The sequence below is a fragment of the Pholis gunnellus genome (assembly GCF_910591455.1).
Source record: "Pholis gunnellus genome assembly, chromosome: 18".
NCBI classification, from domain to species: Eukaryota; Metazoa; Chordata; class Actinopteri; order Perciformes; family Pholidae; genus Pholis; species Pholis gunnellus.
The window spans coordinates 19,096,643-19,240,497 of NC_136545.1; the positions used below are offsets into that span (position 1 = coordinate 19,096,643).

The 143,855-nt window shown below is 41.6% G+C and overlaps 11 protein-coding genes across 14 annotated transcripts; 5 read left to right on the forward strand and 6 right to left on the reverse strand.

The window, feature by feature from the left end:
- The first annotated feature begins 13,572 nt into the window (after positions 1 to 13,572).
- tbca (tubulin cofactor a) lies at positions 13,573 to 24,044 on the forward strand. Its single transcript, XM_079179157.1, has 4 exons — positions 13,573 to 13,707; positions 18,840 to 18,945; positions 21,873 to 21,959; positions 23,273 to 24,044. Exons 1-4 carry the CDS (start codon positions 13,655 to 13,657, stop codon positions 23,351 to 23,353), a joined length of 327 nt encoding a protein of 108 aa, XP_079035283.1. The 5' UTR covers positions 13,573 to 13,654; the 3' UTR covers positions 23,354 to 24,044.
- A 4,615-nt stretch (positions 24,045 to 28,659) lies between these two features.
- Positions 28,660 to 32,501, forward strand: otpa (orthopedia homeobox a; the record flags this gene model as incomplete). Of its 2 annotated transcripts, none has more annotated exons than XM_079179082.1 (3): positions 28,660 to 28,735; positions 29,171 to 29,595; positions 31,992 to 32,501. In XM_079179082.1, 3 exons carry the CDS (start codon positions 28,660 to 28,662, stop codon positions 32,499 to 32,501), a joined length of 1,011 nt encoding a protein of 336 aa, XP_079035208.1. The 2 variants fall into 2 exon arrangements, with proteins under 2 accessions (XP_079035208.1, XP_079035209.1); XM_079179083.1 differs by having other exon boundaries at positions 28,660 to 28,696.
- A 9,258-nt stretch (positions 32,502 to 41,759) lies between these two features.
- On the forward strand, positions 41,760 to 48,871 carry wdr41 (WD repeat domain 41). The gene is made up of 13 exons (XM_079179512.1): positions 41,760 to 41,942; positions 43,365 to 43,480; positions 44,318 to 44,366; positions 44,468 to 44,596; positions 44,685 to 44,747; positions 45,208 to 45,319; positions 45,442 to 45,504; positions 46,203 to 46,307; positions 46,440 to 46,624; positions 46,728 to 46,849; positions 47,372 to 47,457; positions 48,348 to 48,481; positions 48,578 to 48,871. Exons 1-13 carry the CDS (start codon positions 41,895 to 41,897, stop codon positions 48,716 to 48,718), a joined length of 1,353 nt encoding a protein of 450 aa, XP_079035638.1. The 5' UTR covers positions 41,760 to 41,894; the 3' UTR covers positions 48,719 to 48,871.
- Positions 48,872 to 52,269: 3,398 nt separating this feature from the next.
- On the reverse strand, positions 52,270 to 87,180 carry pde8b (phosphodiesterase 8B; the record flags this gene model as incomplete). Its single annotated transcript, XM_079179677.1, has 22 exons — positions 52,270 to 52,379; positions 54,327 to 54,456; positions 54,667 to 54,834; positions 54,980 to 55,118; positions 55,221 to 55,438; positions 55,542 to 55,740; positions 57,305 to 57,434; positions 58,391 to 58,436; positions 60,643 to 60,807; positions 62,207 to 62,283; positions 62,963 to 63,040; positions 63,721 to 63,772; positions 66,443 to 66,497; positions 66,586 to 66,674; positions 66,763 to 66,903; positions 67,292 to 67,370; positions 67,511 to 67,599; positions 67,878 to 67,935; positions 68,403 to 68,462; positions 71,295 to 71,485; positions 77,985 to 78,041; positions 86,896 to 87,180. 22 exons carry the CDS (start codon positions 87,178 to 87,180, stop codon positions 52,270 to 52,272), a joined length of 2,616 nt encoding a protein of 871 aa, XP_079035803.1.
- Positions 87,181 to 98,799: 11,619 nt separating this feature from the next.
- crhbp (corticotropin releasing hormone binding protein) lies at positions 98,800 to 102,958 on the forward strand (the record flags this gene model as incomplete). Its single annotated transcript, XM_079179665.1, has 7 exons — positions 98,800 to 98,889; positions 98,981 to 99,074; positions 99,388 to 99,545; positions 100,481 to 100,691; positions 101,246 to 101,391; positions 102,588 to 102,705; positions 102,804 to 102,958. 7 exons carry the CDS (start codon positions 98,800 to 98,802, stop codon positions 102,956 to 102,958), a joined length of 972 nt encoding a protein of 323 aa, XP_079035791.1.
- Positions 102,959 to 111,185: 8,227 nt separating this feature from the next.
- Positions 111,186 to 115,047, reverse strand: s100z (S100 calcium binding protein Z). Its single transcript, XM_079178731.1, has 4 exons — positions 114,922 to 115,047; positions 114,396 to 114,450; positions 114,146 to 114,319; positions 111,186 to 111,419 (listed from the first exon to the last, which is right to left on the reverse strand). Exons 3-4 carry the CDS (start codon positions 114,284 to 114,286, stop codon positions 111,264 to 111,266), a joined length of 297 nt encoding a protein of 98 aa, XP_079034857.1. The 5' UTR covers positions 114,287 to 114,319; positions 114,396 to 114,450; positions 114,922 to 115,047; the 3' UTR covers positions 111,186 to 111,263.
- A 6,318-nt stretch (positions 115,048 to 121,365) lies between these two features.
- On the forward strand, positions 121,366 to 122,244 carry ch25hl2 (cholesterol 25-hydroxylase like 2; the record flags this gene model as incomplete). The annotated part of the gene is made up of 1 exon (XM_079179312.1): positions 121,366 to 122,244. The coding sequence occupies one exon, from the start codon at positions 121,366 to 121,368 to the stop codon at positions 122,242 to 122,244; it is 879 nt and encodes a 292-aa protein (XP_079035438.1).
- A 2,680-nt stretch (positions 122,245 to 124,924) lies between these two features.
- On the reverse strand, positions 124,925 to 127,255 carry f2rl1.2 (coagulation factor II (thrombin) receptor-like 1, tandem duplicate 2). Its single transcript, XM_079179132.1, has 2 exons — positions 127,109 to 127,255; positions 124,925 to 126,559 (listed from the first exon to the last, which is right to left on the reverse strand). The coding sequence occupies exons 1-2, from the start codon at positions 127,173 to 127,175 to the stop codon at positions 125,469 to 125,471; spliced, it is 1,158 nt and encodes a 385-aa protein (XP_079035258.1). The 5' UTR covers positions 127,176 to 127,255; the 3' UTR covers positions 124,925 to 125,468.
- Positions 127,256 to 128,669: 1,414 nt separating this feature from the next.
- LOC306710525 (proteinase-activated receptor 2-like) lies at positions 128,670 to 131,638 on the reverse strand. Of its 2 annotated transcripts, XM_079179129.1 has the most exons (3): positions 131,498 to 131,589; positions 131,007 to 131,036; positions 128,670 to 130,463 (listed from the first exon to the last, which is right to left on the reverse strand). In XM_079179129.1, exons 1-3 carry the CDS (start codon positions 131,568 to 131,570, stop codon positions 129,352 to 129,354), a joined length of 1,215 nt encoding a protein of 404 aa, XP_079035255.1. In that variant the 5' UTR covers positions 131,571 to 131,589; the 3' UTR covers positions 128,670 to 129,351. The 2 variants fall into 2 exon arrangements, with proteins under 2 accessions (XP_079035255.1, XP_079035256.1); XM_079179130.1 differs by lacking the exon at positions 131,007 to 131,036 and having other exon boundaries at positions 131,498 to 131,638.
- Positions 131,639 to 133,597: 1,959 nt separating this feature from the next.
- LOC306710318 (proteinase-activated receptor 2-like) lies at positions 133,598 to 139,276 on the reverse strand. Of its 2 annotated transcripts, none has more exons than XM_079178779.1 (3): positions 138,849 to 139,276; positions 138,428 to 138,457; positions 133,598 to 136,944 (listed from the first exon to the last, which is right to left on the reverse strand). In XM_079178779.1, the coding sequence occupies exons 1-3, from the start codon at positions 138,919 to 138,921 to the stop codon at positions 135,791 to 135,793; spliced, it is 1,257 nt and encodes a 418-aa protein (XP_079034905.1). In that variant the 5' UTR covers positions 138,922 to 139,276; the 3' UTR covers positions 133,598 to 135,790. The 2 variants fall into 2 exon arrangements, with proteins under 2 accessions (XP_079034905.1, XP_079034906.1); XM_079178780.1 differs by having other exon boundaries at positions 133,598 to 136,947.
- Positions 139,277 to 141,834: 2,558 nt separating this feature from the next.
- LOC306710671 (proteinase-activated receptor 2-like) lies at positions 141,835 to 143,627 on the reverse strand (the record flags this gene model as incomplete). Its single annotated transcript, XM_079179313.1, has 1 exon — positions 141,835 to 143,627. The coding sequence occupies one exon, from the start codon at positions 143,625 to 143,627 to the stop codon at positions 142,578 to 142,580; it is 1,050 nt and encodes a 349-aa protein (XP_079035439.1). The 3' UTR covers positions 141,835 to 142,577.
- Positions 143,628 to 143,855: the final 228 nt, after the last annotated feature.

The window sequence follows — 143,855 nt, forward strand, 5'->3', positions numbered from 1 at the left end:
AAACTGTCCCTAGATGATTACCTCTTCCAAGCTCCCCCCAAAAAACCAGGGGGGAGGGAGATACAAGAGGAGGCGGGGGGGGGGGGGGGGGGGGGGGGGGGAGGAGATGGTAAATGAAACTTTTGAGGGGTCAGTGGTTTTGTACTTTGGCTATTCATCTTCTCTCTCACCTCGCAGGGCTGCAGAACGGCGGGAGTGCTGCTGGGTAATTACCTCTCAGCGTGCCGCACTGCTTCATTATGTCCTGCAACTCTAATCCACTGAAACATTTGTAATTTAGTCTGGGAAGCTCCGCGCAGGCCACGCTGAGACGAAGATGGTCGTGTGTGTGTGTGTGTGTGTGTGTGTGTGTGTGTGTGCGCGCCTCGGAGGGTGGTATGTGCGTGCATATCATTGGTAGGGATCATTTCTATCTCTACCTAGTCCATTTAGGAAATGAATCGAAATTTAATTCATCAGTTGCAGAGATTGCCCATTATTTTCAGTGAGTATTGTTTTTCAAATCAGGGACTGGATTTTGGATTTACTGACCCCGAGCCGAGTGTTCATGATGCATACAGAGACGCACTTTCGTGCCGAATATACTGTTGGTGATTTTTATTTTGGCGCCTGGATCTGGACGAAAATGTCATGTGAAATGTTTTTTGGAGATCTTGAGTCTTGATTTTTTTCTCATGCGTCTTTAATTTTTATGTCTTTTCTCGTTGATTCAAAGGTAAATAGAAAAAAAGGTGTAGTTTACTCTGCAGTAATGCAACAGACTGACTCTCTCTCTCTCTCTCTCTCTCGGTCTTTTCCTGCTCACCTAGCATTAGCATTAGCATCAGCTAACTGTTCTCTCCACTGCAGAGCAGCTGATCATCTGGAACAGTCTGGGTTTAGCTTGAGGGAAGAAGCTAAACCGTCGTCATTTTTTCGTGCGTTTTCCGACAAAAAATCCAGCAACACGTTTCAAATTCCGCCAGTTACATGCAGACGGTCTTTTCAAACTAAACTTCTGTCTTCATAGGAAACTACTCAGTTGGGTTTAGGCAACAGAACTACTTGGGTAGGTTTAGAAAAAGGCCGTTGTTTGGGTTCAAATACGGAAGCGCTGGGTGAAAGATCGCTGTTTGTATAGCTGCGTCTTCTTGTCTGATTCTCAGTGAGTTGTTGGTGAATTTAGTCCAAAAATCTGTTTCTTCCAATAACATTACTGACACGAGACGGACAGAGACGGAACATTACTGAACACAGCGTGCTGCTTCTTACTTTAACTGTAGTGCGACAGCTAGATCACCTCTGAACAAGAGATATTTTGGGCGTCAGAGGTTTCACTAATCCGGATTGTGCAGGCGCCTGCAGGTCGTTGAACCAGACTTTGCATTAAAACAATCATTAATTTGTCCTTCACATGATTTAGTTTTAATCGTTGACGAAGAATGCAATTAACTTCATCATAGTTCTCCTTTTCAATGATTATTTTTCGTGATTGTTTTCTGCAGCAGGTGTTTTGAAGAAATCTACCCAAACCTCGCGTCTCTTCTTCATGCTTGACTTTAACTTGCTGCACTGGATGAGCTGTGTCTCCGTCCTCCACGTCTTTTCCTGCCATGACCTTTATCTAAACCTTCTCCGTGTCGTCCTCCTCGGCCGGTGACGTCACGGTAAACCGGAGCCACACCGCGAATGAGCTCTTGTCACGCAGAAAGACCAGAGACAACACGCCGTACGTCCACCAACCCCCCACGGGGCCTGAAGGCCTCGGCCTCTCACATGTGGACTCAGATGAGAGGACGGATGGGTGAACAGGCCTTTGTTTTGACAGAGCCTGAGGGACTGAGGTTACGGTCTCTGGACAGATGTGTTCTCAGATCTTCTGAAGGCTCCACTCACAGTGCTGCGTGTATGACGAGTACTCTGACCTGCTGTGTTACAGGTGACGTGGGCCTAAAGAATATTAATCAAACAGGTTTCATTCTTTAAAAGGCTCATGCATTTCCTAGATCAGCCGGGCACTGTGGTTTTTGTCAAATGTCTCTCAAACAGGAGGAAATAGTTTGTTGGGGACTATTTTCAGCGGCGGATTAATCCACATGTGAGATTGAGATGCAAATAAACTAAAGTTCATGATAATAAAGGAATATATTACCCAGTGTAACACTGACAGATAGAGCTTGTTAGCAGGATGAATTCATAGCTGCGTTTTGTCTTTTTCGTGGGATTCGTTGGCAATAAGCAATAAAAGCTCATTCTGTAAATATCAAATATACAAATATATTATTATTTATAGTGTAAAAGACATTCCTACAACTTCATTCTCTACTTTCTGTAGAAAAGTTGAAGATGCGTGCCATCATAAATGACTCATTGCAAAAATACGTAATTTATATTTGACGACTAAATTCAATAATTTCTTATATATTACATGTTACAAAAATATGCCCACTGTGCATATTTTTGTCTGATCGGCTGACCTGCTTTATTCTGCCAATGTTTGAAAAGCACATGTTTTAAATGTGCTTTATATATTTTAAATATAGTAATTTAATATCTGTTTAATGAGGATTCACACATTTTCTGAGGGGGAAGTTGACTTTACGTTTATTTAAATACACATCTAATCTCTATTCCACCGAACTATTTATACTAAATTCTTACGCGTAAATGTTTGAACATGACTTCTAAGTTGTGCAAAGTCCGTGTCCCTCTGTTGTTCTTTTGATTCACACTTTTAAAGTCTGATTTGCCTCTTCTCCTCCTCTCCTCCTCTCCTGTCCTCTCCTCCCCCCCCTCCCCTCGTTGTCACCTGAGAGCTCCTCCTAACTAAGCAGCTCCCAGACAAGTCCCTATTAGAGACGGTTGGCCTCTAATCCGCTAATCAGAAAACTCATTTTTCCCCCCCATCCATGAACTCCCAGCAGCCCGCGAGCACACACACACACACATTATGCTTGTTTACACACACACACACACACATAAGAGGTGGGGCCTTACAGTAGGAAGAAGACCCCCCCCCCCTCCCCTCAGTTGAGAGGAGAGAGTGTAGGGAGGGCAGGAGCAGCCAGCTGGGTTGTAGGAGTAATAAAGAAGGAGAATCAATAGGGCATGCAATGGAGCCAAGGTGCTGCCATTCATCACGCCGCCTCCCTGACTCCCATCATTCATCATGCTCAATGAGGCAGCAAATAGGAAAATGACTATTTGTATCAAACACATCTGCACTCATCCACCAAGGTATTTTATTCCCATTAACTCTCAGAGTAAAATACGCACAGGGTTGTTGTTTTTTTCCCCCCTCCTCCTCCTCCTCCTCGTCCTCCTCCTCCTCCTCGCGGTGTCTTTGTGTTGTACGTGTCTCTCTGTTTGTAAAGAACGGTGGTGAAAAATTTCTCGTGCAAAGAAACACCTTTTTTTTTTTTGTGCAGACAAATATTTTTACGATTCAACCACACCCACCTTCCTCCTCCTCCTCCTCCTCCTCCTCCTCCTCCCAGGTCTCACACCCAGCTCCCCATCATCCTTTATGTGCTGTCATTGGCGGCTTGTCATGGATGTCTTCATTCTTGAACACCGACCACAAACACACACACACACGTTTCTATTTGCCTTGTGGGGTTCACACTCCTGTAATAAATCTCCGCGGTTGACTCTAAGTGTGGCTTGTATTATTCCAGAGCGGCTTATTCACGCCTTTGCTCTATAAATTACCCGTGCCAGGTAAAAAAAAAAAAAAAAAAAGAAAGATGGAGGTGCAGCTAAAGGCTGGATGGGATGCAAATGTGGAGGGCTATCATCATTATAGTGTAATACCCCATGAAATGGCGGGATCATTACGGTCTATGGCGGGATCATTATTGTCTCTGAGCTTTATGAGCTTCTGGGGGAATGGCAGAGAGGAGCGGCGAAAAAAGTAGTCCCCCCGTTGCTCTTCTTCATCGCCCCGTGATCCGGCCCCTCAACCTTTACATTAAACTAGTGCTGTTTGTTTTGAGGCCGCTCCCCCCGGTGGCAAGCCGACGGTTTTAATTGGATCTGTCAAATTCTAATTAAAGTGGATGATCCTCAAAACATAAACAACCAGATTCTCATTTAGAGGAAAATCTTTTTGTCTTTGTTTTGTTGAGTCAACAGAGAGGCCAAACCGTCAGAGATGGATCAACATAGTGTTCGTGTTTCAGAGGGACGGTATTGTTGGTAACACATTAATAAGCAGCATGTAAACATGTAATAAATAAGTTAAAAGACACTTTAATATTGCTGGCAGCAGAAGAAACAACTAAAAGTCTTCCTGAGTGGAGGCCGGTGAATAAACAGATAATAAATGATATAAAACAGATATAATATAAAATATGCCTCCATACGAGACATTATCACTGTTGACAAACACTTTAAATGTCCTTATATTCGCTTACACATCTCTTATCTTATTATCATGCAAAATTTCACACGTTTCAACTTTTATATACCATGAAAACTGTAAACCTAACACCTGTAAACTTATATTTTTCACTTTGCATGAAGCAAAAACCTCTTAGAGTAACTTATAAACACATTATAATGCATTATAACGCATTATAAACGCATGTTAATGTCTTATAACTATGTGAATTATAAAACATTATCCTTGCAAAACCAACAATTATGAAGTATCATTTATGTTTAGCCGTGTCGTGTTTTAAGCACAATTATCTGAGAAGAGAACCACACGTTCACGTGTTTATAATAAGACTTTTTTTTTAAAGTTTTTGTCGTCGCAGAGAATTGCAGCGTATATTATGCACCAAATAACAAGCCACCATCTGTGGACATGAAAGGGGAAACTACGTTAATCACTGCAAAAATCTAAACAACACATTCTGGTGCTCTAGTGAGTAAAATAAACTAGAACTCTGGATACTTGTAGAATCATTTCAGTTGCTTTTGATCTTTTCATGGGATTTGTTATGAGATAAATGTAGAAAGTCAGCAGCTCTAATCAAACAGCAGCTCTAACTGTTCAGGAGAAGTTCACTGAAGTTCACTGGAAGCGACAAATACGACGTCCTCGATCTTTACCGCCGTGTTTTAAGCCAATTAAAGAATGAAATGAAGTCTTTAAATGATTCTGATACTAAATAATAAAAAACAATCAACCAACGTTTCTCACTGACCTCTCGGTCACTCACAGTAACTTACGTTGTTGACCTTAAATGTCATCTAACGGCAAAGAAAGAAAGTCATTTAAACCATCACAGGTGCCAGATTACAAACATAAAGTTCTATTAAAAAGCTTTCTTCTCTCGTCTCTCCACGTCTCCCCCGTTTGGCCCCTCGCCTGGGCCCCACGTTCCAGCGGCTCCTCGGGGAGCAGCCAGCAAAGTCACCGACTGCAGGAACAGACCTTTCAAATTCATAAAATTCATAGGTTTTTTCACAAATGAATGAACACAATTTTCTACCAATTTCCTCATTATGCAAATATGCAAAATATCGCATTTAGGCCAATTAGGCTTCCACACAGTTCCAAATTTAACCGTTTAAGTCGTAATTGCAGAAACTATCAAATAATTACCGCCGCTAATTGTGAATATTTGTGACAGATACAACAAATTCTCACACAAATTACATTTTTATTCAAGGAGCCACTGAATGCCACCGCAGCTATTCTTCTTTTTTTTTAAGCAAAAGTCTAATTTAACTTACATAATAACGTGAATTGAGTGCTTGTTATCAAATTTGAACAATTCACGAGGCTGTAATGTGGAATGATGGAGAGAATTGGTCCGAGATGCTCGCAATATTTTGCCCGTCTTCTTCGCTGGCCTTTGAAACGTCTCCCGTTATTACTGCAGGTGTCACAAAGTCATTCAGAGAGTGATAGAAGCTGATAAAAGGTGATGGGCTCTCATCACCGAGCCGCTCTCCTCCTCCTTCACTGAAATACACCCTTTTTCTTTTTTTGTGTGAAAACGAGCCCTTTAATAAAAACATAATAAAACATTTTGTCTTTGTTCCTCCTCCCTATCCCATAATAAACTGCAGGGAGCGGTGGGTGCTGCATTCAGGGAAGGTCATCTTTGGACACGGACATCTATTCCAGCCCCCCTAACACCACACACGGGCATTTATAACTGTCTTGCCGGTGACCCGTTAGCGGATTATGGATGTCCCCCCTCGGGCAGTGATTTGTTTAATCCGTGGAAATGGTCCTGGTGCTATGTAAACAAGCCAAGTGCGGAATGAAGGTGGCCACCGGAGCGTAGCGGGGAGGCCCTATTTGTCAGGGACCCTTCATAAAATACGAGGACGGCGTTGGAGATGTGATGTCTTCATTTAACACAGAGGGCAAAAAAAAAGAGGCTGAAATACTATTCCAGGGGATTTAACCACTTTTCTTTAGCTCATTGTAAGTGCTGCTGCAGAAATATAATAATAGTGTTTTAAATGACCTGGATAAGATGTTTTTAGTTTAACAGTCACACAGGAAATGTGTTGATTTTATGTTTATGTTTTCTAAAAAGTGACTCAATTAGTTAGTTTACTTTACTAACGTTAAGCCGGTTTGATTGTTTCTCGTGTATGTCAGGTCTACTTGTTAGAATTTATTTTATTTGTTGCCTGTTTTTAGGGAATTATCACGCCGGACCGAATTACATTTTCTATTTACATTATAACGAAATGTTAATTAACACATCTGGCAAGTTGTAAAAATCTTGATCGTACCAATAAAATGTTAATACTCAATCAAGCAATCCGCTCGCAGCGTTATTAAACTGTGTTATGGTTATTTTTAGGTTTTAGGCAGTTTATGGTTAAGGTTTGAGAAAGATTTTGGTGATTTTTACATTTAACCAAAACCACGATGTTTCCTAATCTCAACCAAAGTGCTTTAAACCACAGAGTAGCTCTTCATTCACTTCAGGTACTTTTCCTCTGAACATAATCCAGGCAGCGATTACGTTTGTCACCAAAATGGGATTTAGAAATAATTCTAGGAGAAAGGGTTAGCTTAGCTTAGCATAAACACTAGAACCGGGGGGAAACAGCTAGCCTGACTGAAGGTAGAATCTGCCTACCAGCAAAAAACTCACCAGTTAACTCGTTTAAAAACCAAAGAGTACTTTTGGACAAACAGGCTAGCTGTTTCCAGTCCTTATGCTAAGCTAAGCTAACCGTCTCCTGGCTCTAGCTTCATATTTTATCACACACACATGAGAGTGGTATCGATCTTCTCCTCTGATTCTCAGCAAGAAAGCAAAGCGTAAATAAACACCTCTAGAATAGAATAGTTTATATCATACAACACTTTGTATGATATAAAGTTTCGCCTCATTTTTCGTGTGTTTAACTACAAAGTTAAGCAACGCTTGTTAATTTCCGCTAGTGTTTTACAAAATGAACTTCTGTCTTTACAGGAAATAACTCAGTTGGGTTTAGGCAACAAAGCTAGTTGGTTAGGTTTAAGAAAAGATCGTCGTTTGGGTTCAAATAATTACAGAAGTTTTGTGACGAATAAATCCCGTCCACCTCCCGTCCTCCCGCTCTGCGTGAGCTTTTGCGGCCTTTATACTTCCTGGTTCATGTTTTCGCGGATAACATACGACACATATCGACAAATTATGGCGCATTATTTTTCTGAGACCGGTATGCGATATAACACCAGAAAGCCCATCAAAAGCGAGACAACATAAGGGACGATGTAAACACGGGTAAAACAGTAGAATAGATGAAACAATGAAATCAATCGATACAATAAGAAACAAACAAATAAATAAATAACACAAAGCCGCAGCGCTGGACGCAGAATGGTTTCGGGAGTGAATAGAGATGAAGGAGGGGATATTAAGTCACTCTCTATAACATCCAGGACACAATGGTGCAGTGATTGATGGGGGACAAAGTGGGAACAGCAGGACAGGGTGGTGGTGGTGGATGGGGGGGGGGGGGTCCTCGGAGACGGCAGGGGGGAGTAAATATTGGAGAGGAGAGAAAAAGAAGAGGAGAGGAGGTGAACAGAGGGAAAACACATTTCTGGAGGGACCAGGCAGAGTTTGGAGTCTATTTGTATGAGTAATCAGCCGCCTATCTACCACACACACACACACACACACACTCCCTCTCCCTCTCTCTCTCCTTCTCCCTCTCTCTCTCTGTCAGCCGTGTTTACTCACTGATTTTCTCAACAAGACAGCCATTGACACTGGATGGATGGGGCTAATCCGACACAGAGAGGAGCAGCTCTGCCGGGGTTACAGGTCTGAGACGGAGCGCCCTCGACACACTCCCCTCACCTAATCTTCCGGCAAATATTTATCACTATCAATTTGGCTCTGACTCCGTGACATTAAAATACCACGTATAGATAACCTCTCGCTGGAGAATCGATCGCCGGGGCTCCTGCCGGCCCATCCAGGCCTTGTCTCCCTGTCTCCCTGTGTGTGTGTGTGTGTGTGTGTGTGTGTGTGTGTGTGTGGCGGAGAGGATCAGATGGAGAAGGTCACTATAGTGGCACATCACACCTGATGCCAAACAGGTCATCCGTGCTGCTGCGGCTGCGGTGCCCAGGGAGGCCTTATGCATTTTAATAAGGGTTTTGTTAAAAGGGGTTCAGGAGCCAACGGGGTCCCTGAGAAGGGAGGGGGGGGGGGGGGGGGGGGGCCAAGGGGCCCCCTGGCAACAAAATTAGAAAGTAGGTTTATTTTTCAACCACAGGTCTCGTTATTATCACAACGATCAGAAGAAGGTTTCTTCAATGTTTAATTTGGTTGACCTTTTTGCTTTTGTGATACTGTTTCAAAGCTTAAAACTGTATTGATTGTAGATTAATAGTTGACATGTGAAGATAAACTCGGTCAATACTTTGTTTCATTCGCAGAGAGTTCCTCAAAGTTTGGCTGTGATGTTGAATATTAAAGGCATCTCACTGTTCTGATTGCATAAAAAGTTCACTTTTTTTACTCTTATACAAACTTATTTGACGCATACAGCGGTGTGTGTTTATACAATGACAGTTTTCCTAAAATGATACCTCGCTTACAGTATTGCAAAGCTGCGTGATAGTGAATCATGACTCCGTTATCATGACTCGCATCGTATCAGCAGGTTCCTGCAGTTTATTTACATGTAAAGTGATTTGATCTCAGTTGTTGTGGCCTCTTCACTGAAAGTTTAATTCTGCCTGTAAGTTCCTGATGAATGAATGAGACACGTCATCACGTTCAGCTCGTCTATATATTAATAAAGTTAAATGAATGTAAACACCTCAGTGTGCACGGAGGGTCAGACCATCCAAATCACAAAAATGCACATTTTACTGATTATTGATTGAGTGTGTTTTAACCTTTGGTCTTGTAACGTTTAATATCTTATTGTTTGATTTATTTGTTCTTATTTGCCTTTATTTAGTGCAGAGAGCAACAGGAAACGTTATGTGGTACCTGTTCACTTATTGTCAACCCTTTGCTGTTAAATTATAACAGTTTGTCATATTTTAACCCTGTTTTACTGATGATTCTGGTTCTGTGTGTGTGTGTGTGTGTGTGTGTGTGTGTGTGTGTGTGTGTGTGTGTGTGTGTGTGTGTGTGTGTGTGTGTGTGTGTGTGTGTGTGTGTGTGTGTGTGTGTGTGTGAGAGAGTGAGTGTGTGTGTGTGTGTGTGACATATTTCCCATGAGGGAAAATAAAACACTGAATTGAAAATGTAAAAAATTACTTTAGCCACAATAAACCTTTAATAGAAAGAATGTGTGTTACTTTGAAACACTGTGAACACATTTTATTGGAGCTACTTTAATATGAAAACTGTTCAACGTGAAGTTTGTAGAAGTTCCAGAGTAATAAAAAACATGTTCATGATAATTGTTCAACGCTGTGAGCCACACTAGAACTTTCTATTGATAGTGAAATAGATGAAAACTATCTGCAGTTAAGTGATTCTTTATTTTATTTGAGTGAACTGACCATTTAATAACTGCAGGAAATACAGCCAATAATAAAACACTTCTCTTATTCTCTCGTCACAGTCAGAGATGTTATTTCCTCAACTTTTATTAGAATTCAGAGGAAATCACATAAAGCTTCTGAGAGAGAGGGAAAACAGAAGGTGTGTGTGTGCACTATGAGAGCACCAGCTGATTCTCTCGCCTCCTCCTCCTCTTCCTCCTCCTCCTCTCCTCTTCCTCTCGCCTCTCACTAATTGACCATCGGCGTTCATACACACATTTCTCACTAATTTCTCATTTGCTATTCCAGCAGTGGCCGAGGCACGTCTCGAGGAATACATCTCGCCCTCACTATACTGCAGAGTCCATCAACGATTTCCTCCTTCCCTCCTCTACCATCCTCCTCCATCTCCTCCTTCCCTCCTCCACCATCCTCCTCCTCCTCAGTTATACATTTGCTGTTTGGTTTGATAATCAAATCTGTGATTCAGCTTTGCTCTCTCTCTCTCTCTCTCTCTCTCTCTCTCTCTCTCTCTCTCTCTCTCTCTCTCTCTCTCTCCTCTCTCTCTCACACACACTCACACATACACACACACGCGCGCGCTATTACGCACACGCGCGCAGATGCCTGACGCTATTTCTGATGGAGAAAATTGCCAAATTGATATCTGATTTTTTTTAGGAATATAACGATCTTGCAATTGCGCACACACACACACACACACACACACACACACACACACGCATGCATGCATGTATGCTCATATACAACATAAAGACTGCAAGTACACACACACACACAGGAGCGGCGGCGGCGCATTAGAAAACTCCAAAGTCATCCAGTTTGCTCTAATCATTACAATTAGTCGTGAATTATCACCGGACTCTGACAGACGTTCCTTGTAACTCTCTTTTATTTCCACCCCGCGCTAATCAGCGGCTCTCATTACGAACGCTGATTAAACTGCAAATTACCCAGCAGCGGCCCCGTGCGCGCCTACCAGCGCCTCGCTCAATATCAATTAAGTCGAGCAGCCCGTCTGTACTCTCGCGGCGCTTCCAAATGCTTGATAGTGCCACTTATTAGTTTGGAAAACTCGGAAAACACCAATAATCAACGGCCATGGAGCTGCACGAGGGGGGGATAGAGAGCCCGGGGTTTTCCCACCTCTCAGATGCAATCACACGAGCTTCTGCCGGTATTGGTTTTTCTCTCTCGTGCATGCTGCTCCCGTGCATGCAGGCCTGGAGGAGACACGCGCGCACTCAGAAACCTGCGCCATGTTTTCTCCGACTGTGAGAGAGAAACAATATATATATATATTAGAAAAGCTCACATCTTTTGGATTAATATGTATTGTTTGAATAACGTCGAGCATTAATGCATAGCAAATCTCATCTAACACCATTACATCGTTCCGGTTGCAGAGAATGAACTGGTTTCTCCCCTATTATGTTAACCTGTTTAGTCTTGGTATAATATAAATTAATAGCAACTCATTATAATTATTTTTGCGTTAGAAGGGAATCCTGGTCCTGCATGTTTCTGTAATTGAACCCCTTTTTGTGCTGGTTGATCTGCAGTATGTTGAGCAAGAGGAGGATGCAGAATGGGTTCAAGTACTGCAGTGAAAATGTTACCAAAATATATACTCACTATGCAGATAAATGACCCTTCTCTGTCTTTCACAGAATATTACTGGATTGTTTGATGTTGTGATGCACTATTTTAAGATTTAAATTGATGGAGCTAATTTTTATTTATTCTCAAGATTTTACTCTCAAGTTATTGTGAAGAAGTGAAAAGTATCATCAAATAGAAGTAAAGTACCTCAAAATTGAAATGAAGTACAGTTTTTTATATATATCACCATTATCCCATTTAGCCGTTATATCTGTAATCTTATCAGCTTATGCATAAAGTTGTTATAATGTCTATTTACTTTGAAAGAATTGTTCATAATTTACTTTTTCACAGTTTAGAGTACTACATTGTGTGTAATAAAGATGAATTTAGTTTAAAATGTAATTTATTGTGGAATTGAGTTTGTATTCTCTGGTACTACAGAAGCAGCAGTAAGTCTCTCTCTATTTGCAGGCTTTAATAATGTCGTCTAAATGAAAATCAAACGTTCTGGTGTTGCAAAAATGAACGCATTCACAGTAAAAATGCTTTTTTTTTGGCAGCAAAAATGTATATTTATTGAGAATAATAACAATATGTACAGTATATGTTTTCATGTTTCCTTAATTTGAGGGATATGTAAAAAGTGAGCCAAAGAGACATGATATTGTATTTAGGATGGATTGTATTACAGCTAATAGAAGCACCATCACTATATTGCTGATGACTTTCTATCTTAGAAACTCATCAACATGTTCGGTTGTATGTAAACAGCAATATCCACTGATTTTTTCTATTTTTTGGCACCACTCAAACACCTTCAGATTAGACTTTTTTCTCATGTTTTTCATCATGACAAGAAGAAATATTTTCCATTTTGACAGATGATATGGTTTAACACTTTGGGTAATTTGGGTTGTGGATTTCTTTGCATAAGCAAAATGTGTAAATGTCCTCCCTCCATCGAGCTGTCTTCCTTTCCTCCACCCTTGATATCAGTTGTACGTTTTGTTGTCTTGATCAGCTTTGATGAACAATTAAGACATCAACGGTGTCTTTGTAACGTATATATAATAAGTACTGTTAGAATGTGTGAACGCTGTTCAGCCGTAATGTGCAGAAATGTAGTTGAGTAACATGAACTTGTAATGGTATTGGCATGCTGAAGACTCCATTGTAATGATATACTGTATATTCTTTTAACACAAGCAGCCTCGAAGAAAACTATGAAATTGAATCTTTTTTCATAGATCACACAAATCAATATCAGATGCACAAAAATTCAAATGATATTGAATGTGCTGTCTTTGTAACACAGCTTTATAAGCATGTCAATTGTTTAGCTTAAGTGATATACTGTGTAAATAAAGAAATTGGCTGATAAAGCCTTAACTTATATGTGTTTATATGGAGTTTAATGCTCACTGACACGAAATGTTAGAAGCCAAGTCAATGCAAACACCATTAAATACACTGGACAAGATTTAGAGCAGGACTCAGTATCAGGTGATACAAGTGTGTTATTTTACTGTTGTTTTGTTTTTCTTTTAAACAAGATGGGCCGGTCATTCTGGTTATTGTTATTCTTTAATTTAACCATTAGATGAACAGTGAAACACATGCAAGAGGCAGGAGACTGTGCAAATCAATAGATAGATAGATAGATAGATAGATAGATAGATAGATAGATAGATAGATAGATAGATAGATAGATAGATAGATAGATAGATAGGTAGGTAGGTAGGTAGGTAGATGATCCTTGATCATCTCATCTGGCTTCTCTCAGTGCGGAACAACCGCAGCTGGTCAATACATTCCTCCCACCTCACTAAAAGTACTTAAATTAATTGTCAAGCTGAGTGAGGCCTTCCACTTTGCTCCAAACCCAAAAGAATACAATGAATAGTATTTTTTAATTTAATTGACACATTTCATTTTAGCCTAAACGACTACTGGAACAGTCATTGAGATCCACACGCTCGACAATCTTCCGCTCCTAGAGTTCGATTGATCTGCAAGCAGCTCGTCGTCTCTGACTTCCGGCTTGCACACGCTCCACAGCAGTGAACCTGCGCACGTTACATCCACAGACTGCAGGCTACAACCGAGTGATACCCACAACCTACAGCCATGGCAGACCCAAGAATACGGCAAATTAAGATTAAAACTGGCATCGTGAGGAGGTATGGTTGTCTTTTTCGTCTAAACCCTTTTTCGTCTAAACCAGACGATTTAGCATGTAAATAAAGCTAAGTACGTACAATAGCTACGTTAAGCTAAGGCTAGCAAGCTAACTAGCTTAGCCGGGCGGACAAGCCGGCTCGGCATAGAACCGCGCGTGGAGGAATGTGTTGTCCGTTAGGGTTTCAACTTTACCCCGGTGCTTTGGTGCGGCCTGTGGTTAGTAAGCCGTCTTCTTTCGTTGTGTTTGCGGTAGATACACTTCATCTTGCTTACACTTCTGGTGTGGTAATACAAGTGTATTGTACTCAAAAAGAAAGCGTTGTACTTTAATAATAATGTGTTATGGTGTGAGTTGCAGCGGTAGCTAACGTTAGTCGACTTATGCTAGCTTTTAGCTAGCTGGCTATCAAATTGCTAATAACATGGAGCCTCGTTTTTGGCTCGTCTGCTGCTTCTTTGTTCCTCAAAATGTCATGTATGCTAATGTAAGAGGCCATTAAGGTCCAAAAAAATAAAACGTTTTATATTGTTTACTCTGAAATGGTTGTAAATGTGACTTAAACCTCAAATACAGAGAAGCTTACACTGAAATATGACAGATGAGATAAACTAACGTTATACTGCTGTTTTTAACACAGCCCTTAGCCGTGCTTTGGTTTTAATCTCCTTATAGAAAGACTTTTCCCACCAGTCTGAGCTGACTGTGCACATTTCTGGCGATGTAGGAAATACCTGCGCAGTTAGATGACACAGCATCACATGTACTACTACTGTTAGTATGGTCTGTGGTCATCACAATGATATTAATAGGCCTCAAGGTTTACTGTGACTGAGCATATTCTACGATTATCCTACATTTTACTCACTAAAACATGCACTTTTAGTCCTTAATGGATTTGTAGTAACCTATCTGAATAAAAGCACAACTATCTCTTGATTAATACTTTACCCATTTTGTTCAGATTACGTATCTGGTCAATGACTGAAAAGTTATATATTTTAATATTACTTTTCTTATTTATCTAACTTTTTCTCTGGTCACAGAAATCATTTCTTTTATCAGTGTATAACTTTAGTGAACCCAAAGGTAGTATTGGAATAATGAAACTAATCCACCCACAATAGTGGTTAAAAGTATGGGAAACGTTTTGTATTTTCAAACCTGATTTAAATGCTAAACAGACTAAAGAAAGCGAGTAGCCATGTGAGTTAGTAGTATTAGACCAGTAGCTTCACTTTAGATTTACTGGGACTAATCCTCAATAAAAGAAACACATAATTCTCTGAGTTTCTGCAAAAAGCAGCAACAGGAAATGTGGAGTTTGCTGTAAGAGCATGTTAACATTAAGAGCATGTTAACATGATAACATCTCTCTCTTGTCCTTTAGGAGCACTTTGTCCCTGAGACGCTCAATTTCTTTTTCAACTCGGCCTTTTAGCCGTTTGAACAAAATGTCTGCATTCTTACATTTAGACAGACGTGGAAATGTCTTCATATGGACCCTGAAGACTTAAAGCTGGAAAAGGTTTTCTATAAAAACGATAAACTAACTTTTATTTTTCAAACTGTTACAAGGCTGCAGGTCTGTCTCTCGCTCTCTCTGTGTCACACATCAATATTACTTTAAAATGAACACTTACAAATTAAAGTTTTACCAGATTATGATACTAAATTTGGTCAACACACGTCTCTCACTGTTTCGTTGTCAAACTCGTAGCTCTGCCGGGTGGCTGAGTCCCCGTCGTACTAGAGAACATTTATGCTTTTGTTCTTTTACAGTTTATTTGTGAATTTCACAATAGTCATGCAGAACAAAGGCGCAAACCGTGACTTCAGATGTCTGCTTCGTGGGGCTTATAACGCCGCTCGCAAACCGCTCCAGTAACAGCTAGCTTCCTCCGCATGTCAGCAGTAGTGGAATTATGAAAATATATAGCACAATTTAACTGCTGCTAGTATAAACAAAGTCAGCACGGCCTGTCATTTGTTATGCTTGTTGAATTAACCACTGGTAGTCGATCGACACGTCGTGACTGCTAAAACCCGATCAAGTAGCTAACACGGTGTGTCTACGTCATCGTTTTCCCCCGTCCACACTACGACTCGACCCCGGAGTTCTCAAACTAACACGTCGTCGCTAACGTTTTTAAACGTCTCCGTTTTTGGGGTTCTAAGACTCCGAAGTAGTGCCGACGCGTTAACGTATCAAAGGATATGCGTTCGTAAATGGTAGCAGTGTGGATGTAGCCTATTAATAGAGTTGGCTTCCATTGTGAGCTAAATGTGTGGGATAATGTGCTCAGGGTGGTAGTCTGTGTGATGGACCGGGAGTCTAATCCCCTCCCGTCAGCGGTGATGGTGTAATGTGCTATCGATTGTGTTTTGATGAGGGTCAGATTACCAACAGGCTCCCCGAGGTGCTGATGATGCTGCACAGCGGATAATGTGTCCAGTGTAGGAAAACAGGACAATAGTGTTCTTCATCAAGCAGTATTTCACCTAAATACTGTTCTGATGTTTTTGAGGTTAAATGTGCTATTTAATACTGCAGATATTACACAAAGTACTATCTTGACATGGAGCCGTAATCAAGCTGTAGGTTTAAACGAACATCGCTTTCTGTCTCTTCATAATCTCCCTCTTTCTCCTCCTTCGTCTCTCCTCTTACCTTGCTCTCCTCCCTCCCTTTAGAGGAAGCCTGCCGGCTCTTTTAGCCGGGCCTATTTCCACCGGCTTTTTCGGCACATTCCAGTCGATGCCTTTTTCTGCCCTAGCGAGGCGGATGCCCTTAATAAAATGACAACAGTAATTTGCTTTTGTCATTCCGGTCCCAGCACAGACTACACCGTGGCTCAAAAATACAGTGCTAGAGGAGGCGGCCGAATGTGTGTGTCGGCTGGCTCTAATTCCCTTTTTTTTCCTATTTTCCAGAGAGCTGCCTTTTCCATTAAGCCCGAGGTGGCAGGTCTATTTAAAAACCAGCCGCGACCCCACCCCTCATTCACACGGCGCTCCAAGTCTGGGAGAAATAAGAAATTAACATCAGGACTGGAAAAAAGGGAGGAGGAATGGACATTTTGTTATTAGACTGTCCTTCAGTTTTATTCAAATGATTCCAGCCTTCCTTCCTCCATCTTTCCCCCCCCCTTCTCTTTGCCTCTAAACGGGCGACATCGCTCACTCCACGAGAGTGGAAGGCAGGAGCTGCTACTGCATATGGTGGCTGTTTTAAAAAGCTTCTTTATTAGAATGAGTAATTGATGTAAAATATGACAGAGTGCCGCTGGCTTCCTTGACTAAGCAAGGAGCAACACGGAGGGAAGGTCCTCCGGTAATGTTGCTGATTAATGAAGGATCGCCCACTTAACGCACACGCAGCGGATTCTTATGAAAAATTAAACTTGTGTTGTCACTGCGACAGGCAGGCGCCGCCGGAAAAAGACTATTAGTTGGGAATCATTATCAATGGCGATATTTTCAAACTCCATTATGCCAATCAGGGTCGGAATCTGTTTAATAGATTTAGTTCCATTTGGCCCGTAATTGATAAATAATCAGAATTTATCAATGTACTCGAGCCCATTTTCACTAACAATCAAGGAAAAGAGGCCCATTTACCACCTGACTTGGTCCAAATTAGGGACTAAATTGATGATCAATTAATCGGTGTTTGGGTGTGTGTGTTTGTGTGTGTGTGTGTGTGTGTGTGTGTGGATAAAGGAGTCGGATAAGCACAGTGATAACGTTGTGTGAGCTGGAATGAATGATAGTTTGTGTAGCTGCTGTTTGTTTACTCAACACAGAAAATGTTGAGCACAAACTTGAACTCGCGTTGTATATCGACGATACTCGACACTTAAAAAATAAAGAAATTTTGACATTTGTTTGAGTAATTCATTGGTAACAATGCATTCAATCAGAATTCAGTTTGCTGTACAGTAGGAATGATAAAGAAAAATTCATGTTGTACGTATTAAAAGTCTAAAAGAAAGAAATAATCAAATAATGATTAATTAAAGTTAATGTCTCTAATTGTCTTTAGTGAGTATTTAATTGACTCGGAAATTCCTACAATAAATGAACGTGAAAGTGATTTTCTATTTTGTCTGTTTTATTAAAATGTAAATTTAATATTTCTGATTATTACTGTTAAATACTTGAATTTCACAAATATCGTGTTGTGTTTATTGCCATTTTTCACAACAAAAACAAACACCAATGAAGCACATAATTAAATAAATAGTTTAAAGATAATCAGAGAGAATGATCGTGAGTTGCAGCCCTAGATTAGACTGAAATACTAGATTCAGATTTTATAAATAGTCTAAAATGTATCCTAATATTCTTATAAATGTAACAGTATCCATGTCTAGTGTATAATAATTAAAGCATGTTGTACAACTCTCAAATTACAAAAACTCTGAGAGGAAAATGTAAGAATGTATATTACATTTTATCCCTAAAATCTAAACTTTAGCGCACTCTGTAAATCGTGTTTTTGCTGAACTCGTGTGGTTTAATGGCTCACTTTGCTGCAGTGATGTATAAGTGTACTCGAGGGTGTGTCAGTACACTGTGACATCACTGCAGGGTGTGTGGGGATACAGGTAAAACCCTGCTTTTCAGCCTGGTGTTAAATAACTAAAGTTTGACATATATCCATTTATTCTACTTAAATAGTCGCATTGGGCAAGCCTTTACAAAGAGAGCTGCATTTTTAGATAATATTTTAGTGTAAAAGACGAGGTTTACCCAGAAGAACAAGCATATTAACAATTTATTAGAAGATATTTAAGATATGCAGCCACACCCCATCCTGAGTTGCTTTATATAAAAATATACTGTGTGTATATATATATACACACACAGTGTATATGAAGCATTATTGGATGCCGGTACTCTGCGTAGCAGCAGCAGTGAGGACTGATGTGTTCGCTGGTTGTTATTGAGGTGTGTATCTTGCCACCCTGCGGGAGATGATCTCACCGATGGAGAGAATAAAAATGGATGGCCCCGTCTGTGAAAAGGTGACCATCACATGCTTCGGCCTGTATTATCTGTCTGGGAGGCCGTGCATTGATGGAACAACACTGTGTCACTGCCTTTTTAACTACGACCTGTCTTCTGCAGGCTGGCCAAAGAGAAGATTTCGTACCAGACCGAGGCGAAGCAGCAGGAGGACAAGGTGGAGCGTCTGAAAGCGGAGGCAGGAGACCCGTATGTCATCAAGAAGCAGGTACGTAAGGGGCTACGTTTGGGCTTCTTTGAGACCGTACGATAGCGGCGCAACGGATCATAAAACTCACAGATCGGATCGGATCAGCAGAAAAGAAATGGAGCAAATATAACGTGTTTTTGGCGCCGGTACCTGATCCACATTGGTAGATACAGATCCTTTGTTGTTTGATTAAAGCAGCTGGTCTACAAAGATGTAGTTTTACTTTGTTATAGTCATCTATAGTGTTTTTTTTCTTCATAAAAACACAATAAGGAAATAAAAGATTGTATTTTTATTGATTAAAGCATCTCTAATATCTATTTATGATGCTGTGAAAACATCTTCAAACAACTGGATTTCTTCAAGTTTCTCACCAAAACTACATTTTTCAAGAACACATCATGATAACGTTACAATGTTCTTTTGCCTAATACTCATTTTCACTGAACGGAGCCTTCGTTCGTTGACCGTTAGCGGTGCTGCTAACGTTACTAGCTCTCCTGTTGGTTTAAACACTGATTGGTTGTTTACAATGTAACATTATCAGAGATCGGCGACTAGAAAAGCATAAATACCGATGTTCTGATTGCATATTTTCCTGAATATTTGCGGATAACGATCGTTGGTAAAACTTTATTTCACTCTGATGATTAACGTTAAACTGTGTAATTAATCCGCGGTTCACATCGGATCGACAATAGTCCGTTACACGACTACCGTACGACAATTATGTGTCTTAATTCAAAAAAATCGTTCCATTTTCCATTCATCATGGACAGTTTTCCTGCGCTCTCAGCCAGTAAGTGACGAGGTTTTGCTCTCTCTTATAGTTCGGAAGTGAATTCTATCTTCTTTCGTGTAATGAGGTCGGTCCGCGGTGATAATGAAGAATTAGGTTTTGAGAGGAGAACCATTAGTGATTTTGTAATCTGCTTGATGCATATGTAATTATATCATGTTACTTTAGAGGAGTTTGATAATTACTGACACATGCTGGTGATTTAGTGTCCCTACCCTCGTCTCGCTGGGCCTGCAGCCCTCCATCATTTATGAGTGCATTATGCTGCTAGCTTGCTTTAAGTCTTGATAGCATCTTAAACACTTTATCTGTTCGTGGAGCATTTTTAAACTTCTCCACGTTTTCTTTTTCTAACTTTAAAACTGAAATACAGAACGAAAACAATCTCGTTTCGTACAGTATTTTCAGCCATGTCGTGGCTCCAGGGATCACTCTCCATCACTTTGGTGCAGACTGAGATATCTCCACAACTCTGCGATGGACTGTCATGAAACTTTGTGCAGACATTCATGGTCTCCAGAGGAAGAATCCTGGTGACTTTGGTAATTCCCAGATTGTTTCCTCTTGCGCCACTATCGGTTTCAAGTTCATGGTTTTGAGTGAAAATTCTCAACAACTGTTGGGATGGATTGCAGTGGAGTTTGGTTCCGACATTCATGTTCCCCTGAGGATGAACTGTAACCACTTTGGTGATCGTGGGTCTGAATAGCCAGGAAAAGCATGCTGGCCATGCTGCACTTGACATACTATTTATTGGGACATTACTAAATATTTGTCTGGCTTACTAACTAGTACGGTAGTACGGGTATTTGAACGCACCCGGAGGTTATACATGCTAAACATCAGCATGTTAGCGTTGTTATGGTAAGTAGTGTTAGCATGCCGTTGTTAGCCTTTAGCTCAAGGAACAGCTGTGCCCGAGTACAGCTTCACAGAGGCTGTAGATTTCTTTTTTTAAGGCTTCTTCACCTTTTTGTAGTTGAACATGCAGCGCAGATAGTTGACATTGTTTATGAAAAGGCTCGTAGTGGACAAACGTAGACATATCTTCATAAAGAGAGAAACAAAAGATCACAACTGAAACCCGGTATCCTTGAAAACGACTGAGTATATGGACAATAATAAAATATGTGAGCACGGTCCACCAACACTGCTCCACAGAGTACTGGGTCCCGGTCGATTTCGGATTTTTCACTTCTACATGTTCCCGGCAGGGTTGGAACCGCAGAGCCGGCAGGCAGCGCGTCTGATCATTTTTTATTTTTTTTTTACTGGTATAGCATTAGAATTCCGTGTGTGTTTTTGTTTTGTTTTGTTCATTCACAGAGCGGCGGCTCGGGCTGAGCAGCAGGCTTGGCTGGTGTTAAATGGGAGAGATTGGGAGGCCAGATGGATTATGGTTGGAGATGAGAGGTCTGAGGCAGGATGGATTAGAGGTTTTTATTTTAATGGAATCAATACGCTGTAAGTGTCATCTTTATCCAGCACTGATGGGATCATTCCACTGCACCGGGAGGGCACCGTGACTTTTCTCTGTTTCAACACTCACCTTGTCATATCGAGATGGCCAACCGGCTCCACTAGTTGTCTTTCGGCGTGTCAGTTAGTCTGCGTTACGAGTTCACCCGGCTGCCTGTTGGTGTGCACGGCCGTGTAATGTACACGAGTGTAACTGCGTCCGTGTTGTGACTCGACAGAGAGGGGCTCGGCGAGGAAGCATCTGTCAACGAGTGAGTGTGTCTGACAGCGTTAGCCAGCTCCTCTCTGCTCTTTAGGGGGGCCAACCGGGGGAATTCCACATTAGCCGCGGCTGTGAAAGTTCCCCCACAGTTTCACTCCAGGCGTAGTAATACCGCTTTACGCCTGATCACAGCGCCCTCGGCTCGGGGGGGCTTCTTCATTTATCCAGGTGTGTCAGTCAGAATCGGGGCGGTCGATAACTCAATAACATATTTCATACCGCCGGCTTGTTTGGAGGTGTTAAACCGGGACACCCTGCATGTTAGTGCCAGGAATACAACGAAATGCAGCCAATGAATATGCCTGTTTCTAGCTGTTTAATGTTCTTTACTTGTTCACTGATGTGTATAAAGTCTCATTTCTGCACATGGTGACGGCACTGATGTGGTCTCTTGTGTGGTTTCAGATCGAGGTCTTGCAGGAGTCCCACATGATGGTCCCAGACTGCCACCGACGCCTGACCGTAGCCCACGGGGATCTGCGTCAGTTATTAGTGAGTAAACCTCCCAACAGGACAAATGTGTATTGATGAGACTCTCAATCCATTTATTTTGTTACTGTAACTAATTTACGGCCTTGTTGAAAATACATGGTGTGAGATGATAGAGACACACGACAACAATAACATCTATTTATCAAAAAGAAAAATAGCGTAGCGTAACACAAAATGGGTTCCTTTCCCTGCCATCGAGCAGTTTCAGTCCTTTTAGTTTCTGTTGTATATCTGAGGAACTGAATCTTATCTGGAACCAAGCTGGTCCTCATGGCTCATTTGTAAGTAGGAGAACGTGGACGTTGCTCAATATTTAACTGGTTCAAAAAGAGTAGAATGTGTTTCAAAATGGCAGAGAATGTTTCAGACATTCGTGGTTCTCAGAGGATGAACCCTGCTGACTTTGTTGATCCTCTGGTTTTCCTGCTAGCGCCTCCATCAGGTCCAAATTCTAGTGAATTCAATACTTTGGTTTAGAACCACATTCCATTTTCACTGAGCAGACCCTGAAGGCATCATAATGTAACAGAACCTTTGTTCGTTAGCGGTGCTGCTAACGTTACCGTCCGTGCTTCAAAATTGGAGGGGGGGGGGGTTTGTGTGTGATTTCAATGAACTGCTCCAAGTATCACACGTTACACCAATTAACAGTATTTCAGTGTAAGCGTGCCCAGCGTGCGTCTAATCCCTTCAGGACTTCAGTTGATGTGGTGAGAAGCAAACATAAGCATGCGAGTCTCAGGGTCATCTCAATTAATGCTGCCGGAGTGAGTCACTCACATGAGGGCAGAGGGAGCGAACGGGGAGGGAGCGAACCCTTATCACTCCTCCTCGCTTCCTTCTTCCCTTTCAGACAGACAGACATGCAGATTTGCACACGCTCATCACAGCTCATTAGCGGCGTTGTCACTTTGGGTGACCACCGCAGGAACTCACTCACTCTCTCTCACTCTCTCTCACTCTCATACTCACTCGCTCTCCCTCACTGACTCTCACTCTCACTTTCTCTCACACTCGCTCTCGCACTCTCACTCTGTCTCACTCTCTCACTCTCGCTCTCTCTATCTGAGGGCATGGACACCATACCGTAAATCTCACTTATGCGACACTGACTGAAATGTGACCTCTAGCTTTAACTTTGTTTTATGACGACATCGACACTTTTTGTTCAAAAAGAAGTTGAGGAGAGTTGCGGATTAATTGCGAAGTAGCCGTAATTCCTCACTTTTGTGTGTAGGAGATGGCGACGTTGTTCTAAAATGGCAATAAAACTAAAAGCGCGTGTGTGTGTGTGTGTGTTTGTGTCTTTCCAGGAAACAGAAGAGGATTTGGGCGAATCAGAGGAGTACATAGAGGCTCGAAACATATTGGACTCAGTGAAGCTTGAAGGATGATTTCTGATCTGTTTCTGTTCTCACTGTGAGATTCACTCGCTTCTTTAATGTTCATTCCTTTCGTCGGACCCGTTTGGAGACCGTTGAGGGCGAACTGAATCCGCCCACAGTCTCCGTTGTTGATGTGATTATTTTCTACTGTTTACCGTTAACGTGTGATCGCACTCGGTCTATCACAGAGGAGGGTTTCTCTTTCTGTTCGTCGCACTGAAACACAATCTGGACTTTAAAGACATAATTAAACACACACACGCATGTTTGTCTTTTCTGCAATTATAACTGCTATGGGTCCACTGCTGGATTGATTTGCAGTGGGAAGGCTTTACACTGGTGAATGATGTAAACAGTAAAAACAATAAGAAGACTGTAGTTATCATGTTTACCTTTAATACTTTTCAGAATGATTCCTTTTGTATGTATAGAGCCGCTTACTTATTGGCTCTAACCTTTGCTGACGGTGCATCCCAGAATACTAACCAAAGCTGCAAGTAGCGAATATTTTCATTCTTTAGATTCATCGTTTCTGAAATGTCATGAACAACTTGTGTGTGCAAAACACAAATCTATTAAATTTACATTATGCAAACTTAAAACAATGACTGTTTCTTTTTTTTATCAATTATCCAAATTGTTGGAATGTAATTGTCTTTCGCTCTATAACTGATGAATAAACTGATGGTTTCAGCTCCTAGCTGATGGGTTTGAGTCTTGTTGAGAGCAGTGGAATGGAAGCCTGCAGCACAGAGTTGTTACTTTGTCAGTTTAAAAGACAAACGTCGGTTATGTCCGTGAATAATAAAACATTAAACGTTACATCTGTTCTCCAAATGGCCTAAAATAACGACACCTTGCATTAAAGGCTGAGAGAGTCCTTCCTAAATAGTCATACTAATAAACGAACTCAATTGCCAGACAAATTAAGGTTACATTTGACTTGATCCTTATTTTACAGATTTCGATAATTATCGGGATCACCCCCAAAGTCTCATTACCGCCCTAATGAGGCGCTGCTACTCCGTGACATCCACCTCGCTCCGTCTCGTTAAGGAAATCGCTCTTCAATGCTGATTATTTTATTTGGAGGTATAATTATATTTCTTTCGGATAAATCACGGCCTAATCGAGTCCGTGCAGGGGGGGCAGCGGCGCTAATTGAGGCATGAGATGCGGCGGCGGGGCGCTACATCTGGGTTTATGTGACCAGAGGACCCCGTGCAGGCTGCTGACTGCTCCGAACACGTAGAGGCTGCTGGGTAACAAGTTTTCACATCCTACACTGAAGTAGAAGCAGCAGGAGATGGTGTTTACCGCTCCTGCATTTCCTTATGTAAAAGTGTGGAAGTATTATCAGCTAAATGTAACCTAAACTGCCAAAAATAACAGCACTCATGAGGCAGCGGAGTGGCCTCTTTTCAGGGAGTTATATTTATTATGTAATTAGATTTTTATTGGCTACTAATGTGTGAATTCAAAAGCAGCATTTTAATGTTTAATTGGAGGAAAGTGAAGTGCATCTTATTTCATAAACTGATGTTTCTAAAAGGTCTGAGTCTCTATATGTGTCAGATTAATGAATAATAAAAGCACTATTGTCTTAATCTGATATGTAGTGGACTATAAAAAGCAATACAAAGGAAACACTCAAGTGCAAGTACTTCAAAATTCTACTTGCATTACGTAACTATTACTCACTCATTAGCTCATTTATTGGGGCTGCTGCTATAAAAACAGAACTAGCTGCTTCAACCTCTGCTTTCAGATCATTTGACTCGTCTGCTGTGAATTATCAGAGAAACCAACTGTAGGCTTTCTACAATTGGCACTAAATGAAGGATTTGATCTGTATATATATAACCTCTGAGCAAGCTGACCTGACATTTCCAATCTCATAATGTGAGAGGAAGTAGCACAATATGGGCCTGTGTTTGCTCAAGTAATTGTGAGGTATTTCGGGCTTAAATTAAGTCATTCTATGGCACTTTTACGCCACAAAAAAAGTTAAATACACTTTTTACAAGGCTACTTTGAAGATTAATATATACATGTTATAAAGAGGAAATGAAATAAATACATTAAACCACTAAATATTAGGTCTTAAAGGTTAAAATGTGAATGCATTAGTGTAATAATAATCCAATAATAGGAGCTAGATTATAGGCAATATGTTAAGAGTTTATTGATATTAAAAAATAGGCTTTAACTTTAGGGGATATTGCCTACACGAGTCCTTATTTATGACGTGGAAGCGGTGCGTTGCCGTCTCCAGATGCGTTTTTTCCGCACATCGTCCTTCTTCTCTGCCGCTAAAGTTGGTCCATGTCAAACTTTATATTTTCTGGTTGCGGGAGCAGCCCCCGCTGCGGCTGCAGCATCAGCTGCTCCCTTTCCCTCTTCAACACGGTAAGTTATTAGGCTGCTCCTCCATATAATCCCTCCATGACTGTCACCACACCGGCTGCATGAAACAAGAATCTCATTTGTTAAACTGGGGCTCGTGCAGATGGAAGATCGATTGTTTTTCTCCTCAGAAATCTCTAATTGAGTGAATACAGACTGCAAAGGCAGATCAGAGGGGAGGAAAGGAGAGAGAACAGAAATCACTAAGGCCTCGTGGTGTGGAGAGGCTGTACATGTAAACCAAGAGTTCAGAGGTTCGAGCCCCGACTGGTACCGAACTGCGTCCATCTGCAACATTCACACACATGGATCTGGAGGTAAAACAAACTGCATCAGAGGCTTCAACCTTGATGCACCATTCACATTACAGTATCACACTCATATGTTGTTGTTTTTTCTTTATTAAAAGTCACTCCTCATCTCCACAGCGCGTGAAAGCGTCTACTTTCCGCACAGATGCACCGCATTAACTTGCAGGGGGCGAATTTGTTTGTCTATTTTTATTTATGTCATGGATGAGATGGATGTCAGCGCGTTAGTGGAGAGATGTAGCGAACTGCGCTGTGCTCCTTGTTTACTCTAATTACGGCCTTATCAAGTCAGCAAAACCAGGACCTTCAACACACACACACACACACACACACACACACACACACACACACACACACACACACACAAACACAATCTATTGACACTATTAGGTGAAATGATGCCTTTGAATTAGTTGAACTAAATGCATTGCATCTAACTTCCAAATTGGGTCATATTACAAAAATAACAATACAAACTTGTGTTTAAGTCTGTAATGAATTGAATAAATTGTTTTATTATTCACGTTTTCCAAATAAAGCATGAAATACTGCAAGATTCAATCCATACAAAACAAAATACATTATTTTACAGGCAGCAGCAAGCAAAAAAACGTGTTTCTTTTGAGGGAAAAACTCTTATTCAAAATAATTGAGTGCAGCTTTTTCCTCAGGTTGTAAATAATAAACGAAATATTGAACAAAACCAGACAAGATCATATTTATTATTCCTTTTTTTTTGACCCAGTACAAATATCTCGTCCCCCTCTCCCTCTCTGTCTCGCTGTTTTGGGGTTAAATATGACCTGCTGCCACGAGAGGACTCATTCACTTCTGTTTGTGCAGCCATAAAAGCGCTGAGCTGTCGGAGAGTCGTAAAGTGAAGCGCGCAGTCCATCATCCCGCAATGTGATGACTTTAAACGAACATTTATAGGCTTTCAACGCGCCCACAAAAGCTGCTGCCGCCAGAATAAACGCTACATTTTGCTCCTAATTATTAACACGAATAACATAAGACAATTTCTTTATAATGATGTAAAATAAATACGTTAATATGTCCTAAAAAATATAGAATATTTTTAAATAACGACGCTTAATTCCAGCCTTAAATCTACCTTAAATTCCAGCTTCTAAAAAAAAAAAAAATAGAGAGAGTACAATAAATATCTCCACATCTTCTTCTCCTCCTCGGAAGAATAGACGCAGACAATTTGCGCAAAGACACTCCGGTGCGTCCGAGAGGAGACTTCCCCGCACACGGCTCGCTCTCCATCCGTCCCTCCCGATCTGTCCCCTCGTGCCACCAGATTGCAGACAAATAAAAGACGAGCGGAGAGGCGTTAGAAGCCTGGATGGATGAAGAAGAAGAAGAAGCGGGTTCACGCTCGGACGCCTCCTTTGTGCCACTTCTTTTTTTTCCAGCACATAATAAATTAAAAAAAACCTGCTCTCTCACACAAACGTCCCGACATCTGTCTGAAGCGTGTCCGATTTAGTTTAGTCCTGAAATATTAAGGCAGACTGGTGTGTGTGTTTGTGCTAATTGAGTCTAATGGCGGTTTATTCAGAGATAAAGGGAGCTCCTTACTTCTGTTTCTGGTCTCATTGAGAATAAATCATTTAGATTTAAAGGCCTCCTCCTCGTGTTGCAAATGCTGGTGTTTTAACTGTGTCCCTTTCATGTTGAACTCCCTCCACTTTCCCTTCGAATTAATTCGCTCACACATCATTTGTACCAAGTCCCTCCCTTCTTGACAGTTGGGCCTAAATACTAGTAAATCACCGCTAATTTATACTGATCCGATATGTGGAATAAAGGCGTATAGATCCGGCGCTAATTACATAAAAGCCTAATGGCCTTGAAAATGAGAGCCTGGTTAGAATTATACAAAGTTTGTTATTTGGCTGACTGGGAAATCATATTAGAGGAGCTTCACTTGGTCTCCAAGAGGCATTTAGTGTCTTTAAAGAGGTCGACAATAGCATCATGGACTAAAAAGAGACGAAGAAGCTTCACATTATAGAAGTTTGTATTCAAGGTGTTGCATCTGTTAATGCAGCTATGTGCTTCCTCCTCATATATGAATAAACTCCCAGATATTCGTGTACTATCCAAAACAACACAGAGCAGAGCAGCATGCACAATTAAACAAATATTGTGGTGATTCAACATTTCTTGAACGGGTCGAAAGCTCTCACACAGATATTAAATCAGGTTATTTTATTGGATGTAATTTGGAGGAGAAATCAAAGCCAATTACAGGAATGAGGAGGAATGAACTTGTGGATGTGAGAGGATGGAGGAGGAGGAGGAGGAGGATGGAGGGGGGGGGGGGGGGGGGGTGCTGGGGGTCTCGGGCTAAAGCTGACATACCTCAGGCTTCAGCTCTGATTGGTCCTCGTTTGGAGAAGCTCATGGGTTCATTCCGTTGTTAAGCGCCTCCCCATTTCTCTAAACTACATTATAATGCAACGAACCTCCCTTTTAACCACAAACCGAATTTGCTTTCATTTAGTCTATATATATTTCTTAAATAGGTTAAAGTCATAGAGATATTTTTTTTGTTGGGAATAGCACTTCGCCCTGGAGCGGTGCGCAATGCTATCTCATGCCGACCTCCTGGATGCTCGCCTCGGTGAGTTATCATCACCAAACTCCGGTCTTCAACTCTACTGTAAGCTGGAGGCACTTCTAATCCTAAATCAAGCTCTGAATGTTGTCAATTTGCTTCTTATTTCCTCTTAATGCGACCGAAGTGAGCTAAACTCGCTTAATTCATTGGAAAAGTAATTATTATTATTATATTACCGCGTAATTTGATTTAACAATTTCCTAAGATATCGGTGTGATCGAATTGAATTAAGAGTATTTAAGGAGCAGATTGTAATGTGCATGCTGTAGTTGTCTCTCTAAGAGCTGCACGCGTTGATTGTGTTTTTAATATTTCTATATCTGTGTTTTAAATGCATGATGTGCATCTTTTTCCTACTGCAGCAAAAATAACGTTTTGCATGAGAAGTATTTGCTTAACCATGTGTCCCTTTTTCCCTCCCAGCAAAAAGTGTTCACTGTTCAAAGATCTCACGCGCTGTGGTTTTATCTCGTGCAGGGATGAAGGATGCCGCGGCGGAGCTCCTGGGCCACAGGGAGGCTCTGAAGTGCCGGCTCGGCGGAGGGGGCCCTGACCCCGGACACTCCGGAGGGGAGCTCGGCCAGGGCCAGGACGGCGTGGAAGGGACCACGATGCTCCCGGGCGATGATATCAGCAGCGGCGGCGGTGGCGGCGGCGGAGGATCCAACGCGGTGCAGGTCAACAGCAAAGAGCAGGAGAAGCAGAACAACAACAACAACAACCAGTCTGGAGGAGGGCAGCAGAGCCAGAGCCAGAGTCAGAAACAGAAGCGGCACCGGACCCGCTTCACGCCGGCGCAGCTCAACGAGCTGGAGAGGAGCTTCGCCAAAACGCACTACCCAGACATCTTCATGCGGGAGGAGCTGGCGCTGAGGGTCGGTCTCACGGAGTCCAGAGTGCAGGTACGGAGGGCTGGATGCTGTTTAATCAGCGGTGGATGAGAGGAAATCACAGGGACAAAGATATCATAATCTAAAGCAGCATCAAATACACGAGCCACAGCTGAGGTCCGAATAAATCCGCGTATGAATAAAAAAAAAATAACAATTTAAAAACTCGAAAATTAAGACTAAATAAAAACCTGATTTATTGTAATAAATATAGAAATGTAATCCTGCATAAAAGCAGCCTTTTAATTCTTTATTTGTATCCTATTGTGTTGTCTTATTGAGCATTTAAATTACTCTGCACATTTAAAACCATATAAAATGATTAATTTCTCATAAATAATCAAAGTAAATTTGCTTTAAAAAAATACCATTCATTTTCCTTGATATAGAATTAAATGTTCTGATTTCAGCCGTCGGTGTTAGGGTTTAATTACTGGAGATTCTAAAAATAATTTAAATTGTAAGAAGACTAAAATAACATCGGATGTCTTAAAGTTATTTCAGCACAAATAAACAACTTCAAGTTTATTCATCGTCTTCATAGCTTCCGGTTACACTGAAATAATAATCTAGCTTACAACATAAAACAAAACTATTAAAATACAAAACACACATTTTCGTTACATCCCAGAATTTTACTTATTTTTACTTTATTTTATGGAAAAAAGCATAACAAAACAAAACTATAACAGCAGAATTGTTATGTTATTTTGTTTGTTATTACGTTGAACTTTTATAAGTGAGTCAACAACCAATAGGAAATAAAGTGTATCGGTGTGTGTGTGTGTGTGTGCATGTGTGTGTGTGTGTGTGTGTGTTGTGCGGGTTGAGTGCCTTGCCCAAGGGCAGTGACCGTGTCTGGACTTGAGATTCAAACCTGCGGATTAACACACACACACACACACACACACACACACACACACACACACACACACACACCCACCATGCACATAGCGAGCAGTTATTAGTATAAGTAAGTTTAGTTACAACACATCCTGTCGTCCTCTCACTTCACCAGATTTTATTCTTTAAAAAAAGAATAATAATAAAAAACGTATGCTCATTATATTATATTATATTTTACTGCAGCAGCTCGTTTTACAGAAAGGTGTTTTTATTCCTGATGACTTTATTCTGCCTGGTTCAGAATTGGCCCTTTATACACATTCTGCGTCTGTCTCATGTAAAATGAACCGACAGGGAAATGATGATTACATCTTAATTACACTCGTTTAAATCGCCTTCAGATAAAACTCACTCTGCACTGATATGAACCTTTTAAACGGACCTGAATCTACTGTGTCACTGTGCGGGTTCCTCGGTGATGCCCTCCGTGACTTCTATAGTCTGCAGATAAAACATCCACCACATTAGGGCTCATGGAGTCACCGCCTTATTAACTACAGCACTCGAAGCTGCTCACATGTGAAATAAAAGCCTAATAATCATTATTATTATTATTATTGCATGGGTCGATTCGGTTTATATTTCCATATAATAAGAATTAGTGAAATGACGCTCGTCTGCTGTGATGAGAATAAGAAGCAGGTCCAGGATCTTCTACGTCTTAATGCTGCACGCGCTGAGGGAGCACTCTGTCTTTTAAACGGAATGAGAAATTGGGTTTTCTTTCTCTTGAAGTGTAATGCATTTCAGGCCGGATTTCACGGCTGGCTACGTGGAGAGAGGAGGTGGGGGTGAGATTGTCCCGTTCTTATTACTGCGTCTCCACTTTCTCAAGCAAATCTTCACATTAATCATATATAGACGCCCCGCGCGCGCGCTTACAACCAAACGTAGAGAGAGCTCAAGGACCCCCACGAAAAAAGTGTGTTTGTCACAGCAATAACAGTATCTTTATCATGTGAGCGCGTGGTGTTCAGTGGCTCCAAATAGAGCTGTAATATAGGGTCAAGTAATGTTTTTAAAAATGTTAGATTATGTACCAAAATAATACCAAAAATACTTTCTACATCTATGAAAAATCGAAATAATTACACATAAAACTATAAATGGAAATGCCGATTCATTGAGGCAAAAAATGATTTAAAAAATAGTTCCCTACTGTTGCCACTGAAGTCTGAAACCTCCAGAGTTAACTAGGACTCGAGATGGGGAGATGAATCCAAATATATTTCACCCACGTGTTATTCCTTTATTTGTATTAATTGGAGACTTTTATATATAAATGATAACAATGTAAATGAGTGGCACGTTGTCACGAGTTCATAAGATCCTGAAAAGAACAACATAAATCAGATTTATCGCTGCTGGTTCACATCATCGTGATGATCACAGGCCGATGTCACAACCTTTTTTATGTGCAGTCGGCTCTGACAACATGACCTGCAGATGCACCATCACGTCCGCTGCTCCTATAACTCATCATCGTCTCTGTCCCGCTGCAGGTCTGGTTTCAGAACCGACGCGCCAAGTGGAAGAAGCGCAAGAAGACCACCAACGTCTTCCGGTCTCCGGGGACCCTGCTGCCGCACCACAGCCTGTCTCAGTTCCCGTCCGCGGCGGCGGCGGCTGCGGCCATGGGCGACAGCCTCTGCTCCTTCCACGCCAACGACACCCGCTGGGCCACGGCGGGGATGCCCGGCGTGTCTCAGCTGCAGCTACCGCCGTCTCTGGGCCGCCAGCAGGTCATGGCGCAGTCCCTGTCTCAGTGCAGCCTCGGTTCCGGGCAACCGCACAACTCCATGGGTCTGGCCAACATGTCGAACGGCTCCGGGCTCCAGTCGCACCTCTACCAGCCCACTTTCCCCGGAATGGCGTCCCTGTCGGGCCCGACCAACATGACCCACTCGCCACAGCTGTGTAGCTCCCCGGAGAGTGAGGTCTGGAGAGGGACAAGCATCGCGTCGCTGCGCCGCAAAGCGCTGGAGCACACAGTATCCATGAGTTTCACCTAGTGACGAAGGGGCCACGCGCGGAGAGCTTTTTTCTTTCACTCGCACAGAGATCTTCTGCGTTCAGTTATTCTTCATCCAATCCATCCAAACGGCGCACCGGGAGAAATACAACCAGGATACTTGATCAAATAAGAAAACGCACAGCACATCTGGCATTTTATTTCCTCCCCAAATCACAAACAAGAGGGAACACTGCAGCGGCTCCCCCGGCCTGTTGGACTCGTTCTGTTTTAAGCTATAATTTATTATTTCGCATGTAGCCTAAGGCACCTATTTATTTATCTATTTAAATTAACTTATTTGTTCTGTATTTATTTATTTATGTGGCTCATGCGGCCCCTCGGGGCTTTCAGTGAACTTTGCTTGGTGACTGATTTTCTTTGAAGACAAATTCTGGGGATACTTTGAAATACAAAAACTCGGTTATGATGCCTTTTTTCCCCCACGTGCTGCACAGCACGCGCCTCTAAAGGGGGATGCACAGTGGACCTGCAGACACCTGGAGGTTTAAAGGAACGAGAAAGATTCACCTGGAATCAGGACATCATGGAAGAGGACTTGACTGCATGTGCTGTCCAAGGCAAAAAAAAAATAATACAAAACAAGGGAAATACTATAAATTAAGACATGGAAGCTGACTTCACTATAATCTGTTATATAGGATGTTTTGTGTAGCGGAAGCACTCTTGTTCCCATTTGGTCAGTTTGTGATAACTTCTGTTTCCAAAAAAAGTGTCTGTGCTTATTATGAAATTATGACTTTCTTAAATGTTTGAACCATTTTGTTTCATGGACATGTTTATATCAATTAAATGTAAATGATCAAATAAAAATCATTTTCAATTATGTCACATCATGAATCAAACCTCCTTTTTTTGAAGTCCTGTAAAAAACATGTAACTCCAAAAAGGAAAAAGGTCCACTTGTGCTGTTTTTTTACTTTTCTAAAGAAATCCAAACGGTTTTTAAAATGGATTATTCAACTTTTAACGTGCACAGAATTCCTGAAGCAACACTTTATCATGTCGGTTTAATTCTGTGACATCATGTGATGAGTGATCTCATCATCAGTCAGAGCCATGATGGTGGAAATACGTTTAAAGAGCTCAAAATAAACTAAATTAAACTAATAAAGGGACATTTGAGCAGTAAAATGATTGTGTTCATGAGCGACTAGCTTTAATCAGAAACCATCTACAGTTGTGGTTAAGTAACAATTTGGATGCTACTTAATAATTCACTACTTCTGAAGGAAATACTGTACGTTTTTACTCCTGGACACATTTTATCTGACAGCTTCTACTTGGCAAAGTTCTATTTTACATTTAAAAACATATGAGCAGTTTATAATAAAAGATGCATTGTTAAAGATTAAACCACTTAATTAGTCACATCAATCCTCTACAGCTTTGAAATGCTGCTTACATGTTGATGTCTAAAATGATAATCTAATATTATAATATATGAAATACCACTTTGAAATTTGCATTATGAGAGCTTTTGATACATTAAGTCCATTTTGCTGATAATACTTCTGCACTTTGCAATTATCATTTTAATGCATTACTTTCACTTGCAATGCAGTACTTTTACACAGTACTACTAGTACTTTAATTAAAAAGTCGTCTTCCTCCTCTGGCTCTGGTTGTCATGTGTTTGCTCCTGAAAGCAGTTTTGTGAAATCAAACCTTTTTAAAGAATCGCATCTGATCTGATCTATACAGCACAAATAAACTGATCAACATCCAATCATGCATTTCTTTTCTAAGTGGAGTGTGATTAAAAAAAATCAAATATAGGTCATCGAGGAGCAGCTCATACACAAAAGGCTCAATTCCCAATGAATTATTTAGGCAGGAATCAGAGGTGTCAAACTCAATCGTAGTGAGGACCAACTGGATAAATTAGCAGAGGACCCAAAGGTGCTATTCTTCATTTTATTATCTTTTAGCTGAAAACACAAAATATTAATCACAAACCTGCTTCATAGAAAAGCCTGAAAGGAGATAACTTCAGGAGCTTTAAATACTTAACGCCATGTTTGACAAAGCTCTTGATGACACTTCTACAGCTTATATATTAGCTTTTAACTTTGGCTCCATTGTTTTGTCACTTGAGTCAGCGTTGATTGGGTCTGAACACTACAAGTTAGAAATTGATAAAAATAAAAAAAATCTTGTGTAGTTGACTTAGAAAGAAGTGAGACCTCCGTAATTCGCTGCTCATCTCTGCAGGCCAGAGGCTCCGGGCTACATTAGCCGCTGCTAGCATAACCCACCAGAACCTCAGACAGAACTCTTGGCTGTCGAGGTGCATCGTGGGTAAAGTAGGCGACAGGTTTTTGATGAGGGAGAAGAATGTGTGGAATATAGTAGATATATCTGGTTCAGCTGCATTGATTTGAAAAACAACAACTGTCCAGCATGATTACAAGGATGTTTAATAGTTTAATGTGTGTCACCTTTAAGGCATATTGTTTTGCTAAATTTGCAGTGTTTAGGATTTGGGCGACATCTAGTGGAGAGGTTACAGATTGCAACCAACTGAAACTTCTCCCGTGTAATCAGCGTGTCGGAGAACTAAGGTGGCCGACGTGAAAACGCGAATGTCCCTCTTTAGAGCCAGTGCTTGGTTTGTCCGTTCGGGGCTACCGTAGCAACATGGCGGCCGGCTCCATGAAGAGAACCTGCTGTGTATGCAGATATAAACGGCTCATTCTAAGCTCACGAACACACAACGATTCTTATTTTCACGTGATTATACACAACCGAAAACATAATTATTAATAATAAATTACATTTTTGCTATGCGACACACTGAACCTTTAACCAATTAACAATGTTTTAAAGAAGTGGTTTGTTTACACACCTCATTGTGCTTTAAATTGTTTCCAACCTTTTTGCCACTGGCTCTATGTTGATACATGTGTTTAAGACTGTGTTTCACAATAACAAGCAAAGATCAGAGAGCCATGAATTACAAACACAATTCATAAAACTATATATATTTTTGTTGGAATTAGATCATAAGCAACGGGGGAAAAGCATGAAATTAAATAAAAATAACCGTACAAAAAAAACAATGAATAAATCTTGTGACCCTGAAGGGGTCTTGATCCCCAGAAATAACTTCTCTAGGTGCTTGTTAACCTTCTGTTATTGACAAAAAACAATCAGCTTCTGACTCATTTTAGATTTTTATTTAAAGTGCTGAAACATTGTTCAGTCCTTTAAAAATAAATCCCTCTTCATGTACTGTTCAGTAAAAGTGCAGAGCTTCCATGATGTCGGGATTATAATCACAAAGGAAAAGAGATCGAGGCGACTGGGAGGCACACGGATAAAGATTTTTTGCAGTCATAGCGACAGATGTGAAATAATATTACATAAATGTAATAATTTGTTTCACTATCACACAGGTTAATTAGTTTGTGGAAATGGGTAACCTATTTCTTATTGGGTAATTTGTCACACACTGACGAGGTAGCCAATCAGTGACCCTGCTGCTGGTGGGATCATTTCTCCCAGAATGCTGTGCAGCGACTGTGTCGCAGAAAAAATGTGAGAGCGAGCCAATGTTTACCTCCTATTTATTCCACACAAATAAATGAAATCAGTCAATAAACCATCCAAGGGTGAATATGGCTCTCTCTATCCGGGATTATGAATGAGAGCTCATTAATTTTCCTGTGTGTGTGTGTGTGTGTGTGAGAGAGACGATGTGTGTGTGTGTGTGTGTGTACATATGGTTATTTTGTTCACATTTATATATATTTCTGTAAAATAGTCTGAATAAAATCATGTGAATTTATATTCATGAATAAGCATCAAGCTACTTTATTATAAATCAAAATAATTAAAGGGTCCACGTGTTTTTGTCTAAACAAAATGAAATATGCTTATTTACCGTCTTGACAGAACAACATACAGAGTAAAAATAGATATAATGTGTTAATTATGAGCTTTAGATGTGTTAATTCTGTCACTTTTAGACGGAGCAAGGCTTTTCCAGTCCTTATGCTAAGCTAAGCTAACCGGCTGCTTGCTTTAGCTTCGTAACAAGCGTTCAAACATTGATGGTGGTATCAGTCTTCTCATCTAAGAAAGCAAATAATCACATATCCCCAAAATGTTGAAGTATTGATTTATATTCAGTCTCAAAACAGCTAACGGGAGGCTTCAGCCAACATGAGTCATATCAAGTTTTGTGTTAGCATGATTTTCTTTTTATACTTGTTTATTGCACATTGTTGGAGGGAGCTTGAGATCCATTATTAACAACTGCTTCTCGGTAGTTGTTGTGCATGTGATAATAAATAACTCGAAACTTGGAAATTTTTAGGGAAATGCTGTATTCGCTTTTTAACCGTGAGCTTGATGAGAAGATCAACACCGCTCTCACCTGCGTTGAATATGAAGCTAGAGCGAGCTGCCGGTTAGCTTAGCTTAGCATAAAGGGATCTCTTCAGGGCGGTTTGGAGATACAGGGATACAAAAAGTACAAAAAAACAGTTAGCTTTCAAATGGACAATCTAACACTAACATGACCTGTTTGCTAATGTCTGTATTTAAATCATCCAATGAGGAAATACAGAAATTGATCTCCGAGTCTTATTATCGATGTGTAGAAAAATATCTATTTCTTTGAGGGTTTTTTTCTGTGTTTGCGGCTTCACATCCACGTTGTGAATCCAAATTCATGAGAACTTTAATTTCATTTGACAGGCAGACTCCAGGAGTGTCTTGGTGATTGTTATGCCAGATGGCGGCGAGAAAATTCCATTTGAAGGTTTTTTTATTAATTTTCGTTAAAATGGAGTGTAGGCTCGCCGACGCCGTCTCCGCTCCCCCACTGACGAGGCTGACTGACATCTCGCTGCTCCCTCCATTTGTCATCGTTTGAAAAGGTCTTAATTGTATTACATGCAAATGAAGAGATTTGATTTTTGCCCATTATCTATTCATAAGAGAAAATGAACAGAACATTAGCGGGTCACCAGATGAGGGAGGGAGGGAGGCAGGGATGGGAGGAAGGGGTGAGAGACAGACAGCGATGATCAGTTAGACAGCGAGGAAGGATGATACAGAGTAAAAAGAGAAGTGGCAGCTTTACATTACTGAGCTTGTGGGCCTCCTAACTTATTTTTTAGGGTTGTACTAAAGCGATCCTTCCATCCCCACGTCTAAAGCGCGTGTCTGCATGTGTGTGTGTGTAATAGGTCAAGGCTGATAATTAACCTATGATGACTGAAACACAGCAATTACAGTCATACTCATGTGACAAATCAAAGTGACAAGCTTGAATACGCTCAGGCTTCTTCTCTGGTCATCTTCAGACCATCACCCTCTGGATTATGTGTCATATATATTCCAATCAGATCCACATGCACTTTGTTTTAATTAGGTCTTATGGCACCATGCAGGTTTAAAGGGTCAGTTAAAAAAAACATTGTTTTTACTGGAACTACTTTCTAACAGTCATCATGAAAACTGTTCTGTGGATTATCTAAAAAAACAGCTGGGGCATTGAGTGTAGAAAAAAGATTTTTCTATTGATTTTTTAAATGTCATTTCTTTACAACAAACAAAAAAAAAGAAAAGAAAAAAAAAATCAATATCTCAGATGTTTCAAAACTTGCAAATAAAGTGAGATTTCTTTTTTTTGGGGGGGTTATTCGGGGTAACTGGCCCTTTAATGGTACCGTGTGAAACATTTTGGGGGATCTATTGGCAGAAATGAAATATAATGTTATTAATTATGTTTTCTTTAGTGTTCAAAATAAGAATCTGTATGTTTTCGTGAGCTCAGAATGAGTCGTTTATATCGACATATTGGAGCAGGTGCTCTTCATGGAGCTGGCCGCCATGTTTCTACAGTAGCCCAGAAAGGACAAACCAAACACCGGCTCCGGAGAGGGACATCTAGGTCTGGGTATGCTCGAAACAAAAGGCGTGTCAGAACAACGTCTTTCCAACATTCAGGATCAGGAAGTATGGGCCCCGCGTACAAATGATTTTCACTACATTTCGACAACCAAACAATCCGAAAAAGCATGTCCACTTTTCCCCAGAATGTTTCCATGCGTTCCAAATCTTTTTCTGTAGGTAGGCTACGTACTGTAACTGCAGTATGCATACAATTTGTACGCACTACTTTCTCAAAACACTGCATCTTGAACTTTGCCTTTTAGCTGATCTATCTACTGCACAAATGATTGCAGGTCAGCAAAGCATGCTGCGACCGAATTCAGTACATCCTGGTGCTTCTTGGCATACTGCATTTTGACGTACATGTATTGGGACGTACTGAATCTTTCTCTGGCATACTAAGTAGTACGGTAGCATTGTAAATGGGACGCATAGATGATCTGTGTTGTCAAAACATACCTTCATACATACAATGTCCTTCTGCTGTAAATACTCACTAATACACCAAATGTGTATTAATCCGCGTCAGAAAATAGTCCCCAACAAATGCTCTATTTACTCCAGTTTGAGTGACTTTTGCTAAACACTACAGTGCCCAGATGCTTTAGAATTTATTGTTAGACCTGAGAAAGAAACCTTGTATGTGTGACTTGATTCTGAAGATTTGTTTGTGGAATTAATAAGCTTAGGATAGGAAAATAGGGAAATATTGGTGCAAAAAAGAAACATGAATTATTAAGCTGCGGACTTCTGATGCTTCCCTGCGTGTTGAGGTCTGAGTGCAGGTCTCCCGTGAGCCATGAGGCCTCGCCAGGTAAAGCAGGACACAGTGAAAGCCTGATGAAGAGGGACAGTGAAGTGTGTTGGTCAAGTATCAGACTCTCTTCTACACGACCCCTCCGAACAGCGAGGGAGGGAGGGAAGCCCGTTATCGAATAATGTTGTTGGCCCGTTGTTAAATTACAGCTTAATTCCTTTTCCATCATGATAACCATTTGTTTTCCTTACAGTGTGGAGAACGGGGATATCAGGAGGGAAGAGGGAGCAGGCAGACATTTTTTTTGCTTTGCTCTGACTCTTTAGTGCCTGGAGTGTTTTGGTGGCCATCGCATCATGACTTCACCTCTTAGCTGATTCCTGCCATTGGTCATATTTGACACCTCGTCTGCACCGGGCCGAGCCGCTGCACTCAAGATCCACTTACTTTTTCCTCCCATTTGTTCCCGGTGAACTCCTGAATGCTTCCCTGTCTGTGCTCACCTGCTGTTTATCTTTTCTCTCATCTTCACCCTATAATGTGGTTACATTTGACTTTTCCCACCTCATTTCATTTGTTAAAGCCGTGCTCGTGGCCATGTTGGCCTTTTAGTGGGTCAGTTGTTCAGTTTGGTCCTGAATTCTTCAACAACAGTTGGATGGATTACAATAAAATTTGGTACAAACATTCACTGTCCCCAAGAGGATGAATCCCCATGACTTTAGTGATTCTCCTGACTTTTCCTCTAGCGCCACCAACAGGTCATATTCTTCACTTATTCTGTGAAATATCTCAACATCTATTGGATGGACTGGTGCATAATTACCTGCAAAACTAATGATATTCATCGTTACTTTGTGTTTAGTGCTAAGTAGTAAACATTGGGACGGTAATACGCTAAACTAAGATGTTGAACATGGTAAACAAGCTTAAAATCAGCATGTTAGCCATCTTTTGTATGAGCATGTTATCATGCCGACATTAACATTTAGCTGAAAGCATCATTGTGCCTATAAGTACAGCCTGGATCACATTCTTTCTCATCTTTTGCATTAATTATATACTGATTCACATCTCTGGAGTCTACATAGTTGACCTCTTCATTCAGATGTCTGACAGACAGTTAAACAAACAGAGCATCACGCCATCCCCAAATCTAAAAAAAACCCATTCACTCCACCTCAACCAATCCCCTCCTCCTTTCTCTAGCTGCCCTTGAGCTTTTCTATTACCGCATGGAAAGCACCTCGCAGCCCCTGACAAGCGCGGCGGATCGACACTAAATCAGAAATCAGTGCCAGCCGCAGATCTGAGCCACCATGAAGGTCACAGGCCCTACACTGCGCGTCGTCTCAATCGTGGGAGCAGGAGTAGACACAGCTAGGGGTGATGTGTGTGACTGTGTGTGTGTGTGTGTGTTAACAGGGGAAACACCGAGAGGAGGAGGAGGAGGAGGATATGGAGGGAGAGCAGGTCAACATTAATGCAGAAGTAACGGGATGGAGGAGAGGAAAAAAGGGGAAGTAAGAACAACTGCAGGAAGAGAGTGTTTTGAAATCATACAAGAGAATCAAATGATTTCATTTAGTCTTTCAGGAATTAGACTTATCATTTAGATAAATGAAAAGAGAGCCATTTAGCAAAAAATACCTGTTTCTTTCTGTCTAAAGGAGGCTTGAACCTTGCTCTGCTCTCATGGGATTGTTACACACTGCCATCTAGTTGTTTAAAGGAGAATGACACCCAGACATGTTCTTGTTACTTCTCTTCCATGTTTGAGTTTCTCTGTGCAGAATGATGAACGTTTTACACTAGAAGACTGTTTCACGCTCATCCACTAAAGAGTTTATCTGTGCTCTCCTTAGATCTGTGAATGTATTAGCAGGATTTTTATAACTAGTTTGGAAGCCAATTAGGCTTCAATCAATATGCAATTTACACAAACATGATGTAGAAACTTGAATCCTTCCGTGCACTGGAGACAGAGAATGGACTTTTGGGTGTGTTGTAATGTAAGGCTAAATTCCAAGACGCGTCTTCATTCCCTCAAGTTGTATCTTGTAGTATGATTGAGATGGACAGTGCACTGACTGAATTCACTTATAACCACTGATACGAAATGCCATTTCAGTTTATCTTTTTTTGTCTTTTCAAATTATTAATTATAATTATTCGTTCCCAGGTCTGTGTTAAAGATTTTTTAAAAGAAGACTTTAACTTTGTATTTTATTTTTTATTGAAGATTTGAGTTTGCTTAATTATACTGATACAACTTTTTATTTGTTTATTTTTAACTTTTTATTGATTGTTTTTTTTTATTGATTTACTGATGAGGTTATTTGACTTTTTTTGCGGAAAAAATAATATCATTCAAAACAAAGTATTTAAAAAAATATATTGTATTCTATTTTTTTTTTTAATATGTGTTAAAGCAAGTCTGGAGTGTTATCTAAACAGAATAAATAAATATCTATAAATAAAATGTTTTGGTACAGCAGTCCAAATTGTAATCGGCCTGAATGAATTTCGTCCAACCAAAGCTTCCGTAGTGTGGGTCACATGAGTGAGTTGTTGTGGTGGTGATAGCATAAACATGAAGCTAGCTCACGTACTGCTGCACTAACGTTACATTTTGGGGACATTATCCGCTCAACATAACGACGAGGCTTCACATCTCTTATACCGTCTCACGTGAACCGATAATAAACGATGCTTCGGTGGATTCTAGGTGGTCGAGAAGCTCAGGGCTCAGTGGAGGTAAGATGTAACGGCCGCTAACGTTACCCAAAGCTAATGTATGCTAGCCGTTTGATCACGTGTCTTGTTTATATTATATTATTCTTACGGTTCATCTAATCTTCTACGTGTTGTAGTATTGGTTGGGCATGTCTCAAAAAGCTTCACGTGTCACTACAAGGAAGGGTTTATAAGATTGGCGACAGGTGTTGGAAAGTAACGAAGTACATTTACTCGAGTAACGTTACTTTACTCGAGTATTTCAATTAAATGTTACTTTATTATTCAACCCTGCTACACTACTTTACTATTTACGCCTCTACATGTATGTGCTCTGTAGTAAGTCAGCAGATTAAACACTAGATATTGTTATAAAGTGAATAAAACATTATTATTATAACATTTAAAAAACTTTACTGCAGCTCGCTACAATGTAACATGCTGGTAACATTGTTGCATAGTGAGCACTTTTACAGATTGTACTTAATGCTTTTTAATGACGATTTGGAATGCAGGACTTTTAATTGTAATTATAAATTATGGTATAAATACTTTTTCAAGTGAAATGTCAACATGATTTTCTTTCATATGAATTATCAGATTAATATGTTTATGCATGAATATATTTACCTCCTTTTATCTTTCAGCAACTTCTTCGAATGTATTTCTAGAGTAAATTCTCGTAATATCAGGCCGGTTGATCGTCTCCATCTTCCTTTTTGTAAAAGTACAACAACACAAGTACTCTGGTCTGTGATGCCAAAGCATGTTATCAAGAGCTCGTTTTATTCTGAACATTTTTAAATGGAATCGTCACATTAATTCTGTCTAATGCGTTCTCGATTATGTCTCTTTCTTTTTGTCATAACGTTTTTTAAATGTCATGATTATTGTCCGCTGATTTAGTGAACTTAGTTATTCATTTTCATTGTTTTTAGTAATTTTTTTGGGAGGTTGAGACAATTTTAACAACTTTATATACAAGCTAAATCTGAGTCGTGAGATGATTAATATCGTAATACAAAAGAGAGTTGTGCTACACAAATTGCTTATAATTCCTCAGACTTTTCTTTGTGTGAAATATTGGATAATATACCTCTGGTCCTCCAAAAACATCATTTGAGAAGTTTAGAGGGGAAATTACTCGTCGGTGAAACTGTTAAAACCTCACAGACATCTGAAGCACGTATGCATTTAATAAGCTTGTATTGTTTTATGCTTTCATATAAGTGAAGTACAGTAATTCCCTCTGAAGTCTAGTGGAGTACGAGTATAAAATAGCAGAAAATGGAAATACTTAAATAAAGAACAAGTCCCTTGAAATTGTAGCAGCACAATACTTGAGTAAATGTACTTTCCACCACAGCCGGCTCTCTCAGAGTCCGCTGTCAACCTCTGCACCTCAGCTTGTTTGTCTCACTACTTTCCCTCTTATGTCTGCAGAAAAGCTCCGTGTTGTGCATCGGAGAGGAACAGCCCAAAAACTGGTTCACTGAGCTGCAGGTGCTGAAAGGACATTTTGACATTGTTCGATTTCTGGTGCAGATTGATGACTTCAGGTAAGCAGACCTCGACCCCCCCCCCCCCCTCTTTCTAACTCTTCTCCTCTCTACCCTTGGCTGGCCTCTATCCCTCTGTGATTGACAGGAGATCCTCACCTACAGAAAACTTACAGAGCATGACAAGAGCCCAATCATCACCACTATGTGATTGTGTGTGCACAGCACAGTACAGTACAAGCAGAGCCTTTTAATGCTGTCCATGCACACATGCACGCACACGTATAAAGGTTTTGCACCTGCTCTCTTCCCTGCGCTGCTTTGTGGAAGCATGCTGCACACTGGCATGGTAGAGTGGTTCTGCATAAGTGGTCAGATTGGGATTTATAACAGAACTAAATGTGTGTGTGTGTGTGTGTGAGTGTGTGTGAGAGTCAGGAGGTGGGGGTTGCTTCACGCCTGGTCTCCTCCAGTAATAACCCCGTCCTCTGGGTCTCGTCCTCTCCGCACACAGGTCCACAGTCGGGGGCAAAGGGCAGAAAATTCTCTCCAGATTGCTTTTGAAGTCCGAAAATGTATCCTCCCCAGTTCCTCTCTTCTCGTTTCATCTCTCTCTCTCTCTTTTTATTTATCCGGTCATCCTGTCTGTTGATTTGGGGAGCGGGTGGTGTGGATGGTGGAGGGTCAGAGGGCAAGTGAGAGTGGAAAGCCCCAGGACAGATGTTTTGTTAAGATTCCTCTGGAGGAGATGGACTTACGGGAAATGATTCCTCACACAGACGGAGAATAACTCTGTGTGTTTGACTGCGTGTAACACGAGGCCTGCCAAGTGCACTGAAGTATTTCTGTCACGTATGAGTCTCACTCGCGAGAAACAACTCATCTTATGTCTTCCAGATGTGCCTCAGCAGGCGATGACGGCCTTGTGTTGGTGTGGAATGTTGAGGTAATATGCTGCAAGTTGATTATCACAGCGCATTGTGAAATTGTACACAACACAGCGGTGCTGATTGCTGTTTTTTTCTTTCTTCTCTTTCTGACTGTTAGACCGGGGAGAGGCTGCAGGAGCTGAGGGGCCACTCCCAGCAAATAACAGCCATCACCACCTTCACCTGTAACAATGGAGCCTCGTCGCACACCTCGCTCATCACAGCCTCGTCAGACCGAAGCCTCAGTGTATCCTCAGACCCAGAGACGTTTAAACACACACTGAAATCATTCACGTGTTATTGTTGTGTTGAGTTTCCTTAACCTGACTCGTCAGCTGTGGGACCCTGATACAGGCAACCGGGTTCAGACCATTTCAGAGCTTCAGTCTTCTGTGAAGGTGATTGTTGCGTTTGTTGAGAAACTGTTTTGCTTTTGTCGACTCTTCTGCTTTGTGCAATTTCTGTATTACGTAACGTTCCCCGACAAGAACATGTCTGAAATGCATCATGCAAGCAAATATTTTTCGTCTTTTTAAAATGGAAAAAGATCAGATATTTAAAGTAGTTTTGAAGGTTATATCTGCAGGAATGGACCGTGCATATATAGAACATATCCAGTGCGGCTTGGTCCTTCACAAGTTTGTATTGGCATGATGTATAATATACTAATTAAAATGTTTGACACAAAGGTTGTTCTGCCAGTTATGATTTAAGATAAAAATGGTAATTGCCTCCTCTTGATCTCACATTAAGGTTAATTACAGCATCCTAAGGCTAATTGTATTTGGTCCATTTTCCTCGCTGATATTGAGTGTGTGTGTGTGTTTGTGTGTGTGTGTGTGTGTTATACTCCCTCAGTGTTTGCTGGTGCTGGAGCGGCTGTGTGTGTGGGTCTCCGGCGGTGAAGAGCTGTGTGTGTGGAACAAAGACTTTCAGCTGCAGTGTCAAACACAGAACCACAGCGACACCGGTGAGGAGAAACAAACTGTCACAATAAACCTCTCGCGTGCCGATTGTTGCACCAACTAATCTCACCCCCAGTCTGCACACAAACTGATTAATGTTGTCACTCTGTTTTGGGGCATTTTGCAGGAATAACTGCTTTGATAGAGCTGCCCAAGAACTGCATAGCAGCTGCTGTGGATAAAGAGATAGGTAAGAGCCGGGATTGATGCTCAATATGTGCAATAAGATGAGAACGACGTGGCTTTAAAGGTATAATATGTAGCAATTTACATATTAATCTCTTCGTATTGTCCTGATCAAGTTTCTTTTGTCTGCATAGAAGATGCTCCTTAAGGTTTTTTTAATTATTGTTTTTTTAAATAATGCTCGCTACGTTATCACTAGCAAAAGGCTATCTGAGTGCGTATGTTACTTCACGAGCTAACACGATTCATGATAAGAACTTATTTATTGTGACAAACGTTGATTTCAGCCAACGGTACAAAGTAAATGTGGGTAATTACTCATTTCTTTCTACTAGCCAAGAGCGGCAGGGGCGCCCAACTAGCTAACTGCAACCTAAGCTAAGCTACGTTTAGCCAGCTAGCTGTGAAATAGCTACGCGGCATAGATCTGACGTTAGCTAATAAAGTCATTTGCAAAAGACAAGCTAGTTAGTATCCTGGCGCCAAAGGTCCAAATAAAACATAGCAACATTATCGATGGGAGTATTTTTTATGTATGATATATGATTGTAATGTCATGTCACTGTTTTGGGCGGTACCCATCATGCCCGCTAGCGCCTACAACAGGAGGCTAACTGCAGTTCACTTAATGGCCACCGGTGTGTGATAACAATGATTCCACAGAGCGCCTTTAAAGAACGTTGACCCGTATTTCTTCTGCAGTGATCTACAGGCTGACGGTCTCCACTGATTCCTCCATGTCGGTGGCTGAGGTCCGCCGTCTGTCCGACCACCAGGACAGGATTCGAGCTCTTATCAACGTCAACGGTCAGTCCGTCAGGAAACTCTGACTCATCGATGAAAATCAAAGAGCAAAACTGCATTCGGTTTTTAAATATATTGAGAAACTGCACGTCGCACCCTTTGGTTCACATGACTTGTGTTCCACGTCTTCCTCAGACGGGCTCTTCGCCAGCGGCTCCCATGCGGGCGAGTTGATCTTATGGGATGCGATTGATTGGAACATCCTGGGCTACGAGCACATCCTGTGGGAGGAGTCACAAGCCTGCACTCAGGCCGAAATACGACTGGCTGCTCCCAAACCCAGCGAGATGTCAATTCAGCATCTGACCACCAACGGAAGGGTGAGGAACACGGCATGAGCGGCTGTCGTGCGTCATTCAAAACTGTTCGTTTTTTGTTATTTTGAATCCATAACAAAAACGTAATGTTTGTGTTTTTTTGCAGCACATCCTTGCAGCTGTGGGCAGCGGCCTGTACGTGTACAGCATTCTGACCAAGACGGTGGTGGCCTACAGGAAGGTGGCCCATGACTCTAATGTCTTACACACCATGCTGTTATCTGACAGGTGAGGTATCGGTTCCTGTCCTAACAGAATACTCCAGGAATTGAGGGCTGCAGTACGATTCACAGATGGTTAACGTTCTCTTTAGATGAATATGTGATGAATAAGAAGAATAAGCAGTTACTAATTGATTCATATTCATTAGTCAAATCTTTTGGGAGAAATCCTTTGAAAACACTAATGTTTAAAAATACAAAAAAAAGGCAACATACAGAGCTACAGAGCTGTAGCTCCACCTAGTGGAAAAGTAATGCAACTGAAGAAATCAAAACATTACAGACTGGGTCTACTCTACCAAATGGTCCAAGAGACTTGTAATATATATATAAGATATCGGCTTTTAGAAATGTTTACATGTCTTTGAAAAAGCCAGCCAAGATTATGCACTTATGTCTAAGAATGTGGACACATGAGGACCAGAACACCTCAGAATATGGTCTGAACGATCAGACCTCAATGCGTCTCTTGTGCCCTCCCACCTGTACGCAGAGCTGTCCTCTCGTAATCACATCGTCTCTGTTTCAGCGAGCTGATGTCGTGCTCTGAGGACGGCAGTGTGAGGATGTGGGAGATCCAAGACCTGCCTTTACCCGGTGAACCAGCCTCTCCAGGTGACGCGCACACACACACACACACACACACACTAACATGTCACACTGCTGATGGGATGGTAAGTAGGCCATCGTCCCATCTCCTCCGGTGGATTTCCCACCTTAAGAAACATAAGTATGAATCAGAAAGTTCAAAGACTGACAGAAAATTGCCTGCACTCAACTCTTGATGTTTGGGTGCAGTAATGCAGTCCAGATGTGGTGTTGTGTATATCAAAGGAGAGAGCACCACACCGGCACTCAGAGAGGCTGTGTTTTCTACTTAAGTGGTCTGAAGCCGAGTGTGTGTCTGTGGGGTCAGGCTGTCTTTGATGCTCTCGCTCTCTGCAGTCGGTGTGGAGCTGGAGTGACTCTGAACAGATCTCGGCTGGAGAGGCTTAATCATTTATCCATCGTTTGTTTGTTGTGTCTCCAGGAATCAATGACTTGCATCTCCTGTGGTCAGGAAACTGTGTGTGTTTCCCATAATTGTGGTATTGTGGAAGCTTCGTTACGGATTTATTTTAATGTAGATCTACTGTGTTTGGGTTTCAACTCATTGTTCAGCTGTTCAGCCCACAACTTCACTGTTTTGGTTCCCTCTCACTGCTCATTATGGAAGTGTTGGGCTGCAGCAGGACGTTGTGTTCAGAGAATAAGATTAAACTGTACTTTACCTGCTCAGTAGCAGACAGACACAGTTAGAGACTATCTGGTGAACTCAGTGGAGGAATTAGCAGCTAAAGAGACAGACGTCTCCCTCAGGAGCTGGTGGAGACCAAAAACAGAGCTACACCTGAATATACAGAAACATAACAAACACATTAAGCACCAGATCATCTGTACTGTTTATGTCTTTTTTTAAATACACGTTTCTGAATCTGAGACTTGCTCTCCGTCCATCACATCAGGGTTCTTTGGGATGTGGTCTTTCAGCCGGTCAAACAAACAGGCCGGTGTTCCGTCAAAGAAGGTCACGGACGTCCCAAACATCCGGACGCTGGAGCTGACGGGTGATCTGATTGGCCACTCGGGGGCAGTCCAGGTACGATTCATGAAGTCTAATCTCGTGTTCCCGCTTCAAAACGCTGTCGCGACGGCGCTTTGACGGTCCATTTGTCTTTTCTGCCGCTTGTGTCAGATGTTTGTGAGCTTCAGGGAGAACGGTTTGGTCACCTGCTCGACGGACCACCTGCTGATTCTGTGGAAGAACGGAGAGAGGCAGTCGCACCTCCGCAGCCTGGCGCTGTTCCACAAGCTGGAGGAGAATGGAGGACTCTGACCGTTAACCCTTTAAACGTGATGTTGGTCTCAGATCAGTTTTGTTTACTGTAATGATTGTTTGTTTGTGTGCTTTTAATAATGATGTAATGGTTGTTGTTTGCCTTATGACCGAAAGTATTTAACTTAAATAAAGAAAATTAATACATCTGTAAATACCTCACATAAAAACAAATTGTTGTCATATTTGTATGTAATGTGTGGAGTCAGACGTCTCGTACAGGACATTCCCTGTTATGACTCAAATGCTTAGCAGGTATGTTATTGGCTGCCAGGCAAGCGTTAGCTAGGCTGCCGGTTAGCTTAGCATAGAGACTGGAAACATGGGGAAACGGCTACGCTACCGTCACATCTAAAACGCACTAATTAATATCTTGAGTCCGGCACATTCCTCCAGTAAAACCTCAACTTAGAGCTGGAGGCAACCGAAGAGTTCAAAGCTGCGTTAATAACTCCGACATTCAAAGTCTTGTGTTTTGTTGAGCCTTTCATACACGGTTACTGCTTTCTGCACACAAAGAGAGGAAACAGACAAGTTATATTCATTAAAGAAAGTTTATTTGATTAAAAAAAGAAAAGACAAACTCATTTAATACAATGAATCACTTTATTCAAACTAATGATTTAGTTTTTTTTGGGTGATGACGTCGTTAAACGACATTTGGTGCAGCCCGGGCCGCACTTGTAGTTTTCATCTCTCCGGTTAAACAAAGAATACATAAAGTTGTAATTGGTCTTATATTTACCGGACAGACATCAGAGCTGCTGATCTTCTGATCGAATTCTTTAAATCAGAAAGAAAATAAGTGTTTATCCCCAAATCTCAAACTACTCCTTGAACTTAGTCGCTGCCGTTCAGGCAGCAACAAGCGCTTCGATCGTCTCTCACGATACATTTCTGTATTTGACAAACATTAAAATAAGACATCAAGAGCGAACTCTTCAAACACACTCATGGAAAGATTTATACACTTTATTCATGTGGCAGTAAAATCCCTCAAAACACACATTACAGTTCTCATGGCCGATGATTGTTTTTTGTTCTTTGAAAAATAATTCACTCTAATTATTGTTCTGTTTTATAACTGATAGAAAACAACACAGTGAGAGGAAGTAGGAATCGCTCCGTGATGAAGGCTCATCGTTACACAACAAGCAGTTCGACCGCGTGGCTGTCGTCTCGTCTGAGTGATGTCATCGCTCCACCGACGCTCACAGGAAATAATAAAGGCGTGTGAATCTGAAATCATTACATCTTCATTGTCGACGAGCAAAAATATCTCATGAGCAGTGATGACACATTAAGGGGCGGAGCCACATTTTCAAGTCACTTTAAAAAAAAGAATTTGAATTTTGGAAATCAAACAAAGCAAATGATGTAAAATGCAGAGAAAAAATGATACATTTGGTGAGTATTTACAAGAACAGCAGGTACATTAGGTAGTTTTTTTTACAGTGTATTGCAACAATAGCAGACCTAAACACTGACATGACACGATTAAGGCGTTGATTAAGACCTTGGTCATCAATGACTTCATATCGTTATGAATACGTTGAACGTGGACGCGACCAGTTCAGTCTCTTTTAAAGTGAACTGAAACAACAACTGATAAACCAAAAGTGGAGTTCACATCTCATCCAACTTCCCCTGATTCAGTTTCTGTCTTTAAAAATCCTCATAATTAAAACAGAAAAGATCAAATGTCGGGACAGAACTGTTAACACTGACTCTCCACGTCGACTCAAAGCCGCAGCACAGACCATAAAGCAACATATCCGAGGTCATTTATATATATTTGAAATATCTAAAACATGTATGGCTTTTCTTTAGAGGAGGAACTATTTCAACCACAAATACTTCTGTTTGTGTAAAGATGACCAAAGGATAAGGCACCAGTAGAGAGAGTCTGTGCCTTTGGTTAATGTTCTGTAATCTCGGGACTAGAGCCGGTAATACTTAATAATTACAATTCTCTATTTTGATTTCTAAACCAATTTTCATTTTAAAATATCAAAGGTTTCAATGTGCTGCAAGCAATAGTGTTTCCAATACGGTCTCTTGAGCTTTCATATGTTGAAATTGAATAAAAGTGCTTTAAAAGATGTGTGAACTCAGAGGTAATACTGGTTCAATCCTCAAATATTAAAGCCGAATCATCATAATCTCTATTCCCAGTCACAGCGGGGCAATAACGGACACGACAACAGATTCACCGTGAGATGCACCACCACTGCAACGGCCTCACGTAGCCACCAGAGGGCAGAGGCATCACGCAGACCTCATGACCTCTCGGCCTTTTGTCTCATTTCTCTTGAATCCAAATAATCTGATCATCATGTGCAGGACTGGATTCCTCCCAAAACAGAGCCGAATGACCGCGAGGTGAAATTGCAGTTGCAGGATTTTGAGAAAACAGTAAATCGGTCGAACAAAAACCATGCGAGTACCCGGAGCTGATTAGTGTTAGAAGCTGCAGTTTTTTTTATTTTCTATTTTACAAGCTGGATCCAAACAGGTCGCTGTGAGGTCCAACACGGCTACTCGCTACTTTGGCCTCTGCAGGATGTGTGCACCGTACAACAGTCACAGAGCTCATACTCCGATTAGTTTCTTCCTCTCGTTTGAGTGCAAACGTCTACAGTTAGTGTCACAAAGCTATGTGTGTGTGTGTGTGTGTGTGTGTGTGTATCGCAGCTGAACCGGTGACACAGTGCAATTCTGTTCCTCGAATTTGTTCTGACAGAGATGTTAAGGAAAGGACGACGATGCTGTTACGTAGCTACATGATCTTTTAAATCCAGCATCCAGACGTCTCCGCTCTGTATATACGAGGCCGGACGTTTAGAAACCCTGTGTGCACGGCTGGTTCTCTCTGTCTGATTGGACCACAGTCTCTCTATCACAGCTCATAACACTGAGTTATTCCAGCTGAGCAACTTCACAAGTTGGCAATTTTAAAAAGCAACAAGCTTTGGTCACCATCTCATTCACCAGTTGTTGTTTTTTGTTACAGCAACAGAAAGACTAAAAGTGAAAAGATTTGTTTTTGACGAAGATTAAAAACTGTGAAAAGAGGATGCTGGAAATGTCTTGATTAGCTAAAGTGCAGGTTTGTGGTGTGTTACACTGTGTGGTACAGATTGTCAGGTGATCGGCGAGGTCCTCACAGCTTCATGGAGGTGCTGTCAGGAGTTCTCAGCAGGGCCACGGAGTCCACGGGGGCCCCTCAAACGACAACCTGTTCTCCGATGGCAGAACACCACCTCCGCCGAGAACCACGCAAGAGAAGAGGCTGTGATTTGAGATTAAGGAACGGCGTCTCAGTGTTTCGTCAAGTCAGTGAAGTCTGATCGCCCAGCCTGGGGGCCCGTGAACGTGTCGGGGGGAGGAGGGGGGTCAAATCACAGCTGAAGAGACTAATTGTTCCACCGCAGGGCTGCATTCACTGTCCCACCCTGCTCAGAGTGATGGAGGCGATGAGAAGGAGGAGGAGGAGGAGGAGGAGGAGGAGGAGGAGGAGGAGGAGGAGGAGGAGGAGGAGGAGGAGGCGGTCAGGAAGGATGTGGAGGACGCAGGCTCTTGCACTTCATCTCGTCCAAGCCCTTCCAGTACTTGTAGTTCTCCGACAGGTGTTCCATGAGACCAGGCAGGCTGGCGAAGGCTGAGGGGGGGGGGCACAGAGAAGTTCAGGTCGGGTTGAAGAAAAAGCAAACATGGGCACAGATTTCATAATCACACGACCACATGTGCTGTAATCATTCCTCCTCTTCATGCAGCCCCTGTTCTTTGCAAACATGTGTTTATAGTTCGGCTAAAGTAGAGTTTGACTTCTTTAGAATTAATGTCTAAATACTTAGATTAGTTTATCTTTGATTACATTTGTAATTGCCCATTTAATCGATAAAGTTTATGTTTCTGAAATGTAAAAAAAGGGGGAAAAATGATCCAATTTGACCCAAATTATTTAGATTATCAAACTGAGAAGCTGCAACTGTGTTTGCAAAAGTATTATTAATAGTTCCTGTTTCATTTTCTTCTATCGACTGATCGTTTCAGCTCTAGACTTTTGTACCAAAATCATTGTAACTCTGGAAAACGCCCTCTTGATTTGACTAACAGACTTCTGAAGCCTCATATTAATCTCTGCTGAACTTTCTTTGCACAGCGTTTGTGACCAGCATCTCTTACATCACGTCATGAGGGAGGTCTCTTCAGGGCCGGCATGAACCGCAGGAACAATTACAGCCACCAATGAACTCTCTCAGCGCACATATTAGAACACAAAAACATGTGCAACTCTCCTTCAAAGCTTCAGACATAAACACGAGCTGACACGCCACACCTGCTACCAGACACTTCCTGTTTTCATTCCACATGAGCTGTTAGGAAGATGTATGTGTGTGTGTGTGTGTGTGTGTGTGTGTGTGTGTGGGGTACAGTGGTTAATGTTATGTACACTCTGCAATGTTTTCTCCCACATTAAAGGACTCATTGGGTGAAACGGTCTCTCTGAGTCTCTCCCCGTGTTGTTTACGTCCTTGTTTCCGGCTCGTTGATGACCCACAATGCCTCTCTGGAACTAACCGTGACCCCGGCGGTGACCCCGGTGAATTGAAAGCGACTGCTCTTCCTCTCCATTAACCGAGTGATCGTGAACCCCCATCCCCTCTACTATTTTTTCCCAACCCCCCCCCCCCTCGCTGTTTCTCTCTCCGTCCCGCTGGCATTTGGAATCTTTCCGTGACATCAGAGCGGCGTTGACAGTAAACAAGTTCCCTCTTGGGGAGACTAAACTAAAAGGGAAATTCAGTGGGAATGGGGAGCAGATAAGCACCGTGCGCTCCCTTTTCCTGTGATTTGCTATCCCTGCAATCTGCCGAGAGAAATTAAGAAATCGTCGGGGGAAGTAGAGGAGGGCAGGGGTGAGGAGCTCAGTGTGTGAGGTTCTGTTTCATCCTGGTAGTCGATTTGTTTCACTGATTTTCTTTTGAACAGCTGAACAAATCAGAACCGTACCAGGCTGGATCTGTTTCTGCTAAAGTCACAACTGAAATGGAAAGCCAATTAGAGGACACTGGGAGTCTAAAAACAAAACAAACAAAGAGGTCTATTTACGAGCTTTTACTTCAGCTGCATCTTGATGCGGCCGAAAGCTCCCAAAACAGCTTGCAAGTCGAATTTTCAACTTCAGATTTATTTTTCTAACCAAAGTTTTCAAAGTTTCCAGAATGAACGTTCATGCTCGACCTCGCAACTTAACTGTGGAGGAGCTACGAAAAATTCACTAACTAGAGCAAAAAACAGCTCGAGACAATTATCAAAGTCAAGTTTTAGCACACCAAACAATGTTAATCCGGTGGACTTAAGACCAGACAAACAACCAGAGTGAAAGGCAGGTGAGGAAGCGACACCAAGCCAATTATTTTACATACTTCAGTCCTTTAAACATTTAAGCTTGTGAAGTGTGTGACTCAAACTATGGCTTGTGGCCACACAATCAGACTCCAGAGTAAATATATACAGGGCTCTGCTTTAGGAACTGAAGTGGAAAAAGGAACAGAAATACAGTGCGAGCCTTCACGCGCACGGAAGAAAACATAGTTCTTACCATCCCAGGCGTCAAACATGTCAGTGATGAAATAGTCTATGAAGGAGATCTGAGATTTGGGAACGCTGCAGGTGTTCCTGTCAAACACCGGCATCACCACCGGCAGCCCTTGTGCCTTCTCCTCATCCGTCTGCAGGGGCGAACACATAAGAGATCACAATCAAGCACTCGCACACGCCAGGAACGTGAGAGGCCATAAATGAGACCATGCAAAGTTAGATGATGAAATTAAACCCCAGAATGCTTTGCCTCCCTTTATTGATGCACCTCATGTTCTCAGCTTTTTAAATGCATTCTTCTATTAAACTGAGCTGCGTTCGTGCTGTTCTCTCCCACACACCTGTGCAAAGTACTCCTCAGAGATGCGTCCAGCCCACTCGATGCAGAGCTCCAGCGGTCTGCAGGGGTTTGCCACATCTGCACACTTGATCAACATCCTCTTTATCAGCAGACGGTTCTCCGGAGAGTTCCTGATGTTGGCCTGACCCTCACAGTCGCTGTTCACGCTCTGCAGGAGAGACGCAAAACACATCACGCATCTGCACTATACGTGACAATTTTATGAATTTTATTCGACACGACTTTCTTTGATATAGCGAACGACCGACCTGACGTGCTGAATCTTAAAGCTGTAACAAACTAAGCACACTTACACTCGTGCTGGTCTCCTCTATGGCGGCCATTGGCTTGTTGATGCTGTTGACGAACTTGCTGACGTGCTCAAAGTGTCTCGTCATCTCTGTCGCCAGCACCATGTCTATGATTGCCTGTCGCAGTGTTCGAAACTGATTCCTGTCAGCGGTGAAGGGGCGGAGAGGATAGGAGTAAAGATCTGGATCCGTCTCACACGAATACGAGGACGATAATGTCACACAAAGCATCCGCTATACCGACCTGTCCGTGTTCTTGAAGATGTTGCTCTTGCTGTCGCGGACGGTGAGCTGGAAGGCGAGGGCCGCGTGGTGGCTCTCCAGCACGGCCGTGTCGTTGTAGAGGATCGCCAGTTCGCTCCCGGCGTTACACAGGAAGGAGTTGGTCCTGCCCGGGTGGTCCACGTCGTGCACCGTGGCCGCTATCAGAGCGGCCACCTCGTCCAGCTGGTCCAGACTGGTCTGAATGAAACAGCAGAGACACAGAGGGATGTCACTACTAGACTGCACTGCACAGACACCGTTAATGGTCATAAATGAAGCTGTAAGGTGCTGCGGGTGGTACCTTGACTCTCTCTTTGCGGAGGAAGTAGGCAGTGGCGTGCAGCACGTCTGCGGCGTGCGTGGAGTTGTGGTAGGAGTTGGAGGAGTGGTAGCTGGCCTCGATGAGCTGCAGCCAGGAGCGCAGCGTGGCGTCCGAGCACTTCAGGAACTCGCACACGCCGAAACTCGTGAAGATCTTCAGCCCGAGGTAGGTCAGCGGTCTGCAGAGGATCCGGACAAAAGACTTCACCCACTACTTCTGTGTCCTACTCTTTGTTGTCCCTTCTTTCTGCATTCTCACACGTTTTAGCACATTTATAACTGTTGAATGTCTTCATCCTCTGCCTGAATCAATTGCATCATTAATTATCATCCAGTGAGTTGTGCTCTGGTTTAGAAAAATGTGGACTTTCTGTGGGTGGAATTTGATTTCTTGCCAAAGAGTTTGATAAGAAGTATTTATGGTTAAATAAAAACAAACAAAAAAAACATCATGATCTTTTTTTTTTTTTTACTTTTTTCCGGTTAAATAAAATAAAATAAAATAAAAGAAACATCATGATCTTTTTTTTTTTTTTTTGGGTGGATTTTTTTTTTTTTTTTTTAAACTTTTTTCCGGTTAAATAAAAACAAACAAAAAAAACATCATGATCTTTTTTTTTTTTTTTACTTTTTTCCGGTTAAATAAAATAAAATAAAATAAAAAAAACATCATGATCTTTTTTTTTTTTTTTTGGGTGGATTTATTTTTTTTTTTTTGCTGTCAGGAATGGGCTTCCATACTTACTTGGTGCTCTAGTGAGTATTTATATGTGGGATGGAGTCAGAATGAACTACAGTGTGTTCATCGTGGTGAAGGAACAGTAAAACCTCATTTAAAACAGTAAAACCTCATTTTTTTTGGGTGGATTTCTTTTTTTTTTTTTAACTTTTTTCCGGTTCAATAAAAACAAACAAAAAAAACATCATGATCTTTTTTTTTTTTTTTACTTTTTTCCGGTTAAATAAAATAAAAACAAACAAAAAAAACATCATGATTTTTTATTTTTTTTCCTTTTTCTGGTTAAATAAAATAAAAACAAACAAAAAAAACATCATGATCTTTTTTTTTTTTTTTTACTTTTTTCCGGTTAAATAAAATAAAATAAAATAAAAAAAACATCATGATCTTTTTTTTTTTTTTTTTGGGTGGATTTCTTTTTTTTTTTTTGCTTGCGAGAATGGGCTTCCATACTTACTTGGTGCTCTAGTGAGTATTTATATGTGGGATGGAGTCAGAATGAACTACAGTGTTTTCATCGTGGTGAAGGAACAGTAAAACCTCATTGATGTTTTTAATGGAGTCTGTGGTTCAAAGGACGAAGATATATCCGGTTTTGGAATTTGATTTCTTGCCAAAGAGTTTGATAAGAAGTATTTATGCTAAGCTAAGCTAGGTGGCTGAAGCTTCTTATTTACCCTAACGACATGAGAATGGTATCGATCTTCTCAAGACAGTAGGGCGAGACGATAATTAAATATGGGATTTATTGTCTTTCGATGGAATCATATATCGAGCACACACTAACTCAAATCTCTCAGAAAATCGGATGTGAAATATTTCGAGGAATCATGTGACGAGGTTGAAGGTAGGGCGACATCACCTGCTAGTTTTGAGGATGTTAAAGAAGTGTTATGTAACAATAAATTAAGTAACCGCTGGAGTGATTAACTCAATAAAATGATATACAAACAAGCAATATACCGCCCTCTCTGAACCTAATCATTCGTCCACCGTCGTCGTACCTCTTGTGCGTAGCCGCCTCCAGCTCCAGGATGTTGAACTCCCAGCACTCCTCATCGTTCAGCATCTCGGCGATGGGCGGAGGGACGTCATTCAGAGTGACTGGGATGGCCAGCTGGCTCTGGCTCATATCTAGCAGATAGACAGACACGTGAACACACACACACACACACACAGTTTAAGGTGATTTGACCATAAAAGGGGCAAACCGAGAGGGAGCCGTGTGGGATCTGACGAGTGAATAACGAATGGCTTTGCCAATCTTGGCTCTCGAACATCTGTAATATCTCTATACATGTGCTGGCTGAGCGTCTCACTTTGTAGAGCGATGGCGCGTGATGAGATTGTTTAAAGAGTCGTATGAGAGCAGAAGTCGCTGCCGCTCTGAGATAAGCATACCGTTTCCACTTTAACGAAAGAGAAGATCATTTCTCCAAAAGCAGACTCTTGATTTAGATTCTTCTCTCAGTTAAGTGCTCTTGTGACTGTAATCATTATGATGGGGTTACGCAATGAACTCCGATGGAAGGATCCACACTCTTCAAGAACATTCATCACGACAGTAACCACTAAATGAATAATATTTATTCATTAGATTCTCTCAAGGCGGCAGATCACGTTACATAATCCCGTGATAATGGCGGCCGCAGGCTAAAACGTCTGTTCTCTTTTCTTAACTCATGAACATTAAAACTCTTGGTTCTCTTGTAGAGAGTGAGCCTGTAGGTCAGTATCAGAGCGCTGCCGATGTATCGAGACGTTTTTGCAGAGAGTTAGATGAGAAGATCGATGCCACTCTCATATATGAGCGTTAAACATGAATCTGGAGTTGGGAGTCGATTATCTTAGCTTAGCATAAAGACTGGAAGCAGGGGGAAACAGCTAGCCACTGGCCAAAGCCACTGGCCACTAGTCGCACTAGTGCTATGTTCCCATTAACGCATTGTGAGAGTATATCAGTTGCACAGTGAGTGGAACGTACTGTGGGTTTGCAGGGCCTTTAAGAGGTTATTATATTGTATCACTGCTGTTATCATATTGTATTATATCAATATCTCTGATAATTCACTGGTTCTTTTAAAACGTACTTTTGCAGAAGACGTATTCATTCCCAGAGAGTCTCCGCAGCCCATCCTGAGAGAAAAACAAAAATAAGAAATGGGTTGATTCATTGAAGGAAAACATTGATTGTTCTTTGGTTCATTAAAAGCTTTAACTCCATTTACTCTATAAATCTGAAGAACACAAATCTTAAGTAATGGGAAGACAGGACTCTGAATTTATTGTGAAAACAACAATGTGTTCGTGTCTCTCAGCTCCAAGCCAATTTCTTTCTTCTGAAAACATAAATCTTTATCTTTATATTATTATTTGTATTTGTTTAAAGGCTCAGTCACTTCCTAAATAAACTGGCCACTGACGTTTTTATCCAACGTTACCCACACAGGGAGAAATCGTACATCTGTTGGGGACTATTTTCTGCTGCAGATGAACACTTACTTATGGAAGCCCATTCCCGGAGCAAAAAAAAAAAAAGAAATCCACCCAAAAAAAAAAAAAAAAGATTATGATGTTTTTTTATTTTATTTTATTTAACTGGAAAAAAGTAAAAAAAAAAAAAAAAGATCATGATGTTTTTAATTTTTTTTAAATTTGATTTAACCGGAAAAAAGTAAAAAAAAAAAAAGCTCATGATGTTTTTTTTTCTTTATTTTATTTTATTTAACCGGAAAAAAGTAAAAAAAATAAATAAAATAGTTTTTTTTTTCACCCCCCCCCCTAAAAAAAACATCATGATCATTTATTTAGTTTTTTTTACTTTTTTCCGGTTAAATAAAAACAAACAAAAAAAACAAAAAAACATCATGATCATTATTTTTTTAAAACTTTTTTCCGGTTAAATAAAAACAAACAAAAAAAAACAAAAAAACATCATGATCTTTTTTTTTTTTTTTTTACTTTTTTCCGGTTAAATAAAATAAAATAAAATAAAAAAAAGATCATGATGTTTTTAATTTTTTTTTAATTTTATTTAACCGGAAAAAAGTAAAAAAAAAAAAAAGCTCATGATGTTTTTAATTTTTTTTTAATTTTATTTAACCGGAAAAAAGTAAAAAAATAAAAATGCTCATGATGTTTTTTTTTCTTTATTTTATTTTATTTAACCGGAAAAAAGTAAAAAAAAAAATAAAATAGAGATTAGAAGTGCGCATGCGCTTCAGTGACGATCTCCTCACAGGTCCCTTCATCCCTTCGCCAGTCTTTCCATGAAAACAACATGCAATTCTACATAAGGTAACTATTACTGGTGACTTTTGTAAATGTTAGATGTTATATATCATTATAAAGTCTTTTAATCTTTTATATCATTATAAAGTCTTTTAATCAGTCCACTGTTGCAGCTAAACACATTACAAGTAGCTTTTACAATAATATATTTTAACTCTCGAAGGGACCTGTGAGGAGATCGTCACTGAAGCGCATGCGCACTTCTAATCTCTATTTTTTTTTCACCCCCCCCCCTAAAAAAAACAAAAAAACATCATGATAATTTTTTTTTTTTTACTTTTTTCCGGTTAAATAAAAACAAACAAAAAAACAAAAAAACATCATGATCTTTTTTTTTTTTTAAACTTTTTTCCGGTTAAATAAAAACAAACAAAAAAAACTAAAAAACATCATGATCTTTTTTTTTTTTTTACTTTTTTCCGGTTAAATAAAATAAAATAAAAAAAACATCATGATCTTTTTTTTTGTTGTTTTGGGTGGATTTCTTCTTTTTTTTTGCTGGCGGGAATGGGCTTCCATACTTACTTGGTGCTCTAGTGAGTATTTATATGTGGGATGGAGTCAGAATGAACTACAGTGTGTTCATCGTGGTGAAGGAACAGTAAACCTCATTGATGTTTTTAATGGAGTCTGTGGTTCAAAGGACGAAGATATATCCGGTTTTGGACAATATACAAAAGTAGATACATTTTTATTTGTAGACAAAAAGAGTAGATTAAGTTTTAATCTGGTATTTGTTTCTGCAGTTGACGGATGGAGACTAACATCTGTGTGCAGTTACTCACTTCATAGTTGGTCTTATTCAACAAAATTCAGAAAATAATAAATAAACAAAGACTCTGTTGGCACTCCGAAAAAACACAGATTCGATTTTGGAAGCCAAGAACGTCTTACTCCAACAAGAATGTTCAATTTCAGACGCATGAGGTCAGAACATTTTTACAATGTGATTAAAAAAGTACTCTGAACTTCTCCTTATAAAGAGTTTCAGGCATGTATACTTATGAATGAACTCAAAAGCCTAAACTAAGTAATCTACACCGCCTCTTACACTCATGAGCCCCCCGACCAGGTCGTTGGTGTGGGGGTCGTCTTCTTTGGCGGCGAGCTGAGGCGAGTAGAGCTCCGTGGTTCTCAGGATCTCCAACACTCGATCCAGGGCCTCGGCCACCGTCACCGGACTGCTCTCCTGCGCCGCGTTGATGATGTTTATTACCTGGGAAAGAGGAAACATTTAAAACAATTTAAAATCTGTAATTTCTGCTGCTGAACAGACCCGACATACAGGCACATGGAGCCCTCTGACAGACGTGCTGTAAAACAGAGAGCTCCTTTCTTTGGGCATGTGTTCACGGAGATGTTCATGTGACGCTGGAGAAAATGTTGTCTGAGGCTAAAAAAAAGATGCTGCTCCAACACACAAGAGCATCACAGGACCTGCAGTGGGACGGGGGGGCATAATGATGTTCATTTATACGGGAAATGATCAAACCCTGATCCAGCACAGTCAGGGAGAAACAATCCTGAACCTTCTTATTTAAACGTGACACACACAGTAGGAAATGCCCCGATGTTGCAGTAACAGTGGGGACATTTATAAATCACAAGAAATCACAACAGTCCTAAGAAACCCAGCTTCCTGCTATGAATGCAGAAACAATGGGACGTTTGTTGTTTTACTGCAAATCATTTTGATTCTATTCTTAAGAAATTCATCGCGCATTAAATGAAGTTGAATACTCTTTTGTTATCGCTTTAACTTTAAATTCCCAAACACTGATTACAGACTAGGAGTCAATTAGAACGGTTGACTTTTCCTAAAGTGTTCACAAATAATTAGAAAATGTTCTGAAAGTAACCATCTCCACAGAACCATGTACTGCATCTTCTTATTGGTGATGGATTTCCATAAAGTCTGGCTACTCTGCAAGAAAGTGAGTTCACACACCAGATGGCGGCGGCCCATCAGCAGCCATGAGAGGCGAACACCTGCGTGCTGTTTGGTTCAGCGCCACTAAATAACTTCATTGTTGGTGAAAATCCAACATGAGCAACCTGATGACGGCTGGTGGAGGAATGAGCTCTGCTGAGTGACTCCGACACGGGAAGAAACATTTGTGCATTTTAATAAAAGCGCTAAAGGCAGAACGTGCCCCCTGAACACGTTGGTGTTTCTTTAGCTCTGGCGTCGTCTTCTGGTCAGCTGTTTGTTTTATATTACATCAATATGCTTTTTCAGGCATTTTGAAGATTTTCAAGATGTTTTCGCTGCTAATAATGATGAAACAACCAGATTTAAGCACAATAACAGTTGCAGATATTGACAAAACCTCACCAATCACTGGGGATGATGCAAAAAGAGGATCCATCCCCAAAAAACACTTTTGAGCACCAAAAAGTCAGAAAGAATGTTTAGGTTTTTTATTTTTACATCTCTATTCCATGAAAGAGGCGTCTTTAATTTGACTTTAATAGAGAAAAAACATGCAGAATGTTAGTTTATTGTTTTATTTATTGCCAAATTAACTAAGAACATTAAAATAATTCATCAAAATAAGTTTTCCGATGTTTTATTTTTAGTTGTGCAGGACGACTGAATGACGAGAGCGGCGTACCTTTGTGATGGGAGCCTCGATAGTCATGGAGTGAATCCTGGCGACGGAGGAATATCTTCGGTTCTGTAAACTGGGAGCTGCAATAAAAAAAATAAAAAAGATTCATGATGGTGTGACTCATTGATCGCCCGCCCCTATAGTCTATTAAGCTTATTATAATGAACTTAATTAATACTGTAATACAGAAATAGATCAAAAGATGAATAGAAAATGTTCAAAAAGGAAGAGCCAAAGAAGAAAGTACGTAGAGCAAATGTTAATATAAAAGGTGAAGAAGGACGAGAAGACAGAGGAAGAGCTCTCAGCTGAGACACCTGGAAGCAGCAGCAGAGACGAGGAGGGAGGTTCCTGATCTCATCGGCCCACGCCGTCTCCCTTCAGTCTGACTCATCTCCCCTTCCTCTCCCTCTGTGCTCCTGCTCTTACTTCTCTACTTTGTTATTATCTCAGCCGGGAGATAATGAGATGTGTGTGTGCGCATCTCTGTGTCTGTCCACGGCTAATCTCTCACACTGCTTCACCAAACTGCGTTATATTTTTGGGTGTGCACGCTCAAGGACCTCTCATGGTTGCAGATTGATATTGCCACACTCTTAAGGGCCACATGTGTGAGTGTTTGGCTATCGGCTAACGGCTAACGGAACTACCAGTGCACACACAGAGCTGACTATCTTTTCTACAGAGTGGTAAAAACTGGAGCTCCATTCATCTAAACAGAGGCTAAAATAAAGGAGAATCCATTTTGAACGGTCTTACCGTCACTACTGCGAGAGCTGATTGATCTGGCGTCGATTGAATCTTTCCTCCGGTCCCGGTGACGTAGAGAATGGCACTCTGTAGAGTGGAGAGAGGCAAGTAATGGGCATTAAATGTACAGCATGTTTAGACTGGTGGAGAGACGCGTTTATAGTGATGGAGGTGATTCCCAGCGCTCTGGAAAAATAAAAAACAGAACAAATATTTTGTCCGGTTCCAAAAAGGTATTTCTAGAATCCTGAAAGACTTTTCTTATTATCTGGAGGATAAAATATTCAGTCTGCTACTTGATAGAATAGAATTTTTGAATCAGTTTCCCGAAGTTGCAACTCTTGTCTTCTAATCCAGGTATGAATCCGCCCCTCTCACTACACCAGTGCATTAGGACAATCAGGGATGTGGTGAGGAAGAGTTAATGTCTCATGGAAAACAATAAATAATATAAATCAATAAGTAAATGTGCGCCAACAAAAACAAAACAAAAAGGAAAGTGAATAATACAATGTTTCCTTTTTAAACCAACAGATACGTTAAAGGACCAATATAAAGAATGACTTGTCTTTATGTTTAAACATATTATTAGCTGATGTGTGCCGTTATATTTCTACTGTTCTTATCAGTTTATTCTGCTCAGTTTCGGGGCTCCATAGACATGTGATGACATCATGCTATCCTATAACGATCTATAATGTTTCAGATAATGATCTACCTGTCCAATGAGGAGACTGTCAACACTACAGTGTCTGGTGGTGAGTTACCTGACTGGGAATGCTCCCCGCTGCATCGCTCCTCCTTGTTGAACTTGTGAACCTGACAGACAGAGAGAGCAGCAGCCGGTTAAAGTCGAAGGTTTTGGACGACGACCAAGAGTCACGGCTGGTTCGCCGTCACCGTGAGGAACATGAGTGGCCTGATTTCCTGTTCCTTGAAAGCAACACGCTGGCAAAGAATCGCTTCTGTTGATTAAACCCTTAATGTGAGATAAGTGAGATATCTTTTTGTCTCACCTCAACAGACTGTTTGCATTTAAAATAAATAAATCATTACCATCAGGTGTAAAAAGGCACACAATAGTTTGAATTGTTCACGGGACTTTAAAAACATTTCCCATAACGGTGAACTTCAGTGCACGTTTCTCCATGTTTGCAATAATATATTTTCATGCAGGTGAGAACCGGTACACAGGACATCCTGTTAGTCACGCTGAGGTCATGCAGGCGTGGATAAGTAGAGCCGGTTTAATCCGGCTAGAGAAGATTTTCCTCACCCGGTGACTCACCTGCACCGTTACATCTTGCTGACCGTGCACATTTATGTCAGGGTGAATGTGCACAATTTGTTCATTTTTAATAGACGGAAATCAAAAAATAATAACTTTGATACAGAGAAAGTTTTCCCTCATATGTTTGTCCATCACATTTCATTTTTCCCTCCACGTCACTCCACGTTCTCTTTTGACAGTGGCTCGCTCTCAGGTCTCCAGTGCGTCCCATGTTGAGTAAATAGGATTAGGACAGTATAAACACTACTAATGACACACAAGGTTGCCAGATTCTCTTGCTGGCTACATCTTAATGGGCTTCTTGGGCTGTGAAGCACAAACAGAGAGAACACATTTTGAATTAAGTTGACTGAAGCTGTAAATAGTTGAGATTATGACGGCCCCTTTAATTTTGAGAGAGAAAGACAAACAAAAGTGTCCGTAAACCTGCTGTAAGTCTGGAGTGCTTAGACAAACACTGCTAACCAAACAACACCATGAAATGGAAACCGTGGTCCGCGGCCAAACGTCTGGGTGGGAATAGAAGAAGTGGTTTTAAGTGCTCAGAGGAAAATGTCCTCAGCAGGGATACGGTATCAGATCAGGGTTATCCTGAGAGGACCTCTGTGGCCTCAGGTCGTCTGATGGATAATAGTGTCTCAGTGACGATGCAGTACGCGACTCACGGAAGATTTAGTTTAAAATGTCATCAAATACTAAACTTTTGTTCCCACGTTGCATCCTATGTGTGATGAGAATGCATTAAAAAAAAGGGGGACACCCTCTGATGAAACCGTGCAGTTTGACGCTGCACGAGAATGGGATCAGCCGCTGCCGTGTCCAAGGATTCCCAAATCCCAAAGCAGGAACGAATGCCATTTTGGCTTTTGGCAGGCAGACGCCAGCGGCTGACTCACCTTGTGTCCACACGATGAAGCCAAAGCTGGTCTCTGTGCAGCTTTGCCTGCAGGTATAAATAGCCCCGGCGCCTGGCTGCTGGCCCTCGCGGGCCTTAGCGGGGGATCCTGGTGCTTAGCCGTAGCTTAGCGTAGTATGACGCTATTGGCCCGGGAACCAGCCGGAGAGCGGCGGCGGCACACCTGCTTTCAGAGGTGTGCCGCTGCTCGACGGAGCTGGACGCCTGCGAGGCTGCATATCCCCGTTGGATGTATTTAAAATCGGACACTCGCAGCCCTGCAGTTCATTGAAAGAATTTATGGAACACTAACTGCCAAGCGAGAGTTTTGCAACCCGGTTAGAGACTCAATCATTGGTTTCTCTGGCAGGCTTGATTGGGCCAAGCTGTGCTGTGGCATTAGGACTGCTGATGGACCGACATTTAAATATTCCACCCGGTCATCGTAAAAAAGTGGGTTTAGAAAGTAGAACGCTTTTGTAAATGTAATTCTGTAGCAGCAGCTGCTGGTAAACTTCTAAACTAAGGATTTAACATGTAAGCCTGCAAATCAGCGTTTGGGTTTAAGATTTCTAAACTGTGAAAGTGCAGGCACTGTTTAGGCTGGATGAGTACATAAAGAGAAGGATTTACATTTCTGCCTCAGGTACCTGAATGCGTCGAAGATGAAGACTTTATTTTCCACTCTTGTGGTCAAAGCTCTTGCGTGAGTTCTTGTGAGAACATCTTCTGCTCTCAGGAGCCTCCAGATATTATTAGAGCGTAACTGAACAGCTAGTGACGACTGAAATCATCACTGAGTTCAGCGTTTCATCAGCGTTGTGCTTTGGCCACAATCAGGCGATACGATTAGTATCGTGATAGAGGGGTCACGATATATATCGTGATTTTATTAACTTAATTTGAGTAAAAACTGTCATAGTATAAAGAACAAACCACCACATGCATAAAATCGGAGTAAAGAAAGTTTACTTTTTTATGCAATTAGAATAGTGGGACCTGCATTTGCAATCATCACAGTCTCATGTGACATCGTAGCGCTAAAGAAATGGTCATATAAATACAGATACGGTCGAGAAATCTACTACTTCGAGAGGGCGCATGTACTGAGAGCTCAAACTTCTTTGCAAATTAAATAAAGTATTGTCTGAGTTAACATTTGCGTTAATATTCATTTAAAATCTCTATAATATCGTGATACTCATTATTTTCATGAACTCCAGCATTTCATCATGACCAAAAATGAAAAGAAAGGGAAAAGGCCGCTCATCTGTGTCTCACGTTAGATGGTCACATGACTCACCTGATTGTTGTTGTCAGTGTGAGGTCTCTTGATGGCCACGAAATGTCGAATCTTCCTGTTGGAAGCGAGATAAGAGTCCGTTAGTCGTTCAGACTTCTTGGAAATGCACTGTAAGCACTTCGGCCCGACTAATCTTAGCTTACCCTCCTTGACCGACGACAGGTGTTATCTTCACATGCTGCTGTACGCTGTCGCCCGACTTCTTCCTGGCGTAGTACATGCCCTGCCATTCCTTTCAGAGACGAGCAAAGCAGTCAGGCGGTGATACGGCGTCGTGTCATTTCACAGACGAGCGGATGGGAAGGATGCACGAGACTCACCTTTCCTTTTTTGATACAGGTGTTGATGGTGTCCAGCAGGTCGGCTCGGTTCTTGTCGCTCTTGGGGAGTTCGGTCAGTTCCTTCCCGATCAACTCCCCCTTGTGATATCCCATCATCCGCTCAAACGCTGGGTTCACGTACTGGGACCAAACCAGGAAAACGCAGCGTTAAAAGTCTAGTAATGTTCTACAGTTTTCTTATTGATGATACGGTCTATGAAAGGGAGGGTCCCTTCATTTATTGTCTGGGAATTTTTCATATTATTCTAGAGCAAACCAGTGTTGTTCCGTTTGTGTTCATGAATGTTGGTGAAAGTATGTATTTCCGTCAAAATGCTATTTTCCCAAGACTTTCTAAAAATCAATGAACATCCTCTGACAGGCTGGGGAAGAGGGAAGGTATGGAGTATGGTATCTAACAGATCTCGCTCCTTCTGACTCTGCATGTCTGTGCATGTATGTGCATGTATGTGCATGTCTGTGCATGTATGTGCATGTCTGTGCATGTATATGCATGTCTGTGCTTTACCTGTATTATGTGGTCCTCACTGGTGATCTCCACAGCCTCTTGACAGTGCTCCAAAGCCGTGAAGATGGAGTTACAAGCCCTGCGGATCAATAAAGCCGCATGCATCTCAGGATTAGCAACTCCAGTAGCAACACCTCCACCTTCTAATGTGTCTGTGCATGCATGCATATGACCACTACTATGACTATGAGTAAGGTGTTTGCATTTCCTCTGCCGTACCTGAGTTTGAACTGGCAGCGCACCTCTCCGTGCTCGATCTGTATGAGCTCATTATAGCAGGCCGACACACTGCTGTTCTCCACAAACCTCTGGAGGCCCAACAAGGTTAAGCGGCGTTTGAAAGGAGAAAGAGAGACGGGGAAGTGGAAACATCGAATGAGTCAGGATTTACTCAGTAGCGACCTCCTATACGTCACATTCACACCATCAAACACCGCTGACGATAAAGTGCCTCCTTCAAAAACCGGCAGCGTGCTGCTGTTCTATAGAGGCTCAATGAAAATCAGCTCCCGGAAACCAGGATGTCACATTTTACAGTCTGCTGTAAACACACATTCACAAGTGAAAGGCGAGCGGTGGGACGTACTCTGCTGAATCCGGCACAGAGGAGAGGAAGAACAGACGGCTCGTCCTGGTCAGCCGGTCTACACAATGACAAGAAAAGACTCATTAGCAGCTGCAACCACAAACACACACTTCAAAGCCTGAGATTTTACTCCTTTTGCACTATTCTTGCTTACCAAAGAGAGGGAATAAGTGTGAATATTACTATCAAATAACAAATCAATTATGAATCATTCATTTGATCTATGACCTGGCAAACATCTCTTTATCCCTTTAAAGCCCACCTGCCCGTCATAAAGAAAGAAGGTAAGGAAAACAAGCACACCCGACAACATGCTGCAGGAAGAAGAGAGAATATCGTTTCATGGAAATGTGACAACATCAAGACAACCGGTAAATAGGGAGGAGGTTTTTAAGTTTCCATTAACTCGTTTATGAGGAACTTTGTTGCTCTGAAGCAACATTTTCAGGGGCTTTGAGACATAACTGCACAAAAACACCTACAACACAGAAGGTGTTAAAGTTCAAAAGGTCAAATCAAACTCACTTTTGAGGCACAACAGCCAGAATAACGGTGTTTTCGGAGGGTTTCGTTGCACGGATCAACCTGGAATAAAAAACAGAAAGCGGATTAAAAGTCAATAAGGGCTCATCTCGTGCACACTTTGAGCTCATGACACGCTGCTCGGACTCAGGTACATCACAAACATGAGGGCATGATTTGGGGGTGATGATGTCATCGCCTCAAAAGAGGGAACAGAACGTTTCTGTGTTTTACTCAGAAACACCAAACACAACACGAGCTTCAGAGGTTCTTCAGGCCACAAAGCCAAACCGCTGGCAGGACGTACGGGGAAAGTGGAGAGAAGACAAGACATGGAGGAGGAGAGGAGGAGGAGGACGAGGAGGAGGAGGAGAGGAGAGGAGGAGGAACAGGGGGAGCAGATGACGGCAGAGAAAAATAAATGGTGATGAGGACGGACAAAACGAGAAGCAGCCAAACTGGTAATCAGGAGAGACGAATGGATCTGTTCCTGCACTGACGGAAATAATGAATCACTCGTAATAAATCACTCTGGTGGCTTTTAGTGCATCTGAGAAGAGCTCTGGATGGGTTTGTACTGTTCCCAACAATAACTACAAGTCTGCTGGAATAAATGCAGAAGTAGCTCTTAGCTAAATAATAATACATTTATTTTTATAGCAGTTTAAAAAGGTACTCAAAGGCACGTAACATGATAAAAACAGAAACAATAGAAGCAATACAATATTCAGAAAGGTATGAAGGGGTGTGAAGGGCTTTGTATGTCAAACACATGAGGATTTACAATCAGCCGAAAACTCAAACTCAAAGATATTTAAACGTGAATACAAGATCATTGCAGACATTGCAACGGTGCACAGAGGGTATTCACACAGAATTAACACAACCACGGGACACACGTTCAACACTTTGTTCAGTGGGAAACGTTCAAATGATCGAAACAAAAAACAGTCAACAAGCAGAAGAAGAATATCCAGCTTTTTAATAGTTATTTGCAATAATCAGAGATTGGTTATGATTTTAATGTCACCTCATATCCTTCAGGGAGTCAGGGAAGAGGAGGAAACATTTAACGTTTTCAAATGTGAGAAGAATATATGGTTAAATACACTTCCTCCTGCATAAATCTTCAAATAAATGCCCATAACGGGGGACAAACTCAGTACTGCATGTGTGAACTCAACTAAGACCTGGCAGGAACCAGGAAGGAACGAGGCTATTCTGCAACCAAAGAGAGGCTTCTGGAAGACGGCAGAAACAAAATGGACAAGAAAGAAAGATTCCTGCATGTGCACAACTCTGCTCTCCTCTGGGCCGCCGTCCAGCTTTACCGTCAACAAACAAACTCACCAGTTCAGACTCACTCAAGTGCCACTCTACTTCAATGGCCACTTGTGAATTGTGAGATCCGGCGTCCACCGCTTCTTCTTCTTCTCAGAGCAGAACACGGAGTTGAGCAACAGTTAGAGCAGCAGCTTTATCAGACGACAGTGAATCAAAGAGTGTAGATTCAGCCGGATAGAAGCCCGTAGTACCTCCAGTGAACACCAGGTGGTGCCAACAAGCCCTCCACTGCAGCTGTTTACAGTTCAGCTGCATGGAGAACTGGCTGAACTCTGGATTTTCTTGTTTTTTACTAGTTTTAGGTGAAAACCTCACAATCTAAGCATTGATTGTTTTAGACTGAAGTGAAGGATTTCATGCTCTTTGTTATAAGAAATGATCTGAACCCTTTGGCCTTTTTAAAACACTTTTGTTTGACGTCAAACACGAGTGTTGCAAACAGCAACAGAAGAGAAGTCTGTCCATGTGATGCTTAAACAAAGCTCCACCGGGAGCACTGGGGCTCCTTAACGAGAATTTCCATTTGATCTGTATTACTGATAGATGCTTTGGTAATAAATAGAGAATTCACAGAAATAACTTTGTGCTGTTTTAATTTAAAGGAAAAGTCACAAATTGAATTAGTGCTTTAAGAGAAAATATCATTCAGTGAAATAACGTCTATCATGTATTATTTTTGAAGCACTTTGTAAATTTGTTTTACAAAGTGCTATATGAATAAAATTAATATTATCACTATTTGTGTTGAGTGCTGTCGAGACGTATCACAACCATCTAAACCGATGAATAATAATTGTCCTAGTTATCAAATTTTGTTGCATGTTTCCAAAAATATTGGCAAAATGTGACTACACTCATCGTTATGTGGACTGCCGTTTTGAAGCCTGGAGTTCGACATTTTGGCCGTCGCCATCTTGGTTTTGGACACAAGGGGGACGGCGAAAACACCGAAAATGACATCGGTAGCAGCCTGTCAACCACCGTCATTTACTAAATGAACATCATGCTGTATTGAAGAAGACTTGAAACTAGAGATTGAGACCATAAACTCATGTTTACAATGTTTACTGAGGTAATAAATCAAGAGAGAAGTAGAGTCATTTTCTCATAGACTTCTATACAACCAGAGGAGTCGCCCCCTGGTGGACACTAGAGAGAATGCAGCTTTAACACATGAAGCATTAGCTTCACTTTTTAGAAGTGGAGGTTGACGCCTGGGGGAAACTGCTAGCTTGGCTCTATCCAATTGAAGAAAAAAAAAATAACTCTAACTAACAGATGGCAAGCTTTTCGGATGCTTATGAGACTATTTATTGGAGTACGACTGTTAGTCAGCATTAGTGAGCTTTATAGGTGCTGGAAGGCGAATTTTGTTACCTTTGGACAAAACGTGGCTAGCTGTTTCCCCCCGTTTCCAGTCTTTATGCTAAGCTAACCAACTGTAGCGTCATATTTACCATACAGACGTGAGCGCACTACGATGTCCAACAAAGATAAAATAAGAAACAACCACACAGAAGCAGCGACGGCAGACACACAGGTGAGGCTCACCGGCAAACAGCTTCGGGCTCAAAGTAGCGAGAGTGGCGTCCATCAACGACTATAATCTCGTGGTGCTTGTCCAGGAAACACTCGACGGCAGACTCGGCCGTCCGTGCGATGTTACACCTGAACCCGGCGCGGTCGCAGGCCCACCAGAAGGCATCGCTTTGGCTGTCCTCCTTGGCGAACACCAGCAGGACCTGAGGAGGCAGAAGGAAGGAATGGACGCCCGGGTGAGATGGCGCTGCTACTACGGTGATAATTACAGGATATCTATGTTAGCAGGTCCTCACTACATTTACTACTCAGACAGGACATTCTCCAGAGAAGCACACATCCAAAGAACCAGACTTCAGCTGTAACATACACTTCTGACACCGAGGTTACAGTACGACCAGGGCTACTGACACGTATGGGCCTGAATATACAGGACTGCAAAACCTCAAAATACACAGTAACTCACAAGATGAATTCACACATTTAAAAAAGGACAAAATAATAAATAATAACCGTGTTACAGTTTGCATCTTCTCTCTGAGAATGAGTGGATTTCCTCCCACAGTCACATGACATGCTCAGGGGATTTGGAGACTGGGAACTGTCCATAATTGTAAGTGTGTTCATCCATCTGCTTGTTTCCCCCTCTGATAGGCTGGCAGCTTTTTTGCTCATTGCATGCTGGGAAACACTCCAGCCCTCAACATAACCCTCGATAGAGAGAGTTAATGAAGAACACCTGGGCTTAACAGACCACATCATGCTAACGTCATGGTATCGTCTTCTCCCAGTTAAGAGTCATTCCATCAATAAAAAAAAAAAAAAACTGAGCAGCACATAATTCACAACTGAGAGCTGTTTTTCACACCGACAGACACGAAAGCCTGCAGACTCTTGTTTTTGATCCCACACTGTGTTTCGACCACAAACACACCAGCCACCTTTGGTGTGGTGGTGAGGAAATACAACACTGTAAGAGACACACACACACACACACACACACGCAGCTGGGCTGCAGCCAGAACCAACAGTACTGAGCTCTGCCTCGCAGCAGCATCACCTCCTGACTCCCTCTAAGGACAACAAAGGATAGAGTGACAGAGGGAGAGCATGGATGTGCACACAGAGAGAGAGAGAGAGAGAGAGAGAGAGAGAGAGAGAGAGAGAGAGAGAGAGAGAGAGAGAGAGAGAGAGAGAGAATACTCTTACTGTATAGTGGGGCTGCTCGATTATGGCAAAAATCATCTTTTCTTTGCCAATATTGAGATTGTGATTATTTAACAGGATTACTCACTGACTTCTGGAACATCTTTCATTTAGAAATAACATTTTGTAGCATAGATTTTAAAGTTCAATGCATCAATCTGGTGCAATTTGAGAGCAACGCAAACAGATCCATGTGCTCTTGTTAACAACGTTGTAACAATGTTAAACTTAAAAAATATAAATCGTCAACATATTAGTTGAATGGTGATGACACGATGAAAAAAGTCGCACCCAAAAACAATAAGATAGTGTGTGATAGGTGTGTTTGCAGAATCAGATCGGTACTCGATAATCGGTCGATGCCCAACGCTCAGTTTTCGGTATCGGGACTGAAAGAGTCAGATTGGTGCTTCTGAGCGCTCTGAGCTCAGGGACCCGGGAGCAAATACGCCCCAATCTGTGTGAAGACAAACCACTGAAACTGGATTTATAACACAAGACAAAACAAGAGTGTGATTGTGAAACACAATACAGAAAAGAACAGGTGAGAACAGCAGAAGAAGAAGACGACGGAGGAGAAGAAGAAGAAGAACAAGACGTAGGAGAAGAAGAAGACGTGGGAGAAGAAGACGACGTAGGAGAAGAAGAAGACGACGTAGGAGAAGACGACGTAGGAGAAGAAGACGTAGGAGAAGAAGAAGACGACGTAGGAGAAGACGACGTAGGAGAAGAAGACGACGTAGGAGAAGAAGACGTAGGAGAAGAAGAAGAAGAAGATGTAGGAGAAGAAGACGTAGGAGAAGAAGAAGAAGATGAAGAAGAAGACGAAGATGTAGGAGTAGAAGACGAAGAAGAAGACGTAGGAGAAGAAGACGACATAGGAGAAGAAGACGTAGGAGAAGAAGAAGAAGAAGATGTAGGAGAAGAAGACGTAGGAGAAGAAGACGTAGGAGAAGAAGAAGAAGATGAAGAAGAAGACGAAGATGTAGGAGTAGAAGACGAAGAAGAAGACGTACAAGAAGATGAAGACGTAGGAGAAGACGACGTAGGAGAAGACGAAGAAGAAGACGTAGAGGAAGAAGACGTAGGAGAAGAAGAAGAAGAAGAAGAAGAAAACGTAGGAGAAGAAGACGAAGAAGAGGAGGAGAAAATGAGCTCGTATTGGTGAGTGCTTGTGAAAGTCCACAGTCTTTGATCCCGTGCTGGCTTGCGTGACCGTGGCACCGCTTTGTGTAACCATGGTGCCAACGTGTGAAATTCCACACAGCAGCACGGGGGGGGGGGGGGGGGGGCTTAATACCACCAACTGATGTACACATTTCAACGCGCCGCGTCTGTCTGAGACACGTTACTCACTGTTAAGGTTCACTAATGAAAGAATGTTTACACAATCAACCGCTGACGTCTTTAACGTTAACACATCGTTAAAAAGTTCTGTAATCTTCAATGATCGTTTGTATTTCCAGGTTGTAGAAAGTCGTGCAACACTGTGGAGGCATCGACTACATAGAAGTTTGAATCATTCAAATCTTCTTTTGGGGTCAAAACTATTTCAACTCTAACTGAAACACACGGTGACTGAATTATACTGTTTTTGTCTCCGTTAAAAAAGTTATTTTTGAAGAAAAGACGCAACGTTTGAGCTGTAATGTTTATGTGTTTAGCTACACAAACAACACGGTTCATGGTTTGCATAAAATAAAGTCTCTGACGGCTGCTGAGAGCTGACTCACATTTCAGAGGTCAGAGGTTAATCCGCCGTGTTTGCACACCGAGGCCAGATGCCATCTAACGGCGGGAGGTTCCCAAACACAGAGAGGTGTCACTGGGCCAACAGGGCTCTGAGGGTTTCATCTGTGTGGGAGCGAATCAGAGGAACACAAACTACAGGACGCTTTGTAGAAGATATTCTAACTCAAAGTCCAGTTTCTAGCTCCTCCTGGAATAGAGCTGAAATAGTCTAGTCATCGAAAATTAATCAGCAGCAGTTTTGACAACTGATCAATCTGTTGGTCTATGATGAAGCCTTTTGGGGGCAAAATCATTCGGTGGTTTCGGTGAAGCGAGAAGACGACACCACGGGGGACGGACCCTGATCCTGATATGTGACCCTGATCCTCTTCAGTGAGTCATTGTTTACAGTCCGAGTAGCAACTCCAGACGCGAAAATGAAGTTTGCATTGAGAGTCGACGTCACATCTCTACGAAGAAATATATGAATCCAGATCATGTTTTTAAAAAGCTGATAAAAAGGTAAAGGCGATAGCCGGTGGGTTCCCAGAATGCATTTCTGCCTCTTTTTCTCTCCACACTGACTGTTAAGATGAACTCAACAAATATCCTGCTCAAACGTGATTGGTCAATGCTACTCAGACTACAAACAGAAACTCTTTTGATAGGTAGATCTCGTCCCTTTGCCTACGGATTCTCTGCTCATATACAGAAATCTGTCTGCAGAAATTAATAATTGATTAACTGCATTTTTAGAGCAAAAACACCACAAAAAAACCCTAAATACTTTTGGACTTAATTGTATAAAACAAGAAGGATGTTAACTTGAGCTTTATAGAGACTCAGTTGTTAATCAAGAAGATAAATCAATAATAATAATAATAAGTTTTAGTTGAAACCTTCGTAAAAGCTGTTTATTTAGTCAAGAATGAACTTACAGACTAAACTATAATAAAAGTCCACATGAGTTTTTCACAACACACAAACTGCATCAAACTGTATCAAACTGCATCAAACTGCATCAAACTGTATCAAACTGCATAAAACTGCATCAAACTGCATCAAACTGCATCAAACTGCATCAAACTGTATCAAACTGCATCAAACTGTCGGCTTTAGATATAAATCCAGCCGTTAACCCTTCGACACTCAGCCCCCTTTGGCTCGTTAGACCTCCGTGTTCAACGATTTATTACATTGTCGGACTGCATGAACGCTTTGAAGCTTTCGGTTGTTTACTATGTGGGAAATCTGATCCTAATTATTTTCTCATTTAATCTTTTAGGGGCCAAGTTGACATATTGTTTGTTTTAAATCAACACATTCAGTTTTTGTACGTAGTAGACTAAAGAAAATAGTTTTTTGTTGGTACTTTTGCTTTAAAATAAATCTCTTAACTCTTTGCCAATACATTTTCTGCGATTTCTGCTAATTGATTAATTGACTAATACTTTTGGCTCTTATAACGTGCGCACAGTCATGTGACTTGTGCAGGAAACAACAGTACGAAGAGGTTAAAGTAGCAGAACGACAAAACGTTTGGCTGTTTCAACAAGACATAAAAACCCTAAACATACAACACGTGTGTGTTACTGTACCATCACTTATCTGTGTAATGAGTGCAACACATGAATCATTGGATAAGCTGAAGGGGGGGAAGGGGGAAGGGGGAAGGGGGGGGGGGGGGGGGTATCTGGAGAGTTTGAAACTCTCCAGGGCTGTGAGGCAGTAACAGTAAATGTCAAGGAAAAACTCACTATATATAACTCTCTCCTGTGGAGCATTTTATCTCTCCCGTTTCATCTGGAGGAGGGAGGCGGGTTTAGGTCACGGATCCGGGCAGAAGGCTTGGAGGAACAACTTTGGGGGGAGCAGTTTATGGTTCTTAGAAGGCTTTTTAATAAAGCCCCCCCCCCTGGTCCCTCCACCTGCCTGCACGCTGCCACAGATTCCCTGGTGCGATGTTATTTGGCAGGGCAGATGAGGAGGAAAGGGGCGATGGGGGGGTAGAGCAGGGTACTGTAGCGCAGCATGAACACGAGCGGCATGCCAGGCCTCTCACATCACCGCGCTGGAGTAGAGCTTTAAACCCAGAAACCCCTGGAGATCGGTCAAACCCCACACATGAAATGAAAGCACCTCATAAAGCAGCTGATTCCTGAGGTCGGGCGCTGGCACGGCGGGGCAAATAATGCTGCATCTCAACCCCGGCCGGTCGCCTCTCAGAGAGTTTCTTTTGTTGCATAAGGGTAAATCTGACTAGCACATGGCCTAATCCCTCACAGGAGGACGAGCACAGACAATCCCTGACTCACCTCGCAATATTCCTCTTCAGAGGCGGCATGCGATCAGAATAATCTCTTCCAAAGACGCACTTTTACTTGTTTTTTCATTTAGTTTTACCTCTCGGGTTCTGGATCTTATTTGCTTATTTGTTTTTATTGCGAAGCACTTTGTAACTTTGTTTTGAAATAAAGTTATTAATATTAATATCCTCTCACATCCACGAATGTACAGTTCAGAGTACAGATCATACGATGTGATGCGCTTTTCGCTATTGATTCCAGTTTTGGGAAATTTTACTAGAAGCGTAGAATGCATCCGTGATTTATGTTATTAACAAACTCGGGGAGTTATTTATATTGTATTATTATATATTATTTAAAGGATAACTTCACTGTTTTTCAAGAGGACATTTTGGACTAAAGACAAATCTCTTCTCTTGAAGCCTCATTTAGCTTCAGATAAACTTGAATATATTGCTTTTGGCACAAAACAAGGTCTTTGGATTTTTTCCACTTACATAAGAATCACATAAGACCTGTTTCACTGCTCATACGGACACACGGCCTTTTGTTTTAAGACGGACTTGACAAACTGTGAGCCGGCCCTTTAAGACTGTGTTATTGGTTTATGTAAACATCCTCCTGCAGTGTAAGAAAGGAGGAGGGACATGTTGAGGTTAGCAAAACCGTTTCCAACATACTTCAAGCACAGTTAACACCAAGATGTTAATGTTTTCCCAGTACAAAGCTCATATTTCCCAATGTGACCTGAACATAACACAAGAGTACAAACGGTGGTATTTCTGTTTGCTCCCTAGTTTAAAGGACAACGTGTATTTAATTAAGTAATGTATAATAAAACTGGAGATTTCTTCCCACAGCTGTGTGTTGAGTGGTTTATATTGTTATTGAGCTGATGAACACAACGTTTACAGACACGTACAGCGTTATTTTAAAGAAAAATTACATAATTAGACAAAAACTAGGGGAAATATCTATAATGATCATTAAAGTTAATGTAGAGCTGAAACAATTAATCGATTGACGCAAAAATAATCAACTATTTTGATGATAATTTAATCGTTTGTTATTTTTCAAGCAAAAATTGTAAAAAAATTTCAAATATTCTCTGATTTCAGCCTCTCCAACGAGAGAATTTGCTGCTTTTCTTTGTCACATATAGTTGTAAAGTTAATATTTAGTTTTTTGGGGAATTTTGGTCAAATAAAACAAAACTTGAAGACTTCACATTTGTCTCGACACGGTTGTGTTCGGCGTTTTCATATACAAATAGATTAATCATACAAATAATCTGCAGATTAATCACTGATGAAAACAATCGTTAGTTGCAAAATCAAAGTTGCCGTAGACCGGCAACAAAGAAAAAGGATCCGTTTTCTGTTTTCTGATTCTCTCATTTGACCATCAGCTCCTCAAACGGGCCTGAAGGCAACACGAGTCCAGATGTAACGTCTCGTACCTGAATGGGCTCTTGGGTCAGTCTCATCGGTCCGACACATTCTTCTGTAGCTGAAACCTGAAACAGAGGAGACGACGCGTGAATCACTGTCACAAACCAAAACACACAAAAGCACAAATAAAGCTAAGAACACTTCTTACCATTTTACCATTCATTTCCAGAAGCATGTTGGCATATTGGTGTTTTCACCTCCCTTAATCCTCCCTCTTACCTCCCTCTCTCACTCCTAAGAGTCCATGCAGCAATAAGAAATACACAAATATCTACTTTCTTTACTACGGATTCTTCTCTCCTGAGCTGCAGACGTGGATATTCACATGAAGTCTCAGCCGCCCGGAGGGAAGCCGTCCACTGCAAACCTCTTTAGGAGGCATTAGCAGGCAGGTTTACTTGGATAATCCCACTGCAGGAGCATCACACCCTGAGCTGTGTGTATATATATACGTGTGTGTTTTCGCAGCTGGCCTTATGCGTCACTCCGCCGTGAACGAGCGACTCGGGCTCCATGTGCGTGCACACACATGCTTGCACCACACTCTGGACACACAGTGAATCAGCGGTTGTTGTTTACCGCGCTGCATCACAAGCGGACAACACCGATTAACCGCCTCTGACTCATTTTTCCTCGCTGGAAAGATCTTTGTTAGAATATGTGGTTTTGTGGCGCAAACATGTTGGTAAACACACGCTCATAATCCACAGGGGAACGCTCCAGATTAAGGACAAATATCCATGAGGTGAGATAAAGGAAGAGGGGGAGGTTCATTCTAGCAGCAGGCCCGAGCTCCATAATAAGGTAGAAACCAGCTGGTGACTCAGCCGGCTGACATACTTCTAGTGTCGACCAGCCACCAACCAACCAAAACCTCATCCAGAGCATTTTTTGGTGCTACACTTTAAGAAAACAGTTTTTGGTTAACGCTGCTTCAATAGAACGTTATGATATTAGAAAAAACAAAGCGAAAGAAAAACACAGCATCAGTGTTGGGAACATGATGCAAACCACAAACCGCACTGCCCTCACTATGACATGCTGGTGGCATGCAACCTAATACGACCCAAATGTTTGGCAGCGACGCTGATTTGGTAACTTCAAATGTAAGAACTTCCTTTTGTTTATGTAGCGTTCGTGTTATTTTGTGTGCAGCGAGGCATAAAAACACCATTTTAAAAAAGGGAATGTAATGAAGTGGAAACACAGAAAAATATTCCTCCACACTTCCTTTGTCCCGTTAACACACACACTCACACACACACACACACACACACACACACACACACACACACACACACACACACACACACACACACACACACACACACACACACACACACACACACACACACACACACACACACACGGCGTATCGCTCCGTGTTGTTTTAAATAGTTATTTTGGAATTCCTCAAACTACAAAAACACGAGCCGATGAGCCGATCCACGGAGCCTCCGCTGTCACTACTGAAGCTGCTGTGAAACTGTTCAACACATTATTTTTTCACTGGTATCAGTCGAGGGGGCCCCCCCCCCCCCCCCACCGAGTGGACCAGAGTCCCACACAGGCTCAATACGCAATGTACAAGATGTCATGGATGTAAGCCAAGGCTATATCGTTAACATTAAGGCTATCGGGGGGTCTGAAGTGAAGAGACGCAGGGTTGAATATTTGATCCCCATTCAGTCTGAGAGTGCAGCAGGTGAGATGGCCAATAGGAAGTGTTATATATATACAGTATATACTGCACCCCATCGATAACCTTTGAGGAGCATACATCATTGTATATTATAAACCATAACCTGAACCAATCGCCCCGGTGGTGGAGAGAACATCCCTGATCAGGTGAGTCACTTGTTTGTCTCCGAGTGCAAAAAGAAGATTCTTGGAAGTCTGAGCTGGAATCACTCTCATGCTGTCAGGGATCACGGCGAGGTCTGAGAAATGAGGTCAATCTAGTAAGAGACGACCCAAGGGAGCCCGTAAGAGAGACAAGCAGCATCTCGTAAAAAGAGACTGAAGGGACCGAAACACTGTTGGCAGCAAGAAGCACAGACTCCAAAGATGTCAGAGGAGAAGGGGGGGGGGGGGGGGGGGGGGGTTGCTTCATGAGAAATTGTGTTTTCCTTGAAGACGACTCGGCCAGATGTGAAACAGAACAGGAAGGAAGCCGATGCAAACAGGGACAGACGATGCAGAAATCACTGCTGAGAGAAGAACTTGGAGGGAGTTTAGCCAGCGGAGTTTAAGACGTGTGACGGAGGAGGCGCTGTCATCGGACACTGTCTCTTCTTCAGAGTAGGTGACAAAATCCTCACGGGAAGACACGGAAACAGGTGAAGGGAGATTTAGGACAGACAAGAGCCTCAGAGTCGACGGAGGTGGAAACAAGATGGATGGAGGCGGAGGAGCAGCAGACGTTTGCTGCTACGCTTGATTCATTCAAGGACTCAGACAACCGAGAGGAAAAAGAGAATAAAGAAAGACAGGAAGTACATGTAGACACACAGACGCATTTTTGAGATGAGTTGGTATTCTTGTTTTTGGAAGCTGAAGAGTTAGATTTAAAGTGCAGATATACAGATGATGGAGCGGTTTATGAAGCTGAACATACTGCAAAGACACTCAAAGAGTTACATGTAGACTAGCTATAAAATGAAGAGGAATAAAAACACTGGTAGTGCACGTCTGATGCATGTTGTGCACGGATTCTTTTGGTGTTGTTTCATCAAAAACACCAATAACCGATGAGGCATCTAACTAGGATTATGTGTCGGAACTGATCATTTCCCATCATTTCTGAGGGTCTAAACAGGAAGTATAATGAGAATATTTGTTTACATTTGTTTACATTTTGGCTTCATAAAGTATGCAGAACTAGCGGTTAGCAGTTCCTCTCTGCACTGTAATCACAGACGTACAGATAACGATCACCGGAATAATTTGGTACCAAATGAAACCTAAAAACGTGAAGATTCTCAGGTTCTGAAGTCATGTGGAGCGCTTTTTTGGATACAAAGGTCGCTTATATCAGAGATGACGATATCCTAATGAAGTGGAAGTCACACTGAATCTATAAACATGTGCATCACCTCTGTGTTCACACGGAGTTGTGTGCGTTTCGTTAAAAGAGACAAACCTCAATAATTAACTTCCCATTGTGTTCAGAACACTAGCGTGCACCTCGAGCAGCATCTCTCCCTCTGAACCTCCACGGTTTGAAAACCTCTGACTTGGATTTTAAACTACTTGCTAACTTAATAAAGTGGAGCTGCCTTCCTCTTGAACTCATTTCAGATCCTTCCATTGTTTTTGTGAAGCACTTCGCGACGTCGGGCTTTGAAAAGGTGCCGTATAAATAAACCCTGAGTTACTGACCGGGGCCCAGGTACATCATGTCATTGCATATCCTGTACACACATTAGGATGCAGATGAAACATTGCTCTCATTGTGAGAGGCCCGCGCCACCATTTCACTGCAGTTTATTCTTCAGAATGCAATAAACTTAACAACGTTAGGGCATGTTTAATGTGTCCTTTTGAAGGTGTTTTTTTCACTGTTTACGATGCTGTTAGATTGTAAAGATGACAAGTGAGTTTACATTATGGCTGCAGAACAGAGGGAGTTGTTTACACTCTCGGGCCAACGGCTAATCATTTTTGAGCAAGTGACAAAGAGGGATGTATTTCTCATCGACTTGACTCTGTGTGTGTGTGTGTGTGCGGCTCTTACTTTGAAACTCAGACTGTTTAGGAATAAACGATACATTATGACGTTATTGTTGCCTTCAGCGCGGGGTTACATCCTCTGATCCTATGCATTAGGAACCACAGTGAAATGTTAATGGATAAATTCTGTGTATTGCCAGATAAATGCCGAGCTCTCGTCGTGTTATATTACTCATCATTGTTAGCAGCAGGCCGTGGAGTTTACGTGAATCACGGGCCGTCTTTTCTGCGGGGAAAGGCCTTCTGTGGTCTCAGTCTGTGAGCTGCTGCCTTCGTCTTCCTCATCCTTTAGGCTTCTTTGATACGCCAATACGGAAGCGTCTTAAACCTGCATTCTCTCTAATGTCCACCAGGGGGCGACTCCTCTGGTTGTATAGAAGTCTATGAGAAAATGACTACTTCTCTCTTGATTTATTACCTCAGTAAACATTGTAAACATGAGTTCATGGTCTCTATCTCTAGTTTCAAGAGACACATGCATTCATACAAACAAACAAGCGTACTGTACAAATACGGTGTGTTCATTTAAGAAAATGCTCGGGTCAAAAGTGACGTCTTTAGTTTGGTTTTAAAAGAACAGAGTCGGAGCAAAGTCTAAGTTCAGCATTCAGACTGTTCACAGTTCTTTATTAACCAAATTGTATGTGAATTTAAAGTGTAACCTACTGTTTATTTACATTATATGTTTATGTAATCTCTCAAATAATGCCATCAGTGTATTGGTCGAGCTCTTGTCCTGCTAACCCAATGGCATGGCAAATAAAGAAGTGTTGTTGAGACAGATACTTCCACTTACTATACAGATACTCCAACACTAATCCTGGTGAATACAATTCCACCTGAATCATCTGTTAATGTCATTTGATATCGGGCGTTATTCCACCCAAACTGCTTTTGCATGAATCTGGTTTGGAATCCGTCAAACAAATCCTGCGGCATCTGAATTAAGTAATCAAAGTGTCATCGTCTCTGCTACTTCATTTCAAAACCACCGCAAAGAAAATAAATAAAAAAAAGAGCACGGAAGCATGACTGTGCTCGATAGAAATCCAAACTATGCTCCAGCGAGATAACATGCGTGTAAACACACACCTACAGGAACGTCTTCACATGTAAACAGTTGTCCCAGTCCAGCATTTAAACTATTTTCCACTTCACAGGCCGGATGACATTCCTGCTCTCACACTCGCTCTAGCTGGATCTGGTTTAAAAGCTTCTGTACTGGCAAAAAAAAAAAAAAAGAGTGCTCAAATAAATCTGAAATAAGAAGCAATAACACTAAAAAGGCAATAACGTCAATACTGATGACAAATTATGAAACTTGCAACACAAACTGTATCCATGTACAGACAGTGAGAGAAGCATGCTCCAGCAAACACAGACCTGCATGGCCTGAGCTCAGCAGCTCAGGTGTGCCTTAAAATCAGGTCCCGCCCTCCTCTGAATGGGCAGGATTTGGGATTTTACAACACTGAGAGAGTGTATGAGATTCCACAACCGTGTATGAGGCGGGCTATATGGCCAAAATCTTGTACGGTAGCGGTTTGTATCACGATACAGTAATTGTCTCCCGTGTGCCGTGATTGTATCTACGGTGGCCGACGTGAAAACAGATATAAAACGGCTCATTCGACAGTAATGAAAACACAACGGTTAGAATTATCAGGGGATTCTACACGAAAGAAAACACACTTATTTATATGTATTCCATTTCTGCCTATAGATCGAAAGTGATTTGAAATGAGGAGGAGTGACGTAGAGACGCCGTATACGGCTCTGGTAGCAACCTGTCAATCACAGTAGCCCCGCCCCTAAAGCATCCCCTGCTTTATGGTCTGTGTGACTCTAAATGGACCATCATTTACTAAATGAACATCATGCTGTATTGAAGAAGACTTGAAACTAGAGATTGAGACCATAAACTCATGTTTACAATGTTTACTGAGGTAATAAATCAAGAGAGAAGTAGAGTCATTTTCTCATAGACTTCTATACAACCGGAGGAGTCGCCCCCTGGTGGACATTAGAGAGAATGCAGCTTTAAGACGCTTTGGCTTCACTTTTTAGAACCGGAGGTTGCCGTCTGTGTACATCACAAAGGATACAGGCTTTGTCTACACTCAGCTGTAAGATACTGTGTTTGTATAAACCAACATTTTCAAAAGCAGTTTTCAAAACGTACGAGCTATAATCAACAGGCTTTTCTTCAGGATTTCGACATTGTTACTTTATAGTACATCTGTCCTGTTAACATCTGATTCATCTACACTGCATCTCAAACTGATTTTTGATTAACTGATGTTTCTTTTGGTGTGTTGTTAGTTGCTGACCTATAACTTCAATTTGTTGGGGGTATTTTGTCACTTACATACTGTTATCCCTCCATTTCTTTTCTCAATATTGTCTTTTCATTTGCAGAAATAAACAAAAGCCGACAAAGACACTTTCTACAGAGCTAGTTATCCTTCTGATAAGTTTGGTTCATTTATTTTTCAAAGCACAGAAGCTTTATTGTTCACCAATCGCTGACCTTCTGTGCATCTAAACAAGAGGTGGTTGTGATCACCTGACAAGAGTGTGGATTCATTCTCTCTCTGTATATTCGTATAAGTTAGTGACTGTGAGGCCCCGAGGGGATCTCTGTACAGACCGACCAGCATCAGCTCCTTCACATGTGAACGTTCACACCCCTGCAGCACTGACCGGAGGGGTAAACAAATGACTTGTGCATATAAACATGCATACACACACACACACACACATTCACACACACACACACACACACAAGCATGATCAACACCATGGCAGATTATGAAGATCCTGCAGGGAAAGGCAGATGGTTTTAATAATAAATGGCATCATTGATCCTCTCACAGTTCTCTGAGATAGAGGAGAAACAGCTGACAAACCAGCCCAACACACACACACACGCACACAAACACACAAACACACACACACAAACATGCACGTAGGACTAGATGACACAAGTAAAAGCCATTCATTGTTGAAATGTGAGAATTAAAGTGATAATCTTGAAGTTTTTCCATTTAAATAAATGTCTGTTAAGTCGTTATGTATCACCCACTGACAAACGTATTGCTGTAATTATATATCGCAATACTTTTTCTCCATTGTATATACAAACAAAACATATTGTAATATACGCACACAATTCTGAGAAATGATATTTTAGTATGGAAGCTTCTGGCGCAGCCAAAGACTCCAGACGGACACACTTTGAGCACGATTCCTTTGTTTTAACTGAAATAGAAATTCTAAATCAAACGTTGTAACTTGTCGAGCCTCTAAAGGTTCAGTCCAGAGTTAGATTGATAACATAACATTAAAAAAAATCCACAAATGCCAAATTATACTACTTTTTTTTTTTTTTAACCAAATGTCCAAACGTATAGTTTACCGAAATCAAATGGTTCACAAACAGGAAAGGTTATAATCACGTTTCCTTTTGTGAGTCCGGGCCTGAACGGGTTAATGTATTCTGAGGGTCTGATGACATGATCATCTGCTTCACTACTTCTTAACAAATCACAGCTTTATCCTCTGGGGCTCGACCATAAATATGAAGAAGTATCTGTTCACATGCTTCCCCATGAGAAGAATCCATCAACGAGCGAAAAGGCACACAAATAATGTGACAGGACGAGTACACAACTCCAGCAGCTGATGATCTTCAGACTGTGACTGAATGAAAACATTAACGTGTCACTCTCAGCTTTCATGATTAACTCTTGGTGCTTTATTAAATCAAAAGCTAGTTCACTTTATCAGCTTTTTCTTGACTTCGTCCCCCGAGGAAGACCCTTGAGATGAACGTTTTGAGGGGAAAAAGCTAGTAAGTGCACCTTGAGTTAAGAGTTCTCCCTCTGATGAAACTCTGTGGCTTAATAATTTAGTTTAATAGCTTATTAAGCGCTGCGTCTCCCAAGTTTTGTTAACCTTCAGCGTTGAAGCGGAGCCGCCAGCGCCGCGAAGCGTCCGGAGGGAGGAACTGAATTTAACGGAAGAACACGAGTGGTCAAACCACAGATGATCCTTTGACTCTTTGCCCTTCTGAGGCACACGAGCTGTACGCCGTTGCTCATCTGACTTGTGCTTCAGGAAACCTATTCGCCCTGGGCGTGCACTTAGAGGTAATAAACTGTTAATAAACGTTTTGTTCCAGCACACATTCAGACTCTATTCTGCCTCATGAGAGAGAGGACGGTGCAGACTGGGACATTGCAGCAGCAACACTTGTAGTGAAGTTTTACTGCAACAAGTTAACACTTTACTGTACTGCCTTGTGTTCATAAGTAGGATATAAACAGGTAATAAATGGTTTATTACACACTATAAGTTGTGAGCAGATATACCAGCAGCCTGGTGTAAAAACAGATAATGAATGACAATATAGTAGTTGTTATAATTGACTCTTTACAACTGCATTAAAAGTGTGTCTTAAACCATTTATTAAATGTTTATAAAGTCAGATTATAATATGAGGAAAATAATAACTGATCTGTTTCTCTCAAGCTTAAATGTATCAACCACCTTGATCTCCTGTAACAACACGGTCACCTCAATATCTCTTCTTTTAAAAACAGCAGATTTACATGTTTAGGTTGCCAGGTTGTGGCTGGACTATGCACCTCCAGGACAGTAGAGGAGCCAGGCCAGTGTTTAGTTTAAAGGCGGTTTACTTTATGTATCTTCAGCAACAGTTGCTGCTAAATGAGGATCTAAAGTTGACGTTTTGACGTCTTTAGAGAAAGAAATGGTAAAATCCTGCCAGATTCCAACTGAACATGCTTACATCTAAAGTCAAGATCCAACACGCGGAGCATTTTTAACGATAAAATATTAATTCCACGAACCCATCTGTCATTGATTACATGCATCTTTGACAGAAACAGTTCATGCATGAGATCACATGTCATGTTGCATGTCATCTCATCACTGATGCCTGGCTGCAGGGAGAATGCGAGGAGACTGAAGGACTTAAAGTCATCACAGGATTGTAAATAAAGGCGTCGGCCTCCTCCTCCGGTGACAAACAAACAAACCGACAGGCCTCCTCACGTGTGACTCCCCCACTCACGACTCCAGGTGATGGTGATGCTGTGACATGAGCCAGCGCTACCCGGGTTCGGTTCCCAACCTCCCCGGCTGCACTACATCCCCGTGTACCTTGACGCTGGTGTGGCTGGTCTGCGTCTCGGCCTCGATGCGGACGTGCCCCCCGCCGCTGTTCTCCTTGTGATCGCGGCACGAGTTGTTGCGCGAGTGGCGGCTCTGGTAGGTGAGGACGGAGGGGATGGTCTCGGCCGCGTCGGTCTTGATGAAGAGCCCGTGCAGCGTGGCCGCGGTGCCCTGCGAGATGGTGGTGGTCTGGTGGGGGGAGTTGGATTCGTCCGAGTCCCGGCAGTAGATCACGCCGCTCTGAGAGACGTGGATGCTGGGAGCGCAGCCCATGCCTCAGCGACGCGCCTCCGCAGTCAGAGATCCCCCGATAATCAACGCCGACACTCGGGTACCACCGCCCGCATCGGCTGCGGGCTCGAATCGCTCTCTCCTCCGCACACCTCCGTCTGAGCGCATCAAGGGGGAGGAGGGGGGCGCTATTGCAGGATCTCGGATGTCGATATCATATTGAGGACAAAAAGGTGGCTATAATCTAAAACCTTGCAGACGGCCTGTGCCGCGCGCTGTAGCGCGTCTATGAAATGAGCCGGACTAATGAAAAAAATAAAATAAATCCACCTAAACGGACTGAAGCACCTGGCTCCTCTTCATCACCTCTCGCTTCATATCCGGCTGTGTATCTCCACTCATCCTCGGCCTGGAGAGTAAACTGGCTTTATGAAATCTCCTCTGTGTCTCTTACTTTAGTTATTCTGCCTGCAGATCATTGGCCACGGTCCATATCCCTCTCTCCCCCTCCTCCCTCTCTCTCCCTCTCTCTCCACCACTATAACATTAAATCGCGTTCTTTCTCTCCACCGTGACCCTCTCGTCTCCCCGGAGGCCATGCATCTGACTCCAGGGGTCGTTTGAAGCCTCGCTATGCTGAATTATGATTCTATGAAAGAAGTAGTGGAGGCTTTTTGAAAACCACTTCCTGTCTTCTCTTCCAGTTTATTTCGATTTCTTGACAAAGATACTGGGAAATTTGTTTTGCCAAAATTGTGCAGTAGATCACAAAATGACCTTTGACATCTGAACTATGACCAGACAGGAAGGCCGATTATTTTCTCGATTCATTCATTCACCTCTAAAATATCCGCAAATATAAGAAATTATAAAATATATGTAAAAAGAGAATTAGTCTTATATGGATTTCACCTTAAATGTTGTTTTATCAGAATTCACCTTTTCCCAAACCCGAAGTTGACGTCTTCAAATTGCTTGTTTTGTCCGATCAACAGTCCAAAAACCCAAATGTATTCAGCAAACTGTCATTTATGACAAAGACAAACCTCCGTCAGTAAAGAGACCATCAGAGAGAAGATGGTCTGTTTCTATAGAGCTGTTCTTGATGCTCGTCATCGGAGCCATCGGGTTGGATTCTGGTGAAACCAGATGAACTCATGCAGGTTCACCAGAACCTCCTTCAGCTCAGACTCCAGCAGAGACCGGTCCACCGTGGACAGACCCAGATCCTCCAAGTTCCTTGTTGTAACTTTATGTTTCACTGTTATTTATTCTATATGAGCTGTATGGACATAGTTACAGATAGAAAAAAAATAAAATAAATTGACAATATGGACAGTGACACTGGCCAGTAAATACAATACAATAAATAAGAAAATGATTCATTCAAATTTAAGAATAAAAAGCAAACAAGCTGTCGAAAGCTGGTTACAGGTTCTTTCCATATTACATTTAATAATTTTGGGTTTTGACATTTGGTAAAAAAGAAATCAAGCAATTTGAAAACGACGCTTTGGTGTCTTGGAAAATGTGTCGGACATCTTTTCACTATTTTTGACATTTTATACACAAAACAATTGACTTGTCAGATCAATAGATAGTGAAAATAATAACAGATCTGTTTCTCTCATTGTCAATGTGGACAAACAACCACAATGTTCAGGTTGCCAGGTTGTGGGTTGTGTATGTGCACCTCCAGGACAGTGGAGGAGCCAGACTGAGTTAAGGGGGGCACAGGACCCAGGATATGGTTCAGGTATTGGTGCGCTGCGTGGAGCTGAAGGTCCTTATTTTACTTCATTCATGCACTCGGGCACAGTGAGGGTCAAGTTATCAATTATTGCGATAATCTTATTATATAACAACTCCAAACAGATGAACTGGCTTGTGCTGCGTGTCGACCAAACGCAGCGCTGCACAATTAATCAAAAATGATTTTGAAATCACAATATTTGGTAAAGGCCAAATAGATTTTGATGCTTATACTTTCATACGTCTACTTGATTTTGAATGCAGGACTATAACAGGGTATTTTATACTTTTACTGAAGTAAAACACCTGAATACTTATTCCACCACTGTGGGCTTCTCACTTTCTAATAAGCCAGCACATCAGTGGTTGTAAATATTAAAAGTTGTCCCAACACTTTCTATGACACAGCAGCTAAGTACAAGTACATACTTAAATACAATGCCGGGACACCTGTACTTCACTACTTGAGTATTTCTCTTTTCTGCTACTCCACTACATTTCAAAAGGGAAATATTACTACTGTATCACATTTATGTAACAGCTATAATAACTAGTTAAATAAATACTCTACATACAGAACGAACGGTTTGCTTATAAAATGAGTCGCTGTTACAGATTAATACCAACAGCGTGTTAAATATTAAAAAGCTGCACCTCAACATGCTACAGCACTAAAAGGATAATACAATAATAAGGTATGTAATACTGCAACGTTAACAGGGACCATGTTTATACAAGAAATACTTTTATTTTTGATACTTGAAGTACATTTAGCTAATGGTACTTCTGTACTTTTACTTGAGGAACCAATGCAGTGATTTTGCTAACACTGGAGTTTACTTCTACTGAAGTAAATTATCTAACTTTTACTTGAAGTATAAACTATTGTCTGTGTGGTAATTAGTATTTGAGAGAACTGTGTACAATATACCTCCTTTAGTGTACTCAGCACTGCTCAATGATCTCCTGTTGAGACTCAGACAGCCCCCTGGTGGTGGGCCTCACACATGAGCACCACCTCATCAGACCAGTGTGCTGTACTGGTTTGATGAGTCTCCTCATACAAGTCAACCACCACAGCTGTACGCAGACTTTAAGCTCCAACACACAGATGATGCAAATCAGCAAATACAAATTACAGCAAGCAACTGTACACACAATAAACAGCCACCATTAACATATAAACTACTCCAAATGTGTGTCTTCTAGACTTTTATAGAGTTTTTGCATTTCTTTAAATATTTGTCAGAGTAAAGCAAATACATTTTCAGCAATTTGGGCTCTAACTTCTGTTTTTCATGCACTAACTCTACATTTTCTCTCATCTAAAATTCTAAAATTGATTGTTTTTTGGCTCATTAATGAGCAACGAGTTACAGGCGAGAAGTGCTTCAGTGGTTTGTTTGTTTGTTCCGGACATACATTATGAAAGAAACTGATAAAGATAAAGCTTTTTCCCCCACAGGAAGAACGAAGCAGAGTTGTCTGTTTACTGCAGTAGAGCTCCTACCTTCCGTGGTCCATTGGGGAATAAAGCACTTTCCTCTGAGGACAGTCCACTCATGTCTTACAGCCACAAAGTTGTGTCCTTCAGTGAGAAAACAAAAACATGTAAATAATGAGGCGCATGAAGGCGCTTTCTCTGAACATGAACTGTGTCTGAGACACACGCGCTGTCCCTCAGGTACCGAGCGGCGGACACTTGAGTTCGACGTCGGCCTCTGAACTTCTCAACCCCCTCGGTTTCAGGCTGCAGCGCGCGGGCTCGGTGTCCTCGCGGCCCTAGTGTCCTCACAGTCCGGCAGCAGCACGAGGGCAGTGGCGGGGGAAGTGGAGACTATTCAGGGTTTTATTATTCAAACTTTTTTATGTCAAAATACAAATAAAAGTACTACAAGTACTACCAAGTTGTCCTACTTTATCAGCAAACTGCACTTATATATACTACATAGCTATTATTAAATTATTATCTATAATGTTGACATTTTAATCAGGGGTGGGAAGATTATTACAAAAGCCTACTGTTACTTTAAAGGTATTGTTTTTAAGTAAACGCATGAAAAATACTTAAATACAAGTAGAAGTCCTGCGTCCAAGTACTTTATCTGCACTTTTTAACCTACTTTATACTCTGCATTAGGCTATGAGCTATTATTTATTATTATTTATATATTAACATTTTCATCAGGGTTGGAGAGAATACTACAATAACCTGCTGTTACTTTAAAATGTTTTCACTTACATTTAAGTACAATTATGGCCCTTTGGTACAAAAGCACTTAGATACAAGTTAAAATGTACTTAAAAGGGAAACATTGTAGCCTATATGATGATGATGTTTTATGATTGATGAAGTAAAGAGCACATTTAGGCTACAAATAAACAAAGTGCATTAACATGTCAACATAAAGGCTACACATCACAGCAGAGTCCTTATGTACAAACCCACTAAATATTAATTTACTGCACATGGCATTTTGCACACTATTGACTATCAATCAAACGCATGCAACCACAAACATTGCACAGCTTGATGATGCATATAGAATAAAAAAATAAAAAGGCAACAACACAGAACAAAACAAACTCCACAGCTGCTGCAGCAACAAACACATGTAACAGAAAACAGAGACAGCTGCACGTTTTGTGCACACGGCACAGAGACAGCAATGAGTGACGCTGTTAAAGGTGTTCATGTGCTCACCTGTCTCATTTATTCCCGATGCAAAGGTCCATTCAAACCCGTGCAACCAGTCCTCGCTGGAGGTAAACATGCACTGGAATATGCACCATGTTAGCAGTTAGCTTTGCAGCCACACCCGGCATGCACCTGTTGTTCGCGTGGGTCAACATTTTGGGGGTGTGTTTGATTTAGTTCATGTAGCGTCCCTCCGCCGGGTGGAACAGAATCACTGCCTAAAAAATGCATCCTGTTTTTTTAACCCTATAGTGACTGAATTCTTCATCATAGTGCATTATTATAAATATACATGTAGACAAGTACAATTATTAAAATTACGACTTTGTTACTTCCCCCCATGATTGTAATGTTGTAGCAGGACAAGATGGAGACAATATTACCTAGTTTATATACTGATGAGTATTCTATTTTCATCATATTTTATAGGATCATCATATACTGATGCAAACCCTTATTGGTGTAAAGTCACTACATAAGTAGCCAATATTAACTCAAGTACAACTACTACGAAAGCAGTACTGTGAGTTAATGATACTTTACTTGAGTATTTCCAATTTATACTTCCATATTAGCTGCACTCAGAGGAAATATTGTACTTATCAAACTACGATATCGCTTCTTTGCAGATTCTTCATTTAAGATTTTGCATACAAAGCAGTACACAGCGGTACTTTTACTTTTCATACTTTAAGTGCACTTTGCGAGATAATACTTATGTACTTTTACTGATGTGGAATTTTGAATACTGGAGCTGTACTTGTAGTATTTTTACCTTGCGGAATTGATATTTCATTTAAATGTAAGATAGGTTTTAAGATGAACTTTGCTTGATTAAGTTTTATCGGACATCATAACTATCTACGTATATTCCTGACCTCTCTGTACCAGCAGAGAACGTTGTGACCTCTTGTTGAGGTTAATCAACAGTTCCTGTTTGAGGAACATGCACATTATTCATAGAAATGGGAATAACAATAAAGGTTCCTCTATATCTCTTCTCCTAAGCAGCCGCTTTCTAAACTTTTTCAACATTGTCATTATTGACAAAGAGCTTCTCTGGAGCATGACTGACATGTTTCATGTCCTAATGTGGCCACAGTATGACCCCGTTCATTCACATTGTCCCGGAAGGAGGAGTCATAGAGATGTGGACGTTGGCTGTCCCGGTCATATCTACAAGAGATGAAGGGGGACGCACATATAAAGATTGACGTGTTTTATGCTCACTTTCACCACAACGACACCAGGACAGGCTGTCAGTTGTGCTGTCTGCATGTTTTAATGATCCATATTCACTGAGCTTCCCTAACAGAAATATACTTGAACAACTATTGATTGTGTTGCCATAAAATAAACGTTTGCACAGACATTGACGCTCCCTCAGGATGAGCTGGAATCACTTTGATTACTGAAGTGAAGGACGAGTACTTCTTCCACCACTGATTAAATGTATATAAATATACATTATATCAGTTTTACGTATAAAATACAATACATGGCTATAGGTAACATCTAGTACATAGAGGTACTTCTGAGTACTTTCAGTCAATGTTGTTAATGCATTAATAAAGGACATGAGATTATAATCAGAGCCTTGGACGCTTCTCAGACAGTTAACCTGCAGCACTGTCTCTGTTCTTTATTCTTATTCGTTGGTTCATTGTTGACCTGAACTCTCCGGTACAATGATGTGTAATTGTTATGTTTCTACCTCATATATTACATTTAAATACTGTGAAAACTGCTCAACAAAACTATGTGCACCACTTATTATTATGTATTTATTCATAATAAAAGCCGAGGCGTTGTGATTTAGTCAGGGTCAGATAATCTCTGTGTTTGTATTTAATTTGTCAGATTATTTCAATTAGAAGGTTGAAGTATTTGGGTGGGTAATAGATCAACACAATATGTTTTTAAACGCTCCAATAAAAGAAATAAGATTCTTTGCAGACTCCTCAGCTGACCAGCAGAGGGCAGGAGAAGTACAGTAGATAATATTTGATCAGCTCCATTCACATTTCTTTCCATAGTATTAGCTCGTCTGTTCTTCTTCTTCTGTACTGTGATCGGAAGCGGTGAAGAAGAGGAGGATACCTTAGTGTGGGAGCCGATGGAAAAACACATCAAAGGGGCAAAAATAAAGATTGATGAAGATTAAACAAACAGACACAAATAAAGAAAGCAAGATTTTCTGAGTTATAGCCAATATAATTCTCTAAAAACGGATAAATTGAATGCTGAGTATTATTGTTGTGTGTTCAGATCAGATGTATAAATGTGTAAAATAGGCTTTTCTTGGAAGACACATGAAAGCTAAAGATGAATGAGCGCTCATCCTGTTTACCAGGAAGCCGGATTTCAGCCTCTTCTGCTCAACTTGCAAGAATGTGTAGCTTACCCAGTTATGACATAAGCAGGCCTTTGTTTCCCCAAATCTGAATTACGCATGGCTCAACTGAATCCTTCTTACACACACACACACACACACACACACACACACACACACACACACACACACACACACACACACGGTACAGACTGCTTGTGTTACACTTTGATGCACAGAGGAGGCTTTCACACTTGAGGTGTTTGTCCGTATATATTCATGTGCGCACACTCACACACACACACACACACACACACACACACACACACACGCACACACACACACACACACACACACATAGATGAGGTCTGAGGTCGCCAGGCTGTCACAGACCTTTCTCCTGCATGAGCATTAAGATCAGTCATCAGGTTTCATGTGCCGCTGAAGGATTTGTGAAGTGAAGGAGAAGTCAGAGACATTTTTTTTATCTTGTCAGTATGTTTAGATTGTGACCCGCCAAGAGACTGCGTTAGCTTTAAGCTAACTTCTGGTACAATACATAACGTTTCATATTGAAAACATTGTCCATCGACTTTGACTGTTTGAGCTCCGAGCATCATTGATGTGACCTTTGGTACAAACTGCAGCCAAACGTACAAAGTTAACACTGTTGCATGTGTTCAATTGGGACAAACTACTCCATCAGAACATGGCAGCTTGAACTTGGACTCATATACCCGCTGCACAAAGGAACACAAAGCATGCTGGCTTGCATACTGTAAAATGTGACCAGCTGCATTTAGACATTTAGAATACTAGTTGATGTATTGTGTGTTGGGACACAGTAAACCGTTTTCTGGCAGACTAAACCGGGTGTTTGGGTTTTGGAGCGCACAGCTTGTTTAGTCACAGTTCATTAAGATTTCATCGTCTTTTAATGACTCCAATCACATCGACTTTACAATGAATACTTTATGTGTATTAAAACCAGAAGAGTCAGAGCGAGTGAACACATTTTTATCCTCTGAACGGTTTCATCCATATTTATCCTGCTGATATGTAAATCTTGTAACCGTTTTATTTAAAAATGAAATATCGATATCATGCTAATAATTCACTTATGATAATACCAAGTTTTTTTAAGTGCTGATCTCTGCTGTTTCACCAGACGACTATGTGCACACATCAAGGTCAATAAGGTTTCAAATGATGCTCTTAAATGAATAAAACGACAAAATCCACAACAAGGACATTTAAAATGGGGGAGCGGATGCAGTTTTTTTAATAAACTGAAAGTATAAATACTAGTGCTTGCATAAACAAGGTGTTCTTATTACCAGCCTACGCTTGATTTCTTCTTATTTTATTGTAACCATGTGACATGTGACGTATGAAATGAAACCTTAAGTTTGTGTTTTTGTTTCCCCCCCACGTCCTGAACAAAGATCCAATAACCTTTTCTAATCCACCCGACCAGCTGGACGTCCGGACCGAGATAGTTCTCGCCGGCCTCTCTGCACACGTCAGCACTGACGATACGATCAGACCCGGACGTGTCTGCACTCGTTCCCTCCTCTCACGCCTTTGATATTAGTCTGAGCGCCAAGATGTGTCGGACAGGAGACGATCAATAAGGCGAGAGGGAGTGTCGGCCATCGCGTGATAAGAAATGCAATTTTCTTACAATACTGAAAACATGGAAACGGCTGAAATTCTTTTTGTTTACGAGAGATGTACGTTTTCATTAACGTGTAATTTCTGCTGAATGTGAAGGCTGTTTATCAGCGTCAGGGCAGATACAAGGCCCACAGTGTGTGGCTCATGTTCAGAGGCCATATCGGCACGTGTGTGGTGCTGCTATCTGCTGTCTGCGTTTATCTGTTTCAATTTTTAATAAACTTTTTGACAGTAAAGCATTGACCTCTAAATAAAGTTACTAATGGATACATTTAGGGTTCATGTTTACTTTTTTTCAGATGCATTTGTGAAATGTCAGCAGCACCAAGCTGCAGGCTTTCTGACTGAGCTTTTATTAAAAGAGGGTCACGTGTAGCATTGAGAGGTGGAGGTGGCTCAAGCTGGGAGATCTCCAGTTGCTAAAGCAGATAACCTTTCAGATCTGAGGTCAAACATTTTGTCCAAGCCCTTGGGTTATGACCAAATACCTAAATAACTATTGACCTCAGCTGAACCTTTTGTTTAGTGCTTGTGTCCGAGCTGCTTCTTTCCTTTGACTTATATGCAACAGCGCTGCGTCTAAAATGTCCCGCTGACAACACAGAGTTTGTCTTATTTTGAAATGACTTGGCTCAAATGTTTCAAACTGTTGTCAGAGAAATAAATACACATGTGAGAAAAAAAAGGAAAGCTGCCTCATTGAGGATGCAGCACATAAGTGGACACTCATGCTATATGGAGACATTTTGGTCCAAAGAGCTGCAACTCATGCAGATGTGAATACTTCCTCCCCCAATGGTGAAAGCATATTTTGAGAGAACTCATTTGCTAAAGTGGACATTATGTCAGAGTCCGCTCCGCTGAACGATAATGTACATAGCTACCAGAGAGGACACAACGGGCAGCATCTGATTTGATGGAGCCTGATGACGCTTCATCACCAGTACTTAATGGCTTCTGCTATTTCAACCAGATCTCTCAGGGCTAAATGAAAAGCTACCGAATCCCTCAAGTGGCCGGCGTCTCTGCAAATCCGCCCACAAGCCAAATAAAACTCCCTACGCACGTCGCAGGAAATAGTTTTAATTAGCGCTCAACTGGAATAGTCTGTCTCAAATGAGTCAATGTGATGTGAGTCTGTGAGTAAAGACATAAACGTTGCTTGTATTTGAAGATAATGGAGAAATCAGGCCTCAAATTAGCTATTTTATTTCGGCCTTGTGAGAAAATCATTATTTTGTTGAAGCACAAATCAAGGACATGTGAGACATGTGATCTGTTAGACAGCATAAATATCCGAGATTACATTTTCATTTTGCCAACATGGCGATCCAGAAAAGTAGCGGTCAGTTTGCAAACTGGGAATAAAATATAAAATCTGATATCGGCCATAATATCTTATTTTTAAGATGCAAGTGCAACTCCACTGATACCTTTCAGAAGAGACTGTCTTGTAGTGTGCACTATCCGATACATCTCTGCTTTAAAGTTGCATTTTGTCTCTCAACACAGTATCCCGGGAGGTTTGTTCATTGTGGACAAGCAGAGGCTAGCGGAGGTTTAAATGTACACAGCACCAATATAAGAAGGAAACTGAAAATAACTTTAGAATTTGACATTGATACTTTTGCGACATCATCTTACGAAGTTATATTGTCTCAAGAAATTTCTATTCGCCTCCAGGGTGTAAAAAAAATATTTATACATCCACAGCTTATCTTGCAGACACCAGCATGTTGTTTCCCTCCAATTCGCCACCCGAGAGTGTCGATTACACCGAGGCCCAATTCTTCTGCATTTGAATGGATTGACCTTTTTCAGCAGCCCGAGGCACCTGCAGACCTGCAGGGACTGAGCTCAGACAGGTGGAAGACGAGTTCTCGGTGTCCTTGACGAAATCTGTGAATGTGACTTAAAACTTTTGAGCAACCAATAACTTCGTTGTAAGGGCATTTAGTTCCACCGTTAAGTTGTTTTCAATGCCGATAAACAAGCAAATTATGCTTTACAGATGCTGCAGATGTGCAGAAATACAACCAAATGGAATGTTCTCCAGTTCATTATCAAATACTGATTAAATGTATGATTTGGCGTGTAGATTGTTTCGTGTCATGGATACAAAAAGCAAGGGTCCATCTTTCAGAAACTGCTTATTTTTTGGCGTCCAACAAGGTTTCGCTGGAGTTTTTCTCACCCTCCCTGAAAGAACACAGAGCTGAAGGCTCCGGGAGGTTTTGTCAGGACGGCATCACACACACACACACACACGGCGGGCGTGAAGCTTCAGTGAACGTACTGCTGGTGTGATTGTTACACCGGTTAGACGACGCTGTCGTGGGAATTTAAACTCATCATCCAGTTCTACTATCAGACAGTCGAACACACAATCCTCCATCCATTCCTCCTCTGGCTCATCTTCATGCATGTTCCAAGAGTCTAAATGAGACGACTAAGCGTCCTCACTAGAACACTAGTCCTTTAGTGGAGGAGACGTGAAGTCATGTGACCGTGGTGGAGTTCCTTTATAGCCTAACGTTAGCTTCTTACTTCTGCTGATTCTGAAAGAAGAAGTAGCTAAATGGACCAAAATCTCAAAAGTGACAAGTGCAAGAAAAATGATGTTTGCACCTTTAACGGCTCGTCTTAAGGAAAGCTGTTTCATAAAAGTAACACATCCTGTGTTTCTTACAAGACTTATGTTTGTCATTGTGGCCCCATGATGGAGGGGAAACTAATGTCACCATACGGAGAGGAACTCTTTTGATCACATGATCTTATTTCCCTTTTATTTAGTTCCTGAATACCAATCTCACCTATAGATCCATTCAGCAGCAGTTCTGGTGTTTTCAGTCACATCACATCTTCAGCTTACGTTTCTTACTGAGAACATCTGGACTCTAGTGAATGAAGCTCAAAGTCATTGATCATGAAGCTGATCTATTTTATCTTCTTTCATCTTTTCCACAACATCAATTATATGTCTTCTGCTACAGTTCAAATGTTTAGTTAAGCCAATATCCCATAATAATAATACAAGATTCTGTTCTTATGGTAAAAATGCAACGTTAGATGATTAAAAAAACGTCTTACCTCCTCTCTCCCCCTCTCGTGCTCTCGTCACGAGCTCGCTCCTATAAGAAGCAGCGCCGGTCTCAGAGCGACTCACACTTTATCCGCTCAGGTGCGCCTTTGCAGACCCGAGATGCGCGTTATGGAGCGCACCTTCCGAGAGCAGCTCTTCTTCCTGGTGCTGTGTCTGTCCGTCCTGAAGGGAGACTCCAGATACATCGAGGTGAGCACTTCAACATTCTTATTATTCACTTCTGTAAACATGCACATGTGAGGTCAACTTTGTACTTCTTCTTCTTCTTCTTCTTCTGCAGAACAACGAGATCTCCAAAGATGAATTATTTTCATTTTTCAACTCGGAACCCAAGAGAGAGACACCTGAGGAATTAATGTACCGCCGACCTTTACGTAAGTCAAATACAATCTTCTATTTGTGCCTGAAAGCGAGGTAAAGAGACACGTTTATTTACTTTTAAAGAAATAAAAAAATCAGTCAATTTGAACAGGACTACTCTCTCTTTCTCTCTGGTTCAGTTTTCAGTTTCAACTTGTTTTATTTGCATATAAAATAAAATAAAATGAAATAAAATAAAAACTTGAGTAGCAAAGAAACAAAAGAAAAAGGCACAGTAAAATAAAATGCATGAACCCATCTCCTGCATGCTGTTTTCTGGTGGTTGTGTGTATGAAACGTGTGTAAACACACTGCTGTGTGTCTCAGGCTGTCTGGACATGGTGGCGGTGGAGGGTCAGTTCACCTTCACAGCGGAGCGTCCTCAGCTCAGCTGCGCTGCTTTCTTCATGGCGGAGCCCAACGAGCTGATCAGTGTGGATTACGACAACGTGGACATCGACTGCAGCGGAGGAGACTTCATCACGGTAACTCCACAAACACATCTTCCTCAGATGAACATTTTAACTCATAGATATCACCATGAAACTTCTGAAATGTTATGTTTAAATATGCAAATCAGGCATTATGTTTTTCTACATATTTGCATAAATCTCCAGAACATAAATGTGAACATTGAAGGAAGCAGGTTCAAAGTACTTGTTTCATGTTGATAACATATTAGAGTCAAAGGTTTTTACACAGGGAATATTGGATATCTCTTTTTTATCACTTCATAAATCAGAAAACACTCACAACAGCCATTAAAAAAACATACATTCTCAATGAATGATATCTGAACAAACCCATAAAAACCTTCAAAATAGAGGAATGAAATTGGAAAGTTAAGAGCTACTGAAGTGGAGAAACAACTCATTTTAAAGATACGTTTAGGAGAAATCTACAGATGTAAATAGACAAAGTATTAAAATCAACACCTAATTGTGTATTTTGCATGTTTTCTTTCCACTAGTCTGAAAAAAAGAAGCAAAATCTTAAAATGTATCTGTGCATGAAAAAGTATGTTTTTGCCTGCAGGGTTTCTCCTCTTAATTGTACCATCTTTAACTCCTGTTGCATAGAAACAGCTCCGTAGGTCTATAATTATGTATATATTCAGTAATCACCGCTGATGGAATGTGAACTTGTGATTGTTTTCATGCCTTTAAAATGGGGCCATGTAACTAGCTTGAGCTTAAAAACGCTTCCTGATTAGACAGAAAGCTCCTTTAACATAGAGCAACTGTACTTAACTTATAAAAGCACCACCTCCATAGTGTGCTCCACACTTATCATGATGGTCTAAACCTCCAGCAGTAACTTCAATGTGTTCCCCACAGAGTTCAACCAATGCACATTCATTTTGGGATTTAAAATAAGCATAAATCCTCCGTGACTGTAACCGTTGTTGTATCCCATGAAGGTGTTTGACGGCTGGGTGATGAAAGGAGAGAAGTTCCCCAGCTCCCAGGATCACCCGCTGCCTCAGTACGAGCGCTACGTGGATTACTGTGACTCGGGGTCGCTGAGGAGAAGCGTGCGCTCCTCTCAGAACGTGGCCATGGTCTTCTTCCGCATCCACAACGCCGGCAGCAGCTTCACCCTGACAGTCAGGAAACACATCAATCCTTTCCGTGAGTGAAGACTGTGTCACATTCATAAATAAGTCTGTGGGGATAACAGAAGCCTGTAGCAGGGAGCTTTGGTCATCAACTGCACCAAACAGGGGACAGTTTGCCACCACTGTGTTTCTGGACCGGGACCAGGAGCACATGGAAGACCCTGTCCTGCAGTAACATGAGAGGACAAGACAAAAAAAATGACAAATTGAACCCAAAACTTGTTGATTTCTCTATGAAACCAAAATCACTTAATTTGCTTTCATGAGACCAGGCTTGAATTCCGTCGACAGCAACCTTTGCTTGTGTTTCAGATTGATACCTTTGAAGCTGTAGCTCAAGTAATTAGTAATAAAAGCATCACTTATAGCACCATTTGAGTTTTGTCTACCTGCTCTGACAGACCAAGCGCTCATAATTAAAGCACCTTTACATTGTGTTGCCGTCATGTGCAATAAACAATTTGTGCTTCTCTGTGTAAAGTCCTTCACCTTGAGAATCCATCCAGGAAATCCTCGTGACGTCCCTCCTTTATATTTTCCTCTCTCCTATCTCCTGTCTCCTTGCAGCCTGTAATGTCATCTCCCAGTCACCAGAGGGCAGTTACACAATGGTGAGCCCGCAGCAGCACAGGAACTGCAGCTTCTCCATCATCTATCCAGTGGAGATCGACGTCTCCGAGTTCAGCCTGGGACACTACAACAAACTTCCCAAGGTGAGCAAATACATAGAACTGATTTATGTACAATATTCACTTCACTGTTTCCTCAGTGCTCTGTCTGCGTCTCCTCGGCTCATTTTTCTCAAAGTTCTGCCACTATACTTCAGTACAAAAGAGATGATTTGACATTTGTTCAGGGTGAGCAAAGCAGCCAAACAAATTAAACACGACAGCAATTTGTCTTTTCCACACTTTCTCACTCAGAACTCGTCAGATATCGAGGGTTGGTCAGCGGCCCTGTGCTTCTGGACTCTAGTTTCCACTCTAGTGCCGGTTTTGGACGTTCCAGCGTGGTTTTACTACATTTTTAGGTTTAGCAAAAGATTGTGGTCTGGGTTAAAATTAGTATTTTTCTAATGTAAAATGACTACGCTTGTTACGTCACTGGCACAAAACTATGGTAAAAAAGTCAGTGTTCATTTGGTTTAACTCAGGACATGAACAGCGGCCTCCTGGGGGGAAATCGTATGTTTATTTGAGCCGTCCACCCTCCTCTCTCAGCCACCTGATGTCCACTATTTCACATTTTATAATACGTCAGTTGCTCTGACCGTCTAATGATGATGTGTGTTTACTTTGGAGTTAGTTGAAAGCCGGGTTTGTCTCATACAGACACTGAAGGGTGCTTCTGTGCCCCTGACTAAGTGTCGGTATTTGATGATTACCCACTTTTGGTTTTAAAGTCATTTCTTTGATTTGAGTGAACTGGCTCTTTAAAACCTTAACATTGTGTGCAGTTCTTATGCTACCTTCTTTCCCCTTGATTTGCCTGCTTGCTGATATTATGCTTGCTGAACTTTACTGGTTCAGTCTCGCTGCTCTCACCAGTCGAATACTTGACGTGTATTCATCAGCTGGACACAAACTGTTTGCATACAAGTTCACCATATCAACTTAAAAGCTGATAAAATGCCAGTTTTGTGTTTACGTCGAATTCCTGCTGCCCCCCAAGTGACCAAACAATTAGTTAATGCAGGTTTAACGTTGTAAATAACATTAAAATAAGATAAAACTAAAAACGTGCACACACGACAATCCAGCTGCTCCCTCACACTTCTTACAATGTTCCAAAGACGTGAAGAAAACCACAAAACCACGCGGTGTCAAACTCCTCTGGTTGTTTTTGTGACTATTTCACAACCTGCCACCATACTGGGCTGGTTATGAAGCCATGTGTTGTGTTTCCGCAGAGGTCCAGGCCCGGCTGTGCAGAATCAGGGGATTTTGTGCAGCTGCTGGGAGGAAGCGGCATCGACACGTCGAAGCTGCTGCCCATCACAGACCTCTGCATCTCCTTCACCGGACCCAGTGAGTACACACTGATCTCCTCCCATTCCACCTTATCTAACCAGCTGAACTGAGCCTCAATAATAAATCTTCTCATCCTCCCCTCCCATCCTCCGCAGCCCACATGAAGATCGGCTGCGATAACACCGTGGTGAGGATGGTGTCCAGCGGGAAGTTCGTCAGCCGAGTGTCCTTCAGCTACAGGCTACTGGACAGCCAGGAGCTGCAGACTATCAAACTCAACAACGTGGAGGATTTCTGTTTCAATAACTGATCCCAGCAGGATCACGACGAGACAAATGTACCGTTTGACTGCAAACATTTTGTTTTTTCCTCAATTATTTCATTAACAAAAGAAACAAGAGATCCACCCGGTCGGTCCCTCTGATAAAAATAAGATATATTCAGACACAGTGGTATTATATTACAGACTTTCAATTAGTTTTTCATTCTTTTTCTCATTCTGGTTGTTGCTAAATAAAGCGTAATGAAGTGTCCTTTTGTGTTTGGTGGAACTGCTATTGTTTTAGTTTTTGCTTTGTGTAAAGTTTGTGTACTTATCAAGACTTATGATATTGTTATTATATTACGTACGAGTTCATGATCAACATTCCTGAAAATAAACGTGGGTTTATTTTGCTGAACGATGCATGATGTGCTGAGTCACATCCTGCCACAGATGACATAGAGGGCAACAGATCAATACAATAAATACAAGTGTTCATTGACATTATGCAGTTGAATTTGTATAAAACCTTTTTGTAATAAAATTATACCGCATGACACAGCACTCAACTGTGTTTCCTGTTTGTGATTTGCTCTTACAATGACAACACAGTCCTTTGTACTGGGACACAACAAAGGAAAGTCCTGCAAGTATTCCTGTCTGTTCGGTGCACTGCTCCAATAAATTACTTTCAATTCATTAGTTTCGGTGGCGAGACACATATGGGAGGTATTCGCTGCTCCTCCTTTCCAGACAGGACTGCTTCTGTTTGTTCAGGAATGCACTAAAGTACATCAACTTTCACATTATGTGGTAAATTTGAAACAAATTTGAAGCCACTGTTTTTATAACAGTCCATCTGTGATGGATTAGTCAGTATTAGCCTGTTTCTCTGCTGGGAGTCTTTTCAAACATTTCTGATATTGACAATCGAACCATTCCTGTGAATTAAAGTCAATGGATAAAATGGAATTATCCATTATTTTAGCCACAGCAATGGCTGTAGGGATGGCAGTGTTGGTTGGTCAGTTATTGGATTGCCATGAACATTTTGTATAGATATTCATGGTCCCCAGAGGATGGATCCTACTGACTTAGGTTCCCTGGTTATTCCTCTCACACAACAGTTTTAATTTGTCCAATCAGGACTGTAGAAATAGACGCTGCAGGCAGAGTAGGGGTGACAATAGCGTTAACAAAGCATATGCTTATTTTACATAAACTATGAAAACGAAATAAACTATAAAAACAATTCAATTAATTAAAAAAAGGACTTCTTATTGTCTTTGGTATTTTTGTCACATACAGATATGCAATGATGATTGCTGTATGTTGATATTGACAATGTCATGTGTGCGTGTGTGTGTGTGTGTGTGTGTGTGTGTGCTTCATAACTAGGGTGCGCTGGGTCCCATCGTGATTACCTTTGGCCACATGTGTCCGATACTTTGGTTTATCACCAAACATCTGCAAAACGAAGGACCCATCAGCCTCAGCTGCACTTTGCGTTTCGTGCTAATTAGCAAATGTTAGCATGCTAACAAGCTAAATCACCAACATCAGCATGTTAGCATCGTCATAATGAGCATGTTAGCATGCTGACGTTAGCATTTCACTCAAAGCATCGCTGTGCCGCAGTACAAACTAGTGTGGCTGAGAACGGTCTTGGTTGTGCAAAGATGTAAACATGAACAGATGACTTCATACTATAATGTACAAATAAACATCCATCCACAGATGAGACTTCAGTATATTTCAGGAAGAACTTGCAGGCTTTTGTAAACGACCAACCTTTCAGGTTGTCTGTGAAGAGCGTGCCTCTTTATCACCGCTTGAGATGTGGGATGATGTCACTATCTCTGATGACGCCTCTCACTGTCACTCCCGGGAGAACAGCAGGCGATTTCTCAGAAGATGATGGCTTGAGTGGTGCAAACCAATGGAGCGAGCAGTGATAAAAGGCCTGCAGGTGTTTTATCATTGACAGACACCTGCAGCCGCAGCTGGTGATGAACGAGCGCGTGACGACGACCCACGTCTTCCCAGCTGAAATCAGTGTGTGAGAGTGTGTGTGTGTGTGTGTGTGTGTGTGTGTGTGTGTGTACATATTGTGGTGGTAAGCACCTCTAGTGGGCTTTCACTAATGTGTATTTGAATATTACAGGAAATGAAGGTGTGGGTACAAAGCAGCTGTGATCAAATCCCATGAAAAGACCAAAAGCAACAACGTGTCAGTCCTAAATGAACCTTTGAAAACCTCCAAAGTCCTCCAAATGAAGAGACAAAATAATGTTTTCTGATCTGATTATCGGCAGGACTACATCATTTGTTTGTACAAATCTGTGCCATTCACAATCAGTGTTAGTTTTGTGAGGTTTGGTTAAGTTTAGGCACAAAAGAACTCGGTTAGGTTTAGGGAAAGATCATAATTTGGGTTCAAATGTCTATATTTCAGGGTAATGGAGCTTCTTCATCAAGGTTACAATAAGAAACATTTAGTTAAAGTTCAGGAAAGATTGTGGTCGTGCTTAAAAAACAAATGAACTAAAAAAACTAAAACGTTGACTGTCTGTTGGAAACAGAAACTAACAGCTGGCATTTTGACACATACATCCACATAGACTGTATATAAGAAGTGGACGTAGTCACCAAGATGGTTTTGAAGCATGGCCGTCGCCATCTTGTTTTTTTGCAACGAGAAGTGACACGAAAAGGTGGAGCTAAGTACAACCGAACACTGGATAAGACATTTTAAGAGTTAAAGCTGTAGGACGAAAACACAGACAACTCCCAGACCGGTAGAGACCTGTCAATCACTGTGTAGCCCCGCCCCTAAAGCATCCCCTGCTTTATGGTCTGTGTGACTCTAAATGGACCATCATTTACTAAATGAACATCACGCTGTATTGAAGAAGACTTGAAACTAGAGATTGAGACCATAAACTCATGTTTACAATGTTTACTGAGGTAATAAATCAAGAGAGAAGTAGAGTCATTTTCTCATAGACTTCTATACAACCAGAGGAGTCGCCCCCTGGTGGACATTAGAGAGAATGCAGCTTTAAGACACTTCTGCATTGGCTTCACTTTTCAGAGGCCTGTTCCCACGTCCACGTTCTTTTATACTGCAAAACAACAGAGATGCTGCTCAAAGGAAGTGTGTTTTGGACTGACGGGTTGATTGTGATGATGATGACGTTTTGTTTGAACTCCTCTGTTACTCTACAGGTTGCGAAAATCAAGCGTGACATTTGAATTTGGCCTTTCTGAGAGACAAAAATATCAATGCTTTGTCAATCGCTCAGCAGGGGCATAAAGCGGAAACAGACACTCAATATTTTATCTGTGCCCTATGAAACATCGCACTTTTATCCTCATGAGACTATTCTTCTTTGTGTGTTTATATTTTAGAAAAGTTATTCTCAATCGGTCTGCTTTTTAGGTTTTGAAAGGGAATGTTATTTATTTAATCATTTGAATCTTCTTTTGCAAATATACTTTGATATATTTACTCACTGAATGGTGCTTTTTTCTATTTTTGCAGATACATTTCTAATAATTTCTTTAAGTGAAGTATCATGTCAACTAGTGAATATATTGCAAAAGTGTTTGTAGACAGTCATGGTCCCCAGAGGATGGATCTTAATGGTGATTTTCTTTTCCTTTAGTGCCATCGCAAGGTTGAAAACTTTAGTTTACAGTATGTCCTTGATGGAGGCATTTCTATCCTCAGGATGAATTGTAATATATTTGGTATTTTATTCTTTTGTGAGGGTCTTTATGTCATGTTTTCTGGTCCTCTGGACGGCTGAATTCCTTCAAATAGATGGATTTAACTAACCCGTCATCTATAAAATACAGTGCACAACAAGGTCAGATGAAACAATGTAGACATTTAAAATGTTGCGTTAAAAATCCTTATTATAGTTTGTAAGAAATTGTGAGTTAATTCAATTTATTTTCTAATTTCTCTTCCTGTGCAGCAGCAAACTGGTATACGTCTGGTATGAATCATTAGGAGACATTAGAAGTGATGCAAAGCCCACCATAACGTGTTCTTCTTTTTCCAGTGTGGGAGACAGATCAGGCTGTACGTTGGCCAACATGAGCTTCAGGACCCCATTTTTCGTCGTCATCCCCCGGAGGGATGACCGCACAGCTTTCCGGGACAAGCTAAGCATCCGTGGAAACTCGCTTCATGACAGGATCATCCTCCATCTGCAGCTCTAATCAGCAGCACTAAAGGTGTTCGGACACATAGTGACAATTCATGGTGTTGCCTTTCTTCTTCTAGTTGCCGCCTGAAAAGACCTGAAGCCTGACTCTTCCTGTGTTGTTGTGTCATTCATCTTCTACCGTCACCGATCCGTCTCCTAAAATGCAGGAGGGGCAAAATAAAATAAAATAATTAAGAAATGTAATTCTTATTTGTTGAAGGTGCATACGAGATTGAGAGCATGTCGATTGCTTTGACTCTCAACCTGGCAACAACGTAGCCGGCGGCTTGTAGCTAACGGTGCTAACAGCGCTAACAGTGCAAACTATGGCAAACGTGCCGACAGAGGTAACAGTGTTGACTACGCTGAGCGCTGAGCAAACACCCCTCTCTGGTCTGGTAGAGTTCATTTAAAGCTAAAAATCTTTATTTTCTACGCGGCTGTTGAGGCTGGAACTTCACGAGAGGAGGTAGGCTGCAAACTTTCGCCGCTGCTGACTTCCAGCAACGGAGACTAATCAAAAACGAACTGGATCCAATTAAAAGTCAAAAATAGTATTTAATAAAAAGATAGCAGATACAACTGCAACCACGAAGGTAAACAATGCAAACTGATGCACTCAATTGCAACCTAATGTTTTACAAATGCAATCTGAAATACACCATGCATGGTAATGTTCTCGAGAACAGAGTCCACGTGCAATTTCACTCACAGATCCGACCTGGTCAGTTAGCTGAAAAACGAATATTGCCGAGAACTGAAACTTTCTCTCTCAAACATTCTTTTTATGTTCTTTGATGGGCGGAAAGCGTCCCACGCTGTCGCAAAACATAAAGGCCGTCATCCGGGGTCAGTGATTGGTTTCCGATTGATCTGACCCCACCTCTATCGATCCGCTGCTCATCTCAGTGGCTGGTTCCTTGTGACATCACCTCTGACATCACCTCTGACCTGGGACCGCATGGTGTTACCCAGGAGTCCTCTCTGTTGTTTTATGGCCGTCTGCTTCCTCATCAGTTGTCTCCGGTTCTCCTCCTCCTTTGTTGGTCATTTGTCCAGCACCTCTATGTCCCCTTTGATGTCTCTGGTCCTCGACCTATTATATGGTCGTGAAGAGCCTGTCCTCTGCATTCCTCACTGACCCTATCTCCCCTTTGATCTCTCTGCCTCATGGCTCAGAACCCCCTAACCTATGTGACTGTACTTTGGTTCAAAACTTCCAATGATTATGATTAAGACTCCTACAAGTAAACTTATTGCAAACATATAATATCTTCTATAAGTAAACATCCTGTAAACCTATATTACATTCCATAAGTAAATATATTGTGACTCTTAACATAATTTACATTCTCATCATTGTGACAATTTTATTCACCACTAGGGGTGCTATAAATTCTACTAAATAATGCTTCTTAATACTGTAATTCTCCACAGGCACAAATCTGCTCTCGTCATCCATGTTTAATCAAGATTAAAATCGATCTTTAATCTTAAAAAATTAAGCGCTGAGCTCTCCTCCTAATTGCTCCTTTTCTGTCATCTGTATGCCTCTGATTGGATTGTATTTATTTTTGATTTTCTTGCATGGTGTTCATTTTATATGCTTTCATCATGTTTCCTCTTGTCCGTCTTTATAATTGAATTCATTTTGTATTGTTGTTGTTCTGTTCGAAACAACTTTAACGTCCCTCGTTAGCGCCTGCAGCTGTCTAACCCTTGTTCTGCAAAATACTTACATCCACGAGGACCATATCTCACACACACACACACACACACACACACACACACACAGACACACACACACACACACACAGGTCAGTCCTAATGGGGAGTTATGACACAAACAGTGACGCACAGAGTGACGAAACTGTAGAAGGGACAGCATGTGGGAGATAAGGGCTCGAGGCATATTTCTAAAGACATTCGACGCAGGTAGCAGCTACAGAAATGAGGAGAAACTGTTCTACGCCTGAAACACATTATACACAAATATACTACATGTTTGTTAATCAAAATATGAAAGACTTCTTTGGTCTTGTCCCTCTTTTCTTCCTCCATCACTCTTTTCTTATTGGACAATTCTTTCTAATTGATTTACTGATGTTATCAACAACTATGTGTGTTCTTTCTGGGAACATATTTTGTGTTTGTGGCGTGTTTTAGATGCAAAATCTGTCTTTTCCTCCCGAGCCTTTCTTTCCATCATCCCCCTCGATATCCCAGCCTCCTTTTCTCTGAGGTGTCAATGACACATGAACCTCATCTTTTCTTTATTTTAACCAGGTTCCTCTTTTTTCTTCTCTGGTAATTAGAGTTTCTGATCTCCTGCTTCCAGCGTCATAAAGGAGCTTCTGACTTTTCTTTTTACAGCAATTAAAAGAGCATTTATTATAATTAATTTCTGATACAAAGAATCTATAATTAACAATGCATCTCCCATCATGCTGGGAACTTAGTTGCATGTTCACTTCAGGTGTCAGCATCTCTTAATTGCCAGTAATTTCTGCCGCCACACTCACAACACGTCATGATGAAACACACACAGCTATCACATCACGACACACGACTCGTACTTTACGATCGGTGGGAAAAGTCTCCGGTTCCTGAACATGACGTTCAGTCACAGGAAATGAGGAGACACTCACTTTAAATAGTGCATGTGGAGTGTGAGAATATAAATATCCACATTGAAAAAAATGATCAAATGACACTTGTGATTGATTGCAACCTTTTAAGAATGGGAACAAAATACATAATTACTGCATGGCTTCTTCCCGTGGGGGGATCGGGTGATTACCCTGCTCCATTACAGCCAATCACAGACAAATTGCATTGTAATGGCGAAGGGGTTTTTGTGCGAGCACCATCTGCGTGCATAGAAGCACCGCACTGTATTTTTTTTGCAGTAATTTTCCTCCAACGTCACAGCGGAGAGAATGTCATCGCAAATTAACCGTCTGGTCGGGTATTTAGGGAAGTACAGAGGAAAACCCTCAGAAAATAAAAAAAAGCCCGCTTGAGTCGACACGTGCGTCCTCCCCAAGGTGACGATGTCAGCACTTCTGCTGGAGGCGAAGACGCGTCCGCGTGATTGGCTGCTGGACTCGGGTGGTCCGTCGCACTGGGACCCGCCGATGCGTCATCGAGACATGATGGCACGCGGTCGTTTCACAAAAGCAGAGTGAAGACGTCCGGTGAATGGAAGCGGAATGACAGAACTCTCTCTCACACGTATAACTTTATTTGAGCATTTCTATTTCAGAGGGAAATTATGAACTTTTACTACATTAATTGGACAGCTATCGTTCCTAGTTACCTTTAGATTTTACATGAGAAGGTGTGAGTGTAAATATACACTAAAGATTCTTGCTTTTAACTTGTGTCCACTTGCACAAACAAAATCAAAAAACGAGTTGAGGCCGTGTCACAGTTCAGCTGTCTTTGTTGTTGTAAAGCAGGTCCACCAATAATATTATTTTGCCATAGAAGTCCTCATATTTAAACACTCAAAGTCAACTATTGTTTAAAACCATATCGGCGGGTCAGAATTTAAAAATAAAAAAAACATCAAAAAATTCAAAAAAAAAAGAAAGATTTTCACACAACATATATCTCAAAGCATTAAATGTTACAGAAGATCGCACAGAAGATCTCTCATCACTGTGATCCTGGGACTTTAATGACTCTTTGCACCAACACTAGGAACACTGACTGACAGCGAGACAGACGAGGGACTAAAATGTTTCCTACTCTAAATGCAGCATCCGGCTGCATTTAGTCTCCAAAGACTCGTCTCCAAAGACTTTTACATCAGAGGAGGGACAAACAAATACATGACGGCGAAAGATTTAAGGCGTGTTTTTAAAGGTTAAGCCTCTCAATTACTCATCAGTAATGACCTGAACCTACTGTATAATCTACTGTATAGACGAAGAAGAGTTTCTACTGTGATGGGATAAAACACAGCTCCAAACACAATAAAAAGATGACAATGACAACACCGTGGGCATTTTGTGAGATCACAAAGTCATTGTTTAACAGTATTGTGTTACAAATGATTCAACTGATGGGACATTGACTGTATGTTGTTTTTAATATGGTGGCATTTATTAAACGACGTTTTCTACGGACATCTACTTGGTTTTCTTCTTCTGCTCTTGGAAGAAGTCGTTGCAGGCGACAGTCAGGGCGGCCACCAACACAACGAACTCATTGAAGTCCACCTCGTTGTCTTTGTTCGAGTCCAGGTCGTTCATGATTTTCTCCACCAGCATCGGATCTTTCTGAGACTGAAAAACAGGAAAATAAAAGGAGAATTTTAGACCAACAAACAAGAATTTCTCCTGTAGATCTTGGACTTGTTAGCCATTAGTATTGGCACCGTTCAAGCAATAAAAATACCGTTAACACTAGATTTACGTCATTTTATAGGGAATATCAGTCTGTCCATGTAGGGTGAGTTACACCGACATAGTGATAGTTGTTGGAGCTTCGTATTGACTCAGGGCAGAAGCTGCTGCTCGTGTCCGGTGGAGAGCAGAGTGATGTTGCTGCTCAATGAGCCGTGAGCTGCAGCTGATCACACACGACATTTATGGCTTTTGCTCATTTCCTCCAGGATTGAAAGGCAAGACATGGCTTTCCTTTTACACGCCCTAACCTCCGAGGCACCGCGGATCTTTACGTCGGGACGCTCATCAAAGACAACATTTTTAGCAACGGTTGAAATTAAAATCCAGGCCACACTAAAGGCAGACTCAGATGATTGATTATATTAGGGAAACCTTGGCGCTGCTGAAGTTTTATCTCGATTTTATTCTGAGAAATGAAAAGACAAACTGCTAAACTGAATCCTGCATTTCTATCAGAAAACAATTCCCCACCAGGAATTCAAAACAAACTCTGCTTTAGAAATGTGACTTCCGTACTTTCTCCTCTCCAGCAAAGTCCTGTTAAATGGCAGCATATAAAGTATATATATATATATATATATATATATATATATATATATATATATATGTTCCTAATAACATAATATATACTGTATGAGCTAAATAAACATAAATATTTGAGCAGAAATGAAGAGCTAAATATTTTTAAATATTTGAGCTAAAATAAATTTGTCACAAAGTTTATGTTTATTGAACTACATTGCCATTCATCTCCAGCTTACAGCTGTTGTTTGTTTATATATATATAATATATATACACACACATGGTGTATTTAGCTTTAAAAGTAGGAGAATCAGTTCAGTGTTCATCTGAAATTCTGTTGAAAAATAAAGTTTCTCAAATTTTCAAAATTTCAAAATTAAATAAAACTGAATAAAAAATAAATAAAGAAGTCTAAAATAAACTCATAAGCGATCTGAATGAATAAAACCTACCCGCCCTGAACTGAGAGCCAACTAAAGCTAAACAGAATCAAAAACTACAGAAACATCAACAATGAAGGGGCTCCAGACTTGGCAGTGCTCTACAGCTATATACAAAATGTAAAGATGTATAATCAGAATCAGAATGTCTATATATACTATGTCTACATAGACACAGTAATCTATCAAGCCTTGCAAGTGTCTGTGTTTTCTGTCGGAGGGAACTGAGGACGAATGCGTCGCTGCGTCTATTCTCAGAGGTGACTGCAGCTCGAGGGGATGTGATGACATCATGGGAGCGTCTATATTTGGAGGCGATATGGGCCACTGATGATGATGATGCTGATGCGTGAGCACCTGAGGCTTCCCATTCGCATGAGGGAGGACAAGAAGATAAAATATATATATATATATATATATATATATATATATATATATATATATGTGAAGGCATCAGAGGTCTGACTCTGAGGCTTCGGCCGTTTTGTTAACGGTCTCAATCATTGGCCGCTATCACACGGACTCAGGGGCCGGGGCTTATCTTTAAATGAGCCTCTCCTTCTCCCCTCAGCCTTTATTTCACACAGCGCTGTGATGTGAGAGCCACCAGCAGTTTACACTCTGACAGCAGGATAGCAATCAATGAGAAAACCATTTCCTCCGACAAGGTCGGCATGTTGGTCTCTTTACAACATGTGGAAACGTGGTACTCTCAAGTGAGTCAGGAGCATGAAAGCATCATCCGAGGACCCTTGATGAGTGGATTACCGTAGTACTGCTCATTATAGATCCATTGAGGTAATGAGGGTCAGACTTTGGTGAACCAACACCCAGGACATCCGGGGCTTTATTAAGAGCTTTATGGATAAATGATGACATGTATGACACACATTAAAACAAGCTATATTTAAAACAAGATGAAGAAAGTCACCCGAGCCTGAGAATATGAATGAATTGTCATTTTGTTTCATTTTAATGAACAAACTCCCTCCAGACAAGCAACTTCTGTTGTTCCCCCCCAAAAAGGCTTAAAACTAGCCCTTAATTAATTCCACCTTTTTCTAACAGTATTTATTTTTTTCTATTTTCTATTTATCATACTCAATATTTTATGTTTTTTATATATTAAAATAGCTTTTACCACCATCAACTTCTTTTATTAGTTTATATCTATTGTTTTGGAATTTGTATTATTGTATTGTATTTAAATACCTGCTGCATATGTTATGAAAGGTGCAATATAAACAAAGCTTATTATTATTGTTGTTGTCATTATTGTTTTTAGGTGACATTTCTTATGGAACAATACATTTAATTAAAAAGAAAAGCCACCAAAGCGCTCATTAGAATAAGTCAGAGTTTTATGTAAAACATAACAAAATGCTCCATCTAGTTATTAACAAATATTCCAGCCACCAATAAGAGCTATTAACTGAACGGTGGTGATCAGCTGTGAGTCAATGAAGCTTTTACAAGTTGCTTAATTTTCAGCACATTAAGGCCTGAAGTCTACAGGAAAGTGTCCCAGACGACACCAGGGAGGTCATGTTTCCTGGTCCGACTCTGCTTCATGATGGAGCAACTTCTACTTAAATACACATTTACCCACGTAATCATACACGATGAAACATCTACTGTACCGTGAGGAAGTCGGTGAGCTCACTGTTGAGCAGCTCCTTTAACTCGCCCTTGTTGAGCTTCAGTTTGTCTCCGTCGTTTCCAGAGTAGTTGTAGAAAACCGTTATGAGCGCATCCATCGCGCCCTCGAGCTGGCTCGGCATTCTGCTGGGAGGATGATGAACACTTGCAGCTTCCTGACAGTGAAAACACTGTGTTAATACAACGTTATTAGAGTAAGAAGCAGAACGTCTGTGGTTGAGGTGTTCTTACCTGGTTAGAGTCCCGTACGACTGTGACGAAGAGACGCAGCGGCACAGCTTGTTTACTAGGAAATGAGGGGAAGCTGAGTGAGCCTTCCTCTATCTATTGTGCCGATAATTAATTCCACAGGTGAGACGCCCATGGTTACTCTGTCTTTCTTTCCAGGAGTTAATCACGGCCGAGTGGAAAACAAAACATGTACCAGTGTAACCCTGGAGCCCCCCTGGGTGTTCATCAGACCCTGGGCCATGCGAGGGCCTTCACACATGTGTCTGCATCACCTACATCCCTAAAGTGACTCCAGCGATACGGACAATGAAATACTACTATAACAATGTAATTGTTTAATTAAAGACACAATGTGTAACATACCTGGCCACAGGCTCCACACTCTGAAGGGATCAAGAGAGTGTGCAGGTTTAAGCAACAAAAGCACTTTAGTTAGGGAAAGAGTGTGATTTTGGTTTAAAATGATTAATGCAACAAGTCACTTGTGACTTTTTCAATATTTAAAGTTACTACGAGGAGCTTTCACCTTGTGTTGGTTCTGTTGGTCCCTGTGGTCTACAGCGGTCGTGTCTCTCAGCACCAGAGTCCCTTTAGTTTAGACAGTCGGCCCCTCTCAGTCCTGGTTCTGGTTCTCCCGTGCCTCCCTTCCCCTCCAGCGGGTCCAGCAACACGTCCCGGGTCATGATTTGGTCTGAATTGGAGACGGTGGCTCAGATGTGAAGCGTTTGGAATAGATTGAACCAATGACCTCCCAGTCACAAGCTAGACGAACATGTTGTCACTAAACATTTTGCAACATATTGTGTGTCTCCCAAAACACGTTTATTGCTGCAAATTAATATATTACGGTAACTTCCAGAAGACAAGGCTTCCCAGCCAGAACACATCTATATTCCACTGACTTTGAGTGGTGCGTACTTTACTCAACATTGAGTTTCTGATTTGTTATCATGTTTCCCTTCCAAGCAACCTCTGGTTTCACTTCCCATCAGGAAGATAAATCAAACGTATCGTGACCGGCGGCTCACCGTTCTCACAGTCTCACCTTGTGACTGGAAGTCGTCACCTTCTCATCGTGAGGGGGTTTATTTTTAGCAACAGCAGGTTTCATCCTTTGTCATTTTGTGTCCGACGGTCGCTCTCACACACGACCGCCCCTCCTCCGTCACTGTGTCACAACTGACAGTGGAGAATAACACTCAGCCCCCAAAGACAACACCTGAGGGATGTTAGCTGTCAGGTGCTCCTGCAACTTTTTCTTCCACTTGCAGCCACGGAGCCGAGAAGTTTCCATTTATTAAGGTGATGAAACGTTTCCCCCCCTCACAGCTGCTAATAGTGACGTGTTGTGCAGGAAGGTGGACCCACGAAAACCCTCCACTCAAACGGACACCACAACGCTGAGACGGTTATTTTACATATCAGCACGGGATAATGAGCGTTACCCTCACAGCTCATACTGCAATCTACCAGATAGAAAATAAAATGAAGATTTTAGAGGATAGTCGAACGTGTTTATAACATTTATCTCACTTATACACGTCTACCCTCTAACAGTAGTATTTAGAAATATTCTGAGACAAAAACACACCGGTTTGACATTTTAAAGCCCTGCTCGCGGTCTTTAATGGGATAAAAAGCTTGCCTCCTACATGATGGATGATTTATCATTTCATGTCTCCTCAGGTCCTCTGCAGCATCGAGACAATACGAGATGAGGCTTCCATTCACCCGTTCATCCATTCATCCGTTCATTTCAAACCTGAGCATTGAGACGTCCTGCTGCAAAAACAGCTCATGATATATTCAGAATGAACGCGCTGGAGCCTCCTGTCTTTGCATTGTAAGAGTTTACTTTAGATATGTAGCTATACGCCACATATAGCGTACAGCTGGATTTCATTTGTCAAGTTTTTATTACAATTTTTACAGTTACCATTTACAATAGGTTCACTTCATGTTTATGCTGCATTTTATATGTGAAAGATACTTATATTGTGTTTAACAGACAGAGAGAGAGAGAGAGAGCCTCATCAGGTTAACGACGTAGAGCTGCACCTGTTGATTCTCTTCCTTTCACTCTTTCAGTGGTGATCACATGCTGCCACGCAGCTTTCAGCAGCTTTTCCACAGAGAGAGAAGGAAATGGATCTGTTCTTATCTCCATCTCTGTTAGGTGAGCATGAACGCAGGTGATGGAAACACCAAAGTCAAGTCCGATTACAGTTGTTGATCTAAACTTATTGTTTTGCAAAGCAGCAATAATCAGACATCAAAACGCTCCCTCAGAAGTCTTTTTATTTGTCAAACGTGAATTCTTTTTGAAATCCTGCAGCAAAAGCTTTGCTAAAATCTTATTTTAACCCTAAGCACCCCTCCCTATTTAGCTCATTTATATATTGAAGGATTTACAATAGAAAATAGGAAAAATACTTATGTGTGTGTTCTCTAAGTGGTAGAGCTGTAGAGTTATATACGCAATGTGTAAAATATTGATGTGCAACAGTTCAGTTTGAAGAATAAAGTATGTGCTTATGGGGAAATAGTGAGGAGATGCATGTTATACACACAGACACATAACAATAAACACGTAAAGTGTCCTTATAGCTGCTTACAACTACATTATAGTGTGTTATAAACCATTCACTAAGGTTTTATAAAGTGGGTTTAAAATGCTTAATATAAGGAAGTTAACGTAAAGTGTAGCTTTTTTGTCAGAGACAAGTCTGTAAGGCGTCACCATAGCTGTGGCTCTCACCCTGTCAGGATCAGTGGAAACAGCCGGAGGATTTCTCACCGTCTGAACTTCACTGACTGCATTCAGAAATAAAGATGACTTCATGCAGGTCTCATCCAGCATCAGTAGCTATACCCACGAAAAAGATCATTTGCAGATATCCCACAAACTCATGGTGGGATCAGGTGGATAGGTGACCTATCAGCAGGAGACCGCTGTTCGTTCTCCATGTGAAACGAGAAGCCAACGCTGACCTATTTGTTACTTAATTTGCTTGCGTAAGTAACGGCACTTCTGGAGTTATTTTAGCTCAAAGGACGATCTTTTTCTGAACCAAACAAGGTTGTTTTGTTGCGTAATCCCAACTTTAGTTTCCCGTGAAGATGGAAGTTTATTTAGAAAAGACCGTATGCATGTAACGAGCGGAAATTGACTTGTGTTGCTGGACTTTCGTAGGAAAACGCACGAAAAATGAAGAGTAACTTTTTGTAAGATTAGAGTGCGGAGAGCAGGTGGACACTGGAGCATCAATGGATGTGTGCTCTCCCTCAGGAGTGAATGGAGGAGTCTCACACCCCGTCATCGTCTCCTCAGACACCGAGCGGTGCGTGTTAGTGATGTGCAGAGTTCCACTTCTCTTTTATATTGCCAACACTCGTCTGGCAAGTGGTGAACACAGAACCAAAAAATGGTTCGCGATCGTCCTCGTCCAATCAAACAGCTGATCGTTGTGGCACTGAAGCAACTTCTTCTGATCCTATTTGACAATGTGCAAACAGCCGCACTCTATTTCTCCAAAGGGTCGATACTTCGGGACCTGACGAGACAGCGAGTCGGTGGCCAGATATTCTACCTCAAACTAATAGTTATTTTTGACTTCTGTGACTTTCACAGTCTTTCCTCTGGGCTTGACTTGACATTAAGCCGGAGCCTGAGGCCTCTGGAATCTCGCGGGCCTTTTGCATTTTGTCTCTTCATATATTTTAATGAATGGGCTCCAGCGTAGTGGCTGTGAACTGTGAGATAAATATCATCAGTGCACTCAGTGTTGGGCTCTGCCTTGTCTCAACACACCAGGAGAACATTGTTCATGATGCACTGGTCAGTTTGGAGATTTTGGTCTTTTTTTGCTTCCATAACACGTCTTCTTTAATTTGACCAAACATCTCTTTAAAAGTACGTTTTCTCTAAATGAGGTTTTTCCTCAGACTCTGATCCACAAATCTCCACTTCAGCAGCTCTTCATACACCAAACTTCACAGATTCATTCCTCTCTATATTATTCCTCTCTAGGTTTCCTGATTTACACAATATTTTATTACTAAAAACATCTCGAGCTGTTGGCAGTATTGTTATATATATGGAGTGATACAACCTTCTGTAAAACCTCTGACTCTTATATTTTAACAAAATAAAACAATATTTTGGAACATAGTTTCATCCAATGTTCAGACTTATGTTCTGGAAATGTTTGACAATATCTAATAAGGTAATATCTAATTTGTATATTCACACACAACTTGTATTACAAAAAAAAAAAAAAGCGATATATATTAGTTAAAATCGTTCCCTGCGGTGTTTAAACGAGGACACATCAGGTTAGGTTTACACAACTAGGACAATTCTTTTTCAAATCCAGTTGGATTTCTCTTCGAGTGTCCTCTGTGTGTTTGGTGAAGACTAGATGTTTACTGCCCTCTGCTGGCTGATCAGTGGCATCAGAAAGTGTGCTGATCACATGATGATGTCTGATCTGCTCACTGTGCTGTGAGAGACAGGAAGCCTGTTTTTTAAACGTGTGTTCCTCACACTGTGTACACTACACACAACACTTCTGTGTCCTGTTCCTATAATAAGTTATAAAGTGTGTCACTAATGTCCAAGCTCACTTTAGTTTGTTCCTCTCAAAGACAAACATAGGAACAAACTATAGGATCATGTAAAGCAACCATAAAGTATTATTTATGATAATTAAATGTAGTACTGTTACTGTAGTACTGTCAAGCGTTCACACTCAGCATGTCAATGTGGCGTTTTTCAACAATAGATATTACAAAAGAGATAACTGAGAGATTTCTGGAATAATAGTTCTGAAACATGAGGGAGAAGTAGAGAAATGACTACAAACACACAGGAACAACAATGTTAGGGTAACTTAGTCGATATATTATTGCTATATTTTAAGATAATGTTTAATGTTAGTTATGACTCCCTATAACTTTCATTATCTAATATAAAACTAAATTATCCCGCATTTAAATGTCTGTTTAAAGCACGCCAAAGCAATTACGCACATCTTATGCTTGATCCATACAAATTAATAATAATAATCAATATTCAACCGTCTTTGTTTGCTGACGTGTTCAGCTTACCTTGGAGCGTGGGAGTAGTTTGTGTTGATCTTTGTCGGATTCGGCGGTGAGGAAGGTGTTCCACACTGTTACAAACATCCCACGTGTCTCTTCTTGCGCTTTTTCACTTCGTTAAGACGAAAAATACGACTTTCCGTTTCCAAACTCACCGCGTAAAAGCTGGACGCGCCTCCTGCGCCTAGTTAGGTTGCTACGAATGGATTGTATTGGACAGTTGCCGTTCAAGGGAGGGGCTTAAGTGAAGGGTCAAAACTCCATCAACTGATGAAGATCATGTGGTTTGACTGAGAGCACCGGAATGGCGATCAAATATACCGGGGAAATTGTTTTCACTTAAAAATGGACATTGAACGTCATAAATCTATTATGTTTTTGTTTCAGCCTTTTATGTTATTGTTTGATGAAGACATCTTTTATTATTGGGCAGGTGAGTGAGGATGGGCGGGGCCTGAATTGGACAGTTTCAATTGTCAATTTGCACAATTTCAAAAGTAAAATAACTTGTTGCATGTTGCTCCAATATTAGCGTGAAGCTCCATTATTGTGCATTGATCAGTGGAAGAAGTATCAGATCTGTTACTTATGTATAAGTAGCAATACTACAGTGTAGAAGTACTCAGTTACAAGTAAAAGTACTGCATTAAACCTACATATATATATAAACCAAAAAAAATACCAAAGTACCAAAAGTAAAAATACTCATTATACACAATGGCACATATATATATATATATATATATATATATATATATATATATATATATATATATATATATATATATACATATATATATATATATATATATATATATATACATATATATATGTAGTACTCATTATGCAGAATAATATATTATATGACTGGATTATAATTATTGATGCATTAATGTTGCATCTGGTAAAGATGTATATATATTTGGAGTACTTCATATAGTACTGGGTAGCTTAATCTTTAACAATATATCATCGTTTATTAGTTGATTTATATATTGTATTAATATCTGAATCTGCACAGTAACTAGTGACTAAAGCTTTAAAGTGTGTTTGTGAATGTAGTGGAGTAGAAGTATAAGGTATGGAAATACTCAAGTGAAGTACAAGTACCTGGACTTGGTATTGATTTACTGTGTCGTACGACTGAATCATTGATATTGGAATCCTGTCTCTGTAAACAAACTCAAACTGAGCAATGAGTCAAGAACAATCCGGCATCAGAAAGAAAGTGCTTTTGAATTCATGTCTCGTTTGACAGCTTTTATGATTAATTACTCTTTTGGGCTCATGCTTTGTGTGTGTGTGTGTGTGTGTGTGTGTGTGTGTGTGTGTGTGTGTGTGTGTGTTTATGTGCATGTGTTTGATGATGCGAGGGTGAGAAAGACGTAAACATCAACATGCAGATTATTAACATGCAGCAGTGAATATATAACTTCATGTAATATACGTCATGTTTTTCATTCTGCTCATGTTAACTCGCAGCTCTTAGTTTTGTTTTTTTTGTCACAAAGTCAAAATCAAACGGAGGCGGAAGCTCGCTCTCCATGATGTGAGTCAAAAGTGAGCGCTGTTGTGGCCCCGCTCCTGAGTCCTGGCTGCGGTCCTTGTGTCCATGAATTAATGAAAGGCCTTTACAGAGCGCCTTCTTTTAAAAAGAAGGGGTGGGTGGGGGGGGGGGGGGGGGGGTGGTGGTGGTGGGGGGGTAGAGGTGGGGCTTGAACATACATAAGAGGCAAAGACAGTCCGCCAGTCCAATTTGGCACAACATCACCAGACACTTTGCTGTAGCTTAACCTACACGAGGAAGCTGATTGGATCTATCCGTCCACAATAATCCCCTCTTTTAGAAGAGAAAGCCTCGTTAGTGATGAGCACAGACAGGTTACAAAGAACTTCATCCTGTATGTCGGGCGAGGACAACATGACTGGGGGCCAGTCCCGGGGCTTGGTCCTGCAGCCCGCCTGGGACTACCTCCACCAGAACCACCACGACCTCCTGAGGAGCCCTCTGTTCCCCGTGGTCCTCTCTGTCACCACCTACTTCCTCCTGGTCGGTCTGTACACCCTGCTCGACCTGCTGGCGCCCACCTGGCCCCGCATTAACCGCTACCGGCTCCATCCGGACGGGGCCGTCGCCTGGCCTAACATCTGGACCACCCTGGGCGTCACCGTCTACAACCACCTGCTTTACATCTTTCCCGCCGCGGTCGCCCAGTGGCTGTGGAGGCCGCCCACCCCGCTGCCCTGCGAGGCGCCCTCTCTCTGGAGCTTCTTCCTGGGCGTCCTGGGCTGCACGGTGGTCTTTGACTTCCAGTATTACCTGTGGCACCGGCTGCACCACCGGGTGCCGTGGCTGTACCGCACGTTCCACGCCGTGCACCACCAGTACAACCAGCCCTTCAGCCTCGTCACCCAGTACCTGTCTGGCTGGGAGCTATTCAGCGTGGGGTTCTGGGCTACGGTGGACCCCGTCCTGCTCCGGTGCCACTGCCTCACGACGTGGGGCTTCATGGTCTTCAACATCTACATTTCCACCGAGGACCACTGCGGCTACGACTTCCCGTGGGCCACGCACAAGCTGGTGCCCTTCGGCCTGTGGGGCGGCGCACCAAAGCACGACGCTCACCACCAGCGGCCCAACACTAACTTCGCCCCGTTCTTCTCCCACTGGGACTGGCTGGGGGGAACCCACACTGTGCCAACTCCCTCCGGCCACGCTGCCGCCGGGGGAGCCAGGCGAGACTAAAGAGCTTGAATTAATCTTTCATTGACTCTCATCGCCTCTTGTTTGTAAATGCTGTCCCTCCAACACCAGACCGCTTCCTCTCTTCCCCGGTGTGTCTACCTTTCCTGTGTTTTTTATATTCCCTATGTGGATGTATTCTCTCTCTAACGGAACAGCTGATTATCGGTCTAACATTTGCTAAGTTGTTGAGAAGAATTCACTTTTCCATGTCTGTTTTGTGTACATTCATCTCTTATTCATACAGATTTCTCATTCATGTTGATGTATGTCATGGTCAGCTATCTCAGGTCAGTTTCCCGACATGTTTTCAGCTCTTATCTGAGTATTCTGCTGACGGTAGATGTGCGTTGTCCCTCTCTCCCTCCTCAGCACTGATCCTCTCGCTCACACGCATGAATAGCTGCACGCCAGCGTGACGCGTGGCAGCAATACTAATCTAACTCTCTTTGAGATGCTCCTACTGGTAGAGTTCTCAATAAAACTCCCCCTAAAAAAAGACAATATCTTTTGTGATACGACTGTGAAAATAATCATTTTCATGATGTCTTATCGTTCACAGCAGCAGGTGTCTTTCTTTGACTACGAGAATCAAAAGATTTCGCATTCATTCATTAGAAATAATCAAAATGTAAAGCAGCTCATAAATAATGTGTAAATAAAATACATTTCTAGTGAAATACTGACTACTTCATCTTTGTAGAAAAGTGTGTTTTTTACTCGCGTGTCCACTTGCATTTAAAAAAACAAACCAGCAGAGGTCCCCCTTTACTCCCAGAGGCAAGCAGGCCATGTCAAGCAAACAGCCACTTCTACAATAATTCATTTTATATAAATGAGTCGCTATCAGGACACAATATACTCCCTTAGTGCAGCAGCATATCTGCTGGTATTACACAGGAAACGCAGTGAGTGGTAGTACTGTGGTGATCTATGTGGTGACTCTTCTCTTTGTTTCCATTGTCGTAGTATCAACACCAGCAGCCACAACTGGTTTGGCTGGTTTCTGGTTAACGAGGGTATTGACGGTTGCAACAGGTTGTGCTTATTTTAGAAACACAGACGCCTCCAGTAGATCCGTGTGTCTGTGTGTCTGTGAGTCTGTGTTACAATTGTTATAGTACTGGGATTAAAGTATGAATTAAATGAACATCTGGCTACGTCATAGATCTCTAATGTGCATTCTCACCATTAGTTCGCTTTTTAAAAGAATCTTAAATGGATGAAAAAAAATGTAATTTATAGGTTAAGTTAAGTTATTTCCTGTCAAAAGACTCATTTCTTAAGACGAAGGTTTGAATAACTGTGTGGTTTGTTCTGCAAACTCTTATTCTTAAAAATAAGCTTGAGGCAGCACATGTTGCAGCATGGAAATATACAACACAAAGCACCACTCAGTGTGTGCTCCACTGGACCTTTGCCCTCATCTCTTTTTACCAGAATGATCATGCAAAACACAGACAGCCTAAGTTAAATACAATCAACATGAAATCGGTTATTTATTTTATTTGCTATGGACGTCACAGAGGCATTAGAATTGTAACATACATTTATGCACAAAGTGTTTAGTGTTTGTAGCGAAACGCTAATTTACAACACCTGTCATACGGTGACAGACGTATTTTAAAGCAACATTTAAAAGAGAAGATTGTTATCATGACATGCGGGTAGCTTACGTGTAGCTTAGCATAAAGACTGGAAAGCTAGCCTGGCTCTGTCTGCAGCTCACAGAATCCTCTAAACGTTTATGGATCAAACAAACAGTTTACAACATCCAACACCGATGAAAATGCTCCAAGTTTACTATATGAGGAAACATTTGTACATAAAACAAGAACTGGACTGTTTTTTAACGTGTGTTCTGGCTTCATGTTCACCTTTTAAATAATGAATCCTACATAATAACTCGTCATGTGTGTGTGTGTCACACCCTGCGTACATGTTGAACCCAAATGTTAAAGGAACAAATGAACTGTTGCAAATCTACTAGCTGTGTGAATGTAACCCAGCCGGGGAGCGGCTCCGTCCCTACACGGGAAAGGAAGGTACTCTGAGACGAAGTGTAAGACGACACTCACAACAGCAATCATTTACCTCAGCCAGTCATTACACAGCAAGCTATCACATTCACAGTCTGGGTGTGTACCTGAGGGGGGGGGTTACTGCTTGAAACACACTTTTTATCTCAAGATAAAGGACAAGGGGCATTCACTGTGCCTCACAATACCCCTTTGTTGACAGCATATTGTCTTTTAAAAGAAAACTGTTTGCTGAATTAAGGAGATTTGAAGTTAAAATACAATGTTTGACTGTTTGGGGGAGTGAGCTGTGAACCTGGGCTGAGGCGCAGACACTGAAACTATGGTGTCATCCTCACAACAAGCCCGGTCACGCGCTCAGTCTTTAACCCCCTCATCGCTGGGTTTTACTTCAGAAAAGTATGTTTAACAACTGATCAAACATTTAAAAAAAAACAAAAAAACAGGTTTGTACACTTTTACACCTCTAAAAAAGAAAAAAACTCAACACATGCCATGAATTCCTAACATTTCCACAAGGCGACAAGTATCCCCCATGACAGTGCGTCTCCGCTGTGGTTAATGAGGCCTGATGGTGACTCCCGCCACACAGGAATGTATACCGGTTACGCAATATCATAAAAAGGAGTTTCACAGAAACTGCATGATGTTATAAATCATTTATTTAAGAAACTATGTAACAGTGCCAAACTTATCTTTCTCCTTAACATTTTCTCACCAACGCATGGAGAGAAAAACATGTTGGCTGCAGGAATGTGCCCACATAGGCAAGTTAAAACAAAGAAGAGGAATAAATATGAAGCTGTTGTTTTGACTAAAGCTGCTCCTGATATTCTCTCTCTGTGCTTCTCTACAGACGTTCATTCGCTTTAAAAAGGTCTTCAGTGCAGTGAACTAGTCAAGTCACAATTGTCAGTCAGTCTTTAACAGTCTTTGGCTTTGTCTCCATTTATATACACTTAAAAAAATTAAAATATGTATTCATGTTTCAACACTAAACAGTTCATAATGACGTCATACACAGCTTAAAATGTGCTCCGCTCTCCTCTTCACAGTTAAGAGTTCATCTGAGGTTGCCTGGTTATGACCGATGGGCCTCGTGTCCATTGTTACAGACCGGTCTGCTGTGTCTCAGCGTCACGAGGTTCCTCTACAGAGGGCAAGCGCCAGAGTCTCCGTGCTCTCCTTCTAACAGGAGCTGCTCTGCGTGTTCCCGCTGTCCGACACGTACGACTTGCTCTTCCTGGAGTACTTCATGGAGTTGAAGGAAACCCTCATCCTCTCCACGGTCCTGCTGCTCCTGCACAGCAGCGTGTTCTTCACGTGGTTCCTGAAGTCCTCGGACACAAAGTAGTAGATGAACGGGTCCAGGCAGCTGTTGAGGCTGGCCAGGCACAGCGTGGCGACGTAGAAGGCGTAGCCGTTGTTCACCACGCCGTCCTTCAGCAGGGAGTAGTGCACCACCAGCATGATGTTGCTGGGCACGAAGCACACGAGGAACGTCACCAGGACGATGACGATCAACACCACGGCCTTCTTGCGGTTCTTTCCCGCCGCGCTGTCGTCCATGCTGTTCCCCAGAGTCCGGAGCAGCAGAACGTAGGCCACGGTGATCACCACGCAGGGGACGAGGAACACCACCAGACCCATGAAGATGAAGTAGTAGTACGGGAGCTGCACGGACGGGAACGGATTGAGGGCGTCCTGTATGACGCTGACGTCGTGGCAGGTGGTGACGTTGGGGTCTTTGAGCTTGGCGGTGTGGTCGTACAGATACAGAGGCGTGCTGGTGAGCCACACAAAAGCCCAGACAGCCACGCAGACGCCGATGGCCACCTTGTTGTTCTTCCTCTGCTGGGTCAGAGGGTGGGCCACCACCCAGTACCTCTGCACGCTGAGGCAGGCGATGAAGAGGACGGAGCAGTACATGTTCCCGTAGAAGAAGCTCACCATCACTTTGCACAGCGGCTCGCCGTAGGTCCAGTCGTTGCCGTTGAGGTGGTAGGAAATCTTCAGCGGCGTCCAGATGACGAAGAGCAGGTCGGCCAGGGCCAGGTTGGCCATGTAGATGGACGACGGGTGCTTCTTCTTGGTCCTGAAGAGGAACACCCAGATGGCCATGCCGTTGGCGGGAAGCCCCACCAGGAACACGACGATGTAGACGATCGGGAGGAAGACCGTGGTGAGACTACTCTTCAGCGTGTCAGACGTCGCCTTGTCCACAATGACTTTGTCAGAGTCTGTAGGGTCTACGAGCCCGAAGAACCCCCGTTGTTTATCTGAAACAATACGACGCAATTGAACACATATCGGGACTGAAATGATTAACTATTAACCAGACAAAATATGAATCATCAACTATTTTGATAATTAGTAATTTATCAAAGAAACATTTCCTGAGTCCAGCTTCTCAAAAGTGAGGATTTGCTGCTTTTCATCATTATTAAATCTACTATCTTACAAATCGAGTATCTTTGTGTTTAGACCAGAACTAATTGAAAATATCACATCTGGCTTTTTTCATAATTTTCTTTTTAAGCTAAAAGATCAAATATATGACAAAGGACAAAGATTAATATAATGTTGTTATGCCTACATTTCCCAAAACTCCTGTGTGTTTAGGAGCGGACCACCGCCCAATGTCAAAAACATCAATTCTATCAAAAGGTATCTCTCATTATAACAATGTTTTAAAACAATTGGATGAATATTACGTAAATATTAACAGAGTATTACTGTATTAAAACACTCTTGGGTGTGGACCATTGTCTCGGTATGTGCTCGAGCTCGTTCTTCCGCACAACAAACACAGGTACTTCCGGTCTTACCTGCAGCATTTGAGGCAGAAAAGCAGCAGAAAATCAAAAGAAGCGACGATAACCGAGTTAAATCCATGTCTGCGTTGTTCACGCGGTCTCAGCTTTACTCCTCTTTAACGGTCTCCCTCCAGAGACTTCTTAAATGTGTCCTACAACCGTGAAGGACACACCTCGAGACTACCTGTGCGTACGCCCTGCGCGTCACCTGTGACCCGCCCACCTGGTGCACTCTGGTTTCAGTGGAGCTCACGAAGAAGAAAAAGAAACTTTACATTACAAGGACATTTTAACACCTTATTAATACTTGTTTTAAAATAAAAAAAATACCTCACATACCCAAAACACGCTGGAGGGATTATATCTCCCAGCTGGCCTGGGAACGCCTCGGGATCCCGCAGTATGAGCTGGAAAAAGTTGCGGGCGAGAGGGAAGTCTGGGTCAGCCTGCTTGGCCTGCTGCCACCGCGACCCGACCCCGGATAAGCGGAGGAAAATGGATACCGTTTTTTTGTTTAAATGTAATGTTAAAACGTGTCAGGTCTGTTGAATCTTACAGCAAAAGACAGAAAGATGATTTGAACTATTTCACAACTTCCCGCAGCAGAATTATTTTGGTCTGCAAGAAAATAAAGAAAAGGTTTGAAGTGTTTATCATTTCTGATTGATTATAGATTATACTGACTGCTCTACTATATGCCTTTCTTCAGTCCACCTACTAACTTTACTAATATTACTATTTTCTTTTCAAGTAACAATATGCTTCATTTCATTTTATTCACTTATCTATTATTTTGTTGTATTTTACTTTACTTATGTATATATTTATAGACAGGTTTTTTCTTACTGTTTTTTTGTAATGACAGAAAAAAATCTTATTTTCTTGTAGTTATTTTTCTCCTCACTGTATTCTTTATTTTGGATGGATTCATGTTGTATGTGATGTTATGGACTGGAACGGAAGATAATATCTTCAATAATTTTCTATCTTGAGTAACTGATATACGTACATCACAATGTTCTCAAAGGGATCTTCAGTGTCTTGTTTTGTCCGAGCAAAAGTCCAAAATCCAAAGATATTCACTTCACTTTCAGGTCGGAAAAGCAGCAAATTCTCACATCTGAGACGCTGTAACCATCAAATTATTGACATTATCTCTTAAAAACATTGAAACAATTCATCAGTTATCAGTGCAGATGAATTATCTGTTGGACTACTTCCATCATCTCTATATTCAACGTTACATTACAGAACTCACACAGAAGGAAACAGACTATTCGATTGGATATAATGAACTCATGTTATTAGACTATGTATCAGATTGTCTCTCATGACTGTTGGAACCTTTTTGGAGATAAAAGTTTCTGTGTAAAAACACCATGTGACCTCCGTCACGGAGTCTAAACTGCTCTTATAAGAGGATCAGTTGAATCGTAAAAAACACGGAGGCTAACTAGTAACCGCTGTAAATATGTAACTGAGTGATGTGTTCATATACTGTAACTTTTACTTCTGTATAAGTCTGAACCGCTACATCCAGTAAAAGCAGAGGCGGAGACCGTAGAGGCAGGAATACAGAGCTGTAAGATCAGATTTAATTCAGGTCATTAAAAGCACAAAACATGAAAAAAAACTGCAAAAAGCCAACACGTGCCCATTATAAATCAATCTAGCTATTGCAGTAGTGACAGTAAAAACCACAACAACCGTTCCTTTAGTTTATAGATGCAAAACTTCTCCTGACAGCCTGATAGTAAAAATCTGATAGAAAAGAAATAGATTAACTAACATAACTCCCTATAACACACAAAAAGGAGGATATAGCGGCATTTGTATATCAAATGTAAGACTTCTTTACACCTTCTAAGACTTTTCCAGGTTGTACATTTATTGACACACTTTCAAATGATTACTTTAAAAACGCATACACAAGGTAAACATGTCAAGCTTGCATCATGTATCACACAACATGCTAAAACCTTCTGGCACGTTGAAACTCTGACAAAAGAATTATTAGCAATAAAAACAATAGCTTAGATTAAAAGATCAGATGTATATACAAATAAATGACGTGTCAAAGAAATCAAATAACACTGCAGACGACTGCAACGAGCAGTAAATATCAGTTGTATTATCACAGATATAAAAATAAAAACCCATTTACACAAAAACAAATAAAAAACAGTAACTTAGACATTTCAAAGCTTCGGAGGAAGTCAAAGTAAAGAAACAGAGGAGTTTTTAAAGATGACGAGTCAGCACTCGGTGCTCCGCGTGTTCCCTGAAACAGACTTGTTCCTTGAATCAGACGTGTTCCTTGAATCAGACTTGTTCCTTGAATCAGACTTGTACGTGTTGTTCTTCTTGGAGTACTTGAGGGCGCTGAAGGAGACCCTCATCCTCTCCACCGTCCTCTCGCTCCTGCAGAGGAACGTGTTCTTCACGTGATCCCTGAAGTCCTCCGAGATGAAGTAGTAGATGAACGGGTCCAGGCAGCTGTTGAGACTTGCCAGGCACAGCGTGGAGATGTAGAAGCCGTACAGGTTGTTGTCCGCCTCATGCAACAGGAGGGTGTAGTGCACCAGCAGCATGATGTTGCTCGGGGTGAAGCACACCAGAAACATCACCAGCACGATGACGATCAGGACCACGGCCTTTCGCCGCTTCTTGGCGATGGCGGGGTCCGCCATGCTGTGGCGGAGAGCCTTGAGCATGAGCACGTAGGAGATGATGCACACGGCGGTGGGAGCGACGAACCCCAGAGTCCCCATCGTCAGGAAGTAGCCCGCCGCCATTTTCTTCTGACTGGGCCTGGTGACGTCGTGGCAGGTGAGGATGTCGAGGTTCACCACGCGGACCTCTTGGTCGTACAGGTAGAGGGGGACGGTGAGAAGCCAGACCGCCGCCCACACGGCAACGGAGACCCCGACGGCCACGGCGTTGGCCCTCTGGGGCCGCGAGAGCGGGTGGACCACGGCCCAGTAGCGCTGGACGCTTATGCAGGCGATGAAGGCGATGGAGCAGTACATGTTGCCGTAGAAAAACGCCACCAGCACTTTGCACAGCCCCTGCCCGTAGGTCCAGTTGTTGCCGTTGAAGTGGTACGCGATCTTCAGGGGGACCCAGATGACGAAGAGCAGGTCGGCCAGGGCCAGGTTGGCCATGTAGATGGACGACGGATGCTTCTTCTTGGTCCTGAAGAGGAACACCCAGATGGCCATACCGTTGGCGGGAAGCCCCACCGCGAACACGATGATGTAGACGATCGGGAGGAAGACGGTTGTGAGGGGGCTGCTCAGGACTTTTTTGGCTACGGAGCTGACCCACACCCCGTCGGGGGTCTCCGTACCGGTGAAGCCTCGGTCTTCTGTGTCAAAAGATGAAACAAAAACATGTGAAAAGCATAAGTGCAACAGGTTGACAGTACATGCAGGAACGTACTATAAATGTACCTCAAATACCACGCTGTGAAAATACTACAAGTAAAAGTCCTGCATTCAAAACCTCCAAGTATGAAAAGTAAACTGTATAATGCAGTAAAATGTTCTCGGTCAGTGTTTTACTATTAAACCTGTTGTTTCTGGATTAATATTACTGATGAATTCATGTGTGTGTTGCATGTTAACTTCTTTATATTCTGTTATTTAGTTTAATCTACATCAATGCATCATATTCTATAAGATCATATGTTTGTAGCGTCTCTGTCCTGTGAGAACCACGTATCTCTAAAAAGAACAAACAGCCTGTTTTCAGCTTTGTGACGATGCATTTTGCAGCTGATCCAAGAGGCTTTTTAAAGAGTTTATTTATCTGAAGAAGGAGGATTTCATTAACACATAAAGGAAACACTTCATCCTTCAGCTTATCACAAACATTCAACATCTACACATCTGGAGATATGTGGTTTTACCTGGACAGGGAGGGGATGCACAACTGTCATCTAAGAAGAATATAAAGCAGTCAGGCAAATGTAGTGAAGTATAAATTTCAATATCTACCTCTGAGATGTACAATATATACATCTGTGTTGTAGAAAGTACAATATTTACCACTGAGATTTAGTATGAAGTTGAATAAAATGGAAATACTCAGGTACAAGTACCCCACATTTGTACTTGAGTTACATTCCACCAGTGTGAGCACTTTGACCTGCTCTCTACTTATAATCAGTCCTTTGAGCATCACAACGACCTACTTCATATAAAATAATACTTCATAACTTACTGACTGAGATCAAACTACTTCTGACTCATTACTCGAGGCCAACACACCAACATGGCCTTTCGTATATTCGACGCTTGCAGCTCAGAAAACAGAACAACTTTTGGATCCTGACCTTAAAGTTTTAAGAGCTTAAACACACCACAGGTGTAAACAACCTGCGGGAGCTTTTCTTTGTACCTTTCTCTGTCACGCAGGTCTGCAGGAACCCCAGCAGGAGGAACAGCTGAAACCATCGCGTCCTCGCGGCCATGACCGTTCACAGGTGAAGAGCAGCAGCAGTGTCCGCGGGCGTGGCTGCGCTGCTTTTAACTGCCGTCAGTCATCACTCAACGGAGGAGTTTGACACCTGGGTCACGTGGTGACGCGCAGCCAACCGAGACACACCTCGCAGGGTTGATGTCGGAAGTAAGACGTCGTCTTTCCGTCAGGTGAGTTCACCGGTAAACATCTATGATTGGTTGTCAGAAAATATCGGTTTCATACCAGTAAACAACTTCTGGTGCTTGATTTAAACGACTGTTTTTTATTTGGCCAATTTTCATTTTATTTCTAATTTAAGTGCCCTTTGAAAAAAATAAAGGATTTATTGCAATCTTTTATTTTAGACAGTAGTGGAGTGTATTTAAATACATTTACTGTACATTTGAGCTACGTGTACTTTACTTGAGTATTTTCATTTTATGCTACTTTCTACTTTTTACTCTACTAGCTTCATGTATTTGGCGTCTGTAGTTACTTTGCAGATTACTAATAAAAATCAACAAATACATTATGATGTACACTGTCGTATTGCTTCTTTTACTTACGCTAAAGACACGAATACTTACTTCAACGTCTGATTCTAGATTGTTTGAGACACAAGCATCAAACTGATGAGAAGGTAATTTCCTAAATATATATAAATAAAGCCATAGTTTGACCTACTTCTGTTTTCCACCACTTGTGACCTTATGAAGAAAGCAGAACAGAAGCTGCTGTACGTGAACATATGCACACAGGTGTGTGGTCCATGTTATGTGATTATTATACTATATGGAGTGCAATATTTGAGTCTTTCATCAATGTTTCTGTTTGCCTAAGCTGGTTCAAGTGACCCTTTGTTACATATTCTTCATATTCTTTTTGTTTCTCTGTTAATTGAACATCTTTTTGATTTTGGACCAAATCAGACAGAACAAGACATTTAAAGACGGACTCTCAGGAACATGTGATGGGCAGTGTTTCACAACGATGAATCAGTTCATCAAGAAGATTAAGAGAAGTCCATTGAAAGATTAAAAAAAGTATTTATTCAGTCAGCAGCTCCTTTACACTCTCACATGACTCTCTGCTCAGACCGATATGAACAGTGAAACAGGAGGTGGAGCTCTGAGTCCCTCAGGTTTCCTTTCATTATCGGTATCGTAGCGCTTCCTGCTGGAGGAGAAAACACAGTAAAACTACAGCCTTACTGTGTATAATACACTTATAAGTACTTCACACTTCTAACCAGCAGAGAGCAGCATGGAACAAACCTGTTTGTTGGTTGTCTTTAAAACACATCACAATGATATGATAACTGTGGAAGCCAATTTCCGCCAGCAAAAAGAATAATAGAAGCAGCTCTTTGGCAGGTTACCCAACATTTGACAGAAATGTATTATGAGAACATTGAAGACTACTTCAAACGTGGCTTTACAACAGATGCAATACATCAGTTGCGTGCTGTTTCACATGGATTGTACTAAGCAAACGCACCTTTGAAAGGATTCTAAGCAAGAAACAGCTCTGGTGTAGAAAGAATAAAACCGATGTGGCTGAGGTGGCAACTTTCATTGAGCAGCAACTGGAAACATCTGGTCAGTGTCATGGTTACAGATGGATGCACCAAAATTGTTGGTTGCATGGAATTGTGACTGACGGAGAAACAGTTTGAATATTGCTGCAGTTATTGGATGGTGAAGGTGATGATCTGAGGTCAAGATACAGACTGAGAAGGCGTGTTTACCACAGCTGCGGTCCAAACTATGTCTGGCACTTTGATGGCTACGACAAGCTTAAGCCAATTGGAATTGCAATCAGTGGATGCATTGATGGGTTTTCCAGAAAGATGATATGGCTTGAAGCCTATACAAAACAAACAATGACCCAAAGATCATTACTGGCTACTCTATGGATGCTGTGATCAATGCTGGTGGGTGTCCTGCCAGACTCCGACCTGATTTAGGAACAGAAGATGGACACATGGCTGAAATGCAGCGGCTTTTGCATTTCTCTGGGAACCAAGCTGAGACAGACCAGCGTGAATTATTTATTCAAATATTTAAACAACCACAGCATACAAATCTGCACGTTTTATTTTTGTGTGTTTTCAAACTAGTAAAACAAACAAAGTGCTTTTGTAACAACAGCGGTTACGTGAACATAACAGGTAATGAAATACCTGTTATTACAAATGAGAAAAAATCTAAGTACATTACAGTCATTTTAGCAGACACTTTTATCCAAAGCGACTTACAATTCAGATTCTATCACATTGACAGACCGTAGGCACAGCCATATGCTTTTAGTGTCTTTCTCAAGGACACATCGACCTGCGACTAGCAGGGCCGGAGCCGGGGATCGAACCGCCGATCCCCTGATTGGACGACGGCCCTGGGCTCCACTTAGCCACAGTAGTAAACATATTACCAACAGCAAAATGCACTCTCTTGGTAGCCTTCTGTGCAGTTCAATACTGTACACAAACTACAGAGTGAACCTGATGTAATGTGGCTGCTTGTCCTCTGTGTGTAATGGAGGTTAGATGAATAGCAAATGCTTTCAAGTTTCAACACAAGTTGACTCAAGTTATTGGTGAAGTCTAGCAATATCAACCATCAATCTGAAACAACGTTCTGAAACTGAAAACAATGAACAAAACAAAAGTGGCAAAAAGCAGCTGGAAAATGTGGACAGCATGTTAAAGCTGTGACACTCAGTAAGGTTAACAAGGTAGCTGCAGTACATCCTTCATAAGCCAGCAATCTGGAACCCTAGAAAGCCTAAACATGAACCTCTGATGGCAGTCCAGTTCCTGTTGGCTAACATCTCTGTAGCTTAGACAATGTCCATTACCCACACGTTGCTTTCTAAAACTTTATTCATTTCATGTCGAAAAATCTGGGTAGTTGTCGTAACTGACTGGCAACTCCAAGTAACATCCACATGTGTGAGCTACAGGTCTTCTCTGAAGTTATGTGAATCTGACAGTGAAGCTCTTTCCTGTGAACAAGTCTGATCCAGTGCAAAACCTAAAGGAAAAGGGAGAGGTGCTGTGTGTCTCACTCAGTGTGTAAGTGATCTCATGATCTTTCGTGATGTTAGTTGTGGCTATATCATCGACTGCTACAATCCCTTCCAGCTCTGATCTAACAGGTACGGGCATGTTGCACCACTGTTCAATCACAAAAGCAGGCTCTTGAATCAGTTTTTGGTGAGCAAGCTCAATGCTGTCTGCTGTTGGAAGCCTCCGGCAGTTGTGAATATCCATGAATTCCAACAAGTCAACGAGGTCGACACCTTCGAAATCTGAACGACAAGATTCAAAGATCGCTCGCTCAGACACATATTTGAAAAAGCAGTCCACAAGATCGCTCTCCACAAAGCCCAAAACAGCTTGCTCCAGGAGTACAGGTGCACGTTTCACAGGAAGGTACTTCTCTTTTTGCCAGACAAATGTGATTATTCTTCCTACGTGTTCCCATGAAGTGGTAGGAGATCTTGAAGGGGAGCAGCGAGGCAAAGAGCAGGTCGGCGGAGGCTCCAACTAGAACTACAGTCCCCCTGAGAAAACCATGTCTCTGTGATGATAAAAGACTAGTTCATCATAAGTAATAAAATCCTGAGCTAAAAACAACTTATTTAGGGATCTGATGTTTAAAAGGCCAAAACTAACAGGCATGCAGACTTACAGACCTGTGGAGGTGGCAGAGGTTGCATAATTACATTTTTGTGTTTAGCACCAGAGCGGTTTGACAGAGAGCGTGCTGCAGCTCGTCTGTGATGGTGGTTACAGGAATGGTTTCTCGGGTCTGTTCATGAGAGCTGAATGGGGTGCATTAGTACAGGATGAAATAGTTGACTTGGCATTTACTACCAAGAAGGACCTCTCATGTGCATCAGCGTGCTGAGGTTGTGATGAAGAGGAAAAGGAGGAAGGGGGATCGTTTGCTGGGTGTTTGTGTGACATGTTAGAAGTCATGTGATGATGCTGGGTTATTGAGCAAACAACTCATTGAGAACATTGTCAGCAGCTTAATTGATAATGAAAGTATTTCGTAAAGTAGTTGCAACCATGAATCAATTAGATGACATGTCACAGTTTCCTCAAAGTAAAGAAATCCATAACAGAGGAGTAACAAATAAAAAACAGTAACTTAGACAATTCAAAGCTTCGGAGGAAGTCAAAGTAAAGAAACTCATAACAGAGGAGTTTTTAAAGATGACGAGTCAGCACTCGGTGCTCTGCGTGTTCCCTGAGTCAGACGTGTTCCTTGAATCAGACTTGTTCCCTGAATCAGACTTGTACAATTTGTTCTTCTTGGAGTACTTGAGGGCACTTAAGACCCTCATCCTCTCCACCGTCCTCTCGCTCCTGCAGAGGAACATGTTCTTCACGTGATCCCTGAAGTCCTCCGAGATGAAGTAGTAGATGAACGGGTCCAGGCAGCTGTTGAGACTTGCCAGGCACAGCGTGGAGATGTAGACACCGTACAGGTTGTTGTCCGCCTCATGCAACAGGAGGGTGTAGTGCACCAGCAGCATGATGTTGCTCGGGGTGAAGCACACCACAAACATCACCAGCACGATGACGGTCAGGACCATGGCCCTTCGCCGCTTCTTGGCGTTGGGGGGGTCCGTCGTGCTGTGGCGGAGAGCCTTGAGCATGAGCACGTAGGAGATGATGCACACGACGGTGGGAGCGATGAACCCCAGAGTCCCCATCGTCAGGAAGTAGCCCGCCGCCATTTTCCTCTGACTGGGCCTGGTGACGTCGTGGCAGGTGAGGATGTTGAGGTCCGTCACGCGGACCTCTTGGTCGTACAGGTAGAGGGGGACGGTGAGAAGCCAGACCGCCGCCCACACGGCAACGGAGACCCCGACGGCCACGGCGTTGGCCCTCTGGGGCTGCGAGAGCGGGTGGACCACGGCCCAGTAGCGCTGGACGCTTATGCAGGCGATGAAGGCGATGGAGCAGTACATGTTGCCGTAGAAAAACGCCACCAGCACTTTGCACAGTCTGTGCCCGTAGGTCCAGTCGTTGCCCTTGAAGTGGTACGCGATCTTCAGGGGGACCCAGATGACGAAGAGCAGGTCGGCCAGGGCCAGGTTGGCCATGTAGATGGACGACGGGTGCTTGTTCTTGGTCCTGAAGAGGAACACCCAGATGGCGAGGGCATTGGTGGGCAGCCCCACCGCGAACACGATGATGTAGACGATCGGGAGGAAGACGGTTGTGAGGGGGCTGCTCAGGACCTTTCTGGCTTCGGAGCTGATGTTCACGGAGCTGATGTTCACGGAGCTGATGCTCACGGAGCTGACGTTCACGGAGCTGACGATCACGGAGCTGACACACACCTCGGTGGTCTCCGTACCGGTGAGGCCTGCTTGTTGTTTAAAATATGAAATGAAAACATGTGAAAAGCAGAAGTGCAACAGGTTGAAAGTACATGCAGGAACGTAAAAGTATAATGCAGTAAAATGTTCTCTGTCAGTGTTTTACCATTATACCTGTTGTTTCTGAATTAATGTTCCTGCTGCATTCATGTGTGTATTGCATGTTAACTCCTCTATATCCTGTTATTAGTTTAATCTACATCAATGCATCATATTCTATAAGATCATCATATGATTGTAGTGTCTCTGTCCTGTGAGAACCACGTATCTCTAAAAAGAACAAACAGCCTGTTTTCAGCTTTGTGACGATGCCTTTTCCAGCTGATCCAAGAGGCTTTTTAAAGAGTTTATTTATCTGAAGAAGGAGGATTTCATTAACATAAAGGAACACTTCATCCTTCAGTTTATCGCAAACATTCAACATCAAATCATAAAGGACCACTTCATCCTTCAGTTTATCACAAACATTCAACATCAACACATAAAGGACCACTTCATCCTTCAGTTTATCACAAACATTCAACATCAACACATAAAGGACCACTTCATCCTTCAGTTTATCACAAACATTCAACATCAACACATAAAGGAACACTTCATCCTTCAGTTTATCACAAACATTCAACATCAAATAATAAAGGAACACTTCATCCCTCAGTTTATCACAAACATTCAACATCAACACATAAAGGACCACTTCATCCTTCAGTTTATCACAAACATTCAACATCAAATCATAAAGGACCACTTCATCCTTCAGTTTATCACAAACATTCAACATCAACACATAAAGGACCACTTCATCCTTCAGTTTATCACAAACATTCAACATCAACACATAAAGGACCACTTCACCCTTCAGTTTATCACAAACATTCAACATCAACACATAAAGGAAACACTTCATCCTTCAGTTTATCACAAACATTCAACATCAACACATAAAGGACCACTTCATCCTTCAGTTTATCACAAACATTCAACATCAAATCATAAAGGACCACTTCATCCTTCAGTTCATCACAAACATTCAACATCAAATCATAAAGGAACACTTCATCCTTCAGTTTATCACAAACATTCAACATCAAATAATAAAGGAACACTTCATCCTTCAGTTTATCACAAACATTCAACATCAAATCATAAAGGAACACTTCATCCTTCAGTTTATCACAAACATTCAACATCAAATAATAAAGGAACACTTCATCCTTCAGTTTATCACAAACATTCAACATCAACACATAAAGGACCACTTCATCCTTCAGTTTATCACAAACATTCAACATCAAATAATAAAGGAACACTTCATCCTTCAGTTTATCACTAACATTCAACATCAAATCATAAAGGAACACTTCATCCTTCAGTTTATCACAAACATTCAACATCAACACATAAAGGACCACTTCATCCTTCAGTTTATCACAAACATTCAACATCAACACATAAAGGACCACTTCATACCTCCAGTGGCAGGGGATGGATGACAGCCATCTAAGAAGAAAAAAGAGCCGTCAGTAAAATGTACACTATATACCCCTGAGATGTACAAAGCTATTTACCACTGAGATTCAGTAGAGAAGTTGCATAAAATGGAAATACTCAGATAAAAGTAACCCAAATTTGTACTTAAATACAGTACTTGAGTGTGAGCACTTTGACCTGCTCTCTACTTATAATCAGTCCTTTGAGCATCACAGCGACTTACTGACTGAGATCAAACTACTTCTGACTCATCACTCGAGGCCAACACACCAACATGGCCTTTCGTATATTCAACGCTTGCAGCTCAGAAAACAGAACAACTTTTGGATCCTGACCTTAAAGTTTTAAGAGCTTAAACACACCACAGGTGTAAACAACCTGCGGGAGCTTTTCTTTTTACCTTCCTCTGTTACGCAGGTCTGCAGGAACCCCAGCAGGAGGAACAGCTGAAACCATCGCGTCCTCGCGGCCATGACCGTTCACAGGTGAAGAGCAGCAGCAGTGTCCGTGGGCGTGGCTGCGCTGCTTCTAACTACCATCAGTCATCACTCAACGGAGGAGTTTGACACCTGGGTCACGTGGTCACGCGCAGCCAACCGAGACACGCCTCGCAGGGTTGATGTCGGAAGTAAGACATCGTCTTTCGGTCAGGTGAGGTCACCGGTAAACATCTATGATTGGTTGTCAGAAAATATCGGTTTCATACCAGTAAACAACTTCTGGTGTTTGATTTAAACGACTGTTTTTTATTTCGCCAATTTTCATTTTATTTTATTTGTACTTTTACTCCATCTCTGATGAAATAGTAATTTCCTAAATATATAAATAAAGCCATTGTTTGACCTTCTTCTGTTTTCCACCACTTGTGACCTTATGAAGAAAGAACAGAAGCTGCTGTACGTGAACATATGCACACAGGTGTGTGGTCCATGTTATGTGATTATTATACTATATGGAGTGCAATATTTGAGTCTTTCATCAATGTTTCTGTTTGCCTAAGCTGGTTCAAGTGACCCTTTGTTACATATTATTCCAAAATAAAGGGTTCAAATGTGTATAAAAATAATAATACCAAAAGCAACCTTTTTTTTGTTGTTGTTTTGACTTAAATAAAACCCAAAATGTAGAAAAGAGCTGAAGTTGGAACTCTTTGCTACAAACCTTCACATTTATTGAAGGTGACAAAATACAGAAAAGACCAGAAATCATTATTTCTCCAAATAAGGAAATATTTCATGTTCATAAGTTAGATGAGCTGTGCATGAAAACATGTATTCTTCATATTCTTTTTGTTTCTCTGTTAATTGAACATCTTTTAGATTTTGGACCAAATCAGACAGAACAAGACATTTAAAGACGGACTCTCAGGAACATGTGATGGGCAGTGTTTCACAACGATAAATCAGTTCATCAAGAAGATTAAGAGAAGTCCATTGAAAGATTAAAAAAAGTATTTATACAGCTCCTTTACACTCTCACATGACTCTCTGCTCAGACCGATATGAACAGTGAAACAGGAGGTGGAGCTCTGAGTCCCTCAGGTTTCCTTTCATTATCGGTATCGTAGCGCTTCCTGCTGGAGGAGAAAACACAGTAAAACTACAGCCTTACTGTGTATAATACACTTATAAGTACTTCACACTTCTAACCAGCAGAGAGCAGCATGGAACAAACCTGTTCGTTGGTTGTCTTTAAAACACATCACAATGATATGATAACTATGGAAGCCAATTTCCGCCAGTAAAGGTTACCCAACATTTGACAGAAATGTATTGTGAGAACATTGAAGACTACTTCAAACGTGGCTTTACAACAGATGCAATACATCAGTTGCTTGTTGTTTCACATGGATTGTACTAAGCAAACGCACCTTTGAAAGGATTCTAAGCAAGAAACAGCTCTGGTGTAGAAAGATTAAAACCGATGTGGCTGAGGTGGCAACTTTCATTGAGCAGCAACTGGAAACATCTGGTCAGTGTCATGGTTACAGATGGATGCACCAAAAGTGTTGGTTACATGGAATCATGACTGACGGAGAAACAGTTTGAATATTGCTGCAGTTATTGGATGGTGAAGGTGATGATCTGAGGTCAAGATACAGACAGAGAAGGCGTGTTTACCACAGCTGCGGTCCAAACTATGTCTGGCACTTTGATGGCTACGACAAGCTTAATCAATGTTTTATTTTTTTTTATCTGATCGCATGCTGTCAGGAGATGTTTTGCTATCTATAAACTAAAAAGTGTTTTTTGCTGCAGGAGGCTGTTCAATACGCATTTGTACCGACAGACCTGCAACTGCGAACACTGTCATTACTGCAGTAACTTATTTGGCACTGTTTTTGTTTTTTTTAAACCCAAAGATGTTTAGTTTACAACATAATGAGAAAACCTGAAACCAGAAAATATTTGTCTTTTTTTCACCATTTTTGGCCCGAGCGAGCCCCATTTGGGGTTCAGAGCAAGATATTTAAATCAAAGAGAGCGTCGTATAAATCAAAGTTCATAAAGAAATTAAAAAAAGATTTTTTTTTATTTTATCGAAAAAAGTCTCCTTAACTTAATCATGTAAACCATTTCACACACTGCAAACACCATTATAAACTATTCGACTAACTAACTAAGAAGATCCGCCACAATATCATGTATTTTACGCCACTGGCTGCGAGCCAACAACTCAAGAGAATGCTTCCAAAATGGTGGAGATTGGTGGAGCATTTCCCCCGGCATATCACACAGCTAACAGCATTAGCACTTCACACAGATTTCAGCGATAGCGTCCAAATTCCTCTCCGTGAAAACGTTCAGGAGTTACAGCCAACAAGCCACAGAAAGCACAACTTCAACACTGCCAAATATTAGAACCATATCATACCTTGAGTTGGTTTTCAGGGCGAAAACGGTGAAATCCCGAATTATTCCTTATTAGAAATGTGTTCGTCTGCTCACTGAGTACGTCTGGAACTTGAAATGGCGTTGCTCCGTTCATCTGAGCCAAGATGGAGGTCAACATGCCGGCGGCGAATCATGCAGGGGCTTGGGGGCTGATCGCGGCACGGTTTTGGAGTTTCATTGGCTGAAAATTCTGTCAATCACTTCATGGAACACACTGGGGTGCATGGAGAAGAGATATGAGAGGTCAAAATGGGTCAAAATGATGCCAATCAGCTCTGTTATGATAGATTGTACAATATGAGTGATAAAGAAAGTGAAATATAGTGAAATATATAGTTATATAGTATATAAAAGTACAATGGAACAGCTGCAAATCCTGGTTCAAAAATGAGAATTTGGCATGTTTTGTTTTACATAAACACCTATAACAGGGGTTTGCTTCACTTTATTTACACCAAATCTTTTTGTGAGGCACCTGCACCCTTTGTGCTATGAATTCGGAATGTTTTTAGGCTAACCAGGGCCTCATTCAATAAATTACAGTGCTTTTTCTTCAGGCGAACCTGGGAATTTTCCCTGTTCAGTCTTCAGGTACTATTAACCAGTAACATATACACAATATTTACTCATCTCATCAAATCTCACAATTCCTAGTGTTATTCAAGCATCAACATTTTTAAAATAGACCTTGTAGTTACAGAATTGTAGTCTCTTTTGTATGGGTTACAATTTTCGAGAAGAGGCCTAAAAAAAGGCTTAGGGTCCAAGAGGTTAAATAACATAAGTCCCTTCAGCACTCAAGAGAAACATATATGACAGTTGTATATCAAATGTAAGACTTCTTTACACCTTCTAAGACTTTTCCAGGTCTGCAGGTTTGGACATTTACATTTATTGACAAACTTTTAAATGATTACTTTAAAAAACGCAACCACACGTTAAAAAAAACATGTCAAGCTTGCATCATGTATCACACAACATGCTAAAACCTTTTAGCACGTCAAAACAATAAAAATTACAGCTAAAAGATCATATATATATGAAAATAAATGATGGCTAAATAAAAAAAAACTGCAACAAGGACTACACATCAGTTGTATTATCAAAAGATACGAAAAATAAAATCCCATTTACAAAATTAAAAAACAGTAACTTAGACAGCTCAAAGCTTCTAGGAGGCCTTCAAAACAGATGACATGTCACAGTTTCCTCAAAGTAAAGAAATCCATAACGAGTCAGTACACGGTGCTCTCCGTGTTCCCTGAATCAGACTTGTTCCCCGAATCAGATGTCGACGAGTTGCTCTTCTTGGAGTACTTGAGGGCGGTGAAGACCCTCATCCTCTCCACCGTCCTCTCGCTCCTGCAGAGGAACGTGTTCTTCACGTGATCCCTGAAGTCCTCCGAGATGAAGTAGTAGATGAACGGGTCCAGGCAGCTGTTGAGACTTGCCAGGCACAGCGTGGAGATGTAGAAGGCGTACAGGTTGTTGTCCGCCTCATCCAACAGGAGGGTGTAGTGCACCAGCAGCATGATGTTGCTCGGGGTGAAGCACACCAGAAACATCACCAGCACGATGACGGTCAGGACCATGGCCTTTCGCCGCTTCTTGGCGATGACGGGGTCCGTCGTGCTGTGGCGGAGAGCCTTGAGCATGAGCACGTAGGAGATGATGCACACAACGGTGGGAGCGATGAACCCCAGAGTCCCCATCGTCAGGAAGTAGCCCGCCGCCATTTTCCTCTGACTGGGCCTGGTGACGTCGTGGCAGGTGAGGATGTCGAGGTTCACCACGTGGACCTCTTGGTCGTACAGGTAGAGGGGGACGGTGAGAAGCCAGACCGCCGCCCACACGGCAACGGAGACTCCGACGGCCAGAGCGTTGGCCCTCTGGGGCTGCGAGAGCGGGTAGACCACGGCCCAGTAGCGCTGGACGCTTATGCAGGCGATGAAGGCGATGGAGCAGTACATGTTGCCGTAGAAAAATGCCACCAGCACTTTGCACAGCCCGTGCCCGTAGGTCCAGTTGTTGCCCTTGAAGTGGTATGCGATCTTCAGGGGGACCCAGATGACGAAGAGCAGGTCGGCCAGGGCCAGGTCGGCCAAGTAGATGGACGACGGATGCTTCTTCTTGTTCCTGAAGAGGAACACCCAGATGGCGAGGGCGTTGGTGGGCAGCCCCACCGCGAACACGATGATGTAGACGATCGGGAGGAAGACGGTTGTGAGGGGGCTGCTCAGGACCTTTCTGGCTACGGAGCTGATGTTCACGGAGCTGACGTTCATGGAGCTGACACACACCTCCTTACCGGTGAGGCCTGCTTGTTGTTTAAAATATGAAATGAAAACATGTGAAAAGCAGAAGTGCAACAGGTTGACAGTACATGCAGGAACGTACTATAAATGTACCTCCAATACAACACTGTGAAAATACTCCACCACAAGTAAAAGTCCTGCATTCAAAACCTCCAAGTATGAAAAGTGAAAGTATAATGCAGTAAAATGTTCTCTGTC

Excerpts from the sequence above, each read along its gene's own strand:
- f2rl1.2 (XM_079179132.1), bottom strand. The coding sequence starts at position 127,175 with ATGGATTTAACTCGGTTATCGTCGCTTCTTTTGATTTTCTGCTGCTTT. Across the intron at positions 126,560-127,108 it reads TTCTGCCTCAAATGCTGCAG|ATAAACAACGGGGGTTCTTC; the intron begins GTAAGACCGGAA and ends GTATTGTTTCAG.
- LOC306710525 (XM_079179129.1), bottom strand. The coding sequence starts at position 131,570 with ATGGCCGCGAGGACGCGATGGTTTCAGCTGTTCCTCCTGCTGGGGTTC. Across the intron at positions 131,037-131,497 it reads GACCTGCGTGACAGAGAAAG|ATGACAGTTGTGCATCCCCT; the intron begins GTACAAAGAAAA and ends TATTCTTCTTAG. Across the intron at positions 130,464-131,006 it reads TGCATCCCCTCCCTGTCCAG|AAGACCGAGGCTTCACCGGT; the intron begins GTAAAACCACAT and ends CTTTTGACACAG.
- LOC306710318 (XM_079178780.1), bottom strand. The coding sequence starts at position 138,921 with ATGGCCGCGAGGACGCGATGGTTTCAGCTGTTCCTCCTGCTGGGGTTC. Across the intron at positions 138,458-138,848 it reads GACCTGCGTAACAGAGGAAG|ATGGCTGTCATCCATCCCCT; the intron begins GTAAAAAGAAAA and ends TTTTCTTCTTAG. Across the intron at positions 136,948-138,427 it reads TCCATCCCCTGCCACTGGAG|CAGGCCTCACCGGTACGGAG; the intron begins GTATGAAGTGGT and ends TTAAACAACAAG.
- wdr41 (XM_079179512.1), top strand. The coding sequence starts at position 41,895 with ATGCTTCGGTGGATTCTAGGTGGTCGAGAAGCTCAGGGCTCAGTGGAG. Across the intron at positions 46,308-46,439 it reads AGCTCTTATCAACGTCAACG|ACGGGCTCTTCGCCAGCGGC; the intron begins GTCAGTCCGTCA and ends CGTCTTCCTCAG. Across the intron at positions 46,625-46,727 it reads ATCTGACCACCAACGGAAGG|CACATCCTTGCAGCTGTGGG; the intron begins GTGAGGAACACG and ends GTTTTTTTGCAG.
- tbca (XM_079179157.1), top strand. The coding sequence starts at position 13,655 with ATGGCAGACCCAAGAATACGGCAAATTAAGATTAAAACTGGCATCGTG. Across the intron at positions 13,708-18,839 it reads AAAACTGGCATCGTGAGGAG|GCTGGCCAAAGAGAAGATTT; the intron begins GTATGGTTGTCT and ends TGTCTTCTGCAG. Across the intron at positions 21,960-23,272 it reads GGGATCTGCGTCAGTTATTA|GAAACAGAAGAGGATTTGGG; the intron begins GTGAGTAAACCT and ends GTGTCTTTCCAG.
- s100z (XM_079178731.1), bottom strand. The coding sequence starts at position 114,286 with ATGCCGAGCCAGCTCGAGGGCGCGATGGATGCGCTCATAACGGTTTTC. Across the intron at positions 111,420-114,145 it reads AGCTCACCGACTTCCTCACG|TCTCAGAAAGATCCGATGCT; the intron begins GTACAGTAGATG and ends CCTGTTTTTCAG.